Source organism: Ceratosolen solmsi, unplaced genomic scaffold (assembly GCF_000503995.2).
Source record: "Ceratosolen solmsi marchali unplaced genomic scaffold, CerSol_1.0 scaffold3, whole genome shotgun sequence".
Lineage (NCBI taxonomy): Eukaryota > Metazoa > Arthropoda > Insecta > Hymenoptera > Agaonidae > Ceratosolen > Ceratosolen solmsi.
In genome coordinates this window covers 1,230,600-1,374,778 of record NW_011948428.1, presented here as the reverse complement: position 1 = coordinate 1,374,778, position 144,179 = coordinate 1,230,600, and the positions used below count along the sequence as shown (strand labels likewise).

General features: G+C 27.6%; 4 protein-coding genes across 4 annotated transcripts in view; 2 read left to right on the top strand and 2 right to left on the bottom strand.

Moving 5' to 3' along the window:
• Positions 1-47,916: 47,916 nt before the first annotated feature.
• On the bottom strand, positions 47,917-58,015 carry LOC105363590 (P protein). The gene is made up of 15 exons (XM_011501327.1): positions 57,627-58,015; positions 56,194-56,326; positions 56,042-56,114; positions 55,391-55,575; positions 55,193-55,299; positions 54,655-54,811; positions 54,511-54,582; positions 53,164-53,295; positions 52,106-52,360; positions 51,398-51,532; positions 51,127-51,321; positions 50,758-50,991; positions 50,231-50,489; positions 49,569-49,662; positions 47,917-48,043 (listed from the first exon to the last, which is right to left on the bottom strand). The coding sequence occupies exons 1-15, from the start codon at positions 57,842-57,844 to the stop codon at positions 47,956-47,958; spliced, it is 2,337 nt and encodes a 778-aa protein (XP_011499629.1). The 5' UTR covers positions 57,845-58,015; the 3' UTR covers positions 47,917-47,955.
• Positions 58,016-60,000: 1,985 nt separating this feature from the next.
• On the top strand, positions 60,001-60,685 carry LOC105363589 (pacifastin-like protease inhibitor cvp4). Its single transcript, XM_011501326.1, has 2 exons — positions 60,001-60,167; positions 60,422-60,685. The coding sequence occupies exons 1-2, from the start codon at positions 60,116-60,118 to the stop codon at positions 60,637-60,639; spliced, it is 270 nt and encodes an 89-aa protein (XP_011499628.1). The 5' UTR covers positions 60,001-60,115; the 3' UTR covers positions 60,640-60,685.
• A 6,615-nt stretch (positions 60,686-67,300) lies between these two features.
• Positions 67,301-129,751, top strand: plx (PTB_TBC1D1_like and TBC domain-containing protein plx). The gene is made up of 17 exons (XM_011501324.1): positions 67,301-67,721; positions 80,870-81,079; positions 116,861-117,010; positions 118,874-119,071; positions 120,603-120,863; positions 122,748-122,952; positions 123,401-123,517; positions 123,804-124,026; positions 124,481-124,789; positions 125,143-125,435; positions 125,520-125,681; positions 125,835-126,151; positions 126,658-126,910; positions 127,267-127,385; positions 127,492-127,716; positions 127,963-128,659; positions 129,454-129,751. The coding sequence occupies exons 1-17, from the start codon at positions 67,554-67,556 to the stop codon at positions 129,684-129,686; spliced, it is 4,140 nt and encodes a 1,379-aa protein (XP_011499626.1). The 5' UTR covers positions 67,301-67,553; the 3' UTR covers positions 129,687-129,751.
• A 12,902-nt stretch (positions 129,752-142,653) lies between these two features.
• The window catches only part of LOC105363684 (uncharacterized), a 10,133-nt gene continuing 8,607 nt past the window's right edge, over positions 142,654-144,179 (bottom strand). Inside the window, exons 8-9 of the mRNA XM_011501435.1 lie at positions 143,918-144,157; positions 142,654-142,930 (exon numbers count right to left, since the gene is read on the bottom strand). Coding sequence (XP_011499737.1) covers positions 142,812-142,930; positions 143,918-144,157 — 359 coding nt within the window. The 3' untranslated portion in view covers positions 142,654-142,811. The remainder of the gene's footprint in view (positions 142,931-143,917; positions 144,158-144,179) is intronic.

Below are 144,179 nucleotides of genomic sequence, written 5' to 3'. Positions count from 1 at the left end.
ATCGACGTTTGAGCTTTTGACCGACATAGGAAATATTTGAAAGAAAGTAAAATCGTTTTCTTCGCAAGTGAAATGAGTATTGATAAATGCTAATTGATTAAAGTTAGTTTACACGAGACTTACAATTTACATTAAATATTCAATGATTGAAAAAATTCAATAATAAAAATATTATGACATTTTAAAAAAATTTATATAATATTATTATAAACATATAGAATTCTATTAAGATTTCGTTTTCGAAATAAAATGAAACTCAAGTATTATTACATGATTCCTATAGAATACTAATTATTATTCATCAAGTTTTAAACATTAAGTAGATGTTTATATGATTATAACATGCAATAGCTTTATTATTATTTTTTTTTAATATTTAAAAAATTATGTAATAAACACGTGGTTCTTCATAAATTTTAATAAGCATTTTCTCTTTACATATATGTAATAAAATTTTGTTATTTCACTTACTATCAATGATTAACGATTTTTAGAAATCGTTCTTTATAATTCGGATAATCATTTTATTATGTGAATTTAAATAAAAGCTACAACTAAATAATGAGCGATAAAGGACTTTAATATAATTGTTCTTAAATTACATTTAAAATATATATTATATACTGTTATGCTCTAATCAACAATATTGAAGATATATAAAAATATATTTTCAATTTCATCATTAATTCGTCGTTAATAGGCATTATTTACTCTTGCTCTTCCTATCCTCGTACATCAATTCGTTTCGCTTGAATTTCAAAGTGTCAAGGCACCTTTTGAAATACTACGATTTTACCAAAAATCATAACATTTTCTATGATATTTCCTATGAAATTTCCTTGAACTAGAAAAAGCAAATTTATTAATATGTATTATTATATATTTGGAAATGTAGTCAAGAGCATGTATGTATGAAAAAGTGATGTTGCAAAACGAAATAATGTTAATTATGAAATAAAACTTTAAGAAAATTTGAAAGTGTTTGCGATAAATAAGCCAAGGTTAGCGAATATCACAGTAATTTTGACAATAATTCGATAAAAATAATATCAATCGATTGAAGTGACATTTGGGTTGACAACTAATAAGACATAAAAAAAAGAATAAAAAGACCATCAATAATGTAAAAGCGTGTTAATCGATAAATAATTAGAATTTTGGAAAAAAAAATTGTATAGAAATGGTGGGAAAATATAATTACACTCTCGACAGGCTCGGAAAATAAATTTAAAAGTCCTTATCGAATCTTATGCAAGCATATCGGAAATATTCGATTAAAAAATAAAACCTACTTCTCAGTAATCTTTATCTTCCGAAATATCTCTTAAGACCAACTACCAAACATACTATTAACAATATCACAGTCGCTCCAGCATTATATATATATATATATATATATATATATATATATATATATATATATCCAGATATATGTAGATATGTTGATAAACAACTATGGGAGTATCGGTATATCGATGAGACGCATCAAATATAAAAGATCGATGCGTTAACAAAATGAACACAATGAACACTAACAGATCACTAATATTATCACATCGGCGAATGCAGAGCGCGAAAAAGCGACGATCGTCGAGACGACCGTAAGGAACGACGCGCATTGAAAAACTGTCAACAATAGTGCTAACCATCTCTAACGTATCGACGGTTGATGCTTTTCGCGCCACCCACCGCCAAAAACATCCGCACACGAAACCGAGACAAAGATCGAACGAATGATAGATAGAGAGAGAGAGAGAGAGAGAGAGAGAGAGAGAGAGAGAGAGATCGTGGCTGGTATGACTTACATGAGGTGGCGGACGGGGGTCGTTTGGCCGGCGGCGCGTGTATACGAGCGCTACGCCTCCCCGTGAAACGTGCCAAATATCACTGGCGGCGTCATCGTGGCCTCCGGTCCAGAACTTGGGAGCCTGAGCGAGACGGGCGCGCGCCGCTACGTGAGTCCCACCAGATCGACTCGAGCCACGGCATCGGAGGCCAACGGTGGTCCCAAGAGTCCGCGAGTCCGTGAGCTCGAGAGCGAGAGAGAAGGAGGAATGAGAGTTAGAGGGTGGGAGAAGGGGACAGCGGCGGTGGTTCGCGAAAGGTTGTGGCGGAGGCGAGACGAAACGGGGCACGTGCTCGAGAAATCGTTTTTCTCCGTTTCCGCTGATAATGCGATGGTTGGTGGTGGGTCCTCGAGGAGGTAATAAAACCTTGTATTATGGCGAGAGGGGGTGGGAGAAACACGGGAAGAGGACAAGGGAGATGCTGAGGATTTGGAAGTGCAGCATCCGAATGCAGATGCTTGACGAGTAAACAAATTGACGTAGGTCGTTGAAATTGCGCTAATAGACGCAATGGCTGGACGAAAGAATCGCGCTGCGCAATTATACTTGACCAAGTGGGGATTTTATTCGGTGCGAGTGTTGAAGTGAGAGCCGCGATGTCCTTATTTCACATGCGGAGTGCGTTAATGTAAGCGCGCGAGCGCACGCGCAAACCACACGAGTACTACGGTGTAATTATATAGATTGATGAAGCCACAGAGACGCAACGTCGCTTCGTTAGTTGGCCGAGAAAAAATTATCGATTTGCCAGTAATCGACGTGAACCACCTGGCTTTAGTTTATAAAAACAATATAATCATAAATTATATTGTCAGGAGAAAAGTTTATGATTATGGATTATTAATAGTTTAGAAGAATATTATAAAAATCATTTATCATTTAGGATTATTCACCTTGGACGACTGACTGATTTGTTATATTATATGTTGGTAAGTAATTGCTGACGTGTGGATGATGAAATAAATAAAATACCTGTTGTATGGTGAAAATTAATTTTTAGATAAAAAAAAAATGACGATTCTCATTCCTATAACATTCATTACTATACATTAATTATCGTTTGTAAATTATTTATTTGCCTGAATGTTTGGATGAGAATAAAAAATACATTACTTTATTCAGTTTTATAATTATTTAATTAAAGGTAATTATTTCTTTCGAATAGAAACCTATATATCAACAGTTTTATATCACATTTTGCATTAATGCTTTCTTTATCTCATAGTATTTAAAGAATATTCACATTTTCAATTGCAACAATCATGCTGCTATTATTATTAATGAAAAATCGATAAAATATTGCAATTTTATTATTTATATTCTCTGATATCACAGTAATTTCGTATAAAGAAACTGTATTATAGCACAATTTTCTAATGAAAATATCCAAAAATTTTAGTAGAGTAGAAAAAAAAAATAAAAAGAAAAAAAAATGAAATAATAAATTACCTAGAAAAAAAGCAGAAAATATTTAAAATTTTATTTAAGTTTTTATGAATTGTGTATTCGTATATAGAAACATGGATTGTCCAATTAAAATCAAATTAAACTAAATCCTGGTACTTGCTGTGTCCGGGCGTGCACTCAAAAAGAAGTAATTTACTACAGTAACAAATATATACATGTATGGGTATGTATCGATGTATCCAATACATTCTTTGAGTAAAATAATTTTAAATTTCAGAAAAACATTCAGTTATTTATAAGAAAAATTTCTAACAAAATGCCTGGGAATTACTATTTTAAATTATCAATATTCGAAATTTTGTAAAAAAAAAAAAAAAAAAAAAAAAAAAAAAAAAAATAATATGAAAGTAATGAGCTTTATCTGAATTGTTTTTGATAAAGCAATAATGTTAATAAAAACAATTAGTCTTGAAAAATGCATGTTGTATTTATAACTAAATAAAGTGGAATTGATGATAAAAAGTTAACTAAGGCTTTTTTATATACTACATTACGACTATCTCATCTTTCAATAATTTCTAATGATTTATGATTTATTAATTCTCGTCGGATTAACCAAGCAACAACACTTTTCATACCAATTTTTATTGGCTCAGCAATATTTAACTATTGTATGTGCTACAACGATCATAAGCTTGGATCATTTATCGCTTTTTATTCACATTCACAAATTGGCTGCAATAAATTATGTCCGCGAACCAATAGGCTGTGAACCTTTGCGCAGTTTTAGTTATTCGTGTTTATTTTTCGCTTTCTGGGATTTCTAGTAACGGTCGATAATTAACATGTTCTGAGTTATTGAGACACTTACCTTGCCTTTCACACTTTGTAAATCGATGTTTTTTTACATTTTTTCAAACATTTTGTCTCTTTTAAAACATCTCGATAGACTAGATATACGCCTTAATTTTTTTAAGTCACATTGTTCATAATTCGGAATAAGAAAATTGCACTTTAAGATAATGAGGATGGGCACTGAGAATAGCATGGAAAGATTATAAGAATATAAGTTAATAGGAAGAAAAAAAAATTCCAAACTAGACATATTTCTACAGATATATATATATATATATATATATCGAAAACGGAATCTTTCACAGCGAATAATTATACATTTCTAATCGATATTTCAAGATTAAAAGCATTTATATAATGCTTAGGTATGTATTTTTATAATCGTAATAATTCAATAGGCCGAGAAGCGTTAACGTAAATCATCAATAAATTAAAGATTCGAAGGATAATTAAAAGATTTTGCTCTATTAAGAAGCAAAAATATATGGAATTCCCTTCCCTCTGGACGTCGTTGAACAATGAAAAACGAAAACAGGGAGTCGCGATAGTTGCTAGTTTTCATCGGCAATGCAGCAGAGCTCTCCATAAAATAAACAGCACTCGCTCGTCTCTTCGTATTATAATTGATTTCCCAAAACAAAAACAAAAAAAAAAAAAAAAAAAAAAAGAACAACGAAAAACAAAAAAAGAAGAAGAAAGGGAGTGAAAGAAAGGGAAAAAAAACAATAAACGAAAAAACGATTGTCACCGAGCGCTGAGGTTCAACGGTCGTTACTATCGCGGACCTCTCCCCCGCCCCACCCCTCTCGACGAAAAGGCCGCCTCGCGCTTTCTGCCTCCCTCCCTTAGCACTTTGTCACCCCTACGACGGATCTCGCGTCCATTGACACTTTGCGCCCCTCAACCTTGAGACTGTGCGCGAGATTATCGCTGTCGCGACTTGTCGCATTACAGGCTCTGATTCTCCCTGAATGTGCGCAGCGTCTGGCTCGCTGTCATCTTTTCCTCTCGAGATAGCATCGAAGCCATTACCAGCCTTTTGTTTCATTAATTTATTCGCCTCTTGCATGCACCGACACGGCACCAGTGAATTCCCAATACTTCGCCATTCCCAGTTATTTATAAAACGAGCCGAAGCTTTATGCTCGACGCGCGATTGCGAGCTTCGTCTACGAACATCCCGCGGCGTGTCGCTTGACGCTTGAATTTCGATAAAATAGTTGGCGAGATGCGTAATAGTTGAGGATTATTTGCGTGCGTGGGTCTGATGTCGGCTGAAAATTATGCGCGCGAGATGCGTCAAAGGCGACGCGACCTTTTGTCCAATTGTTATTCAAATCCTAATTACAGGAGCACCTGGCAAGACCATTGGTCAGAAGCCTAAAGGGGAAAATCCCTTCGTTGGTGAAAATTCAGAGAACTGGAATAATATCGGATTTTGCGCCGAGGTCGAATAAAAATGATGATGCTTAAGCGAGTTATGTCACTGTGTAATTGTCAAAGTGCACAAAACGCTAAAATCAATAATACGCCGAGTGTGAGTGCAACGAAAAGTTGGTAAATATTTCCATAAGTAAATAACAGATGTTTTCGCGCTCTTTGTCTCAAACTTTCTTGTTTTTCACATTTTCTTGTAATGCCTCGGAGCTACCCATCTTTTTTTACGATTACACTTTTATCTCGAACATTTGGTCTTTCATTCCTCAAAAAATAATCTGAATAACCGTTAATTTTAATATTTATGATGTATAATCGTCGTTATTAACTGTTCAGTTATTGCAATACGATAATGCGGATTAAATATAATGCATCTTACTTCCTCATATTCAATGGAAATGTCGCATACTGTATAGACCACCCACCTAACTATACAAATCTCAACGTTTTTCTTCCTTCAGAATTTTCAGACAAATAACTGTTAAAAGCGTGAATTTTGACACTTTAATATAATGGTATATAAATAGAATTTGCAAAAATTGCAAATGTTTTGTTCGTGGGATAAAAAGATTTTACTTAGTATTAAGGAAATGTACCATTTCAGATTAAATATTTACAATAATATAAAGTATTGTAAACTTTGATCAATATGCTAAAACACAATCGACATTAAATATAAATAAATAAAAAGAATTATACGTAATATTCAATGTTCAAGCAATTATTTGCTTTTATCAATAATAATAAAAAGAAGAAAAAAAAAGAAAAATCCTATTATCTTTCACGTGATCAATTCATCAATAGCTATTATATAATAAATATTTCAAATGATTTTAATATTTGTTTTATTATGCTATTAGCGTTTGGTTTTTACATGAACGGGCTTATCACATTAAATTTCAATTTTATTTATTTTAATTGTTAGTTATTTTAATTTTTGGATAATTGTTTTCATAATAAATTCTAAAGTAGTTTTAATCCTTAATCCTTCGACAATACTTATATACACTGTTTATACGAAATCGTAAAGAAAGTCAAATATCAAAAAATATCAGATCCCACCTAATATATTATAAATCCTTCCCTGCACTAATTAAATTACCGAACAGTATTTAATTTATCAATAATTTTTTTTTTTTTTTTTTTTTTTTTTTTTTTTTTGTATCTTTCACAAATTATGCGATTTACACAAAAGGAATATCATTTATAATTTGAATATTCAAGTTGCTTGTATTACATTTATAACGACTTGATCATTTGCCGGCATACCTATAGCTTCGATTTGGGTTATCACCATAAGGTGCAATAAACTTTAATACGACTTTTTTAAGCCATTATTTTTACTCTTTTTTTTTCTTCTCTTTCTTACTCACCCTCGCATCAACATATTATACTCAAATGTTTTTCTTGTCTCATTCCCTTCAGATTTTTAAATTATGCCATTTTTCATGTGTCATTGGCCTTTGCTTTTTTTTCAGACTTCTTTTTACGTTTCGCAAAAGGTGCGTTTATCGTAAGAATTTCTGCTGCCATTATTGTGAAAAAGGTAAGAGAAAGATGAAAAAGAAAGAGTAACTGATGATGGTGCGTAAAGCTGCTGTATATTCTCGAAAGCACATTTCCTTTAAGCCAAATATCGCAGTGCGCGGCCACTTCTCATTCGGCATTTTATCCTTACTGTCTTTGTTTAAAACGGTAATCCTGTGTCTTTTTAAAAGTAATAATTCAATTTATTTTTATTTCCTTATAACTTCAATATTTTATGTATACGGTAATTATTCAAATATTGTATTACTTAACTACATGTTTTTCATTACATTCGTACTAAATGTAAATTTGTCTTAACTTTAACAAAGCATTTAATAAACATTATTTTATTTAAATATATATATATATATATATATTTTTTTGCATGTATGTATGTGTTTATATAAAATTAATTAATTTTAATACTTTGAATAATTTTTTTAACTTAGCATAGAAGACAAGTTTTAACTGACGTTCAATTATAATTATTTAACTATATATGAATTTATCAAATATCCTCACTAATTATTCAGAAAAGTTTAACTATTTTTAGAAAATATATTTATATATCACGTGATATATTCTTTTAAAATAATTTCGGATACTTGTATTGTAATATCTGTATTTACGAACAAGCTTAAATCACAAAAACTTGTGATTTCGACATGAAAAAGTTGACAAAATAAAAAATGTCGCTTGACCTTGTTTTGACAAGAATATGCAATTATAGATCATAAATTAAAAATTAAAGTACATAATCTATAAAAAGTTATTTACTGAATTATAATCTTCGTGAAATAATATACGAAGTATATTGCACTAATCAGGTTAATCAATGGTATAATTTAGATTTTAATATGCGCTAATATATAATTATATAAGATGTGATATAATAGTCTAAAAATACTTTTACAAAAATATCTTTTACAAATTTATTGAAATTATTTGTTATAGGATACAGATATTGCAATACTTAATAAGACAAAATTAAAAGAACAGCGATAATATAATCAAAATTAATAAATTCACTATTATCATCGTTTTTTAAATGATATAAGAAATGATATATATTATCAAGCAATAAAAATGTAATCGTTTTGCTGTGTTTTTGCTTTTTTCATTACGTGAAAATAAAAAATTATCATCGAAGGCAATATAGTACTTTTCTATAAACCGAATAATTTGAATTAAATCATAATACGTGCATTGATTAGATTATAAATAAAAAAATCATCTCTTTTGATCGCTAATATTTACGATTATAATAATGTTTTCAATTCATAACCACGTGTTTTACTTACATATATATATATATATATATATAGAGATATATATATATATATATATATATATATATATATATATATATATATTCAACCGTTATAAAAATATATTACAACATTATACAATATGACAATATAGGTTATTTATTATGAATAAAATGGTGAAAAAATCAAAATATAAAACGATTACATACGAACTAATATAATTTCCATAAAAAAAAAATAAATAATACTAAATGTATAGATTGTTTTATCGATACATCAACAAGCTTTCGTTGTATTGCATCCTACTATTATCCGTATTATAATCATATTATAAATATCATATATGAGGAATATTTGTTGCAATAATTTAAACATTCAATGCCATATAATGGAAATTGAAAATTGAGAAAATAGAAATGAAATTGCAAGCTTGATTTAGTAGTGAAAGTTTGCGTTTGCATTGACATTAAAGGCAATGGATCCCGTATTGGCATAAAATTACGAGTCCCAGTCTTAAAGTCACGGACTGATGCACGGTTTTATTATGAGTGAGATGCGCGGCTATCACTTTAATAGTTTTCTTTTGTCTCTCTTTTTCCATTAAAATAATATGCTTGCGGAAAATACGAAAAAGATCATCACTTCTTTTTTAATTTTTTTTCGTTTTCTCTATTATTGGTAATTTAATAATTCAGTATATGTAAGAGGAAGTCTTGATAATTCAATTCACTACTTTATTATTTACTATATGTTGAAAGGATATTATAATTATGGCATCATATTTAAAATATTTCTTATATTTATCATTGTCACTACATTCGAATGGAAAACAGAAAAATGTAAAATACTGTTTTTAAAATTTTTTCCGAAAATTTATTTAATAAAAAGGCAATCTATCAATGTTCAGAATGAAAATGGATAGTTTTCATGTTGTTGTTGTTTTTTTTTTTAAATGGATGCGAATGAGAAATAAAAATTTACGAATTACGTCGATTATGCTAAGCAAATACTGCATATTTATTACGACTGATAATTTATGGAATTTATCAAAGACGATGAAGACAAAAAAAACTTATGTTCTTAAAACTTCGTCATCATGGTAAAACTTAGTCATTCGCGTAAATTTACGTACCCGACTAATCTTAAAATATGCTACAAGCTCATTTGAGCAAACCATTCGTCAATTTCCTTCATTCACAATGCTTGGAAATACACAAACCATAACAAAATCATCATCAACTGGAAGAAAGAGCCAGGTGTGTATATAAATCGTTTACCAATTGTATAAACAATCACTAGCAATTTAATGTGTAAGAGTGCTATCGTCAACAGAAATCTAGATACGTGAAAATGAGTATATTTTTCGCATGAATGGGAAAAAAAAATGAGGGAGATATGTAAGCGTGCTCACGTCTAGTCATATAAGGTCCGCAAACATCCTGTTACGACAATTAGCAGCGTATATGTGCCCGCCTCTGTAATAGTGGTGTAAGGCTGGAAAAATGAGAGGTACATAAACATTCATTGGCCAATAATATATTGAACGGATTTTCCAGAGAGTCATATGTTTCATGGACCCGACGTTAACATATTCAGACAAATGAAACCCGAACTCACGTTACTTCACATTCCACGAAGATTATCGAGAAGTGCGATCGAGCATTTTATTAAGATTTCTCGCGACATTTTTTCAGATCGGTATGCTTAGTTTATCAGATTACTCAAATTCAATAATCGACTACGAATTTTCATCATTTTTAGCCAATCGTTTTGACATTATGGAAAATAGCTGAAATAAATGAATAAGTGAGTAAGATTGTCACTGAATTATAAGGTAGTTAACAACATGGGCGATACATTATTCATTAATGTGTGTTAAATGTTGGCTGTTGACCACATTTATCATGAAAATCACTACATTCTACTAATAAATTGATAAAAATAATTTATTTGCCTTTAATTAAGCTATCGAGGATCAATAACGTTTCAAAATTTTATATATAGACATTAAATAATATCAGTCATTAATATTACATATTCAATAAATGAGGTTTCAAGCTATCGAGGATCAATAACGTTTCAAAATTTTATATATAGACTTTATATATATAGACTTTATATAGATTTTATATATAGATTTTATATATATATTTATATATTTTAATAGCATTCCTACTAAACATACTTAATAAATTAATTATAATCGAAATACACAATAAAAAAATTGATTTTTATCAAAATAAATAACACATTACAAAAAAATTTGTTTAAAAATATTCAATGTGTGCCTGTGTGTGTGCGCGCGCGCGTATTTATTTGTAAATTTTATATAATACACCTATGAATCTTACAACTAAATGGTAAAAATAATTAATTCAATCAGGCAGTATCGATTCAAATTAATAAAAACAGATTTTCAAAAATATTTAATATATATTATATTATAAATGATTTTTCTTATTATATTTCTTGTTTAGATTATAAATTAATATAAGCAATTTCGCAACATAATTTAATAAAAACATTAATTAATCTACATTATTCATTTTTTTTGTCATCTGTTATGATTATTATATTATGATTATTTGATAATATTCAGAGTTATAAATTCAAAAAAATATTATTTCTCTTAGCAATTAAAAATAATATCTATATACCTCCATGTGCCAACTCAGTCGATCAATTATATCGTGAAATAGTATAAATGTATAATAGCTCAAAGTAAATGATATTTAATATATAATTTAATTTTTATATTACATAAATTTTTATAATTTTATAATTATTACACACATCGACAGAATCAAACGAAAAAGAGAAAATGATCTTGCTTTTTTAAAATCCATTCATTAAGTAGTTCATATCTTAATGAGCATAGAAGTATTTCAAATAAACTTAATTAAAATCAACTAAACATGTTAACTCACTTTCTATAATAAAACTCGATTTCAATGATAATAGAGATTAGTGGTTTTAAATTATTATACCGCTAGTTTTACTTATTATAAGCGAATAATTTAAATATATATATATATATATATATATATATACAGCTAAGTTTATTATAATATTTGACATAAAAGCGTATTAAAATTATTAGACAATAATGAGAAAGAACATTAAGTTTTCATATCTTTCAAACTCTTTTAAATGTTTAAATATTATATTAAAAATTCCTGACTTTATTTCTACATGTTTATTTAATTTAAAATAACATTACAAAGCATAATAATAAGAATTATAATATATTTATTTCCTTCAAAATAATTAATTATATTTTATTTTGTTCGTCATAATATCAATTTATGATAGTAAAGATAGAATTTTATTTTAACAGTACTTTTACTAAATAATAAAATCCCAAACGATATATTTTAATTCATAAAACTAAATTTCACATGAAATATTTTTATTGTTTTGCTCTATAACTATAAATTCATTATAAAATTGCTCTTTTATTTATATTTTATTTATATTATCATTTATTTCTAATTTATAAATGATTTTTATAAATTCTATTGCTTTTATGGCAATTTGAAAACAATATAATACAGTAATTATGTGTACGAGCAGCCCTGAAGTTAATAAAAATGAATAATTAAAAATAATACAAATTCTAAATTAATAATTAATACATTGTCGTTCCCTAAATTAATTTTGAATTATTACATTATAAATCTATAAAAAAAAGAAAAAAGCCAATCTATAAATCTGTAAATTTTTTATCTTAAAAAATTAATATAATTTCATAGCACATACTTTAAAATATAATCGCAAAAAACCATTCAAAATTATATTTAATAGATTCTCTAATAAAAATCTAGTATGGAAATTTAATCAAATTTTATTTAATTAAAACGATTCTTATCGTGCTAAGCTAAAAATAAATAAGCATCTTAAAAACTTGCTCGTAAAAATAATTATATAAAGCTTTTGAAGACAAATGTTACCATTGATATATCATTTATATGGATTTGCGAATTATGATTGTCTTGTGTAATATAATCGATTCTAAAAGTATTTCATGACTAAAATTTTTTTGCATTATAATATAATATAATGATAAAAATATTTTAAAAACTATAAATGACTTTAGCACCACAAATTATATAACCCAAATTCAAATTTTTATACTCATCACAATTGTATCAAAAAACAACATCGCTTTATATGTATACAAAAAATAATTAAAATAATCTCATTATATTAAATAAAAATTATAATTGCATACATTTTATAAAAACGTTGTAGACTATTAATTAAAAAGAACGAAATATCTATTGTATTATACTAAATAATATTTAAACAGTTCCAAAATACTCAAATTATGATTTTCATAGACAAAATATCCGCTACTTAATTTATTCTGTTACCTTCTCCAAATGAAATGTAAGTATTTTATCTAAAGGTATTTTTTAGGTCTAACTTTAGTTGATTTAAATATACGTGTAAACTCTATATTTTGATCAATGTTTTGTGAAAAACTTATACATAAACATAAGACTTTGAATGATTCAATATCATATGTCATTTGTCTTGTAATTCATTAAAATATCATTTTTTATTAGTTATGCGTACGGTTTTAACAACCTAAAATTGAAAACTGAATCATTATCAAAAAGATAGTTGAAATTTAAATAATTAAAAAAAGCTTACAAGCTTGAGTGTTATTTTCATTATAAATTATCTAAACATGAATATTATTTGAATTTGAAAAGTGTATTTTTTACAAAGGATATAATAGAAGAAGAATAAAATACGGATTCAATTTATAAGATTGATCGTCCGTTGAAAAAAAAGACAGTAATAAGTTTACCTTAAATTTCATAAAAAAAAAAAAAAAAAAAAAAAAACCTTTTCTTTGAGACAAATTTTTATATAAATGAATTTAATTAATTGAAAGACTATAGCTTTTTCAATATCAAATACAATTACAATATCTTCTATCCATAACTATTCTCTCAGACTTAAATAATAAATCTTTAAATTCCCAAATTAATAGATAAATACAATAAATATGTATATTACTACGAATTTAATAATGTTGTTATTTGTTCATACGATCGATGATCCTGTAACTAATTAAAATTTATATTTATATTAAATTTTATTAAATTACAAAATTCCAATGTCATAATGCTTCATGGAAATATATATATTTTTAAGAACTTAATAATACTACATTAAAGATTCCAAAATTATGTAAACAATATAGGTACATAAAAATATTTGTTTTCAGCATATAATGCTAATAATGCATAAAAACTGGAAATAATAATAATGCAAGAACTGATATATCCTAGAGAGAAACATTCAAGCATTCATTAACTCGAATGTCTAATGTAATTTACAGTTAAAATCTCATATCCTCACGATTTCTTATAGCATCATTATTCCTTGTTTTCTGTAAAATCTTGTTAAAACATCGTCGAAAAAGAAAAACAAATTGCTGCTTCTGGCATAACAGAAAAAAGAAAGTTCTTTTGACCTTAATATGACGTACTCTTGAAGGAACCTGTATTAGGCATTACTATGTTCGTTACAATATAAGTACACATGCACTTTTATTTCTAATGAAAGTATTATTTTCATTCTAATTATAGGTTTTATAAGACTTGAATATTGTAAAAATAAATTCTCATTTTTCTATTAATAATAATTATGAATATTTTTCTACTGTTGAATAATATTTAACAAAGGACATGAAATAATATATGCCAATTTGAAATTTTTATATGTATAATTCCTCGGACAATTATAATTATAATAATTGTGTTAATGGACAACCTTTGGAATACAAATTATTTAGAATATTTTAAAAAAATTTAACTAACGTAAATTAAATTAATTTTATAGTAAAATATCAAAATTTCAAACAATGCCATAACTGTATTAATGTTTAATTCCTAAAAAATTAAAGAAATGTACGTTTATGTATATTATTAAATGTATTATATCAAAACATTTTCTAAAAATAAAACTTTCTAAATAATTTAAACTTGATGATCTATTTTTTAATACATATATATATATATATATATATATATTAAAATTATAAGATAAAATGTCATATAGATGATTTGCTAATAATTTACTCTGTACTTGTCTAAAAATTGACTAAAAATTAATTAATATCAAACCACAAAATTATGAATAAATATCTACAATTGTATAATCATACAAAAAAAAGAGGAATATTTTATTTATCTACAATTAATTTCCATATTAATATGCAACAGCAATATATTTGCAATGCCGTCTAGAAATATATTAAAACCTAATGATGATTTAATACAAATTTTTTTAATGCTGGTGTAAATGGTTTTGATTAACTGATATGAATGATTTTCATTTCAACTGACTTAACAGGTACTTAGATATATATTTGAATTCTATTATTAATTTTAATCTACGAGACATAATTAATTTATTAATAATGATATTAGTTTTCCTTGAAATTTCAGTGTATTCAAAGTATATTGCTCTATTACATAGTTTCTAAGTATTAATTATAAATGAAAATTATTCATAATATTATAATACATGTTTGAAAGAGATGAAGTTTATAAGCGTACATGTACAGAAAAATAAATATCGTACATTTTTTTTTCTTTTTTTTTTGTTACTTATTTCCATCTAATTTATATGTATATACAAAAATATATTTATATGTGATGATCGGATGAATAATAAATAATCAATTACGTATAAAAATAACATTTTGATCATTTCTATATATAAATTTCAGATAAAATTTTAAAACTGTATAGAATTTTTTATTAAGTATTTTAATTTTCACTCTATAAACCTTATTATCGTGATAATTTAATAGTAATAAATTTTATTATTATAGTATATTAATGAATCACGCATAAACAAATATTTGTAGTAGAATAATTCATGAATAATATTTTTATTATATGCATCTCATTGTAATAACTTTATACTACATTGCATTACATAAAATTATTAAAGAATCTTTACATTACGGTAATAAAGATATTATTTTCATTAGATTAAAAGATCAATTCTACGTTAATCTTTGTAATTGGATGATTTGAAATTTCATCGTAACGTTATAAAAAAATTTTTATACTTGAATAACTGGTTTTAGTGGCAGAATTATTACTAAATAATTTTATTTATGTGATAAATAATTAACATTTATCATGATCTAATTACTTTAAAATATAAAATTTTTTCTAGAAAGATGATTATGATATTTTTTTACCAAACCTCAAAAACCAGTTTTAAATTTATCATTATTACTTGGAAACTACAAATACGTATATTTATTGACTTCAAATTTTTATTATGAATTTACTATAAAAATATTTTAGACACTTGATAGATAATAATGTGTATAAATATATACGCGTCTAAATTATTTGAGATAATGCGAAGCGTGAGTGAGTAAGAGCTATAAAAAGTAAAAATAAAGATCCTTAACTATACAAAATATTTATACATTTATTCATAAAATCGAATAACTTTTTGAACCATAAAAATTAATTTTAATTTCACGTCTTACCGCGAATAATATATTAATTCATAGAATAATTATCTTTTGAATTTACATCTAGCCTTTTCATATTTATAAGTTTCTAAAATCTAGTTCTGTATTTTTATATCTGTAGATGATCAATAACTTAACTGTGAAATTAAAAAGAAAGCAAAAAATTTTATATTTTTATACGTTTAACATTGATTAAGTATATTAAATATATCATATTTTTCTTAATATTATTAGCGAATGCCCTGTCGTAAAAGTTAACAAACTATTATATTAATTCAATTATTTAATTTATAATTAAAAATAGAACGCGACACTATAATAGGATTATTAATAAAATATTACATGAAAGAAACGCACATATAAATTGTAATCAAACCCCATGTCGAGGATTACTATTATTTATCCTAATAATACTATTGAATTATTTTTCCACAAAGTAAGTGAATTTAATATTAATTTAAATTAAATTATTTCAAATGTGTAAATAATAATTTCCTATTTATTTTTATATTAGTGTTTAGATTACATCAATTGTAACTAATTGATTTAACAAAATTAATGATTGTAATTAATTATTAACCAGGGTGATTGTTATCGCAAGCCATAAAGTTCCAAATAATTGTGAATTCCTTTACATTATTCCATGCTTTCCATTTAATCCAATTTATTACTAGAAAGTAATTTATATAAACAAACTTATAAGAATCAATAATAATTTTTAGAATTTAAAATGATCAAGCTACAAATCTAATTTCATATACTTCTAATACCATATGTATAATAACTTAATCTTGGTTAAAAAGCTTACAAATGTCCTTAAATATTTGCTTAAGATTTCCTTAAATATTGAACATTCGAATTTAAATAAAATTCAATTGAATATTTTGAATGATCAGTATCGCAGCAAACAGTATTGACATGAATTAACTTTCATTAAAAGTATATTTGACATATCCTGAATATCAGTGAATTTATATATAATACAATTGCAATTTACATATTGAATATTTACTTCAGTATAAAATCAATAGGATAATAATTGTCATTTATAATTTATTTAATTTGTTAATGTGCTTGTAATTGTAGCTATAATATAAAATTAACTACAAGTTTATTATTTATAACATGTCACTTGTAAAATTATATTTAACTAAAATTTTACTTTTTCTATTGAGATACGAAAACTTGTTTTTAAGTTAAAATTTATTTTTCTTATTCTATAAAAATATGAATATTCGTGACTTTAAATAATTTGCAACTAGTCAAGACTTTAGGTATCAAAATTAAACATTTTTAATAGAATTTCAATCTATAATATATTTTATATATGAGAGTTTATTAGTATTAATAAATACCAAAATACAAACAACGTATGTAATCTTACTTTAAATAAAAGAAATTTTATTAAATAGTCTATTATAATTATAATAAATATGATTTTGATAAGCGTGTTCATATGCATTAATAAGCAATATGATTAATAATAGATAAAATATATAAATAATATATAACAATAGATATTTAGAATAAAATAAAAAAAGATTACTTGCATTACTTATTTTGGTTATACTTTTTTATGAAATGGATTGTACTTATTTGGCATCATCCATTAATTATTACAAATTATTACAGTAGTACTGTTACAAATAATGAGAGTAGAGTTATAATATTTTACAAATACTATTAAATTAATTATAACAATTGAATTATTTTAATTTGATTGTAATATTATTAATTTTATTAAAATATACGTTATATATATATGTAGATGACTTTTATAAAGAAGTTGAATATAATCATTACAATCATATTCGGCTGAAAATTGATTTTAATTGATGAATTTATGGGATATCATTAATTTAATATGCATTACTTTTAGACGTAAAATTTAAAAATAAATATTTTTTATTTTCTCTGCATGAGTAAGTTTCCTATTAGATTTTTAATAAAGTGCCATTAAATATAGAGAATATTGACAGACATTTTCAACTGCTCCTTTTATAATGCACTGAATATCTATATATAAAAGTGAGTGAGTGTGTGTGTGTGTGTGTGTGTGTGTGTGTGTGTGTGTGTGTGTGTGTCGATATAATTTATATGCATAAATTTTTATTATAAAATAATTCGTTACAAGTAATTCAAAATTTAATTTCAAGACTTTTTCGGTAATATATTTTAAAGTATGTTAACGTATTCATGGTGAACAATACTATTTACAGCATCTCATACATGCACTCTCTAATGTTTTAATAACATTCATGGATTTACAAACTATTTTGTAAAAATGTTAATGATTACTCTAAGCTCAAACCAACGTATAATATAATTATTTGATAATCAATATTTGTTAATAAACTCAATAATTATTGTATAAAAGGCAAATAAAGAGTGATTATTGTACCTCCTATTCACGTATGTATTTATAATGTTACTAAGGAGACTGCAGCATTAATAAGAATATTATGTGCAAACGTATTTTCCACTATTAAACATAATTAAACAGTAGGTACTAGTTATAATATTAAAATAATTTATTTAATCAAATAAGAATTACCTATATTTCTTATATATTTACAATATTTTAAAAGTCGCTATCTATTATTATTATATGCATATGATTGATTTATATTGATTGATGGAATTATCGAAGCATGGGATCTATAGGTATATTTTTTTATTTTATTTATAAAAAATATGCCAGTCTTTAACATAATATTACTTTATCGAAGTTTATATTAATATATATTAATAAAAACAAGCATTATATTAGTATATTTTGATTTAGTATGTGAACAAAAAAAATGTTATACTCCATTTTAGGCTCTTTTATTAAAACATTAATTAATATATATTTCTTAATAAAAATATATATCTATTCATTAAAATAAATTTTTTTTCAATTTTAGTTTAATAGTAAACGAAAAGAGCATCTAAAATTTTGAAAATTATTTTTTCTATTCTCATAATTATCTGTAAAATTTAAAATATCTATAAAGTTTAAATTTCAGGTATCGTATAAGAAATCGATTGTTAGGGAATTAAATTATACAAATATATATATATATATATATATATATATATATATATATATATATTGTAAAATGATGCTTATATTTCCGTAAAATTATGCAGAATAATTTTGGGTTGTAGCTCGTGAATTATTACGAACGTGAATTAGTCGATGTGAGCATTTTTTCTAAAATTTATTACATTTTTCTTTCTACATATGGAGATTAGCGGCTGATATTGTAATTTAAATGGTTTTATTAAAAAGTATTCAATTGAAAGTTGATTCGCACCATTTTAATTAATCTGGTATTTGCATTTGAAAGCAAAGTAGATATTGCTAATTAAAATACATGACAATTAAAAGAGATAGAAGCACATATATGCAGTTCACTTTTAAATTATTTTAGGTCGTTCAAAGAATGAATTTGAATTATTCTAAAATCTAAAATATCTAATAAATAGAAATGGTCTAAAGTTTATAATGCCTAGTCTTAATGTAAAATTACAAAGATATACGAAAAGATATATCAGCAACTACATAATCTTTATAAAAAAAAAATTGAAATAAATCCGTTCCTATTTGTTGTATTTCGAAAACAATTGGATTGTCTTATTAGCTTTATGCAAATTGTTAAACGAAAAAACAAAACGAAACAAAATAAAGATAAGATGCAAATATAAAATTGAGAAGTTAATATAAAACTTGGGGAAAAAGTTAAAATGTCCAAATATCTCGTGAGCATTTTCTTCGGAAATTCCGACGACTAAAATTCGGAAAAAAAAGCCCGATAAAAATGGCAGAATAAACGGAAAGAATCAGAGGATCGGTAGGAGGATGAGGAGAAGGAAATAAACGGAAACAAGTGAGAGGGGTGGTGATTGTCGACGGGGGTTTGAGGGAGTCGGTTTAGAAGGGGTCGGATAGTGAAGGAGAGAACTTGAAATAAATAATGTAATAAAAAAATCTCATATAAGAGCACTTATCCATGAATGAAAAATCCAAAGTAAACCGCCGAGGCGAGCGTAAGAGTTCATAAATCTCGGCTCTATTACAAAAACGTTGAATAAGCGAATGAAGAGGGAAAATGAAAAAGAGCGGTCTTACTTACTTTCTTTCGAGTGCGCAGATCGAAATCTCTGCGAAAGTCTCCCTTCCTCGATGTCCGACAAGCGAACGTGGCTGCAACTCTACGTCCGCGCACTATAATTCATACGTCCAATCGCAGCTCCGCGGTGCGCGGCATGTCGCGTGCGTGCGCGCACTTTCACGTGCGCCGTAATCACGTCCCTTTCCTGTCTCCAACGATACCGCGCGCACCTCGCTCACCACTGTCTTATCCCGCGATCGTCGGCCCACCAGGAGTTCGCACCGACGGGTAGGTCGTTTGGGTTTAATGGTCGGGGGAGGGGTGGGGCAATGGTATGGGGGAGAGAGAGAGAGAGAGAGAGAGAGAGAGAGGCAGAGAGTGAGAGATGAGACTGGCGGGAGGGAGGAGATAGAAGGATCGTCGCGCTTTCACCGTAGTCGAAAGACACAACTGCCGCAACAGAAGCTCGCCACGAAAGCTCCTTAAAGCGCACCGCCTTAGCGAAAAAGCTCGTCGTTGCGCCTCCTCCGAAGCGCCTCTCAAAAATGATGCGGTGCGCGCGACGACGCCCGACTATAAGCCGAGCGATCCTGAGTCGCGCGCGTCATTGGAAGCGAGTCCGCGCGCACGAATAATCGGACGAGGGGACGGCGACGACGGGGACTGAAAAAACACGAAGAGCAGCCGAGCCGATGGAAGTGGGGCTGCGTTACGACGGTATTGCCGAGGAGCTCACGGACGCCCGCGAACAGGAAGGGCGTTTGGGCTTTTTTCAGCGAGTCGCCTTTGTACGCGAGGAAGATAGGCGCGAGCGACATGGTGGAAGAAAGTGAGTCCGGCTTCGATGTTTGGCCGGGAGGGGGAGGGGGGAGGGTGGAGGGAGAGGAGGATCGGCGCACTGGACTCCAGGATTTATGGCTCGATTCAGGCCGGATCGCCGCGTTTATTGTACGCTCGAAAATCATTGATAGGTGCGCATAAATTATGTTGGCGCTGTAAATACCTGGAGATCGTTATCCGTTAACCGTGCGCTTTAGCGTTTTGCTCAAAGCGAACTTTGCTAATTGTTGGAGATGAGCGGCTACTATTAAATCTAGGCTTATTAATGCTGATTTATCGGATATTTATGCCAGAGGAAAAGATTATTGATTTTTGATGGACGGCTTGTTGGCTCATTATCATAAACGCTTGTGTTTTCAATAAAGCTTAAGGTTACTGCACCAATGTATGCTTAATAGACAGCTCCTTACGCGATAACCAGTGATTGGATAATTGCCATTATAATTATCTAATTTTTACAGAATGCTAAATAATAATTATCGACTGGCTTGTTGTAAGCTTACGGCTACAACTCAATAAATCCTTATGTCAACATTACTTTTATTTCGCCAGCCTATAGTCGACTTTTTCATCTTGGTCACTTGTGAATTTTAATTATGTGCTATGTTAGTTTTTAAATTATCTTTCTCGTAACTAGCATTTACCTTTAAAAATGCTAATGATTTAAGAAGGAGAAAAAAAAAGGAAAGCAAAAAAAAAAAGAGGGTAAAAAAAAGGAACGAAAAAAAAAGACGGAAAAAATAGAAGAAGAAAATGAAAATGAAATGGGAGAAAAAAGTGACAAACAAAAGAAATACTACGTTTTACTAAGTATAAAGAAGGATATTTGTTATATATAGAACTTTGTCCTTCGGAAAAATCTATGAAATAAACGCGATGCCGATCCGAGCCCATAAACACCTTTCACGCAAAGTTCGTTCTCTCGAGCGACAGAAACGAAATAATAATCAAGCAAAAGTTCAACATCGTTATGGCATTATACGAAGCTACAATAACATACTGAGTAATTAAAATAATATTTCAAATGCATTAATTTGGATGAAAAAAAAACTTCAGCCCATCATTCCGCGTATCTATAGTGATTTAAATGTAAATAAATGAGTAAAAGATTACAGCTACATAACAAATAATTGCACGGTAATTTCTTTTTCTTTTCTCTTTCTCTTTGCCTTCAAATCTAAAAAAATAGGTATTTCAAGATTTTAATTCATTCTCAGCTGAACATAAGCCGAACAATACAAAAAATTTTTATACTTACAAAATATAATTTGCAATTATTTATAAAATGCAATTTTCTGAAAATGTTGTCATCTTAATATAATAAACACGGGGCCGAGACTGAGCCTTCCGAGACCGAGACTTCTTCTAAATTTACAATGGAATTATTAATAAATTAATTTAATATTTATGTCCAGTGCTCTCGCAATCATTCATTTAATGATAGAACATTCTTAGGTAATAATTTGTAACAGTGGCTCTACAAGTGTACTACTCCTCAAATGAATGTACTACAATGAATTTTGTTACGGATAGCAGCTATCAGTCAACCAACCTCTCTGGCTCATAGCATATCACTTTCTTCGTACTTTCCACAGAATTACGGTTTTCCCTTATCACAATAAACAGTTAATCGTGAGTAATTTTCCCATTAACTTTCTGCTTAATCTCACTTTTCTTTGTAAATATCGTTAATTTTCTTGATATTTACTATAGGAGTGACATTAATATGCTTCTTTTATAATGATTTTACTCTTATGAAATAATAAAATTACAATGGAAAATTTACATTTCTCTATCACTAAAATTCATCTATATTCAACTTGCATAAATCTTCGTTAACTTTATTCAAATCTATCGACATACATCCTGGATGTATTAACAAAAAAATTGAATGATTAATTAAAATTGAATAAATGGGAAATTATCAACAAATAGTTTTTTCATGTTGTCAAAAATATTGTTCTTAAAATATTGTTCCATATTATCAAATTCTTTAGGTTGTACTCCCATTAATTTACTTAAACTTTGTGATATTTATAAATGTAGTTGAAAAGAATTTAAATATTATTGTCATTGGGTAATCCCATTAAATGAACTCGATTATTGCTCAGGGTTAAATATTTGTTAAAGATTTTAATTTAAGCAATATGTGTAAATAAGTCTTGGATCAAATTATAAATTATTTGAATGCAGTTAATTTCATTTATCGGCTTATCAATTTCGTAACATTATCATTTATAAAATAAATACATATCTGATAAAGAACGAGTTTTCTTTTCGTGATTTCCTTTTTTGCTTGGTATCTGAAACATTAAGCTCCTGATGGAATACCAAAAAATATTCGACAAAATAAAATCATTTTCCCTTAATATTTATATCGAAAGATAAAATTATGTCAATTATTGTTAATATTTTTCTTTACTAACAAGCAGTTATACATGTCATTTACATAATGAAAAATTAAGACATATCAAACGTAAATAATAAAAATACAATGATCTATATATATATATATATATATATATGGATATTTTTTACAAATAATATTTTTAAATATCAATCATTCAATACCAGCAGGAAAATACATAAAATTAAAAATTATGAATTCAGATTTTCAAAATATATTATTGAAACTACAGATTATATGTGTTAAAGACTGAACAAGTATATGCACATAGATTGGAAATGTAACTGGGAAGCAAAAATGAATTGACAAAATAATACATTTTTTTGGTAAAAATATATTATTATTAACTTTTTATATAAATATTTTTGTCAAAATTATTAGTAGCTACATAGGCAAGAGCTTTATTTACATATTATATTTGATATTAACCTACTGTATAATTAACACTTTGTTTAATCATCATCAATAAATTTAATATTTTTACGACGACGAAATGTCAAACGTAATTAATTTGTTATTGATTATATCATCGTTGAGTATTATTGATTAAAAATTAGCGAATATTGCTTCATTAATCATAAAAATTTAATATTTGATCTTAAAGTACATCAATATATTAGGGGAAAAAAAATTGAATGAATGTACTACTATATGATAAGTTATTATTAAATGAAATTTATATGTAAATCTGAGGAATATTTAATTTATTCTTTAAAATTGTTTCAACATAGTCATATTCCGATGTAGAAACAAAAACCATGATGACGATACTGATTTCTTGTAATTTTATATAAAAAAAGATTAAATATAGAGCATTAGATTTTCAAATTTAAGTAATTGAGTTTCTAAATTCAAAAGTCTCTAGCGCATTGTAATATTATGATTATGATTTACGTTAATAAATACTTTAGCTGCACACATATAACAAAAACTTCAAACTTTATAATTATATTTTTGTAAATTTTTAACAATGAAATATTTTTATTAAATTTATCTACAGATATTTCAATTTTTGCAATTCTACTTATAATATGAATTAGTAAATGCTGTATTAAATAAGCATTATTTTGCTTAAAAAATAAATGTTTTTATCTTTATTTTTTCGTAAATAGAATAAATAATTCAACTGGTTTAAATTAACAACGCAAATTCTATAAAATCATCTTCTACGTTATACTCGTACATCGCTCTATAATTGTTTTTACTGTATTACCTTTTAAATATTGACTAATTTACAATAATATTTATACATAATAGATAAGTATTATTATACATTGCAATTTAAATGGTTAAAGAATTTTAATAAGGTAGTACGCATTATTTATGTATATTTAATATTTAAATAGATGGTAATTATTATGATTAATGAGTTAATTAGAATCACTTTGCAATTATTAATTTGTTAATAATTAAATTGTTAATTTTTCCACATATTTGTATATTAAACCATTCAAAAGCGATTTACAACAATTGTATTTATAATATTTACTTTTACATAATATTTATCTAATTTAATTTATTTTTCAGGATTGTAATGCTTTAAAATTAAAGATATTATTGTTTATTGAATAAAAGCGAAAATTAGAAAATTGTATTAATGACAATACATATTATTCAATATAATAAAAATGTAATACGGTAACAACACATTAATCTCATAGTGATCATAGAATTAAAATTTAATAACAGATTGCATGCAGCATACAAACAACATATAATATGTTAGATGAGCAAGTAAATGACAGAACTTTGTGTAAAATATTTTACCCTCATAACATATTTTATTATTCAGTTTGTGTAATCGTATGCATGTTAATATGTAACAATAACATTCATTTTTATATTTTTAAACATAGTATTTTTTTATTTTTTCTTAAAAAAAAAAACAAAAACAGGAATTAGGAAAAATTAATGTGTTAGAAAACTTTAAAAATATACAAATATACAATATTTCTAATAAATATAAAAATAATTAAATGTGAGTGTTAGCATATAGATATAATAAAAATTCTCGAAATGTATCAATATCGATAAAAATAGTCTATAAATTGAATAATCTAATTATATTTAAATGGATTAAATAGGCTTTCATTAAATAGAATTAGTATCATATCGTCAAAATCATAATATAATTATAAATACATTGATAAATATATTAATAGATAAATATAATAATATAATAAAAAATTTTCATAATATATTCATTATGACTTGGTAGTGATAATATTTTTACAAGAATAAAAGACAAATCAAGATTTACAATTATTATTATAAGAAAGACTTAATCCATTGAAAACAAGTAAACGAATAATTTAAAAAATACTTCAACAATGTTGGTAATAAGCATAACTGAAAAAATTTAATTGCCGAGTCGACTATTCGACCAACAATAACATCAAGAAGCTGTTAACTTTAGTAAGGATCAGTGATGTACAATGAAAAAAACAACCTTAACCTCGATATCCTCGCAATCATAGTACTCATTTGTTCATACAAAAAATGCACGTATATTCCTAAATGTCCAAAATAACCCGGTACATTTTATGAAAAGTAAAGATAGTGTCAAGTAACTACATTAACCTTGACAATATAATCATTTTCTCCATTTAAAAAATTTGAATTTCATGACTAGAATTTAAAAAAAGCAAGCAAGACATTAAAATAAATAGATAAAAAGATATATATATATATAATTAAATAAAACGTATGAATATTATTAAATAAAAATAAGGAACTCACTTTGTTAGCGGACTACAAATATTTTCTTGATATCAAACTGCAAAAAGTAAATCTCTCCCCTTCATGGGTTTATAAAATTTTCAGGTTCAAAAATTTCATAATAAAATATTCGTTTATTCGTAAAACGACTACAAATCGTTAAGGTTGCCTAACCGCAGCATGCGTAGACGGATCAATTAATAATGAAAAATTTCTTTGAGAAGCACATTTTCATTTACATTTATATTACATTTATACCTATAATAGTTATTTTCAATATATTAAATACGAAATATTGTAAATTATTATGTTATATTGGACATCTACGTTCATGTTTGGATAAGCAAAAGAAATGTTAGACGCTTCCAAGTTCCATAACATCAATGAAAATAATTTCAACCATTAATACAAAATCAATTATAATGAACTTTTAATTAATTCAATGTAATGTTTCATATAAAAATTAATTTGCAAATATTCCTATGGAATATTATGTAAAATAGATTCAATATAAAAAATTCTAATTATTAATTTAAAATAAGGTATACAGTTATATATTATATGTTTTTTATGTAAGTAATGCGATATTAAACACTAATAAAAAAAATTATTTATATTAATAATTTTCAATATAAAATTTTGGTTTATAATTATAAATATATTGAACGAAATATTATAATAGACAAATTTTGCAATATTAGCGATCGATTATGAGATTATTGATTTTGTTTTTACATTTAATAATTTAATATTATTATAAAAGCCAAGCAAACTGTCTTAAACAACAGTACAATCATTAATAATTAAAAATAATATTGCTAAAAAAGACAAATATTTATCGTAAAGTAATTTATACTCGTAATAAAAATCCTATATTACACTGTTTTAATAATATTTAATAAAAAATTTTGCAAAGAAATGCTGTCCGATAATTAAAATACCGACGACCCCTTAGCAAAATTCATATACTTTCGTCGTTTTAAAAAATATTTGGATGCCACATCATGAGAAGAATCAAAGACATTTAAAAAAATGCTTCGTTTTGAAAATTTCATCAACCATAAAGTTGAGTATTTAATTAAAGTCCAGTCAATTTAAAAACATTTAAATTTATTAACTAAACATTAATGCTAAACTCCTCATCAATTATATATTTTTCTCCGTAATCCAATAAATATATTTTATTAATCATTAGACTTAACACACGATTAATCCATAAATGTTAAATGGTTTTACAAAAATATAAATAAATAACTAAAAACTCATTTATTATTCAACTTTTTTTTAAACTTTACAAAAACTTTATATAATTATGTTACAAATTGAATAAAAACTTTTTACAAAATGCTTCTTTATCCCATACATTTTTGTTCATATGGTTTGTAATATAATAATTCTAAAGACCTATAGGCAAGAAATACGAGTGCACTGACTGATATCGAAGAAATCAAATTTAAATTAAATTATGATAGAGCTATCTTTTAATCATCTTCTGAATCTTATGATAGAACTTTATAACTACAAAATCTATGACTAATTGTTTGTACTTGTAATATCAAATAGCCGACTATCGTGACAATGATACTAAGCAGTTAATAGAAGGATGGAAGACGGCGGAAGCCACATGAAAAACTCATTGTAATAAGTCAAAAGAGATGCAGCGCCGCGAAAAATAAACAACGAGTTATGCGAAATTTCAACGTAACGAGACAGACAATGAGCTAACGTAAAGAACACAAAGCGAACAAAGAAAAGACATGCCAATAAATGTTGTAGTTATTCCTGATTAATCGGCTGGGGACTGTTGAACTTAAAATTCGGTAACTTCCTAAATCAAGTTGACGAACGGTAATAGCTTAAGGATCCCTGCTAAGGTACATCCCAAATCTTGAAAATGACACAAAACAATCATTAATTACATTATTAATCATTAAAAAATTTTATTTCAGGAAACATGATATGAATTTGTTGTTAAATTTAAATATGAAAGATGAATTTTGAAAGTTCCTCAAATATTATTATCAGCACTAGAAAAACACCGGTAAATAATGTTTTATAAATCTTTTAAAATTTATGTGCTACATTAAAGGCGACATATCGGCAACAAAAGCAGTAACAAGAATTAATTGAAATTAAATAAAAATAAGGAAAAAATTATAAAAGTATAAGACTATTCATTCTGAATAACTGATCTACTTACTCAGAAATAGCAATATTCAACAATTCAAGATAATATAATCATATCTCTGTACACAAAATTTGTTAACGTACTATCATTATGTACTTGGAATGTTTACATTATTTAAATAATGCATAAGTACTATATATATATATATATATATATATATATATATATATATATATGTATATATATATATACATCGGAAGTTGTTAATATTATTGTCTAACTTTAACAAGTCTTCATACTTATCGGCATATTAAATCACGAATACTTAATTGATTATTTTATTTGATTCGAATATTGTAATTCGGTTGCACGTATTCAAATAGCGCGCGCGTGTGCGTGTGTGATTTTATGATTTATATGACAATAGATTACCGCGTAGGATCAATTAAGATTGAAACAAACCTTCGTAAGGAACTTTAAGTGATTATTTTAAAATACTACGTCTGAATATATTAATTAATAAAATATATGACCATGTATTTATAAATATACGACTTGAGTGTATGAAATTGAGTAAAACATTATTATTTATTAATGTTAATAAAAGTCGTAATAATAATAATAAAATATAATATAATAGTTATCGCAAACACGAAAAATGCATTTTATTGAGTAAATATTTGAATATTTCTTAACACCTGTATTAAATGATCGCATAAGTACTCGAATAAATAACAAGATAAAAATAATATATATAATTTTTTGCTGCTAATTGTTTTTTAAATCGATTTAATTCGGATGTTCATGAATCGATGAATCAAAATATATAAGTATGCGTAATGAGAGAATAAAGTATATGTTATGTTGAGTTCTATAATGAACATTTAATGAGAGCCTAACGGTATAAAGGAGATGAGTGCCAATTTTTATACAGCACCAAGTCGAAAATATGACCTACATGATTTTATTAACATTGCAAATTTCCAAATTGGGATTTCAATTCAAAGTTCGTACGAAAATCATTTTTTTTAACAGGACACTTATCAAGACTTCTTTAAATATATTTTCTTTATTAAAAGTATAATGAATTTCATTTATAAAGGATATAAATGAAAAAGACTTTTTTTTCATATTATTAATTTATTATTAATCATCCTACAAGATTAATATATCTAATGGTTTTTATTTGATTTCAACAAATTTTCAAGGATTTATCAACTTTTAAAATTATTTTAACTGTAATTGTATAATATATAAACTATAAACTATTTAATTACTTATACTTATAGGGTAAGTTTTTTATAAAATATCTTTAATAAATCATTTATATTTCAATTTTATATAAGTCTTATATGCAAATGTGGGGGGGGGGAGACTTTTTAATGTATAAGTTTTGTAATTATACAGTGTATAATTAAATTATCTATATTCAATTTTATTTTAAAATATAAAATCACGTTATGATCTTAATAATACCATTCAAAGTTTCAAATATTACAAGTAATTTGATTCATAATGAAATATTTTTATAATTAATAGAATATTCTTAGATAAATGTTTATGAATTGGTCAAATATAATAATATTAATTAGTTACAATATCATCACATGCGCAATCACATTATTTAACGTATAACATTTATTCTTTCTGTATTATATATTATAAATTTGTGTCTGCACAAATTGCTTTCAACAGGTATATAAAAGATTTAATATTATCATTATTTATTCTATATTTACATAATTATTCTATTAAATATAGAATATTTCCATATATAAATCTTTTAAAGTTATATACGTTAAAGTTTGGTACTTATTTACCTAATAAACTCGACAAAACTTATTCTTAAAATATATCTACAATTACCATTGATTTTAATTTATGAAATAAAAGTAATACCACACATATTTAAAAATGAATTGTTTTCAATTTTCAATTATCTCTAATCTTGCTAACAATTATTTTAATATAGTTTACTATTAATTTGCTTTTAACTTATATAACGTACAAAATATTAAAATAATATTGACTATTGATCGCAAATAAATATAATAATATTTGTATTAATTGATAATATTATACATTTAATATTAAATATTCAAGAGATAATATTAAAGAGCTAGGATTATTTATATTTTTTTTTTTGAGATTTGATATACTACTCTATTTATCTTAATAACTCTTATATAATAATATTATATACATAAATACATATTATTTATTGTATAATTATATCGTATTTTAATATATAATAATATAAATAAAATTTTAGAAGATATTTTTTATCTGCATGTATTCGAAGCTTTATATTTGTGAAAAAAAGTTTAAAATCAATGAAATCCGTTATAAGATATACAAACAAATCATTTCAGTAAAATTATCTTTAAAGTGAACTTAAATTTCAATATTATAAAATTAAATTATTTTATTATGAAATTATTAATGAATTAATTTATTAATCATTATAATTATAAATTGTTCTTATTATTAATTATTATCTATTTATTATTATTAATTATTAATTATAAATATTTATTTAATAATTATTATTTAATTGATTTAGCTTATATAGGAAATAATAGTAATAATATGTTTGAAATTCATTACCTAATAAATATTGAAATGCTTATTAATTCCCAAATACTCTGCAAATACTTATGAACTTACTTCTAACAATATGTTCGTCAATTATATCCATATAGAAAAGTCTCGAATAATTTTACTTTATTTTAAATTTAATATATATATTTTGCAACTAATTTTTTTCCAAGTTTTTAACAAATTTTCTTACAATTTATCTGAAACATATTATTAATGTTAATCGAAAGAGTAATTCACTTATCCATAATCTTGTCTTCATATAATATTTAACATTATAGGGGAAATAGCATTTCAATATTTATTTATTTCATTAATTTCACAATTTCATAATTATTTGAAAATTATATTATGTTCTTGAAAATATAAGAAATATTGTTTTACTAATAAAATTCCTAAAAGTAAAATTTTCCTAACTTATGGAAAAGTCATATATTTTACATTATATGAAAAATATTTATATCGAATATTTATATCCAAATTGAAATTTAAATAAGAGTAAAACGTATTTCTAAAGTCACTACCAAATATTTATAAATAGTAATGACAACATAAATCATTAAAATTCAACTTCCTTACAAAGATATTAAATTCCCACTTTTTTATTCAACTAGAATTTCACATTACGTATGCATACGTATTAATCTTTCTAGGAATATATTATGTAGTTTCATCAATACGAATAATAATCTTATTTTCCTCAAATTAAAATCTATTATATGAAATTTTTAAAGTGATTTTATCTATAATTGTTTTTTCTTATTTTCAAAGTATTTTTGTACCAAATATTTTACAAAAAACATATTGTACACTTTACACATGAATTTTAATTAAGAAATCCTGGGAAAATTTTTTTTTTTTTAGACTACACTAATATTTTTAAGAAGTATTTCAAATAAAATAACAATTGATACTAGTTAAAGAAAGCGTTTAATTGTAAATATTTTCTGGAAATCTTAAAACAGGAAAAAAGTAGTATTTCTCTAATATACCAATATTATGATTCTAATTCATTGTCAACAAATAATGTAAACTTGTCGAAAGTGTCTCTTATAAAAATAACATTTTATTAATATATTTTAAAGATCTTTCAATTGTCGGAAAAAAATAATAATGTATATGTCAACAAAATTAAGTTCGTTATATTGTATATATTAATATTTAAAAAAAAAAATAAAAAAAAATCCCGAATTAACGCGTAAAGATAATTTAGAATAAGTTAAAAAGCAGAATACGAAAAGCAACAATAATTAAAGAATTTTAAAGCTTTACATATTTATTATTTGAGCAAGAATTTCTTTCTTTCTATTAATATTGTAATTTATTTTAATTGAAAATTCAAACTAAAAATCTGAAATTGAATATTCTTTAATAATGCATATTATGCAGATTATATAAATTTTGCTAGAAATTTATTTACAAAATTATGTTTATAAAATATATTCTAGTAATATTAAAATTATTTTTATTTTTTACATACATATCGTACATATAAAAATAATTAACTATTTAAAATTTCAATATATAAAAATATTGTCATGAGTGATAATACAACGTTAAATAAAATTACTGCAAACAATTGTTTTATATCCCGGAATTAACCTTGAATTAAACCTTAAAATTCTTTAAATGTGTAGTAATCATAATAATTTTTAAATAATAATCTTCAAATTAACGTTCAAATTCTAAATAATTATCAATCTACTCGTAAACTACTTTGCAACAAAATTTCTTAAAAATGAATAATCAATATTAAATATAAATCGAGTATTCAATTTGGTTTAATTTTAATAGCCGTATATTCAAAATTCCAATACATTTTCATTTTTATATAATCAATAAAATTGATGACAGATAAAGTCGTTAAATCCAGGAAGTCACACTCACTGAAATTAATGGAGTCAGATGAAGATTCAAGGTAAACTCCAAGTCTCGTGTCTGTGGCTACATTTCCTAATCTTCTAATAATGTAAAAAGTAACGGACAACGAATGTAGCATAATATTAATAAGAGGATATCTAAAGAGAAAATTACGTAAATTACTCAGCTGAGTCAAATTTTTCATGCATCTAACAGCCGTTTATAAGATTTTCTTTCTTTGTAAAATCTTATTTCATGTCACTTGTTATGCATTTGTATTTCGTTTAACAGAAGTATAACATCATTTACCTTAATGGTTTATCTGTTAAAGGATAAATTATATAATATAGATCAAGAGTCGATATTATTAATATGAAAAGTAATTATGACATCTGCACATATATAATAAAATAATTAATCAATCTTTACTTATATCATATTATTGTAAATATGCTTTATCTTTTCAAGTTCTACACATGTATTCAATTTATAAAAAGAATCTACATTAATATACGAATTATAAAAATTATTTATCTAAACAATATACTTTTTTCATTTACGTAAGCATGCGTTTAAAATAATTATAATTCATAATAATATATTAAATGGAAAATTATATTAATTTTAATTATTTTTTTTTTTTCAATATTTATATATTATTTATTCACATTGTAGCATCTAAAAGCATCTATTTTTACTTGAATTACTATTTTACTACGAAATTTATTTCTTTCTTAATTATTTTTACTTAGTTAATACATGATGCATACATAATGCATAAATTTCAAAAAATTTAATTTTTTTTTAAATTTAAATAAACATTTATATTATTCAAAATTAAGCAAACGAAACGATGGTTTCATATTAAATACATAATTTTGCGAGTCCATTCACATATTACTCATGGATACAACCAATTTGCATGAATTCTTTATTATAAACATATTTTATATCATATACATAATGCTTTAAGAAAATGAACGGGATGTAAAAATGTTGAATTTTCCTTAACTTTCTTTCATAAATCGAATTATTTACTTATAAATATAATCTGATACCTATTTTAATTTATATTTCAAATTTATTACTCCGTAATGATTTTTCAATATATTTTACTAAGCCTACGTAATTATTCATTACATATGTTTGTTGGTCATCACCGACATAAAAGTTTCTGCCATTAAATACAATCTCATATTCTTCTGTGGCCTTTATTAATATTATGAAGACAATTCGCGACGAGAAATGAAGTCGAGGCTGTTTTGTATGTATTCATGCTGATTTTATAATATTTAATTGGCTAAGATGCATTTAAAACTTACATTACATCCCTTTTTTATGTTAGTGTATTTCTACATTGTTGTGTCTGTGAATAAATCAATCATAAGCTGTTAAAATTTAAATAATTTCAAACAAAAATTATATTTTATATTTTCTTCTGCGAAATTGCACACAATTAATTACCAGATTCATTATACATCCTAAATGACAAATAACAACAAAATAAATTTTCAAATTTTATTTATACTTCATGCTCTCAAACTAGTATTTATATTGATCAAATTTCATTCTTCATTAAGTTATAAAAATCGAATTCTATCATATAATTTAACTAAATTAATATTGATTTCTTTAATTTAAATAATAAATCCAACTAAAATTAAACAGATCCTCCATTTTAGAATTGACATTATATTCATATTGAAAATTATTTTTATTTTTATTTTTCATAAATTTATTAAAATCATAATTATAAGTTTTGACATTTTTATAAATTAAAATATTCGCTTATCTATTATATAAGATGATAGTTGCTCCCTTATTTTTTATTATCCCCAAAAGTTTATTAACATCATGTACCTATAATTCTAATACGTAATATTCATTATCCTTGTTATTTAAAATTAAGGTCAATGATTCATCTGCCAATGAAAGATATTATTAAAAGTTACTTGGTAAGTAAGTATTCTAAAAACTGAAATGTCATCAGAAAAAATTGTCATTTGTATTGATAAATCATCTGCATGCTTAAATGTTATAATTCATTAATATTTGAGTTTTTTTTTAAATAATAGTTAATATATAATGTAGTATGCCATATATTTAATAATAATTAATACCTAACCATTATTTTTTAAGTTATTAATTTAAATAGATTGAAAAAATAAAAAATTTTTTTTTGTATAATTGTTTCATTAATTATAAAGATAATTTATTAAAATTTTCTTCTTTATTATAGCTGAAAATTATATTATTATGTATTTTCAAACTCTAGAACATATATAATACACGAATACATGCTCTATTATTTCAATAAAAAATATTATGTTTATTAAGATTGCTCTTTATCATTTGAATAAAAATATCTTTGCTTTTCAAAAATTCTTAATTTTTAAACATTTTAAATATATTTATATATATATATATATATATATACATCATATTGATTTTATAAATGAATTTTCTATTCCATGATTATATAATACATATTATTATGCATACAAACAAACTTTATTGGAATCTACTTTAATAAAAAAATATACTGTATTTGAGTTTATTAATAAAACTTTCTTTATAAACAATATTATTTATCTGTGCATTATTTTTATATACAAAGTATATCAAATCAGTGAAAATTATTATAATATTGACAATAATAAAGAGTCTACTAAAATCAGAATACTAAATGTTATCAATTCATTCGCTCTATTGCAAATTATGAAATAATAATACGTATCAATTGTTTATTTGTTTATTTGAAATAATTAATAATTATTACTCTGTATTTAAAAATTTAATTATTTTACACCATTGAAATTTTCAATAAGAAATTACTATTTCACATCTATAAATAATGTTTTCAGACTCGTTAAAAATATCTTCCAATATTAAAAACACATTGTATTTATTTAAATTTGAATGAGAATGATAACATAATACATTCAAGAAAAGTAATTACATTATTACTGCTTAAATAATAGTATAAAGCTATTATTATTTAAACTCGAAATAATTACAATTCTCTCGGCTCTATTCATATAATCGACAGTAAAAATTAATAGAGAAGGTTATAGGTTACCGATCATGCAGTGAGAAGTAGTAAAGTTTGATAGACAAGAGGAAGAACTATGCAAGAGAATCTTAATAGAGAAAGCGATATCGCATAGTAAAAAAAAAACTTCAGCGATGGCGGATACGCTTATCAATTAGTACATTGAGATTACTTCTTCCTTACTTTGATGCTGATCAAGAATCAAGTACCAGATCAGAACTGCATAGCATCTCCTAATCCGTAACAAGACTTATTAAGTGCACCAGCAAGTTTTAATATTTTACAATATTTCTGGATTGGCTTTTAAAACTGGATCGACCCTCACTCTATCTCTCTCTCTCTCTCTCTCTCTCTCTATCATATAATACAAATATGAAGCCTCGATTCGTGTTAATTCTAATCATGTATACATACGATTACTGATATTCGTATTTATTATAAATTGAGAAAATGGTTAAAGAAATCACTCCAAAGGAGTTAATAATGTAAATAGAAGCAGACTTCGAAATTTACTTACTTCGAAAATTATCTGAAGGAACATACTTGTACGTCTTAGGTATATCCATCGCTAAAAGTGAGGAAGATTATTTATTTCGCAAGCTGCCGCGAAGCAATTTTGCAAAATAAATGACACAAACTGTCTTTTCAAAGCGTACATCAAATCCTCAACATTTCAACGCAACTACATTTTTTCGTTAACTATTTTCACATTTAGACAGTTATGCGCTCACATCGGCATACGCACGGCTGGGAACGGCTGTACGAATTTAATATTTTTATATTAATGTATTTATATTTATCTAAATACTATTAAAATTCAGTATAAAAATTAAAATGTTTTTTCATCAATATTCTATATATGTATACAAAGAGAATATAGGTAATTTTAAGTGAAAGGTGATTAAATTTGAATAACTAATCATAATCACTATTACAAATTTAAAAAAATTCGATTAGATATTTATCGATCTTCTTTATCTTATTTCAAAATCATTACAAGTTCAAAATAAATTTATAGAACAAGGAGAACAGTCAAATTTGTCAATTATACATTTATTAAGTTGATTACCTACATTTTTTACATTTTTTACATTTTTTCATTCTCATATATAAATATTTTCATTTTCATTTATACATTTCATTCGAGAATTTATTGAGTAAATTGAAATTAATGTTTAATATAACTGTAAAGAGAAATCTTAAAATATAGAAAAAACATAATATAAAACTTTGGTTTTTACTAACAGTAATTAAAATCAAGAAACATTATATCAGAAAAAATAATTAACAAGGCATTATATTTTTCAATAAAACTAACTTTGTCTTTATTAATTACTTATTAATATTTCTAAAAATCTCAGAACATGCCACGTAGATATTAACGCTTATTGTGTTTGGATAATTGATAATAAAAGACAAGTGTATAATTAAAAGAATAATTACTTGTTAATTAAACAAAATTTTAACCAAAAAAAAAAAAAAAATTAATAATACAATAAAAGAATATATATGAATAAATGATACTACAATAATAAGAAGCAAACATAAGAACAACCAATCAACATTAGGTTCAAAATAATATTTATTAAAAAAAGAATTTCTTTTCATTCAATATACTGGATAATTAGTAACCTTTAAAATTTTAACAAATGAATAAAGTAATTTATTAATTCACAAAGCGATTGATATTGATTTGTCATTATTTGAAAAAGAAATTTTTTCAAATGAATAGTTTCATCAAAATGAACATCGATATTATATAAACAAAATTTCTTTGAACATTGAGAAATTTTTCCAATGTAACTAAAATAATCTTATCGTTGTAATCTTGAATTGCATAATACGTTATCGGATTCAGTTATCAAAAGAAAAAAACTTTTTTTATATTTAATCGCTTTATAATCCAGTCTACAATATAATATCAATTATTATAACCTTTTTAAAGTATACTATGATTATTTTTCAAAGATTATTTGAATATCAAATATTTCAAAAATCATTGGCTATAGCTTTTTTGAAGTTTATTTCATTTTTTTTTTTTTTTTTTACGAAATCCATTTTGTTACTTAAATTTGTATTGTATATACAATCCGAACAGTCTTGAATGTTTACTTTTTAGGTTTCTGGATATTTTCCTGGAAATTCTGGATAATTAATGAGTAATCACCGTTTCCATTATATAACAGAGACGTCCATTATATAATTTTTCATTGTAAAATACTGCACGTGATCAATAAGACCGTCATAAAGTAAACTATTTTCCGATATTTTAAACAGATACTTTTCGTAACCATACTAAAGATTTTTCCTATTACTTTTAAAATGCTTAACATAAATTTATATCAAGAACATACAGCATTTCTTGTGTTCATTCGGCCACATCTAAAATTAAGAAATCATTTGTAAATCGGTCTAGTCAAAGCTGTGAACTTAATATAATATTTATGAAGTTTACATTTCGATTGCAATAACATTTTACCTTTTAAAAAGTATTGATTATTCAACATAAGAAACTTGTTTTTCTCAATTTTTTCAATATCGAAGATCGATTGACATGAACAGCTGTTAATAATAGACGAAGTTATCAAACGAAAATTTAATATTGATTTCTCAAATGATTGGAAGTATATATATGCAGTAATAATATAACGAACCCATCTTGTTATACATTATATGTCTTGTCTAATAAGATTTGTAAGAAGAAATTCTTAATTTTTTCTGTAATGAAAAATATGTAATAAGTAAAAATGTAATTTCTATCAATATGAATGTTTAATTTAAATATGAAAAATTAATTACAATTTCTACGTACATTTCTTTCAAATATTTAAAGTTTTTTTTAAACGATATCATGCATGGCAAATAATATAATAGATAATAAAATGTCCATACAAGCAAATCTTAATAGTAATATATGAATCATATGATATCTAAAATTCGATACTCTATATTGTACGTGTAGTTTTTCAAAAAACACATTTATAAATAATTTTACTTTATGCACCCCGATCGAAGAGAAATAACAACAACAAAAATGTCAATGAGATTATTATCGACATCGATGATTAAGATAACTTGAAAATCCACTTTTTTGACACAACATATTCAAGTTTCAACGTAAATACATCACCAAATGGAGCAAAACAACTGGTTATTTTCCGCAGTTTGCATTACCAATGATTGTATAACTGATATAAAATAATATACTGTATTTGATATTAATGATATTTCAAAATATTTACTTATCTATTCAATAGTTTTTCATTTATTTAATTACAGATTAAAAAAAAAAAACCTATGATGATTTTAAAATATATCTTTTCCTTCAAATTTCATAATGAGATGTACTTTCAAATTCATACAATTAATATTTAGTATTATATACTCAAAAATAGAATATTTCATATTATATTTATAAGATGAAGAAAGTATTGTTTATAAAATTAACAATATTGATCAATTTGTATAATACAAATTGATTTTTATTGCAATAAGTAATTTTCGAATACTATATATTTATAAATGTATTTATGCATACATCCTAATCAATTGATAATAATTGTATTAACCGAGAAATGTATTTTTTAACATTAAAGTAATGATTCATCGGAAATCAACTTGAGACAAAAGAATAATGAAGAAAAAGCTTAGTGAAAGTTATATAGCGTGTGCATCTCATAAATAAGTATATACAAAGAATAGCCAGCAGTTCATTTACTGACTGTAAATGAGAAAATTTATCCGCTTCTGTTTGGAAAAGATCAATGTTACGTTACAAAAAAATGTAGCAAATCTTTATGATTTATAATGAAACGCTTCTTTCACGTTCGCGTAAAAATTTGTCCTAATTTTGCTACAAACTGTAGAAAAACATAAAAAATTATTTATTTAAATATATTAGCTTCATTGTATATAGATTTAATAAGAAACATATTATTAATATATGTAAAATAAGTTAATAATATGAGTGATGTTTAACGGACAAATATCGTAAACTATTAATAATAAACACAAATTGATTAAGAAATTTTCATATTAAATATATATTCCAATAAATGATAAATAAATATTTCTCAGAATAGAATGGATAAACTTCAGCGTTGTGCAAAAAAGTAATTTAGAAAATAATAAAATAAACGATATACTATTAATTTTCATTCGTGGTCCAAAATCATTTCACATTTCTTGATTCTAATTCGAGTAACTCTAACGAAGGCAAACTATTACAAATATATGCAAAGTGACAATGACAAACAATAAAGATACGCAATGCTCACAACGGGCTCCAACATTTTGTAAACAATAATTTCATAAACGATCTTACTCAATGAATTGTGATTAACACAAAGTCAGTGAGTGAAAATTTGGATTCTTTTTTATATTACATTCTTTTCTACGTTTGTAAAATGTAGACAAAATACCATGACTTTGTAAGCAAAAACTTTAACTTTATCACATATTACTAGTATATAGATAAATTTTAATCGATCCATGTTGAATTATATAATTAATCACCGAATAATTATAAAAACAAATGGCTAATCTACTATCACAAACATACCTCCATTAAAATATATAAGTAATTATTTAAAAAGCTTCACTTTGTAAAAAAAAATCATGTATTAATTTTATATATATATATATATATATATATATATATATATATATGTGTGTAAAATTTAAAATACATTGCATTATTTCATAATGATTATTCTCCTGAATTTTTATTGTTTAGTATAATATATAAAAATTATTAAATTATGTACAGAATAATTTTATAAAAACAAATAAAAAAATAATATTAAAGTCTTTGATTCGCTTGTACAGTTCATTATTACAATTACTTATTGTATATGACAAAATGCGACAAAATGTACGGAGTTGATAAGAGTGTGGTAAAGTTATAGTCTATGCAATAGATAAATTCTTGTAATAAAATCAATGACTAATAATATGATAAGCCTTGAAATATTTAAATTTTGAAATAAGAAAAGAAATGTACATTTCTTCAACAAACAGCACCTACTTTCCACAAGTAAAATTAGAATAATGAGAAATTCTTTGGAGTATAAATTTTACTTCGAACTTTATCTAGTAGATAGAATAAAATAATCAATGATTAAATATTATTATATTAAAGTATTAAATATATTAATATTGTTGAATATTATTATACTATTTATAAATATATCAATTGTTTCAAAATGTAATTGAAATACCGTTTAAAAATGTTCAGTCATAGAGGATTTTTTCAGTGAGTAAATCGCCTAGAATTTAATTGAAAAATTTATGAATAATTTTCATTGCCGAATTTAAATAATGAAAGGATCGCCTATTATTTTACCAAAAATATATAATAACTCAAAATTATTCGTGTATATTTTTAAACTTATAAGTATTCATTCTTAATAAAAAAAGATATTAATGCTTATTATAACCATAATAATCTCTGTATTTATTAAGTATAAGAAGAATTGAAAGTTAGTACTTTAACGATAATATAATAGTATAAATTAATTCATATATATGTACATAATTTATATTTTTAAACAATATTATTATTAGTTTTTTTTTAATGAATCATCTAATCCATGAAAATCAATAATATAATATATTGAAAAAGTTTCTGTATTAATATATGATTTTAATATAGAATATAATATAAAAATTCAAAATTTTATATTGTAGAAAGACAAATAAAATGACCTTTAATATAATGAATATTTAATTCGCGTGCCAAATTTGTATTTACATATCCACGGAGTATATATTTTAATATTGTAGATAATTTGTATGAAAATATGCTATTTTATATATATATAATATACGAGCTTAATATTAGCTTTAAAATATCTTATATTTATTTCATATAATCCAACTTGTTCTACACATTCAATTAAACCATCAAACAATTTAATGTAATGTTTTTCATCTTATTATATAAGCGTCTGTAGTTTCAGCTTGAAATAATTTTCATTCATAAATATCAACTAATTTTTCTAGTTCTTTTCCCGTTACCATTACAAAAATAGTATTATATTAATTGTATAAAAATTTATTCTAATACTATATTTATATTTATTAGATAACTTTTATTGCATACGTAAAGCATGTATTGTAAATAAACATGTCGAATTTTCATATAAATATATATATATATATATATGAGGCTGTATATACATTTCCTAATGTTGTGTTACTTTATTTAGTACTTCAAGATAATTATTTAATTTCTCTACATTCCAAAATTATCCAAATTTTTCATAAAAAAATATATCAAATTGAAAAGTTTAATATCAACTTAATATTACTAATTGAAATACTACAGATTTCAAATACATTGATTATTAAATAAAATAGATTTAAGGTTAAAAATTGTGAATAATTATCACATAGTTTTTTAAAAATTTATAACTGATTATCTATTTTTATAATTTACATTAATTTTAGATTAAAATGTCTTTGTTGTGGAGGTAAAAAAAATCACATACAACTTATTTTCTTTGTATTACAGAAATTAATTTTAATACGTCAGTTGTGCAGAAATTATAATAAATTGTACTTAATTTAATATCTTACGATTGTTTTATATATATCGCTTTATCCTTAGTCGCTATAGTCTTTTAAGAATGTTGTTCCAAGAGTACTATTCAGCATGAGTTATAAAAATTGATTAATGTAAAGCGAGGAAAAAATTAGAAAATAAAATCCAAAATCAATGAGTACAATCTAAAAAAGTTTCAGAAATTGAATTAAACGATTTTACAATAGTACAATAGTACTGTTATAGACTACTGTAAGAAAATATTTCATCTAATTAATAAGAATGAAATAATATTATAAATCCTTAATGCATTAGTAAATATTTAGAATGACTTTAGTTATCTAAAGGTAATAAAAATTATTATTAATACTTTTTTTATCTATCGTAGAAGATTGCGACTTTTATAAATTTCATTAACACTATCATACGTCCTTAGCAAAGCTTTCTGCTTGTAAACAGACATACGATCTATAATGAATAAAGAACTGAAAAAATCATAATTAAATTTAAGTTTTGGATGTAATGGAGAAACAATTGATTATTAGAATTTCAACAAATAGAACAAATTTCATTTTCTCTACAAAAGATTAAATGTAATAAGAAGTTATAATACCTACTTAACTTCAATGGATTTTATAATTAACGTTAAAATTATTCTTATATTAACACAATCGATAATACTCTTGATAGGCACTGGACTTATTTCCAATTATAAATGAAATTATCGTCATGTAGAAGCTCTCTCTAGTTACTATTTTCTTACAATCTAATATTTATAGGATAATGTATGAAAGCTCATATGTAAAGTGTATAAGTAAATGTAACTACTTAAAACTCATAAAGAGCAGAGTAAGTCATTTATTTTATAAGAGATTTATATATTTTATAGATTAAGCTGGTATGCTTAACTTTAAAAAAAAACTCGTTAATAAATACAAATAGAGCTATCTTTCTGGTAATGAAATTTTTAATTGTTCATTTATTGCAATAAAAAATAAATTAATAAATTACTTGTACCGATCATTTAATAGAGATCTACATATATAATATATTGTCGAAAGGATATGAATGCGGATCTAAAGTTGTCATCTCCAGTCAACGGTAAAAGCCGCTTAAATTCTCCGAAATACGGAATAGATTTAGAGAGGTCAACGCTTGATGATATATAACTGGCTAATAATTTATATTGCAAAAAAAAAAGATAATGTATGACAATCATTTGCCTCTTCCTAGAGTTTCTTGTGTATTTTTTTTTTTTTTTTTTTTTTTTTTTTTTTTTTTGGATACTTTGAAAAATACTTTAAATCGAACATCATTGAATTGAATGCTAAGTACGAAATAAGTAAAAAAAAATTTTAATTTGAAGAATACAATTATTATTGGATTTATAAGTACAAAATAAAAAATTGTTATTTTAATATCCATAGTTTATATTAAGATATAATATTATTTAATATTAATATGTATATATTAATTTATTATTCGTATATGTAAGAAAATTCATTACTACTGGATTCTAATGTCTTGTATTACATGTTCCAATTCAAGAAAGTTTTATTTAAACAACCATTAAAATTTATTTAGCTTAAAATTCGAAGCAACTAATGGCATTAATGGGTACGTTAAAAAATTATTGCAAATCGCAGTTAGCATGTTTTCTCAAAAGTTTAATGTATTTCACACTTAATGTATCTGAAAAATTGAATTTCACTTTTAATGTTGTAGAATTGTATTCCTGAATGAAATTGTATTGCAAATTTGACGTACATGAGTGCACTTTAGTTCTGAATTTCCAGCAATGTTTTTTAATGCAAATGTGCCATCGAATACGATTTACATTTTGTATTGATTAATAATTAAAATTTTTTTGTTTTAATACAATATTCATATGAATAAGTTACCTAATGCAATATCAAAGAAAATACTTGAATCGGAAAAAAGAAATAAACTTCTCGACTTCTGTAATAATGGCTGGTGTTTCTTTTTTTGTTCAAATTGGCCTTCCATAATCATTGAGATGTCGAAGATTTATTTTCATACGTTTCCATTTGATAAATGCATTACAATAATATTCGTCTAATACTTCAAAAAATTATGTTTTTCAGGCACTTCAGTTCGTTATATAATAATTATTAAACATAATCAATTGAAAACCGAGAAGCTATTTTTTTAAAATATAGAAAATCAATTTCACAATTCATTATTAAATAATTAATTTATTCATTGTATATGTATAAATAAAAATATACAAATTCTTAATAGAGTACGTGCATAGACTTGCGAAAAATCTAATTATTATATGCGAAAATAAAGATTTTATAAAACCGTTGCATTTTGAACTTGCCAGCGCTTATGCATCAACAATTTTTTGCAATAAATTCAACTATTTTAAGATAGTAATATCATGTAAAAAGAAAATCTTAATTTTTAAAGTTTCTTCATTATACTTTTAAAGTATTTTTCAATGATATATAATAAATAAATCTCATATAATGAATAAATCTTCATATTTACACAGTTAATTTTTTAAAATAATAATATCCTTTCACTCAACGATTTTCTATAGAACTAACACTTGATATTAATTCTATTTATATTTATTTATATTCCAAATATATTGTTTTCAAATGAAATATCTGATATTTAAATGTGGAAACTAAAAAATACAATAAAAATTATTTTTTAAAAAGTCACAATGTTTAGTGGTTATAATATCTACGTATGACTGAAATATTTTTTAAAAATATACAAACCCATGACATTTATAAAGAAAAATGTTGAATACTTATAAATAATTCAAAAGAATTAAAAGTCATAATTGCAGAAAGAAGCTTTATAACACTTGGCATTTAAATATATTACTAAGTAATTTTTATCGATAAAAGAAATTAAAAAAAAATTTTTATAAAGTTAAATATAAAATTTATTAGTACAATATAAGATTATTATACCGCTAGGAAATAATTGATATTTTAAGTAAGACCTACATTTAAATGTTAGTTAGCAATGTTCAGCTAATAAATTTCTAATTGACGAATAATTATATACATAGAATTTGAATTGAAATTATGGTTATAATATATATATATATACAAATAATTTTATTCCTGCAATATTTATTAAGAAATAACAGATGAAAGGAAATTGAGCCGATACATACATATAAAATTCCAAGATAAATAACCGGAATGTATTAATTGAAATGAGCACGCACAATAAGGATGGGACACATTAGATCCTGTCACGTGCTACGTTTAACATTTGCCGTCTTCTTCCAATTCTTATTTATGCGACATCGAATTCTTGCATCTATTAGTCATGCATAATTAACAACAGGTACACCGACTAATTTTCGTACCTTCCTATCCTACAATCCAAGGTGCATGTTCTGGATGAAAGCAACTTGGCACCTTGGCCGCGATGCCGATATATCGAGTAAAAAGAAAAACAAGATAATACACAGTAATAAATAGCACTATTTATGAATATTGCGTATGCCACATGATGCGCAAATTTTCTTTTATTTATGTCTATGATTGTTTCAGATAATAATTAAATCGCCAGATTTTATATGACTATAATAATTCAATTTTTTTACTCTTCTCATTTTAAACTTGTATATTTAATAAAGTTCAATAGAAAAGCTGCATTACGTAATGATTGCACATTCATTATACTTAGAAGTTTGACTATGCAAAACAGTGAGTAAACTATGGCTCTGACGTGTAATTTAATATTATTTGAATATTCTTTGTATATATAATGTTTCACTGATACATACCGCAATACAATTCAATGTACAATATGCAATCTAAAAGTTGGTTTTTTAATATTAAGTTTTCTACAAGAAAATATATTAGTTATATTTTCATGATGGCAAAAATTTATATGAATATGTATTTTATTAGTTGAAGGGTAAAATGAACTTTCTTATAAAAAAAAATATGTAAAATAATTTTACATATACAGCAAATACAGAGCAAATATCAGTTAAATATATTTTAATGAAATAAACTTAAATAAAGTAAATTGACTACATTTTTACAAACAAATACTCATCTATATTTGTAAATATATTTTTGCACTTATATATATCTTAATAACGTAACTATCTTTTGATCATCACAAAAATTATAAAATTTCATAATACATAATTGATATTCAAGTGCATGCAATAAATTTTTTTTCTGTTATATATATATAATGGCGCATAAGATATAAAATACTAATCGTTTGCTTTTGTTATACTATTTACCGTCTAAAATCTTACATAATTTTACTATATCGACTGAACATAAATTTTCTACATACTTATTGTAATCTTTAAAGTAAAAGTTTCATAAATACTTCTATGCCATTTATCTATTCTTTAATATTGCTTTTGTTGTTTTATTACGGGATCTGCGTTAATATCATATTATTTGGCAAAATATGTTAAATTAATTTTACAAAATAAAATTTATAATATATAACATTTAATTAAGAAATAATTTAAAAAATTTTTAAACAAATATCTACAATATATTTTTCTTAGTAGCTTAAAGTATCTTTTAGTATTAGTTTAATAACACCCGTTATATTTCATTTTTTTAATAAAAAATCATTCCAATTAGTGGAAAAGTAGACTCTTATAAAACAGAAATCTGAGTAAGGGTTATAAAATGTAATTTCACTTTCCATTACGTTAGTAAATAAAATTACAGTTAGAGAAATTGACCGTTTTTTTTTTTTTTTTTTTTTTTTTTTGAAAATAGAAAACAGAAATTTTCTGATATATAGAGGCATTCATTATCATATACTATATCCACTTGAATGAACTTGAACAGATTTTAATCTAAATATAAAATTTAATTTCCTTGTTATAATAAACATGATTTTATTTTGTCACCAAAAAATCGTTTTTATTATTCCTAAAAATTTATAATCCTTGTTATAAATATATTTATTTATACATATTATTTGCATAAATAGTTATCATTTATTTAAATAATTCAATAAAATTATAATATAAAAATTATTATTATAAATTTATCATATATGTAATTAGAATGTAGAATTATAATATAAAAACGTTAGGGATAAGAATTTATTCAAAGAATTTAAATAATTTAACGCATTCCAAATTTTTTTCATAGAATAATTTATCTATTAATCAAAAGAATTATTGTTGAATTCCAAGGCGTGAAAATGAAATTTTTAATGATAGCGTTATTATTATTCTTAATTATCTTATATATTTCTTTAAATCTTTCAATTTGTTCAGCTAATCAATAAATTAAACTACATTATTGATAATTTTTTAAACTGGACTTTTGCTGTTTTGTGCTATAGTATTTGCAAACACTTTACTACAATCGCAAAAATTTTATATTTAAGAAAGATCAGCTTATAAATTTTTCCAGTTTTTTCAAAATCAAACATCACCTTCTACTTCGCCTTCATGTCGGAGGCTACTGAAGCTGCACCTAATTACAGGCCTGAACAATAATTATAGGCACATAAAGATTTCACGGTTAAACTCAAAGAGAATTAATTAAGATATTTTTATGGATAAATTATTTTATGGGTCATTGTCAGTCAATAAATATTGATCTAGAATAGATACTGTTTATTTACTGTTTGGTTTATATAGAAAAGCGCATATAAATCACAAATGAACATATAAAAAAATATATATAAAAATCTCAATAGTGCATAAGATAAATATATAAATATATACTCTGTAATTTATTTATAATAAATTAATTATGATAAATACTGAACATTTTATGAATTAAATAAATTATAATAATGAATGTTCACATAGGTATCATTCTTCCTAATTTCGTATGGTTTTTGTAAACGAAATTAAAACTTAATTATTCCAATCAAAAATCACATGAGCTACCATCAAATAAACTGTAATGGTCATGGTACTGCTGAATAATACTGGGAATCCCATTCTGCAAAAAAGGAAATATTTTATCACTTTCTTGATGCCTATATTTGTCAGAATATATTATCCATATAATGTGAATGACTAAAAGGAATGATATTATGTTAAACGAATGTAGGCTTCATTAATAAAAATACCTATACGAATTGAGGTTTACATTTTTATTTATATGCTTTAAAAAATTTATAAAAAAATACTAATAGCATACAAAAATTAATTCTTATAAAATAATACTTAATTTTGAAATATGAAGTTATTTAAAATCATTTTAAAACACATAAATACATAAAATAGAAATATAAAATTTATTAGTATATATATACATATATATATATATATATATATATATATATATATATATATAATAATAATAATAATAATAATAAAAATATTATAGATAATAATAAAAATAATGATGTATAAAAAGAGTTGACATACTATCAAATTATTTAGAAAAAAAATACAGCAATAAATTTCTACAATATTTAGAAAAGATTTGTTAAGATAAAATTTTTAATTAATATTATAAAAATCTTTCACTTTCTTAATCGTGTTATGAATCTTAACTATATGATTATGTACATAACGTGTAATATTTTTACTTTTATTTTTTTGTTTTTAATAGAAATATAGTTTATAAAATTGTTTGCCTTCTAAAATTTGTATTTATATATTATTTTTAGGCAATTTGAATTGTAGCTTATTGAATTTAATGTTCAATGATAAAATCAATTAACATTTACATAAACAACAATCATAATTGTACCATATGATAAAAAATGTATTAATGATATGTAATTAAAATAAACAAATAGATAATGCATATAATAAATTACTTTCCGACAAATCTTTTATCAAGCATGTATTTATTGAAATAATATTATAAGATGACTTTTAAATCCTTGAAGTTTAATGAATTATAAATATATAATTTTTATTAAAAATTATTGATATCACATAGCAAACGAAAAATTATAAAATATAATAAAAACAGAATCACTAATTGACGTCACTTTCGGTTCATGCTAGTGCCACTTAATTTATCATAGTTAAGTAATGAAAAAACTACTTATAGACAATATTTAACTTATAATCAAAGATAAAACATTTTTAAGAATATTTTTTTTTTTGTGTTAATTTGTAATATTTGGTAAAATTTTTAATAATGAAAATATTTGTAATAATCTGTAAATATTCTATTCTAACAAATACTTTTTAAAATTGTTAGTTAAAAAAAAATCACTTTTTTAATATTATCTATTTTATATTTAAATAAATATAAAACATTTAATGTCATGATAAAATAGATTTTTTTTTTTATAATTAATCATTAATAATAATGATATGTCGATTTAATAAGAATCTTTATTAAAATTTTAATTACTTATGATCTTTATTAAAATATTAATTACTTATAATTACTGAAAATGTTTTAACGTATTTTTTATGGATAAATACTAAATACAATTTAATATTACGTTAAGTGATAATGGAAAACTAAGAAATTAAAAGTGCGAAGCAAAACCACTTACTTGAAAAATTGCATAAATGTAAAGCGATATCCATGTTGTTCGGCGACACCTGCACATACAACGTTTGCAGTTGCTCCAATCAAAGTCCCATTCCCTGTGAACATTGCACCCGTTCATACAACAACATAGAGTTACTTATTCAGCATTACATTTTTCACAAGATAAAGATATTAAGATTTATGTAAAGTAAAACATATTTTTTGTGTTCAATTATCATTAAAAGAGATGTCTTTATATAGGTTAAACTAAAAAAAGGAATCATAAATTATACAATGTATAAACAAGTTTTTTTTATAATTGTTTTTAACTATATACCAATAAGTATCTTAAAAGTCACCTAATCTTTATTTATGAGGAAAATAATGAATATTCCATTGTAAATGAAATTTTTCATAAAACAATTAGTGTCTATATTTATTTTATGGTTGAATAACTATATTATAATTTACTATTTCTAATACAGTGAGTCTTAATAATAAAAAAAATATTATCGATAGTATGTAAACAATTATATGTTACTACAAATTATTATATTTAATAATATTTGATTCAATGCATTGCTTAACATTTATATATTCAAGAAATATGTAGATTATTACAAGATATTAAAATAGAGAAGATTTTAATTTATTTGTTATTGAAATAGACAAACTTTTATTTACCTCCCATACAAGCACCGAAAGCCAAAGCCCAAATAAGTGGCTGCAAAGGTAGTTGCAGTTTGCCATTTTCCGCCAATCCGGTAACAATTCTAATCATCATTGTCGTGAGTGGCACATTATCGACAAAGGCGCCAGCAATCGCCGACACCCACAACAACAACAAAATGGCCACCGCTAATCTTGACTCCTCGCTCACAGATAGAATAACAAGCTCCGTTTTTTTACCGATCCAAGCCATCAACCCAAGTTTTGTTAGAGCCTATAATCATTTATTCTACTTAAATTAAGAATAAAATGTTAATAATTAAATTATTATCACGTAATTATATACTTTATCAATGCGCGCTTATCACATTTACATATAGAACGTATATATGTATGAAACATAAGAGGAATCCTTTTTATCCAATTTCTATCGCGAAATTTCATACGTTTTTAATATGTCTTTCTTGTTATTCGATATTTAGTAATTTCATTTGATTTTAAAATACACAATCTACTAAAAATAATAATATCTCTAATCTTACCTCCATTAACACGAATAAGGCGGCGAAAAATAATAAAGTACTCCATTCTACGCGCGCCATAAGGCCATCAAGATCCTCTGTATCTGCTAATATAAGAAGCAACAAAACACATAGAAACGACGTCCAACCCAAAGATAAATTGAAATGTGGTAGGCTATGAAAAAAGAAGAGTACTATGACCAATATCATAGAAAATCCAGATTTTGCCAGCAATAATTTATTTCTAATTGGATACTGAAATAAAAAAGAATCATAATTTTTATAATTTTCATAATTACATTTCTAAAATACTGAAATAATGAAGAATGAATAATTTCACTTATTAAGATTACATCATTACTTAAAGGCTTTGATTCTTAAAATACTGACTTTTGCTTGTAACTCTTCTAATGTTGTTCTATAGTGATCCATTAAAACACTGCCAGTTATTAATTTTTGCTTCAATTGTTGTAATAAGCGCTTTACTTTTTTTATTAATGTTTCTCTCACAAGATTTTCTTCCTTACTGTAACTTGAAAGACTGGCTGCGGCTCTTTGCCAAACTAAAATTTCGTGTCTTAATTCCTAAACTTGAACAGTTTAATACAATTTATAATTCGCTCATAAAGATTTTCATGAAAAGTAGAATTTATGTAATAACCTGGACATCTTGTGGTTCATCAAAACGTAACACCTCCAAATTGCGAAAAATGAAACGAAAATGACCGTAAACTATTATTAAAACTAATATTACACCGATACTCATGTGGGCAGTGTAAGTGCCAAATCCAACACCCTACAAAAGTTTTTAAGCATTATTAATTTTCATTTAAAAGAAATACTTTACGTGATGTGTATTAAACAGAACCATAATTAAAAACTCGAAATAAATTAGGTATCCGCTCCCCCCCCCCTCCCCACCCCAAACTCTATTAGCAGTAGCGACATTACAATCGTAATATACGAGCATATTTATGACAATTAGATTTTGGGAAAATCGTTATAAAGGATTATGTCGATTATTGTAAATATTAACAAATTTTTTTTTTTTTGTTGATATAAATTTAAAAGTTTTATAAAATCTCTCCCGTTATTTCAACGAAGCAAACACATTATAATATGATTAATTCATTGCAATTAAATCACTATGATATCAAACTTTATAACAGTGAATTGTATTTATAGATCGTCGAATATTACACTTAAAATGTTTGACTAAAATTGGTTACCATATTATTAGCTTAAATGGGAATATTCTCAATCATATAAGAATATTGGATCAAACAAATTATGATAACATTCGAGTAAAATACTCTTCGATGTGCACCACAGCCATTTAAAATACAACTTTCTGCGCCTGAATACCTACCGCATTAACGACATCGCGATTCGACGCGATGATAACGTTCGGGGGATCACCGACTGGCGTCATAGCACCGCCAATATTCGAAAATATAACCATCGCCGTGAGCACCGGCACTGGATTCAACTGCATAACCTCGCAAAGTCGAATTGTGACGGGTGTCATCAACAGGACCGTTGTGACGTTATCCAAAAAAATTGAAACTATGGCGGTAAAAAAGCACAGTGTACTAACGAGTGGCCACTCTTGCCCACTGGTAATCTAAAATACGTATGTGATTTATAAATATTGAGGCTGACGAATTGGTGAATGTATATTATAGACAAATTGTTTGATTATTAAATATTTTGTGATTGCATTAATTGTAAGAATAATAATATTTAATATATAATCGATAATACGGGAGACGATTAATTTCGTATGATTGCCATTTCCAAGTTCATAGATAAAGAAATTTTGCCACATCTTTATTTAGATATGAAAAGTGTCGGTATTCAGTGGCAATTTTATTTAAGTTTTTACAATCATCTACGATGGATATGATCGATTGGCTCTTACAAAAGATGTAGAAATATCAATGGAATATCTTGTATGCTACTGCATACGACATCATTCGACAATTATTCGAGTTAATTTTATATTAAAGCAACTTTTTCATTTAATCATTTAATTCCCGCATGAAAATTAGCAAGCAATTATTAATTATTGTCAAGCGTTTTAATGAAAAAATTGTTAAAACCATGATATTACTCTGTCTTTTGAGACTCGACGTATTTAATGCCGTGGCAACAAATCCAATGGTCCAAAATAAAATATCGATAAAAAATATATTAATAATTAATGTGAGCACAAGTCAACTATAATTTTAAGTAAAAATCTTTTAATGAAAATAATATACAAATGTGAAAAAAAATCGAACTATGAAAAAGAAAGGACAAATGAAAAGAGCTTAACGTAAAGCAATTGAAAATTCTCATAATTAATTAAAATTAATTAAAATCTCAATGTAATATATTTCATTTGAAAATTTATTAGACACGATGTATTTTATCATTTTCTCAAACCTTATAAGCATATACTGCTAAGTAGTCAAAAACTCCGGTATCTGCTACAACTGCGACAAGTATCATCATGGAAAATAGCAGCAATAAAGTGTCAACATCAATCCACGATATGATTTCACTCATTGTTGGCTTCTAAAATTATCATGCAGTTTCCTCTTTTTTAGTATAATAAAATTATAATTATAAATAAATTATATGCACATAAAAAGTCGAGCTTCGTTTAATGATAATATCTTTAAAAATAACCTGTAATAAAGCGACGTTACCCACTACTTACGATAATTTTAATTTACTATATTAATAATGTTATATCCACGAACTCTCAATTACAAGAAATAAATATCGCGGGCACACATAAAGATATAAAAATGAGCGAAAAAAAAATGCTACAGTATTGTGACTTTTCCATTGCCATTTAAACTAAATAAATTCATTGAAGTACGTATAAATAATTACAGAATTTTTCATTACCTTATTTTGATTAAATGCTAGTAGCCACACTACCACTTTCTCGAAAGAGCTTTTAACAAATATAAATTATCAATGAAAATTTAATTTTTTGTATGCACGTAAATTCATTGTGCATATACAATACCAAAAAAAAATGATTTATCGAACGTTCGGATTTACGGAAACTTTTGTATTTAACAATACTTAAATATTACGATGTTATATATGATAAATCACTAAATTTTTAGTTAATTCACCAATAAAAGTTTTATTATCTCACATTGATAAATAAAAATTTTTAAATAAATTTTCATTTTCAATTATACGTATCATAATTAACGAAGAAAATTTATATTATATCAATTTATTATCAATTAAAAGTTGAAATCGTTAAATAATGATAAAACCTTAAGAAATAATTAGTACGAAGCTTAATGATAAATGAATACTAATTTATTATTTGTTGTTGCTCATTATATAAAGTATATTTCTGTATTTTCAGTCGGTCATCATACAAGCAATACAAATGATATAAATATTTTATGAACAATTAAAATGTTTTTGCTTTTAAAACAACAAATAAATAGATATTACGAAGCAATTTTAAGATCAACGTCTAAATTTAAAAGGAGAAGCAAAAAATTAAGAGACTTATTATTAAAATTATTGTAATTCAGGCGAAAAACTAATTACAATAGAAAGTATGATTTTTATTTCATATTTTTCAATCACACATAAAATGATTCGATCGATTTTTTTCTATTCTAAATTTCTTATCTCTATTTTATAATATACGCGCTGATTAAATCGGCATAAATGAAATTTCGTTAATCCATTAAATAATAGAATATATCATTGGATTAGATGGGAATAATTAAAAACACTGAAATGAATTACCTCGTGTAGAGCGGCTAAAATAGCCAAAGAACTAGTTGAAGCCAACATAGCAGCAATCGTCCTGTGAACTATCTATTCAATACATAAGAAACTAAAGGAAAAGAAATCGTTAAAAGATCAATAATTGGCCAAATTTATGGATACCTCGAATACAATGAGCACGTAGAGTCCAACTAAAACAATTGCTCCATAGGCTATTCCATCTTCTGCATTTATCGGTGATACATCGTAAGAGACAGTTAGAGGAATTGTTGTATTCAAATTTGTTTTTAAGTTTAGTATGAGCAGTCGATGATTCAATCTTTAATAAATAAATATGCAGATTTTTAAATGAAATTTTTTGTGTGCAAATTATAATTTGGTCAATTTTTATAGCTTCACTCGTATATTAGAAGAATCAATTCAATTTCCCTTTTCATTGTTCTATATTGGAAATGTGGCTTTATCCAAGTTATGGATATTTAGATTAAAATGAGAAAATTCGTTTGAATTGCGATACAACTGGTCTTTCGAATATGAATTACTTTACTAATATAACATTTTTTAAACTTATATTTTTCCTACGATTGTTATTTGCACGAATATTATGGTTATATGTAGTATATTTTTCAATATATCGATGTTATTTACACATAAAAATTGACTGACATAAAGAATATTCTAAGGAAAATAATGTATTAACTTTTCTGGGTAATTCTGAAGTTGAAAGAGTTTGGTTTGCTGTTGATTTGGAAATACGTCTATTAATTCGGGTGGGAATAAAGACAAAGTCCAGACTTCCGATATATTCTGTAGTTTTAAAAAAAGTAATAAGATTTTTTTTATTGCGATCAATCACTATATCACAAGGTATGGGATAAATCTCTAATTAACTCAATACCTTTCTTGACATGTAGTCTTCGCGCAATACTCCTTTCTTGGAATCTTGATCGTACATCTCCAGCCAAACTGACAAATAATATCTGGATAAACTGTTATTAACATTTTCCTTTAAATTCGGTAGTAACGAACCCTCTATTGTCACACTGATTCTTTTATCATATATACCGTCAATGACTGTCAGATCTAATTTTTTTTTTTTTGTTAAGGAATTTTCTTAAATTATTTATAAATTTGAATATTTTTCAAACTGAAATTATATATTTTATGTTATTTTATCGTTAATCAACTAAGCATTTTACAGTTTATAAATAAATTGATATTACACGATATACGTGAATATAAAAATAAGTAACGAAATTTATTTTTTTTTTTCTGATAAAATTCGTTTATTAACATTTTCATGCTTTAAAGGATAATCACGTATTTAAATTTGAGAAATTTAATATCTTTTTCTAATATAATAAATTATTATTAACATTTATAATTAGTGTATATTTAGTATTTACATAATACGCATTAATTAATTACACATTGACAGCTGTATATGAATATTCTCACTTTGTGTAATATAAAATGCATTGGTATATAATTAAATATATTTATGAAAATAAATATATCTATCGATTATCTTTATTTCGTAAAAGGATACTTTGTATTTCATTTTTTGGGACTATAATTTGATGAGGAATTTCATATTTTTCACTAGTGATCATTAATGTTATCTGAAATTATAGAGAAAACATAATATGTAACAAATATTTTTCTGTGCTTTTTCCCATTCTTTAATCAATAAAATCTTACAAAAAAAGCCATCCAGCAGCTTACAAGTAAAGCTAGTTTTATATATCGAGCAATGGGGCCCAATTTCCTTTCGTGGGTATTCAATTTTTCATTGGGATTGAGATATCCATCATCCTCTGTGCCACTCAGGGCTCTTAAAAATTAAATTATTATTTCATTAGTATACAATATCAATTATTACTTAAATATTTTATAAAATTATAATATTATAGTTTCATATATATATATATATATATATATATATATACTTAAAAACTGTGTACTTAAAAACTCATTTTATTAAAGATATCAAATCTTCATTAAAGTAAGGTAAAATAAAAATAGAATTAATTGAAAAGTAATAACAATATTTAAGAGTTAATGATATTTATAATAAAAGAGGAGCCGATGTTATATTATAATACATAAAATATCTTTAAAGAAAATTTACATTAATTTGAAAATTTTATTATTACTAATAAAAAATACTAATTTATAACTTAAAGTACAATGAATTATAAAAAATATTGTTTTATACTTATTCCAAAAACTATTTTAATAACCTAATTGAATTAGTATGTCTGTAATAATCCATCATTAAGGTTTGTTAAATATTTTAATTCAATTATATAAAAATATGTGGAATAAAATTTTTTTATTATCCTATCTGATATTTTCACTTAACTTAAAATATAATAAAATCACTGTTTATAATAATATACATAATATTTTATAAATATATATATATATATATATATATATATATATATATATAGCATTAAAATATAGAAAATGATAATATATAGCATAATAATTGAAATAATATTAAATGACCGTTATAATAAAGAAAAATACAATAATAAAGAAAAAATCAAACTTTTCTTATTTATTTAAGCAAAATTTACGTATTTTGTATTCGATTTTGTATGATATTTGTATGTATTTTCATATAATAGATTACTATGTTTGATATTCTTAATTTAATATAATTTAAAGACAATTTAATTAATACTAAACATTATACATTTTGTTCATTATATTTCCATTGGAAAACTTTGAGTATTTTTTATATCCACTAGTAGTAATCCAATAATTGAATTTAATGATCATTCTTCTTATATTAAGTAATTTCAATAATTCGTACCTTTCGATCACAAGATTAATATTCTAAATTTTTAAATATGTACATTATTATAAATTATTGACTATTCAAAATGATTATAATTTTAATTATACAAGATAAAAATTCTATGTAATATACAAACTAGGTATTATATTTTTTAATTATTATCTCTAATTTTCTAGATACTATGACAAAATATAACCGCCACGATGATATTATCAATTTTATTGTTTATAATAATATTCGAAATTTCCTAAGACTGGTAAGTATTTATTTCCATGATATATACAAAATTGAGAAATTCAAATCCTGATAATTAATAACAAAATACCTTTCTTGAGCTTTTTCATACTCTTTTTGAAAATAAGCCAGACTTGGATCGAGACGAATAGCCTCAGGCAATTTACTCCAAACCCTCAGCACATCCTCAGAAATATTCCCAATTACTGCCGATGTACTTGTGAATGACGCTGTACTAACACGTGAGCCTTTTCGCGTTGACTGTCGAGTTTCCAAGCCATCATCTTCGTCGCTCGAGTTATCAAACATATTTTAATTTTTAAGTAGCAACTAATTTTTATTAAGTCTATCTAGGCTTTGAAATAGATTGCGAATTTAAGAAATGATAAAGGGCCACGAGGTGCTTGTAATATTTACAAGCGTCTTTCTAGACTTCGACTTTACAGTCTACTTATTCTCTTCCAATGATCGGTTTCAACGATTCGGTCAACGACTACTCAACTTCTTAGAATGCGTTCGTATGATTATTGAGTTTATGATACATGCGTTGTTGTTAGTATTAGTAAGAGAATGAGAGAAGGGCCGAAGCAATCGACTATTCATATAAAATTTTCGAGAAGAAATATTATGAAGAACGATGATTTTTTCCACTTTTAAACTCGAATATTTGACAATGAATTAATTATTTTTCTTATGAATATTACAAAAATCCGAACCCTCCTTATTCTATAAAAAATAAACTATTTTATTTTTTTTTAAATAAAACTATAATATGTGTATTAAGATGCATTTAAGATAAACTCTAAACCAGATTAGAAATGTTTGATGGGCATGATTCTATATAATTAATAGATAGAAATGTTTATTTGAAAAAAAATTTAAAGTGAATCGAGTATAGAATCTTGGTAAAAAGCTTTAAATGTTAAAAAAAAATTTAAATCGTAGTTTTCCATGCGCAATGGTAACTTGATGATTCAACGTATATGTACGTTGTCTAAGAAATTAACACTCAAAATATAATTAATATCATAGAGGGTATAATTTGACAAAAAATTATGGTTCCAATATGTTATTAAAATATCCTCTAAATTTTTAATTATTAAAAACTACAATTAAATAAATATTGCATATACAACTATATTTCCTTACAATTATTTTCAAATCTTAAGGACAATGATTTGAACGCATATTACATTTATATTTAATATTTATAAATGTGAATATAGTGCAAATATTTGAGTAAAACATAAATTTTTATGATAAATCTAAAATGCAAAATATCAGACACTAACAATTTAATTTGCATAATTTTATTTTACTTATTTTTTTACAAAGAAAATAAGAATGGTTTGCTAATTTAATGAATGATTTAATTAAATATAATAAAATTTATAACTAATATATTGCATATCTTTTTCTTATTCCAGATATTGTTTACGTAAAACTAGTATACAATAGAATTAATGAAAATGAAATATTTCCTTATTTACATGTATTTCCAAGAAAAGCAAGTCTTATACATATTTGTCAAAAATAATGTAATAAATTAGTAAATTATTAAAATCAAGATTTTAAATTGTAATTCTATATGAGCAAACATTAAGCCAATATACAGTAACACATTGAAGTAAAAATAATTGTTAATTAACAGTGATTTAATATGCCATATTTAATAATGTTTTGAATCATTTCAGAATAGGATTTACCAATGCTCTTACTATAATAACCACTACAATTCCAACTATTAATTTATTTTATATGAAATAGAAAAATCTAAATTCATATTACTTTGCAGAAGTTATGGATCAGCTATTTAAAATAAATAAACAACAATGAATTTTGTTAAAATAAATTAGATAAATTTATATAATGTAAAAAATAGCTAATTCATAGCAATAATATTAAATAATTTATTATTGATATCGAAATGAAATATATATATATATATATATATTTATTAAAAGTATATAGAATTTTTAAAATCATTTATCATTGCTTATTGCGATTGAAAAACCATTGTTTTTCATATAATTGTTTCGTTATAAATGAAATTGTAATAATAAAAGAGTCGATATTAGAGCGATTGAAGATATTTTACATATTTCATAAAAGAAAAATATATTCGATCCTTATGTCCTGCTGATTATACATTTAAAGAAATTTGTTCTATACTCATCTACAGGTATGTGTCACGTGTGTTTTTTGCTATTTAATCATTGAGGGAAAATTATCGCTCCACAAACAGCAATATAATACGAATTTAAAGATTAACGTGAGGTGGAAGTATAATATCAAGTTAAAGTTTAAAATGAAGTGAGCAACAATTTTCTAATAAACTTTCTTATTCTGTTCTATGAGACCATCACAGTCAAATTACCGTCAACGATATATGCCACCTCGTTTTGCACTCTTCTCGCTCATCTTTACACTTCCCCTTCTTTTATGCTGCAAACAGAAGCGTCTAGTTGCGTTGCAAGTTTAATGTGTCAAGTTTAACCGATCAAGCGACTCTTAGGCTACATAACGAAATATACATGATTCTTTCGTTCAAAATTATTAAGAATCACACATTTTGAAATCATGTATTTTACAAGCATATTTGTTTTATTACTTGCCATCATCTGCATTTCTGGTAAGTTTCTTACCTTGCAATCATTTTAAACGTTCGATAATTATCCATCTGTGCAAGATAGTGTTACCGTTTGAATGAAGAATAAAAAAACAGGAAAAAAAAAACCAAAAAAAAAACAGAATAAAGATATTGTGTGTTAGAACGGAGTCATTGCCAGATGACTAGAGGCGTATTTACTATGTAGATATAACATTAAAGAAATGAAAAATTATTAAACGTCGATGCCTATACAATGTGGTTTCTGTTTCTTAAAGATGCAGATGAAGTCGAAATAAAGTGTACGCCAAAAATGAATTTCAAATTTTACTGTAACACTTGCTGGTGCTCGGAAGAAGGGACAATACGTATATGTACGAAAAAATATTGCCCAGAGGATATATTCAATAAGGACGGTACATTAAAATCACCTCCAAACATTCATCAGAAAATGAAAATCTTACCGAAAGGAATCAGCAATATACATAACTTATGATTTTTCTAGTAATAATCATACATTTGGAAAACTTATATTGTTTTATTATTATGTTTAGCATTTAACATTTACTTCGAAAGTTTTTCAATCGAAGGATTTTCAAATATAAAATATCAAAAGTTTGCAAATATAAAGATGTTTATTAATAAATTTTATTCGATAGAAACGTAACATTGAAATAACAGCTATTTTATATAATGTTTAATTATTAATTTATTTCGAACTATTGCATATTATATTTCAAATGCGTAAAGAACATTATATTGCCACAATTGTTTAAAAATTTAATAAAGTATTGCTTATTATGTCAGCTTAGAAGATTTTTTGAATTATAAATAATCGTAAAATTCAGTTGAAGGTCTATATAAATGGTAGGTAAAATCATCGTTCATGCGGAAAGTGATTGTGCCGGTGATTATTGTAAATTGAAATGATAAAGAGCTAATGTGCATTAAATATTCAGTATAAATGTTTTATCGACTGTGCCAGTACTAACTTAAGTGATAATTATAAAAATTATTAGAACTAAATTATAATATCAAAAAGTGTTTGTATAAATATATTGATATAATCGTTATAATAATATCAAATTATGAAATTCGAGCTGTGGTTAGTTCATTGTTATTTGTAAAATAAAGAGGAAATGATAAACCACACTTAATATACATTTAATACTTTTTTCGACAGAAACAAAAGTTCAATATCTAGTTTGCACATTGTTTTATTAAAACCTACATCGTAATATTGAAAATTCAAATGAATCATACAATAATTAGAATAATTCTGCGAATAATAAAATTTATACCAATATAGTTTCTTTCAATTCTCTTACTTTGAATAAATCAATCCATTAAATAAATCAATCGTTTCAATAAATCAACCCATTAAATAAATCAATCCTTTAAATATATTTGTGTGTTTGTGTGTGTGCGTGCGTGCGTGCGCGCGCGTGTGTGTGTATCGTGGAAACTTTAGTATCATAACGCGTTATTAAATTTCTATCATAAGTAGTTTATTTGAAAAATTTTTAATCAATACAATGCTCAAATCTATAAAAAATACTGTTTAATACAAACTACATTAAGAATTATAAATGTATTTAAACATATGAAAATAACGAACAAAATAATATTGATTATCAATATTATTATGTAATAATGAGCTTGTTTTCAGCTGAAAATATTGAATCATAAATCCGAGGATTTAATGCTAGAAGATTTGAAGCTTACCACAGATATCTCCACTAATAAATCTTACAATTCATGTTAATTAAAATTCCTATCATATATGAAATTTTGATTAAATGGGGAAAAGACAATAATTAGCATTACGTTATGCGTAATAACGTAAAAATAATTTCAATCGTAGATAAAAAGTTATTTGAATTTCCCACATTGACCCAATGTCGATAACAAGTTTGTTAAATTAGAGTTTGACCTCCAGATGGCGCGAGAATCTCCAAAATCAACACTCTTAAGAACCGTTAGCAGCGTGTTTTTATTCTTCTGCAGTAACAGAAAGTTCCATTCTCCGGACGAGTGCAACTGCACCCGATTCATCCAGCATCTTTGGCATTAGTGACGAGAGAATCGTGCACGCATTGTATGAAAAAGAGTAAATACGACTGGCATCGCACGAATCATCCACTTGTCAGTTACGTGTATGTATGTACAATATCGTGGCTTATCATTTACAGTATACATGTGAACATTGGTTTAGCCGCGCTGCTGCTCAACATCAATTGCCATTATTCAGTTTTTCGCAAAAATGCTCGATATATACGTTCCTCACCGCCTGCCCAGATGATTTTAGTCTCAGTGAGCGTTGCACGACGACGTCATATTTTTTCAAATTGACGATTACGTCCGGAGTTTTTAAAGAACGTATTTTAAATGTAAAGAAGCTGGGTAATTGAATTAAAACGTTGTTGTAACTAACTTCTCGGTGAGAAGTGTTATGTATGAACTCCTCATGATATTGCTGCTGTGGCTGTCAAATGTGTACGTCAATATATATTTCGCATGTGTGCATAAATTGTGAGTGTTTTTTAACTTGAAATATTCAGTGGCTGCTTGGGGAAGGGGGGACGCCAATATCTTTCAGACTCGATATTCTATAATTTACTCTGTATATTATCCATTGAAAAACAAACAAACAAACATTAAAAGCATCTGAGAATACAACACGTAAGTAAATTGTGAAGTGCGCAGCACTGTCTGTGTACATTGGGCCTAACCTAACCTAAATCATTTGAAAAAAATCATTAGCAAAACAAACTTTTCACTTAGCATAATTAAGCTAGTTGAGAATGATTCACTAGAGCTTGGATTGTATAGATGGATTGGATAGCTGATATCGAATGCAGATTAATGCACATCACGAAGAACTTGTGTCCTCGTTTTTAGCGCTTGCAACTGAGAGCTGTAAATATGTTGCAGAAGCGACTTATTGCTAAAGCATTCTTACAAAGCCCTTTCCAATTGTCTACTCTCACCGATGTAATTAAAATGTTTAATCTGCATCCGTTATCCAAAAGGCCGCATTGGTAATAAATTTCACTCGACCTTAATCCGAGTCACAACATAACCTAGAAAAACAGAGTATGCATTCAATTAGCTAAAACAACGGTTAAAGTTTCAAACTTCCCTCCTCCCTGCACCATTCCTCGCTTCATCTTTATTCTCCTATTCTTTACCCCTTTTCTCATTCTCACACACACACACGCACACATACAATTTCTCTCTCTCTCTCTCTCTCTCTCTCTCTCCCACACTCCCACCCACTGCCTCACTCATATCGTGTATACAAGTAGATACATCTTTCTCATTCTCTCTCTCTCTCTCTCTCTCTCTCTCTCTCTCTCTCTCTCTCTCGCTATGTAGATATATAGATATGTCTTTCTCATATTGTCTCTTATTCTGTCCTCCTCTCTTTCTCGCTGAAGCAACTCATTTCACATTTAAAATTCTACCTCAGCCTAACCTACAAAAGTCGTAGGTCGCGCGCGCGCGCAGAGGCAATTTGCGCGCAAGCGTCGCCGTTTCGGGGCGCACGCACGTTATTGACATTTCGCCGTAGGGAGAGAGCAAACGAGCGAGAGAGAAAGAGAGAGAGATCAAGCAAAAATCGCGCTTAGAGGGGAATGGGAAAGAAAGGAGATACGAGATGGCTAGACAACATAGCTCGAGAGCTCCTGCTCTCAGCTGTCCGCGGCAGCGTGAGCTCGCGTCGCCCACGCAGTCTCGCGTACCCCATCGTCGAGGGTTCACGAACTCGTCGGGGAGTGCAAACTCACCACGGGGGGAGGGTCCGTCGGAGGTTACTTAAAGCCGCTTTCACCGAATGACTCTGTCAGCTGCCGTTCTACCGGATCCTTAGGCTCGGCTGCTGCTCGACCGAGTGCTCGGAGCCGCCACTCCTCGGACCTCACGTAAGCCCACTCCAACTCCCCGTAACGGAAATTCTCTAGATTGCCCTGGATAGTGTCTGCTCGGGTCAACCAAGACGAATGGAATCGATAGTGCGGCACTTATTATCAAAATAAAGCTGAGTTTTTTACATACATGCGATGCTACAGTCGTACTTTCCTAAATTTGATAGCTTAAGGGTTGTAATTGTTGTTAACGAATACATTCCGTAAATTCCGACCTTGTACCGGGTGTGCTGAATCTTCCTTTATTCTGTGCATTTTTTATTGCGTGCCTGCCCCGATTGCTTAATTGTTCGTTATAAGCGCCTTTTATAATAATCAAATTTTTAAGACTCAATGAGATACATAAAATTGTAGATAAGAGATAAGAGACGTTATTAAACACTTTTACGGATAGTGTTTCGTGCGTTGTAGCTTTTATGTGATTTTAGTGCGGAATTGAAGTAAAACAAATATTTGCTGCTCCTTGGAATATGATACATGTCACGATTATTATTAGACAACATTGTTTGTACATTGTGAAAAATCTGAAATACGACATTAATCCACTTTAGTGTTACGAACAATGCTAAAGTGTGATTTAAAATCAAATTTTTATCGACGATATGTTAAAATTTATTCCTATATTATTCTTATATATGAACTGTTATGTTTACAAAACCAAATTCTTTAAATGCCGTTTACTTACCTCTTATCCTTCTTAATAATCTAAATAATAATCGATATTTTCATAAATTTCTCATAAAGCTTCTCTTCTTCATTTTTTTTATTTGTTTTTTATTAGTTCTCATATAAAATGTTCTATCGGAATGTTAGATCATGCTTCAACAACACTTTTTGAATGATGCTTCCCGACATTGCTAAGATGTTACTTTTTGCTTATCAGCTTTTCTTTCTCTGGCCATATCAATTTTTCAATCATAAAGCGAGGCTTTGGAAATTAATTCCAAAAGTATCGATCGCAACGCACGCAACTTCTACTATTTACTCTGACGATTATTTACTCCCTCGCTTGTCTTACAAAATACACGTACAGCTATGGAGAAAAATTGTTGGCCTTAGTCGAATGGTGATTATCATATTATAATCTTCAGGTTTTTAATACATAATTACATGTTTCGATGAAAGCCATTTTTTTGTTTTCATTTGATCTACTCTGGAACGAAGGTTATTTTTTTGAAAAATTAAATAGCAACTAATGGGAAATATATTGAAAATTGAAACATCAGTAAAATCATCGACATTAATGGTGATAAAAAATTTACTGAATCGACAAAACCAAGAGATTGAAATTTAAAGTCATAAAAGTAAATATTTTGTTATGCTTTAGTTTCATAATTACTTCAATTATATTGTGTACTTTTACAATTTTCAGTTGTCTCAAATACAATTTTACAGCTGCTTGACATTTTAGTTTATACGTAACATTAATTCTTTGCATTAAATTCTTTGCATATACAAATGGTTATCTGAATTCAAACAAAAAAAATTTCATCCGATATATCGATCGAAAATATATAATTTATCAACTTATAGAAACTTTTAAAGCTTAATATTTAGAAGGAAAATAATATGAAATTCCTATCTTCTAATACCGTAACGATTCAAAATAAAATCATTTTTAAAATCATTTCTCATTGATTTATGTACTTTTTATTTATGACAATTGAAAATAATTGTATTTATAGAATATATGAAGAATGTTAAACATTTATATTCCGAGGAAAAATGAGAAAAATAATTCTTCCACATATATAATATATATATATATATATATATATCTATTTTTTTTTTTTAATACTTTTAAATCTTTAAACATAGAAGATGATTTAGATTCGAGTATTCATATTAAATACGTGAATAACAAATTAAATTATTCAATGTTTAATCAATTTCTTTCATTGTACCGAATAAATTTTTTGAAGAACTATTATGAAAAATCAATTTAAGTAATGTCGATAAATAATCATAATATGTACATTCGGTAATTAGTGGGTTTTGTATTTATACCCAATCCTAAATAATAAACCAAAAAATAAAAGTAACGGAAAATATCTATAAATTTATTAAAAAATTTATGTTGGATGTAAATAAAATACATAAGCAAATATAGAAATAAATTTTTAGAACCTGAAGTTTTAATATTTTATAAAATTTCAAGCATTTTTCACTACGGATCTGTTGAGCTCCTATTGTTTAAATGAAAAAAAGATATTTTCTAACGAAGCTTTGAACGATCCTTTTGATTTTAGATAATATTTTGCGTCAGACACGTAAATAAATATGAAATAAAAAAAAATTATATTTAATTGCTTATTCTTACTTCATTCTTACATGATATTTCACTTACTTGTTTTCAATTTTAAATAAAAATGCAAAATTAAATTATCTCGCTAAGTTAATGTCAATAAATATTACAATTTTCAATTTAACATTAAACTGCTTGTAAGTGTATATAATAAATATTATGATAATGGCTTTATTAACTGAAGGATTATTTGTTTAAATGTAACGCATTATAATAATTTAAAGCCTTATACGCGTGTTTGTAATTTTAAATTATGCACCTTCAAATCCTCTGGATTGCAAAATATTTATTAATCCATTATCAATCTTATCGGTTAACCAATTTGAAAGTGTGTACACATTTTATAGAATCGCTCCAAGTGCACGCGAAATATTAATGAGGAAAATGAATCGCTAACATTGTTTTCAGAAATTGCAAAACATTCGTTACGCAACGCAGCGTTATTACAGCATTGCATTTAACATAAAACTAAATCAACGACAAACGTCCCACTGGCCTGAACTTAAGTAAACCTCGTAAAGGATTGACGTCGAGCCACGAAATCCGTGACCTACAAAACTGCAAAATCACTTAATAAACGCTCGAATTTCTCTTAATTGTTGCGTCGAGCTGACAGCCCGTTTGACAAGCCTTGCAAATCATATTTTAAAGCGCGAAAGCCGCAGCTCGAACGTCGTTACAACGATTAAATAATAGAGATTTTAAAGCCAATGACATTATCGGTCCAGCAATATCGGCGATCACGTGCCCCCGCCTTTTACAGCCGCAGATACACATCCCTCTGAATCTCCGCTAGTTTATTACGCAACTAGCCAGCACCGAGACTCATGCGCGACTTAATGATTTTTCGCCTTTTCATTTGCAGAGTGCCGGGAGATAAAGAGCAAAGAGCAAAGAGCGAGAGAGAGAGAGAGAGAGAGAGAGAGAGAGAGAGAGTGAGAGAGAGAGACGGAGAAAAGAACGGGGAGAGCTCGAGTCGAGGGGGCCGCTGAATAAGAAAGAGGCAGCGCCGGGGCTAACGTCCGCGACGTCTCGCCTCGTCTCCGACTGCACCGCTTGTAAAAAGTCGTCGAGGCGCGGTGTGGAGAGCCCAAGAAAGATGTGAAATGCTGAGCGTGGACGAGGGGCAAGAGGAGACGCGATCCCCTCGCGATACAACGACCGAGAGCCTTCCGGATGCGAGAATCGGCGCGCTGCCCTGGGAACACCTGGACCTCGCCACTCCTAAATATGAAGCACATGCCGGTGGAGTATTGTGGCTGCACTGCGATGGACCGCAGGTGCGCCGCGCCCATGATGCCGTGGATCATCAACGAGATAAAGAAGAAGAACGTGCCGCAGAAGGTGAGTGGACGGGGTTCCGTGATTTTAATTTCGCGACGGTTCAATTGTATTGCCGAGTCCCAGCGATTCGACGGAACGTACTGGCTCTTTCAATTTGCCGACGAAAGAGATTTTTTTAATCGGTTAACGTCGACGTACAGCTAATACTTGCAAAATTATTTATTTTATAGAGATTACAGAGAGATACAGTGCGCGATTAGCGATTAGTCCAAGAAAATCATTAACTAACTATTGCTGCTTATCGCTCGTAATTGATATTATTTTAGCGGAAATTGACCAGATCCTTTTATTATATTTAAAGCGTTTTAATGCGTGGGCGTGCATTTTCGCATTAAGGAATGCGCAATATCGGATGGCTAAATTAGCAATTGCATTTAGTAATTATGCATTTATGCATATATATGAAATGAGTGATGAGAATTGCTGAAAGAGACAATATGAGTAAAGATATTAAATTATCAATAAGTAACATATTGATTAATGGTAAGGCAATGTCACGAATCATGAAAGTATTCTTGACTTAAAATTTGAATTGTCAAATATTAAATTGACCGAGTTTCTTGCTTCTTTAAGTAAAAAATTTTAATAAAAATTATAATATTCAAGCACTTTGTCAATTGTAAAATTACAATAGATTTTAACAAACTGCAAAAAAGAAAAATAATAGAACTAAAATTTAAATGACATATATTAAAATTTAGTAGTAATTAAAAATTTAGACTTAAATGAAAAATTTCATATTTTAAATGCCAACTAACAAATTTCATGTAAGCAGATAAATTAAAACAATTATCACTATTGTTAAAACATAGAAAATTTTTTAAGAAAATAAGAAATATTTGTATAGATATTGGAATTTTTAATAAGAAAAATAATGTTAATTTAATTTTAACAAAATGATTTTGAATTTCCTTTGATACTCCATGCAATTTTCAAATTTTACAAATAATACTCTTAATGACGTCACAAATTATGTTCACCCACACACAAGCTTCGTTCCTTCAAATTTATGAACAGCTTCAAAGAAGTAATGTATAATTATTTTTTGCAACTAATGTGCACGAAGATTTATATTTTTTACAATATATTTGTTAACAATATTTATACCTATTTATACCAACTAAAGTACTTTTGTCATTTTGTTATATTTATATAGTTATAATTATATAGTTTGTTCATTAAATGTTAAACTAATATTCTTAATTGCTTCTCTATACAATGACACATGAACTTATTAGATGTGCAAACGAATTATGTGAAAATTATCATTAATAATTGAAAATGAAATGACTATGCTAGATTTTGTATAATACAAAGGATCTTTTTGATAATTAATACCTCACTTAATCGGAGTCCGAAATATATTTAAAAATATTGATGACATATTAATATGAAAGAATTTAGTTCAGTATAAAATGGTATAATAAAACTTCTATTCTTTGAAATCAAAATCAAAATTCAAAGTAATAAAAACAAAATGTATTATAATATTGAAAATGTAACGGATACATGTACCATATGCAGATTTTATAGACTCTTGAACTTTATAGTCCTCGTAAGCATGCCATTTCCAATATAATTTTTATTAAAAACTTTAAAACCAATATTGGTGTGCCTCCAATAACTTCGGATGTTTTGTAAGTTTTATTCGATTAAATTGTAAAACATTCTCAACTCTATTCCCGTATATTTTGCTAATAGTTAAAGATTTTAATAGTTTAATAATACTCTTTTTCAACGATGTTTTTCGATATAGAAATATACTCACTGCAGCGTATAGATTAACAGTGACTTATGAGTAACAATTGAAGCCAAAGAGTACACACGTTTTATTTCGGATCAATACTCTGGACTTGTAAATATAATGAGCTTTCAGCTTTTTTTCTCCAATCAAAGTCCAATGTACTCGTCCTTTTATCCTATACTAATCACGAGTGTTTCTTACGACTTCCGAGGAGTACTTTATAATACATCACACAAAGGTGTATTCACGAAGGTGGTCGTGTCCGTGCTACAACCTGTGGAGTCACGCACGTACCACCCCCCCCCCCCCCCCCCCCCCCCCCCGACAATTCTGCTGTTATTTCCATTTGCGCTGCCAATCCCACAAAAGTTTTAAAATAATTTCGCAAGTGCATGATAATACTAATTGATACTATATTCCCTTATAAAATGGGCACAGTATTCTCACATTATTATGATTCTATTATTTCTCTGGTATTTTTCATATTATTATTATTATTATTATTATTATTATTATTATTATTATTATACAGTTAAGAAATTATTATTTAATTTAAACATTGAATTCGATAAATTTCTATTTTACTATTTACAATAGTCTAGATGATTAAATGACAATCGTTTAAGGATTAAATATTCGTATTTATTCGGTATTTCGTGCTTATGTCGATAAACATTTATTCTTCATACTCTTCATTTTTCTGTGAAATAAGTATATAAATATTTTAATAAAAATTTAATAAGTTTTCCAATAATATTCAAATGGTTCATAAAATTATTAATATATTACAATATATAATAGATAATATATAATACTAATATATTGTATTAAATATATGGGATTATCATATATTCACAACAAACATTTTTAATGTTTATTTTTACACTCGAATGCCCGTATTCGCTTTGAAATGATATAAAAGATATCAATGCTTTCAAAGAATTATTTAAACCTTTTCTAGAATATAAAAGTACGTACAATAGATACATGGAGGTGAATGAAGGTATTATGATTCACGTAAATAACTTATTTGTCTCAAGTTATGAAATGTAATTCTATCACTAATTATAATAAGCCCGTAACATTTAATTTGAACAATGATATTATTTTTATGCCGTGGCGGTTCTACATTTTCTGCATTGCATGATTCTATACAAAAAGTTTCATGTTTTTTAAGATTCATAACTGTACGATAAGTTGAAAGAAATCTTTTATGATCCTTCTTTTACAACATTCTCAAATAATATAAGATTTTATAAAAGAAAAATATTTTTATAATGTTATTTTAACAAGACTGTTGGAGAATTTTTATCCTTCAATATAACTTCTTTGCTTATATATTAGTTTTTTTTTTAATCAATGTTAATGAAATATGCCTAAAAGGACCATTTATAAAGTACTCTTGTGCTATTCCCGTTACAAAAAATTTACAGTCAATTTCACTCAAAGATGATATAATTTCATAAACATTTAAGATTTGGTAACAATAAAAATTTCAGTCTGTTTACTGCAACTGTCTATTGTAATTAAGAAACCTGCGAACACTTCGATTACACAATTATAAACTTTTTAATATTATAAATAATAATGAAAGAGTCTTAATTACAAGCTAAGTGACATTATAGCGATATATAAAAATATCGAAAGACGATAAAAAAAAGTAACTATGGAGATAAAACATGAAATACTGAAAAACCATTGCGATAAGGCAGGATAAAAGAGGTTTGTACATAGAAATTTATGAAAGCGGATTACCGTACTTGTTCGTCTCTGTGTATGAAAGCTTAACAAACCTGTTATCTATTTCTTGTAATTAATATCATGTTCCTTTTTACATTCTTATATTGTCGAATTCTGCAGAATCGCACGCAACGGTGTCATTATTGCTAATAAATTATAAAATTAATACATTGTGATTGATGAATGAACTGAAAAGTCTTGTAATTGATTATGACGACTATTTATTTATGTATCAGCTTAAAATAATATATCACATTAATAATTAAATATATAGGAACAATTTTTTTAATTAGTTTAAAAAAAAATTAACTAATTTAAATACGTTCGTGAATTAAAAATTAATTATACCGAATTTATTAATTTTTCAATATGTGTTAAAAAATTAATTGGTAAATAATTTTTTCACATAATTATTTTAATAAAACTTTTCAATCATATATTATTGTTATCTATGAATCTTACGAAGCAACCGACCTATTATTTTTTAATCAATAAAACGGTCTTTGCAACACCTGAGTCATATGTTAGTACTTGTAAGGTGACAATATGTGGTTCAACTAGTTAAAAATAGTCAAACTTTCTTCGTCTCTACCTCATCCTGTCCACCCACACGTGGGCACTCCTTACTATCCTCTTCATTCTTTTTTTACACTTTGTCATTATCTTTTATCTCACTATGAATTCTGCCCTATTTCCTCTATTGCGATTACATTATTCTTCAACCCGACATATCCATTTATATTTAAATTATAATATAATATTAATCTATTCTTTTCCTTTACGTTCATTAGTCTGTGTAAGATTATTCATTTTGATATTTTTATACTCACGCTATTATTAATTAATTAAATAAAATAGCAATATTTTTAATGTTACATTTATGTAAAAAAATTCCTTATAATTAGATATTATATTATATTTTATAATATATATTTTATTCTTATTTCATAAGATAATTTTGTATTATATATAATTATAATATATTAACAAGTACATAAGATATATTCATTTATTTTTAATATTATTTTATTTATCTTAATAATCTTAAATTATCTATATTTTAAACTTGAGACAAAATAAATTACAACTATTTTTTCGTAAAATTCTAATTTTTAAAATTATTCCAAGATTTGTGACTGGATATATAACAAAATAATTGTATATTAGACGATATTTGTTTAAAAAAAAAAATTGCTAATATTTCATCAACCCAATGGTAATTATCGTACTCCTGACACCAATTGATAATCGTAATTTTTTCTAAGACAAAAAAAAACTAAACAACTACTGCTTATTGAATTAAGAAGGTAATATTCGCCAAAAATTTGACAAATATGTAGTTTAAATGAATATTCAACAGGATATAAATAAAATTACCAATTTACAATCTCGATAGAAGAAAATTATTAATCAGAAACTATAAATCCTTGTTGTAGGATAATAATGAATAATTTCAATTAATCCATCTTATTAATAGTTAATGTTTACCTATTCTTGGCGTTGAAAAATATTTTATGCGTATCTATGAAAAAAAATTTATCAGAATTGAATTATCAATTATAATAATTTATTTAAGTTAAGCAATGTGAGTGTAACGTCAATTAAAAATATCAATTATTACAGGAATATAATAAGTTTATTAATAATTCACTTTTTAATACTGATATAATTTAAATATTTACAGCTACGCAATTATAATACGAGTAATGTACTTTAAAATAAAAATATATATACTGTTAAAAGTAGGTTTCTATTTTCAAATCAATTTTACATTACAATTGAAAATTCTCACAAATTAAAAATTTTAATTGAAAAATTAAATTCATATAAAAAATGTTCACTTCTTAAATCAAAGATAAGGACAGAGAACATACGAATCCCAATATTATTACCAAAGTAATTAAAGTGAAATTTGGTTTATTATCTGATGGTTTATTATACTATTTATCTTGAAAATTAAATATATATATATATATATAAATAATGTCGATATCATTAAAGATATCAACATAAAATTATTATCAGTCTATTTTTAAATTATAAAGAAAGTAGTATCGAATTAATTTCCTTTAATATCTATACGTCTTATTCATTCAGACGCTCATCCTTTCGTAATTAAATGTTATTTCGTTTTTTCATGAATTTTAATAGATTGTGACGTTATCGTAATAGAATTTTTAAATTCTTATCTATATTCAATTATAAGAGATACACGATAACGTGAAAATAGTTGGCAGTCGAAAACCAAACTACTTACTAGTAAAAGGATGGAGCAGGGAATACGCGAGTGTTACCTCTATTCGAAAATAAATAGGTAATACATAAACGCTTATGTACAATCGAATAAAAGTTTAAAGGCTTAAAAGAGAAATAACAATTGTACGTAGCGCCTATGAGATATGACCGAAGAAAGTAAGTGTATAATAAGGCACCTTGACGTGAGCAATATTTACGTGCAAACAGTTTACGAGCATTGCGCAAAATTCCATAGCTGTGACATTCATAAAAACGAAATGGCTGACCATGTGGGGGGGGGGGCGTGCTAATGAGATATCAGTTGCGAGCCAAGAACCAAGAGACCAAGAATGAGCAAGAATGAGCAAGAATGAGCAAGAATGATCAAGAATGAGCTAAGAAAGTCTCGGAAATCCAAGCTCGAGCTCTCGCTAGTGATATGCGACTCCTGGACATTTTTCAATCTTGAACGTATTAACAAAGCTTTCGTTTTGTTGATCTCTAACCAACGCCTCTGCTCTGTACAATCTATGTTGGTGAATATCCAAGGGACGTTTGTTACGTAAATTTTGGCTTCCCTTCTCCCAACAACGCTATTGAGCAGCGAATTCTCTTGGCCGGTATACACTGAAAAGCGAGGAACGTTCTCTGCTCGACTCGCAAGCACCGGATTGCCGTACTTCATAGTCATTATCTCGAGATGGAAAATTGCGGTAATTGTCATTAAAATTATCGAGGACGCGTACATAAATCTGTTCTAATTCTAAAAGATCGGCTTTATTTATAAGCAGCATGAAAATTAGCCTTCGGTTACTGTGAGTTTGAAATGAAATGGTAATTTATTGAATATTTATGAAACTGAATCGGGAATATAAATATTTAAAAATACTTTTAGTATTGTTATAAATTTTTCACACATTTCTATTGTGTATTTCTATCGTTGGTTAAACAGCTACACACACATATAAATTAAGAAAAGCTGTATTATACTAAGGAAATAAAAAATCCATCACTTCCTAAAGCAAACGGAAAGCGCCTAACATGAATTTTTTTTGAATATATAATGCATTGTAAACAGATTGATAGAGGCACTTAAAATATATTTTCCAATATAAATGTGTAAATTTGGAATTCTCTAATAATCAATATATTTAAGATGCTAAGATTTTAGATCGACTGGTAAAGAATAAAAGGCCAAAATTAATGTACAGAGCGAGATTATTAAAATTCGTTCTCACGTTATTATTCAATAAGAAATTGTTCTGCTAATTAATTGTATAATTTTATATTCATAATACATATGCTAATTTATACTCAATTCATTCATCGAAATTCATTTCACATTCCTATTAGCCCTAAACTGTATTTAATTTGGATGCTCTATTTAATCATAAATTCGTTTAAAACAACAAACTATCATTGCATTATCCTACAATTTCAGATGGTAGGACGCACAATATATCTAATTTTTATTTACAGTTACGTGCACGTAATGTAATAACATAATTTCTAAAAATATATATCCAAATTATTTATCATAAATAATTTATCATTACAGTCATATTATCTATTATTCAAAACAAAAACAAAATATATATATATGTACCTAGGCATAAGTATATTTTACCTTAGTTTTTCGTTTATTTACTTTATTTGTTAAAGGTTTAAATAAAATTTATTCAATGTGTATAAATGTTGGGCACAAATATGCAGACGCAAAATATACAGCAGCAAACTTCACTGAGAAGTGACGAATCTAATTTATTTTCATTAAAATGTTTTGAAATAATGCTCACAAAGAAATAAAGTGACAACTAAAATAATAAATTATTTAGTAAAATATTTGCACAATGTATGACATAATATAATGAAATAACGTAGAAGTAATAATATTAGATTATAAATACATTAGAAATGACTATAATTTTTTATTTTCTAATAATTGCATTATATATATATATAAAAAAAAATATATTTATTTTAAAATTGACTTTTTTCATAGAAAAGGCAATATTAGTATGTAATAAATTTCTTTGTTTTTTTTTTTTAAATCTTAATTTGTTTATAAACCTGAACGGTAAATCATAGTTTTGTTTCATTAAATTATCGAGAATCAAATAACGAAAGAAGACATTCAATATTTCGATTGACATATTGACATACATTGTAGAAGTAAGTTATTTTTATGAAATTGATCCATTATATCCACAATATTCTATGGAACCCTATACCATTCAAAACGACCTAAGCCATATCTGAATAATTTAATAAAAATAAATTGCATCGTAAATATAATCTAGTTATTATCGAGTCCTTATTATTTAGAGAATTGTTAGTTTTATAATGTTCTAAAATATAAACAAGAAAATTATTTCATTTTATCAGTCTGCAACTCTGATATTTTAGATAAATTTACTTTAACGAAATTGCCAGCTTTCGCTACAGTTGTTAAAATATAACGTTGCCATTTCATATTTCGTTTCAGTAAATAATTAAAAAGATGCTTCGCTTTGATTAAAAGCAATACCTTATCGTTACACAAATTTGTGTTTGTGGCTAATTTTACATTCAAAGTTTGTTGAAAGCAACTAAAATTTCAGAAGACGATAAAAATCTAAATTACGTTTTTTGCTTGTATATTTCATGTACGAGAAATAGAAGAGAATAGATGAATAATAAATTTTGCTTATTCTGTCATTTGCCTTCAATTGAACAATTCTCCACATTTTGCTTATACATTTTTTTATTCATTGAATATTATATTTAATAAAAATAGATCTTTTTAAAACTATTACTAAAGTTATTTTATCATTTATTAGTTACATGTATTTAAATTCCCATTATCGTATGCCAGCTAAGTTACGTGACTACCGACCGACCTCATACTCCAAAAAAAGTATATTTTACGCAAAAAAAAAAAAAAAAAAAATACTACCCAAATATTAGATATCTTCTCTCAGAAAACCACAATTCAGTTATTTCAATTGAATAAAATTTACCTTATTGTTGAGACTTTATTGTCTCAATGCGGTAAGATAAACTACTGAATTTATTGGTAATAATTTTTTTATAAGAGAATGTTGGTCCCCTATGTTATATTCTTTTATACCTAAAGTATGCTATATAACGAATTTGTATGAGATTGTATAATGAAATTTTCATTTCTTATATTTGAAATAACGCATTTGTGAAAAATATGACTTATTGTTATACATCTTTTGCAAAGTTGGTATTCTTTATTTTAACATTTACTTTGTTGTAGCATTAACGTACATGAATATAAGTTGATACTCTTGAATCTATTTCATATTGTTTATATATTTTGCATACAATTTGAAAATCGTTTGAAATTTTGAACATTGAATAAATTTCTGCCTACAAAATATGCAGTATTCTTCTAATTATCTAATTTACTGTACAAATAAATGTAAACAAAGACAATTATTATAGAATCCTTTGTAAAACGAAAGGTTCTCATCACAATTTTGAAACTATAATTCTAACAATTTTACACAAGACGAAAGGAGTTAAAAAAGTTTCCAATCCGTTACGAATTACGTCGAAAATTCCAAATTGATTTCGTTGAATGGCACTTTTAATTAAAGTTCGCTTGATTTTGATAAGGCGTCACTCGGATGTCCCGCATTGCGTCTACGTTGAAATTCAGCCAAGTTCGTATGATCCGAGTTCGTATGGAACGATACCGAATCGAAGAAAAAGTTTGCTTATAAATAATATTCCAATATATAGTTTTATCCCTTATAATTTAGCAATGCTCACGTAAAAACGAGAAATCACCTCCCAGCCCCTCTCTCCTATATCGTCTTTACATTGCTTTAACACGCGTCACAACTAACGCACACATTACCCATAAGACGGAGAGTGTCTGTTCCGACGAACACAGACGACTTCGTGTCATCAGGGACAAAAAAATACGAGACTATTGAACGGACTTTGAACGACGACAGCTCGTCCTCACGGATTTTCCCGCTACTTAACCACGTCCTTTGCGTACTTCTCGCAACTGACGAGTCCTACAATCAAGGCTTTCGTTGTCCCTGATTATCTTGACGCACTTGCTACGCTGAGTAATAAAAGTGCAGAGTACCAAAGCACAAGTTGAAATATACACGTTGAATTAAGAAACACTTGTGCGTTACTTTTTGTTAAAATTGCCAGTAAAAAAGAGAACTCGCGAGATTCTTTTTTTTATATTTTACCTTATTTTTTATTTTTTTATTTGAGTTGGTGGCAATCTTACTTTCCTCCTACTCAGATGTAAAATTCTTCATACAATGAAGAGTAACGTTATTTATGGCGTGTTTGTACGTTTTTGTAATAGCCTGTGTATATATTAAATATTGTTTTAATAAAGTTTATTTAATTTATTCAAAGATTTTGCACGGTTATTTGATCTATTTTACCGAAAATTATCAATATATGCTCTATACGACGTTGTAATAAAATTTCGTATCAAGGAATATGATTTTTTTATCTCAACAAAGCTTTACAATAATTACATTTTATTTACAAATATTACGTTGACTATATATAACTACTATAACTTGTTGTAAATAATGTAATTGTTTCGTAAATTGAGGTTAAAGTTAGGCACATTTGGATTTCAAATAATAGTGTAAAAGTTAGATTTAAAACGATAAATTTATATTGATAATATCGATCACACGACTTTTTAATATTAAGTTTTTAATACAAATTTTTAATTATAGCTTATATTGGTAATTACTGTTATTAATGAAAATTTTCATAATAGCTTTATAAAAAAGAAATGGTATATTATATTTTAGATGTTATTCTGTAAATGTTCTATTATCTTGTTATTACACTTTAAATGCAAAATTATAAATGCATACTTCCTTCTAATAAACTTTTGAAGTAGTTCCAGTTATTGGCTTTCGTTTCATTAAATATATTACACAATTTTATTTAAAAATAAACTGCTGTTTTATATGTTTTTTAAACTAAATAACTTGTACATAAAAATGCATATCTTTGTAACAATTAAACGGACAATATTAAATTTAAAATTAACATGTAGCCAAGCAAAAATCATGTGATATCTGAAGTCTTTAAATAAAGCATAAATATATTAATTTACGCACAAGATATTTATTTTAAGAATTTAAAAAGAAAAAACTATTAAGACTAAAATTAATATATCATTTAATATTGCATAAGTATAAAAAAAAAATCACGTGATTTTAAATATTTTTTAGATTAAATTAATGATGGAATATGATATATAAGTTTTCGAATATACAAAATTCCATTATGTGTAACAATTATGATAAAAACAGAATAAAAAAAAATGTATTTCACGATTTGTAAAATGTATACTGACATATATATATAAGAAAAAATTACATTACAAGGTTAATATAAGTATGATTTAATTGAAAAATTAGTTAAGAAACTAAGTATTCGTGTAGATATTAGTAAAAAATGAGTAATGCCGCTATATCGATAACTTAATAGTTTTTTATGTGAGTTATAAATTATAAATTTTATTCCAATAAGAACGCATGAAGGATAAACGTATTGAAATTTTATGAAAAATATTATTTTATTTTAGGAAACCGATCGTTCTTGATTTTGGAATTTTGAATTATTTAAGCATACATTTACACTAATTATATTAATAATGCCATGATTTTAAATTAATTTTATTATATATGTATATATAACTTTCATAATATGATTGAAACAATATATTTATACGTTTCATGTAACTATAAAATGAGAACATTCTAAAATTGAAACATTTTTAAACATAATTCAGTATATTCGAAAATGAAATTAAGATTTATCGTCAATTTACGAAATTTTATCATATTAATGCTAAAATTACTTTAACGCAATGTTATTTACAAAAATTCATTACCTCTTACAACAGTATAATTTCACGTGTGATATATTATTCTTATCTCATCTAATAAGGAATTTCACAAGATGCGAGTAAAACTGTCATATAAAAAAAAATATATATATATAAAAGTTTATTTATCTAAAATTTATTTATTTTATCGATGAAATAACGATATTAATATCAATTATAATGCAATTTTCTATTCAAAGGCGATTTCTATTTCCTAATAATTTTTAAATATTGGATGTATTAAGATAAGATTATTTGAATATATTATAAATCAGACTTCAATTGAATAATTCTCTTTAATTATCGTGAACAGAATTAGCTACGACGGCTCTAATATCCTCAAATTTACCTTTGACAAAATTTACATTTTGTCAAATTATTGCCTGATCAAGCACATTCTGACAAAAAATTACCCACCCCAGTCTGTCACATACAAACTTTGTATGTCATTAAGAAGGAAGGGCTTCTCCATAATTGTATGGTATTTCGGTCGAAGTTTGTCAAGTAGTTACAATCAACTTAAATCTTCAACTTAACTAAAACCCGTTCAGCTTGGTGGATCGCGATGCAACGTTTCGTTTGCCTAAATATCCTTGAGGTGACTTTATTCTTCGAAAATATAATGGAGGTAGAAAAGATTTACGCTCGTCAGTTCAGTTTTACACGTTTATTTCTTCTTCAGATGACGACATATTGCACTGTCCTTTCAACTTCCCATCTCCCCATCATTTCTCAATAAATCTATATTTCATCACTATAGAACAGTAATTTTCTACTTGCCTATGTCTTATTGACTCTACAATGTACTGGCAGAGTAAATCCCCGAGGAAATACCAAAAGTTCCAAAGTGGTTATCACTCCCCGGATACAGGCATGTCTAGCAAGAATGGTTGCATATATCCTGGGCGCATAGGGGTTAAATGACATCGAGTACAAGCTATTGCGCCCAGTGCTCTACCAACGGACATTTAGAGCAACTACACTACATTCTGCCCTTATCTCCACGTGTTTTTCGTGCTACGCAAAGTGTCACCGACATATGTGAAGAATTCTGCGATCCACGATCGATGCGAGACGATAATCTCATGACAATATGTAAAGAAAAACCGTGCATACCCGGTCTTGATAAAACTTACATTTATCGCTTCAATCAAGCAGCTGTATGGAAATCCATATACAAAACAATTGCCGATACCCATGAGAATGTATAAAATATTCTTTCCTCTATTTTTTCATAAAAATATTATAATTTTTTACAAAATCATAATTATTAATAGTATCGATGCGTGTAAAATCATCGTTTTTGCAAAATTTTAATATCAAATAGCTACATAATAGTATAATAACTACATAATAACTACATAATAGCAAAATCACTTGGTTCGCTTTTACAAAATAACCTTACCACTTACCCTCCCCAAACATGTAAATCTCGATGTTTTGCCCTTAATCTTGAAAAAACATTTATTTCGAGTCACTTAATGCCAACTCCTTATCGAATGGAATCAATTAATCCACAATGGCACATTACAGGTGAATCTACTTGTAGCATCCGGTTTTATTTCGGCATACGTGACGAACAAGGAGAAACCATTACTCAAGCACTCTTTGAGAAGTACCCTTAAGCCTCAAATAGCACCGCCGAGCTCACAGGACTCTAAGGGCGGAACTTTCCTCTACATGATCAAAGGAGACGAAGGCCTCTACGACTATCATCTGTTCAAGGCCAAGGACGCCGAAGCGGTGAGTTTCGGACTTCTTTATATGTCCATCACGCCTACACCTTTTATTCACCAAGCCTCATCGAGTATTCATTTTATTTTTTCCTTTTAGTTAGGCTGTTTAGAGACTGATTTTATTGGAGATTTAACGATAAAAATTTAACGTGACTTACATACATTTACCTTTTGCTTCATTTATTTCATAATTTATATAGAAGCTTATTGTTTATAAGTTAACGAGAAGAATTATCTTTATTTCAAAATGAAACATTTGAAACAAATAATATTATTTTAAATTAACCTCGTGTTATCACGTATGTTGACTAGCAAGATTAATTTATCTATTGATGACTGATTAACGATAAAAAATATTTAAAATATTTGCAATTCAAAGTGAAATTATAATTTTCTAAGAGATATATTGGAATTTTAATATTTATCCATCACTATTTGCAATAATATTACTATTTTTACTCAATACATATAAAGAAATTTCTCGGGTTGATATAAATAAATGCGTCACAAGCAACTACATGATCAGTAAGATAGAATTACATAACCAGTTTTATCCACATCAGAAAAAATTCGATTCCATCATATGATTTCTTATGCCTAATTATTTCTCTTTATTTTCATATTAAATTGCAAATTTCACATTATTTTATCTTCAATAATCATTTTACATCTGAATACATTTAGTAAATTACTACTTTCGTAACATCATATGTGTTTTCCTTGTTTAATTAAAAATTTATTTAAAATGTATGAATAAAATACGATTAAGTGCGATAATATTATATGTGATTCTTAATTAAATATTAATTGCGATTAATAAATTATCCGATACTGCGTATGATATATTCTATGAATATGTGATTATTAATAAAATATTATTATTACAGTAGAGTTTAAATTTCGTTCATTACTATATGTATTTATTATAATCGCATGGGTATATACTTTAATGGGTTAAAATAAAAAGATATGAATAAACATATAGAGAGCTAAAGTATACAGTTGACTGCAAAGCCAAAAAAGGTATCTTTTAATGTATAATTAAGTCATGTTTGTATTATTTCGCTTAAAAGAAATAGAATATTGTAAAATTATTCACATATGCTTTTTAGTTTATCAATCTGCTCACTGTATTGCGTTATGCGATGGGTACATCACAAGTCTTTAAAATGATTGTCGGTCGCATTGACTGAACATATTGGCTTCGTTCTTGACACATTCTTCGCACTATATGGACATGTATTTATTTATATACTCTATACGTATAAATTTGAGGGGCGAAACTGAAAATAGAAATGCATAAAGCTTGAACGCACAAAGTGCGCGTGAAATTGTCTTCGTCGGTATGATTTTCTTTCTAGTGTATTTTGTTTCGCAATGCTATATGAAACTATTTTTTCAATATAGAGAAGCGTATAAATTTCAGGTTTTAGAGTTTTATTTTTTCGTAACAAGGTACTTGGAAAGATATAATAGTGCAAAATTTTCACAATCGGCTTTAAATAATAAAAATTTTGAAAATAGATTTTTATGCACATTTTATTGCGTGTAAATTAATTATCAAATTTCATTATTTAAATTCTCCTCATAATTAAGCCTTAATTTATATTTTCAATAGATATTGTGTATTTTACATTGTCTTAATAAATTCATACTTACCTCTCATTACGAATAAGTAAGAATTATTCATTGAAATTGAAATGTTCAATACAGAAGGATTATTTTGTTATTTTCAACTATTAAATAAATAAATTTAAAGAGAAAATTTAATTGCACTGTCTATTAAAATAAAATAATTTATGGTATTATCGTAATTAGATCGAATATTGGATAAAACAATTATTGTAACAGACAATTGTTCATAACATACTGTTCGTAGTTTCAAATCTGAATCTATACTTTCTGATTTGTTTTTCAGTTTACATTGATTCCTATTATATCCGATACATTTTCCAATCTTAATAACAACAGTAAAACAAATAGTATAGGAATTTTTTAAAATATATGGACGTTATAAATTTGAAAAATCAATGAACTATTATTAGCATAATTGTTAGCAATAAATAATTATGTTAAAGTAAAAAGTTTTTAAATGTTGCAATTTTCATATAGTTTTAAATAACTCATTGGAAAATATTATTATCTAACGATAACAGTGAACCAATATAAAACAAATTTTTAATTAATTGAAAAATTTGAAAAACAGAAATTTCTATATTTCATTCGATTAATTTTTCATTAATTTAATTTAAATTTTTATCAGAATATAACTGTTAAGTATTAGAATTTTTATTAGTAATTATTTAATTTTAACTTACATAGATAAGAAAAACTCACGCTAAATAATTAATGTTAGAATCCAACTTTTTTTGAAAGTTTTTTATTACTTAAATTAATTGCATATAATCTGAGTATTAATATTTTTTAGTAATTAGTATGGATATAACAGATGAAATAGTAAAGTAAACTATCATCATATAAATAAGCGCTAAATATAATTCTAATTACGGTAGACTTAATATTTTTCTAATTTAAAGGAAACAGGAAAATAGTAAACTTGATTTTAATTAATCTAAGATACAACGTACGATCAAGTATTTAATATTAATGATTGGTAAATTGAATCCAGAATGATTCATAAAACATACAAAATCATAATAATATGTATTATTCTTACAATAGTTAAGAAAAAAAAACAAACAAATAAATAATAGGATTTATTCTTAATAACATTTTTGTATTTACAAAGCATTATATATAAAAAAAAAGCATTGATTAAAATTGAAAGAAGCATTGTTTAATTTTTTTTAATTTAAAAGTAAGGAAGTCTCGAAGAGTTAAGTGTGCAATTTTTTTAAATTATAGTTTTCTCGAAATATAATCTAATCAAGAAGAACAAATAAAACTAAGAAGTTTCAAATAAATGCAAATATCATTAAGCCTAATTGTTTAATAATTGTTAAATAAATATTCGTGTAATTCAAATAAGTTTTTGATATCTTAGTCAATGCCAACCAGATATTCTATAACTCTTACTTCGTTCTCAAACGATAAATATAAAGTTCAATGTTTGAATCAAGGAAACACGAATAAATAAAAGATTTCACTTTCAGAGAACCTTGGCCTGCGTAAAATCTTTAAGGCTACGCGCGTCATTAGAAGCTAGGTGCAACATTTTCTGTTACTGTTGAACTTTGCGTTCAGAGAGTATGGGTATGCCTGCGCGTATGTATGAGCGCGCGTGTGCGTGTGACGGAGACTACATGGGGAGCTTCAATCATGCTATGATAAACACATAAACGGCGTATGCCATCCCCAAAATTTACACTCTTTGGGCAATTTGCCCGCTGGTTAGTCTCTACGAACTATAATAATTCAGTTTCACGGGCTTGGAGCCACTTTCTGTCTCGTAAACTTTCCCCCGATTCGTGTACGCCTGCCTTTTACTTGGAGCCCATCAGCAAATTAGTCAATCCGGTAAACAAGGGTGCGGTGCCATTCCTTTCCTATTTAACTCGCGTGTGGATTATGTCTACCAATATATTTATACATATTACGTGTATAAAAGTTTTTTTTCCTTTTTTTATCTTTATAAGTTGTCGTTACCGACGGCTGCGTGTACCTCGTGCTTTGTTGATCTGTACGAGTAAAATTTCCTATTGTCTTACGAAATTTACTTGTCACTTGAATTTCTTGCGCCTATTGATGAAGCGATCAAATTCAATTCTTGTTTTAAGATTATCTGTATAATGTATGCGTAATACAATGTCACTAATACCTGCTTTAATATTCTATATTATTATTTACATGTACTGCTATCAAAGTAAATTTTATTTTTAAAATACTTATTATTAATGAAAATAGAATATTTGTTTTAATGGGATTAATAACTGGATTCGATGAAGTTGCAGTAATTTTATAGAAGTTGTAGACAAATACGACAGCTAAATATTATATATATATATATATATACATATTATAACAAATTATTATTGATAATGAAAATATAAATAATTTTAATAGCCTCTATTTTACAATTATTTTAATAAAGTTGAATGTATTCGCCATTACAAATGTAAAATTAATTATATGGGAAGGCGGATCATAATCATTATTTGCGGAGGAAATAATTCACGTGTGCTTTTCTACGGAATTAGATTTCACTAGATCACAGATATCTACAATTAGAAGAGAAAAAAAAGTAGTACAAATAATTAAAGGAAATAGAATTATAATATTATAAACTATATTGTGATTCATGGTAACGAGGATAAAAGGAATAATAAGATATGAATAATGTCGAACGAGTTGGCGACAGTAAGAGGAGGGATAATTCTTTAAATCTGAAATTATACGTAGTGCAATTGTATTCGTATACATAATAATGTTGATGTATGAAATTATGTTTAGATATACCATTAATTAAAAACATTATTTCTTTATAGTATCTCAATTAAGGTCATTTAATTAAAATTTTTTATCGTATAAACTATGCCATCTTCTAATTTATCATTGTTATTTCTAAATGCATTTAAAAAATTAATACAATTATCTAATTATAATAAATATAGAAGCATTCTTGCAGCATTCTTTTTGCATTTCATTGCAGACATTTTTTGAAAACTTTATTCTACTTATGTCTTAATAAATAGAATAATCACAAATATCTTTTAATTATAAATATTTCATACAGACTACATATTCTAGATTTTCTAGATAACAAATTTCTTAAATATTCTCAAGTACTTTAGGAATTTGTATATGATTATACATAAATGAGGTTAAGCTAGTTTTGTATTCAATAAACCTTATTGAATCTTTTATATTTATTTTACAATTTAACATATTATTATATATATATATATATATATATATATATATATATATATAATTATTATAACAGATTAAATTGAACATATTAGTCCATCATATTTACTTTGTATTAATTCTTACAAAATTTATCATAATAATTATACATATTTATATAAAGCATGGTTTACAGCTTCATATCTACGTTTATCAATTTTATATTATAATATTGATAGTAATAAAATCTAAGTCTTTTTTTTTCTTATATTCACTTCAATATATATATATATATATATATATATATATATATATATAATATCTCGATTTTTTATACATATATTAAGTAACTATTATTATACCGAATGAAATACTTAAAGGTATTTAAGTTGCATTGAATGTAAATCAGGTCATAAAAAAGGACGACCAGATCACTTATATTGTTATGACTAACCGATAAATTTAATTTAATCCAGTATTAAGATTATTTTTAAGAACAATTTTAATATAATATTAAACAATATATTTGAAATTGAACATTTAACTATTTTACTTTGCAATATTTCAATTAGATATCAATCTAATTGAAGGATAAAGTATTCAGAATTTATGTTTGCGTACGGTTCATGAATTTTTAATTACGTTATTGCTATATGTTTATACTTACAGAGTAACAATTTACAGTTACTGTAATTTTAATATTTTTATAATTCTATTACAATTGTATTAAAAAAACTTTTAAGAATTTATAAAAATTAATAATATTGCTTTTATAATTAACTTATTGGATGCATTTTTTAAAAATTATAATCAATGTATGCAGGTCAGTATCGAAAGAAAATTTTTATTAAAAACCCTCACTGTAATATAAACTGCTCATTATTTGTCATTATTATAATACTTTTTTTTGCCAATTATATATATATTTACTATGGACTCATCATTATTTTAATAAATATTTTTAAAATGGAGTGTGCATATTTGCAAATTACAGATAGTGCAATCGAGACGGAATTTAAATTGATGAACCTTTAAATAAATTCATACACCTATAAAAATTAACAGGTATAATATACTTATCTCTAAAATCAATAAGACACTTATACTCTCTTTAATTTGTATTTATAATTACGCGAACATTATTAATTAACGTAAGATGCTTTCGGATTACTTGTAAATGTCGTTATCGAAAGACGCCAGGTTGAACGAATGGAGCTTTGAAATGAATTTTTTTTCCTTTTATTTCAATAGGCAACTCAATGACAATTTGTAAAAATAAATAGTTCACGATCCAAGTAATATCTAGCTTTCTTTTGATCGAATTGATCGAAATCATATTATTTCAGTTTGACGATTCAATAAAATTAAATTCCAGGATCACAGTGTGCGTACAAAATATTAAATTAAAGTACATAGAACGTGTCTTCCTTATGGGCAAGAAAAACCGCATTCTCCTTGGTGAAACGAACACTATAAAGTCTTCAAAGAAAAGAAAAAAAAAGAAAATTACCATCTAAGATGTATTTAGTTAAGCCTGCACCCCCCTCTCCTCATCATTCTCCCAGAACAGCCAATTAAATTGCCGTTACGTCGCCTAAAGTGCGTAACGTGCTGACTTAACATAATGTACCACCCACCCACCCACCCCATCACCCCACCCGTTCTAGTCATACGCGTGCGCACACACACGTACACACACACACACACACACACACACACACTGTTCTGGATGCTATTATTAAAAGACGGCTTCTTCAGTTTCGGGAGGCGGCATGGCGTCAGAGCCACGGATCGTCCGTTCGCGAAACTTAACCGAGTGGCGCTGCGCGTGCATTTTTGGGGGCCGGCGATGATGCAGCGTGGAAAGGCAGCGCAGATGCGGTTAGTCCGAGGGTACTCGCGTAAGGTGTGCTCGATCGATCGATCGATCGTATCGACGTTGTTTCCCGGTAAGCGTGGCGCCCGCGGGTTATTGGAATTTCTCGTGCCGGGTGCCGAAACGCTGACACCTTGACCGGGGCATTGTTTTTTCAGTGCGCGTGAGTATTTTACATAGTGGCGATTATAAATAATGCTCGAGCTGACTTCTTAGACCTTAGGTGGGGGCACGTCGAGAAGCGAGTCTCGGCTTTGTGATGGTGAATCTTTCATTTTGCGCGATACGGACAGTGTCCTTCTGAAATAACCTATTGCCGTCGAGCGGTCAGCGTTGTTGTCGCGATCGGTAGGATTATGTGGCAGTGAAGCAATGTTATGGCATTGCGATTCTTTGAAAAATCAAATTTGAATATTTAAGTTAATTCCTCATCCCAAGTATTGTTGTGGAATTTTTTATTTTTATTTAAATGTTAGCAATTAACGGACTACAATGTATCATTGCTTTCATTGGTATAATTATATGGTTATGTGTGTGAGCATCCAATTGGTTTCTTGAAATTAGCAGTACTTTGTTGTTAATATCTAATGGTATTATCTAAAACTATTTATGTAAATTTAAAAATTCGTGGAATGTGCTTTATATTGGAAAATTTTATTCGTGCTACTAGCGTTACTTATCATAAATATTTGTACAGCGTGAAGGCAAAATAAAAAATAAAAAATTGAATAAATTATATGAGTGTCGGATATATAAACGATTTTCTTTCACGATTTTATCACCCAATAATAGTGCCGCTTTTTTCGATTTAACGACATAGTAGGGTTGGCCAATGAGATGTTTAAGAGTGGTGTGTTACACAAATGATAGCCTTAAGGAAATGCCTATCGGTAATAAGATGAAATTGTCCTAATGCCGAATGTAGGGCACCTCGAACCTGCGCGATAGCGAAGAAAAAAAAGAGAGTAAGGAATTAAACGTAATAAAGGAATAAAAATATATACACTGATTTGTGGCTGACCGATGGATAGACAAGTGAACCACGTAGTTAGCAGAAGTCGTTAAACTTGTACCTTTCGCTGATCGCGAGGTAAGTTCATTTAAAATGGCTTTTCATCCTGAAATATTTCATTTTTATTTTTATTTTTGGCATTGACTTGCCGTTTGATTCAACTTTATACGAAGCCGCGAAAGCTACTTCAAAACAATTAAGATAATCATGGGGAATCTTATTAAATTCGCTTTATAATCGTTAGAAAGAATGTTATTACTAATTATTACTTTATCTAGTTTTTAACTATTTTCATTGTTATTAATATATAAATCGGTACTGCACATTTAATTTATTAAATATTTGATAGAAAGCTTATTACACCAAAGATTGGGAAACTCTCGAATAAAATAAACGTAAAATTAAATATTTTTGAAAATTAGCAAATTAAAGTAGTTTTTATTATAAATATATATCAAGAAATAATAGTGTTTAACAACATTAGAATATCTTTGAAAATTAGAATGTAAAGATTTGTACAATCTTAAGTAAGTATCAATGGCGTAATAATCAAATGCATGTTTTTGCAAGATGGCACGTTTCGCAGTGGAAAAATGTAAAAAGATATTGTGTAACTAAGGAAAAAAATAATTACTCAATTGTGGAGAAAAATCTTGGAATATCAGAACGATTTGAGAGTTTTTTTCCTTTGGTCTAGACAAAATTAGTGAGAAACAAATTGCTCGTTAGTCAAATGCACTACAGCCGACTGGTCGTGAATCTTCCTTCGAAAACATTTTGAAGTTACACAGGTTTTAAAATTTTAATTGGAAATTAAACATAATGTAAATTATGTTATATTAATAATGAAGTGCCTAAGGCAAAAGGATTATTTGACTAGAATAAAATATATAATTTTAAATTCTCCTTATTACATTATTTTTCGTTTATATAATTTTTATGAAAATCAATATATTTATATATTCGTGTTTAATTAATGAAATTTCATCATTAAGCAGTAAGTAATAATATTGGTGAAAATTTCGAAAATATTGTCAATAAAATATTTTAATGAATGTTGGAAAGTTAAATATGAGGTTAATAACGTGTTCCTAAAATCATGTGCCTTTAACATTTTAATTAATTCTTATCTTTAGATCGAAATAGACGAATTTGTTTAATACTATTTAAAATATTTTTTATATTTACCTCTCAAATTATAACTTAAATATTGAAAATACAGTAGGAATTTCAAATTTCTTTATTCTTATCAACAATTTTATCGCATTTATTTACTTTAAAAGCCAAGTAAATTTTTATCCAGTTAAAGCTACGTCTCATTTTAACGTTACAAAATATTTAAATCGTACACCGTTTCTTTTATAAATTATCATTTCAAATTATAATTAACATTATAATTATAATGCATAATGAAATACAAATACAAATACATATTACAAAAATTTAGAAAATACATTTTAAAATGTATGCAATCAATAACGTCAAAATAAAACGTTAAAATTACGTTAAAAAAACGTTAATAATATTATTATTTTTTAATAAGCTTTATACAGTATATGTTTTAGTACAATATAAATAATAATTATCTTCATTGTGATGACAACAGCGATTTAACTGAATATCTGTTGAGGGCACGTTTGTTTCCGTTAGGAAAGTGGAAAGAAATTATTAGAAACTGTATATAATGCGTTTGAATGCGTGTGGTGCTAATTCATGATATTTTGCAGCTGCGATTGAAGAATTCTGAACTCGTGCGTTGCTACAGCGAAAAAGCTTATTCCTTTGCCAAATGTGACTAATCATGCGTATTAATGCCATCTTAATTAATCTAATAAAGTTACATAACAATTTCACATTAATTCTCTTTTTTATGTTCATCTTTATGTTTTATTTATATATCAAAAGTACAATGTTATTAAATGAATAATAAACATATATATTTACTTATTATTTCGAAGATTTTTATAAATATTTATATACTATTGTAGGTAAGTTTTTGACTCGTATAATAATTAAATGTATTTATTGTCTTATTAATAGCAAATGTGTTTGACATTTCAGTGTAAAATATTTTTTTAAAAATTGCTTATAGCTTTGAATAATGTAACGCTCATATTGTTGAGACTTCTTTACACGCTAATACTTGAATCAAATATTAGAGTAATTATTTATATAACTGTAAGGTCATTTAGTTTAAACATCTAAATATCAATATTTCAAAATCATATTATAAATTCCATAATCATTTACGAACTGGATAATTTAAACGATTATACGTTTGGTATCATTTAAACGATGTTGTTTAAAAATTTTAATACATAAACCTATTTTAGATGAATTTAATATGATGGTAAGAAGTTTCTATAAATTTTCTTACTTAATTTGTCTGCTATAGGAATGGTAACGACTGTTGTCATTAAACATCAGTTATAGGAAGTAAAATACGATACTAACAAAGTAAACATATGGCTTTAAGCTATAAATAAAACCTAGAAATTATCTCTAATGAAAGCTTATTAATTTTTAAAAAGAATTTTCTATGAACACTAAAGCATATATATATATATATATATGGATTTTGGAAATAATATAAAATAAACTGTTTAACTAAATAGTGCCGATGTCAATTATTTAGTCATTATATAATTCATGTCATTATGGCATGTTTATAAAAATATTAACTTAATAATTTTAAACATCTTGCCAGTTGAATCAACAAATTTCAATGAATTGAATACTACGCAAGTTGGATGAGCAATTATTATAGATAATTACATGCTTATATTTCCATTGTTAATACTGTCATTATTTCTAGGACTTGATGTTAACATTATACAATATTAAAGAATTATCATTATTGATTAATTATTTAATACCCCATACGTAGCTGTGCTTCTCTGAATTTGCTTGTAGTTTTATATATTTAGCATTAATTAGTTCTGTTTTAAAGAAACTTATTCTCTAATTATTCTCAAAAGTGGATTCGTTAAAATATTTTATTTTAATAGTAAAGTTTATTTAAATTAATCTAAAATGAAAAAAAAAATACTTCGAAAGAAAATGTTAATAAAGAATATTCAAAATATATGTAGCATTTATTTGTTTGAGATTTCCATTATCAGTTCTTTATTTTACAAAATTTAACGAGTAAAGTTCGATACATGAAATAATTACCTTATCAAATCATATTTATTCATATAATTTCGACCTCTATTACGTTAATAATACAAAATAATCATTTCGCCGAAATTAATCTAGTCTTTATTTAATCAAAAATATTTCCAAACTTATAAATTATTCGCTTATTACTGTACTATACTTAGAATTATAGGATCGACAGTTTCAATATTAAACTCATAAATCGACTTTCATTACCATTTGCTAAGATTATCAAAACTCCATAAATTTGCAATCTGGCCTTTTAATCAGATCAAACATCAATCATTCACAGTTGTTATTTTATCTGATATAAATTTGGGACAGAATATATTGGTTTATTGTCTTTTTTTCATACATTTATCGTGACTATAACAATTCGCATTATGTTTTGCCAGTTACTGTATATTATTATATTACAAATATCAATGATATTATGCTGAACCTCTAATATTAAAAAACGTTTAAAAAATTATCATTATTGATTTATTTATCTACTTTATTTATTTACTTTATTTTAATTAAATTCTCTCTCTCTCTCTCTCTCTCTCTCTCTCTCTCTCTCCTCCACCACCACCTCCCTCTCTATCTCTGTGAAAAAACAAAACAAGTCAGCACTAAACGAGTAGAAATTTATATGTATTTCCAGGATTATTCTTCCAGTAAACAACAAATATTCATTAATTACCAATACTAAACGTCATTATGACGGATCAGAATATAAGAAAACGTCGTTATGCAGGTTGCAATATTGCGTAACAGTGTTTTTGTCTCAGAATACCCCGGCTGACCTCCTTTGCATGAGAACGTGAGAAATTTCATGTGTAAGAGACGAATGGTTATTAAGTACTTCCTGCACTATATGTATGCACGCTAATTTTTTTGCGTCATTCTGACATTTATATATATATATATGCACATGTATGTCATGTAGCTTCTGCGACAAAATATTTCAAAGAAACATGTGTAAAGTCTGAGATGGGCAGAATTTTTTCGTTTAATGTCAGAATTAGGATCGTATTAGTACAATATAAAGAATAATTGCAATTTAGAAATTATGAACATTTTTTTTAACAAAAAACTAAAAATACGCTTATTAAATATATCAATAAAAAATTTATAAATATAAAAAGTCAGCTCAAAGTTAAATTACCAACGAAATAAATATGTTAATTGTGTATGAGATTAAATATTACGGTTTAGTTACATTTATCAATAATTTATGTTCTCATTTATGTTCGTAATATCAATCTATATATTGTAAATATTTTATTTACCTTTACATTTTATCTGCTCAATTTTTCTCCACACATTTTAATTCTTCATAATACTCATTGATGTATTCTATTCGGAATCAAATGCTCTCTTATTGAGTCAAAACCTCCAATCTTATTGAGATTTATTTCAATCCATTCATTATGTTATGTTATGTTATAAAAATATTTTATTTTCTTATTTTTTATTTCATAACTATTCATTATGCACAGTAAATTAATTTTATCCAAATACAGCAGTCAAGTATTTACTTGGCTAAAATTTTTATTTTTCTATTATTGAAATACAATATATAGAAATAATACATTAAAAATATGGACTTAATTTTCTAAAAAATCAATTGATTAAAAAACTAATTTTCAGTATTAAATAATAATCATGCAAAGTTATAAAATAATTTATATATTCGTTTATAAATGAATTTTCAGCTGTTGTGACGATGATGCAAATACTAATGTAACGTCAATCATTATTCGTGAGCAATAAAGCCAATAATAATGTTGAAAATATAAAATATGTATATATTTATGTAAGGAATAAATATATAAAGTACATTATAATAAATTAATAGTAAAATTAAAATTGTTAATAAATTCCACCTATATATTTCACTTTTATAACGCTGGAGATGTCATTATGTCATTTCTCTTGATAATGCATTGGGAGAATATTTTTCATTGAAAAATAAATTAATCGGCTTCATAATTGTGCTATAATTTTTATAAATATTTTGAATTTCATTCTTATTATTCCTTATAATATTTTCAATGTCTACGCTTCTCATATAAACATAATTCGGAATAATAAATACATCATAGTAATAGAAATAATTGGTGATAAGAAACATTAGTTTATTTTCTTCTTCTTTAGTTTTCTTCTTATTTAGAGATAATGAATTAGCATATCTGAAATAATATTACTAGGTAATGCATTTTATTCATTTAATTTTTGTAACGTTCTTCAAATTACCGACCATTCAAATAATTCGAAGAATTCATTTTATAAATTGATTTTGTTTTACTTTATTACATAGTAGAAAATACGAAGCATCAAATATAAAAACAAGCCACTTGAGATTTATTTTATTTATCTTTGAATTTATTGAATCGTATAGATGATATTTTTTTAATAATAAATATTTTAATAATTTATTTGAATTCCTGATATCCTAAATGTAACTTCTGTTTAAAATAAAAAAAAAACAATGACGAACTGTAATAATAACTGTCGCTGTAATTATATTTATTATAATGTTATTCTATTATATATTATAATTATATATTATAATGTTATTACGAACTTCTTCTTACTGATTATTAACATTATTAAATCTGTTTGTGACTTTATCAATATCTAATGGGCTTATTATATTAAAAAGTGTGTAATATTCACATAATTAAAGCACATTTAATTTAATTTAATTTAAATGTTTGTATAACTAATATAATTGTTTTATAACTAATTTTGATTGACTTGACCGTTGCAAGCTGAAGCCTATTGTAATGATGTCAACTTGGAAATTGAAATTCTTTGAGTTCTTGTTTTTCATCTAAAAAGCTGTGAAAAGCAATGACGTATTTACAACTATCATCCGTAGGTGCAATCAATGTTTGTAGTATAGGTGGCATTGACATGCGATCATACATACACGGAATATGCTAACACTTATTGTTATCGCAATAGTTGGAAACGCGAAGCGAATTCATGACAAACAATGAGCAAACGTATCTAGACAAAACATTTATCAAATTTAACGATCTCCATAGCTGTGTGCGTGCGCACACGCACCTTTGACAATTCCCACTCGCTTCTTGTGTATACACATATTATTGTACGAGCCTATATGGTGTGTACTTATGCATATGCACATTCACGTATACGACATATCTATGCGCATGAACATCTATCCTCGTCTATGTCCATGCATACATTTGTAATAAATACACGCGCATATATATTAGTATATCCTTTGCTATTCTAGGCTGTTTGAAGAATATAATTGGTAGTTTTCGAAAATTCAGATACTAATGCTAAATCAATCATTTTCAAGTACTAATAATAAATTTTTTTCACGAATGAAAATAAATTAATAATAAATCCTGACTGCAATGACAATAATAAATCTCTATTCACTATTTAAAAAGTTTATAAATATAATAAGATTTTATATTTTTCAAATTAAAAACAATATAAATCCGGTTGATTTATAAGTGTTGCCAATGTTGCTTCGGCAATTATCATTATTTCATTATTATCGTTCATCGATTCAAGACATTCGTTAGTTCATAATATGAAAGCAGTTACAAACGGTTTTTATTCATATATGAAGGTACTAACAGTATAGAAATTTTCACAAAATAAGCACTAATTAACGTAAAAACATGCGATGCTCGTTAAATAATAAAATCTCATGCTTCTTCAAAAGTTTCAAAAGTGTTCAAGTTTCCTATTATTTCGAGCGCGTATTTAATAATCAATTGTGTATAATAAGTCGCATTTGAAGATCTAACACGATATTGTATAAATAATTAAAGCTTGAGAATTATATCGGAATGAAAATTTATTTGTATTTTAAAATGATCTTCGTACGAGCTTTAAATTCTTAACAAAATGTCAGAGAAAAGTAATTTTGTTGTTCTTGGAATTGTAATGTGATCAGACTTTTGATTGGCTGATAATATTTTTTAAATTTTAATGTAATTGTACAAAAGAAAAAAACATATCATTCATTTTAAATTTATTATTGTATTATGGATATTCCTTATATAGTTCATTATAGAACAAATTATATATTTTATAATTTATATATTAGAAGACTAGACTTACATTTATAACAGATACTTTTCAATAATTTTATAAATACGGACTACCTCTTTTGACTCGATGATTTGGTAAACAAACAAATTTTAATATTAGTTACAAGAATTCGAAAATTCATTTTCTTAAATATTGACAATTATTATCACTTTTATGCTAAATTAATGTCTTTCTAGTACATTAATGTCAGTTACAGTAACATTTGATATCATTTCTCAAATAACAGTAATTGTTCTTGACAATTGCAAAGGGATATTTTACAAAATGCAAAAATAAATTACAACTTCTCACTAACAACATATTATTCAAATAATGAAAAAGAATTGACAATATTAATACTTATCTATAGATATAAAGGGTTTAATTATGAATGTATTAATACGAATTGGATTTAGAAACAAAGGAGCATTTCGATAATTATCTCATATATATATATATATATATATATATATATATAAATTCGCTACATATACGAAATTTATTGTATAACATAATAAGAATTTAGACTGAGAAATAAATCCATATGAAGTTATTTTATTAAATACGAGATGGGATTTATTTTCAATAAGATATAACGTAAATTACTTCTTGCAAGAAAATGAGAAATAGAATATCATTTGTCTCTATGATTATAAATGGCTGATTCGAACTGAAGCAAATATCTGTTTATTACGCATCATCACGGTTATTCTATAGTATATTTATAAACGTATATGTCCATAGTATATGTATATAGATAGTATTCGAAATTTTAATAAAATAAACAACGTAACATTCTATTAATTCAAATTCCAATTACACTGGACCAATAAAATATACAACTGATAATAGAAACTTTTTTTAATCACTAGAATTGAGAATATGTTTACGTACTGGCTTTTTATGTAGAATTTATTTTATTATAGTAAATATAATAGTATATTTTTCTATATATATATATATATATATTTGCTATATATGTACAATATTTGTATTATTCAATAAACCGCTACATAGGCCATAATTGAAATATAATAACGTAAAAAATGTAAATACCAATAAAATATTTTATCTAATTGTGCTTGATTTAATATGAAACTAAATCATCAAATTATAAAAAACAGTTTCAAATAACATTTTAAAATAATTGTATCGTACTATTTAATGTACTGTGTACACGATGAGAAAATTCATTATAAATTAAAAAAAAATTCACATTCACCAACGAGTTACAATGTATAATACATAATCATAAACTTTATAATTATTACGCTAATTTAATTTATCATGAAATTTAATTAATCCAAGTCGCTCAACACTAGGATAATTGAGATATTATCTTTATTAATTTTAATTTCCAAGTAAAATTCCAAGTAAAGTGATTCTCATAGTATTCATAGTAATAAATAGACTGATGGAAACTGCTAAGCACAAAGGTCGAACGGTTTCCTGTTTAGACTTTGAGGGTATAACCCTTAAAGTGCATTCGTAATAGTTGAGCACAAGTTTGAATGTAGCTTTGTCCTCCTCTCTATGTCACATAATATAAAACTTTCGCTCTACATCAAGAGAAATATTCTAATGGAAAAAATTTTTAAATATTTTATTGAAACATTGAAAAAGCACGGCTTCCAGACATTTATGCGCCGATAATAAACCAGTTATGTACAATACAGTTCCACTTAAGCTTAACATAACCGAGTGTCACTTTTAATCGCAAAACAATCGACCACCTGCCATTTCACTTAATTCTCCCACAATAGTCGATCCGACGACCGTCACATAACCAGCAACAGAAATCCTCCTCCCTTCCTTGGGTCATATCGCATGTACAACGTCATTTCCAACGACACTCGCGAACGGGGGTCGTAGAGAATGCTCATCTATTACATTATAAGGAGTATGCGTGTCGAGCCTCGTCTGGCCTCGGGTAAAAGCCGCGCCTGGCCCACCGGCGTCGACGCGAATGGCCTTGGAGTCAATGCTCGATTTGTCACAATCGGATTGCGAGCGAAAGTAGGAAGGGCACGAGAGATTAGTCGTTAGGTTAGCCGGTTTGTCAATTACCGAACTCTTACGCATCATCGAATTCATTGGACTCGAGTGTTGTGACAAAGCCCACTGTCACTAATTACACCTCAGGCACATATCCAGACGAATAATCAAAGTATTAATTCGTATTTCCGACACACACGAGGCGGCCGCGGTTGACAATGTCACGAGAGCTGGAAGCTTGCCGGTGCTTGAGTCTATACATTTATCCGGCTAATGCTGCGCTCTAAATTAGGATTAATGAAAATATAAAGGCAAATTAAGTACTAATTACTGGTCGTACTTTTTTTTTTCTTTTTTTTTTTTTTGCCAGAATTTTGTGAACTGAAAATGAGAAAGCGCGTCACATTTGTTTTATTATTTTAGCCAATGTGTAATTTGATAGCCACTTGATTGACAATTTTTACACTGTTCAACTTTGCCAATTATACAATAGATCTCGCTTTATTATAAATTTTTTCAATATTTTCTAGACAGACGACGTTTTGTTTGCCTGGATAATGATCGTTCAACGTAAATTAGCCAAGAAATTTTATTCGTTGAGTTAATCGACTATTAAGTTAGCTACACTCATTTACGAAGGTTTTAGTTAAGATATGAAGGTCTTTTTCTTTTCTTTTTTTTTTATTTTTTATTTATTTATTTATTTTTTTTTTTTTTTTTTTTTTTTTTTTTTTTTTTTTTTTTTTTTTTTTTTTTTTTTTTGTAACCTATTCGCATTATTAAATTTTGTTTTGCAGATGCAGATGATATTACGCCTAAACGTATGTTAAATTACTTTGAACTTTGGACCTTACTTACTAATGTTATTGTTGCATCTATCTGTAAATAAGTAAAGTGAAGAATGCCAGTCAAAATTTTGATGAGTTACCTCAACTTTATACAATTTTAGTTTACTCATTAATTCGTATATTTCCTAAAAAAAATTAAATACTTAGTAAGAGTAATCGAAGAATCTCTTTTTGTTAAACTCTACAAAATAATTATGTACTTTTCGAATAATTCTCTCTTAAGTAACAATTAAAGCACCGCGGTGAATTATGAAGATATTATTATGACTAACGATTAATTTATACCAATTCGACAATTAAATATTGAATAACGTCAACCATTTAAAAGTTACTCCATTCCCAATTGTAATGTGTAATACGTATCTTTTAAACAAACCTATTTATATTTTAAAACATAAAACGTTCTATCATTAGGCATAATTGACTAAATAAGCGCTTTCCTTGAATAAAAAGAAACAATGATCTGTGATAGAGGAAAATCCAATATCACCTTTATTACGTAAACTATTGTATAAAAGTGTAAGGCTTTTTCGTATTAGGTAAATGACCGCTGACACTTTACAGCGTCAACGTAACGAATATTCGACGTAACGCATTACAGTACTCCCTTGGCTTCAATTACATGAAAACGAAAAAACCCAAAGAAAAGCAGCAACAAAGAGGCACAATAGGGCTTCTACTGCCAAGCCGAGTGCGCGTAACGCCAGAAGAGATAACGGCGGAGGTCATAAAACCTAAATAAATATCTCGATGCTTAGCCGCCACGAAAATCGCGCCAGACACTGGTGTAATAAGACTCGGTCGTTTTTTTCATCTGTCTCCCCCCCTCCCTCCCTCCCTCCCTCCCTCCCCCATTCACCCCTCCCCCTATTACCCTGCCCATCATCGACCACCTCCTTCTCCCACGCTTCCCCTTCCCCGCATCTCACTCTGGCAGCGGTTAAAAAAGCCATCCCGAAAGCCTTCGAGGAAGCGAGAGAGGCGGAGAGATAGATCGCGTTGTCGGCTCAGTTGTCGAGTCAACGAGCAGCCCCCAGTCGTGACCAGGACTTGGTCGCGCGCTCCACGAGGACGATGCGCGAGAGGTTCGCGTTGTCGAGGAGCTCACTACCAGCAGCAGCAGCAGCAGCAGCAGCAGTAGTAACAGGAGCAGCGGTTGATCGTTACGCGAGGAGGGCCGTCGGGGGCCAGGATCGCGATGATAACGATGCCGCTCGGGACCTCCAGTCCCTACATCGGCATACACTCGTACAGCGAGACGATCGCCCTGAGGAGGAGGCCAATGGTGAGGTTATTTATTAACTTCTTAACTCGCTCGGCTGAGGTCCACGAACCGGGCACGCTCGCTCAGATAGTCAGATCGGGGATTTGAAGAGCGTAAAAACCTTAATGCCCGAGACTTTTTGAAAATGAAGCTGGAGTTGGTCGGGGCGCGGCCACCTCCAATGGGCTTGAGTTTCCATTAGTAAGCGGTTGAGTGGAGAGTTGATGGGAAATTCCTCCAGGCCTCTACACCTATGTATATACATCTCACGTATGGGATGTAGTCGCTAGGTTTTTATATTGGCCTGCCGGCAGCAGGTGAATAGTCAACCTAGCGTTAACTGTTAATCACAGTACAGTCTCGTTTGCATAACTGCTTATGCATTGGCATCTTGAGCGCGCACGTATGTAAAACAGCGTGAAAGCAGTTGTAAATAATGTTTGAGGGAAAGATACGTATTAAATTATGACGGACGATCCTTGTTTTCTTGTCTCGATATATGGGAATGAATTTTTTGTGCGACCAGTATTGAACGAAATACGAAGGGAAAAAAAAGTCACGTTTGCCAAGTTCTCGAATAGTTAGTGCGTTACAGAACGTGGCTGAGGAGTTGTTTTTAATTAATAGAATAATTTTAACTTATTGATAATTGTTCATTTTATCGGGAGCCCGATAACGATTTAATGGGCTATTTGCTATTACGAAATTATTTACTACGTCTGATTTTGCATATTTACATATTTATGTATGTAATTTCGGAATTAATTGTGATACCTTTGTATTTGTATTGCAGAAACATGTTGTAAGCTTGGTAGTGAGTAACGATTCGCACTTTCATTTCAAATAATTTTGTAATCCCGCCAATATTACTGATGCAATCATTAAAAATTCTTAATTTTTCTTAAAATTTTTTATCCCGACTATTTAGAAATTTATCTCTCAAAAATTCTCTTCGTTTATTCTAATTTTTAGGAAAATCTAAATTTGTATTTAATAGGCACCTTAATTAATAATCCTTGGTTAAATATAATTTTGCTGGCAGAAATAAGTTAGATAGAAGAAAAACTATAATTTCATAATTATATTGATAATTATCGTTTAACCAACCCCGAAGTAAATACTTTATTGAAAGTAATTTATATTTTTATGTTAACAATCTTTCTTTCTTTCTTTTTTTTTTTTTTTTTTTACATTTTCACATTTTACATTTGATAATTAATAATGCGACTATAATTTAAAAAATAAACTATTATTTTCAGATATAGCAAAAGCAAGACAAATGACAAGTTCTAATGACAACTTAATATTGATAATAATGAATTCTTAAAGACTTTTAATGAGTTCTGTATTTTATTGCTAAATAATTTCACTCTGTCGACTCTTGAAAAGGCTTTTCACACAAACGATAAAAAAAAAATCGTCGAAAAATCGAGAAATCGTAGAAAGACGACACTTGAAATGCGAAAACATGACCAGAAAAGGAAACTTAATAAAAAAGTAAAAAAAAAAAAATTTTTTTTTAAGAGTAAACAAAAACAATGCTTATTTAAATAAATTAAATATACCTTAGTCGAATGAAAAAGTATTGAACGCCAGTCGTGCATATAAACCACTCGACTTGTAAATCTCAGCAGACATCTCTATGCTCTTCAACGAGAAAACTCACGAACTCAGTCGATTCTAGGCATCGATGAGCAGATTCTATGAGCCAATAATTTGAAAAAGATACAAAAAAGCAATGCTATGGTTGACAGACTACGTACCTAAAATTTCACATTTTGTCACATTGTGACGGGGGCGCAAGAAGGTGCGGAAAAGCGAAAGAGAAAATCGCGCGGGCACGCGCTGCTCATCGACACGGAATTGGTAATAAACGTGTCGACAGTCCCTCAAGGAATCCAAATACTTTGCCAGACCTCGTTAGCATATCCACGTTCGCGAATTGCTCAAAAGAGGCGCTAAACAATACCAAGCCGTGATTTCTTACTTTTCCCCCCTTGCTCGTGAAATACAAACGTATCATTCCGAGTGGAGTGTTTTTGCGATCAAACCGGATGCAGTAGCAATCTGGCGCGCGCGCGCGCACACACCAACGTACGCGAACGACATATAAACGCACATATACGGACGCACGCACGCACGCACGCGCGCACGCACGGACGGACGCGCAAAGTCTTCTATCTTTATTTCCTTTCCCACTTGAAATTATTATTTTCCCGCTCAATTGTATACGTAATTGTATAATGTATACGTTAAAGAAAGTATATCGATGATTGGTGGCCGCCAATTCACAATTCAATTACAAGGCAAATAACATAGAAATATAAGTGAGGCTTGAAGAAAATATTCTTTTATCGTATTCATACAAAGATCTTTCATTTAGACGATTTCTTCAAAGACAGCGACAATTATTATTCGACACTTTACAAAATATCTTAAAATAATTATTTCATTAGCGAACATTAGTGCTTGTACTTCAATGCACAACGTAACTTTCTGAATTATTGTAGACATAATGTAGAGAAATACTCGAAGGAAGGAATGAGCTGAGCTTCTCTGCAGTTTACTCAAATCTAATTTATTTGCTTATATTATGAAATAAAATAAGTGTGTAAGGAGCATGTATCACACAGCCTGATTTCCATAAATCTCATTAAAATGAAAAAACGATGCCAAGCAATCATTTTCATCCTTCCATTCTCATACATAATATCAAAGCAGGCGTAACAATTATGAAAGTAGGCGTTGCAAGAGAATTATCGTTCATCTGTACAGTACGATAATCCGTTGATGCGACAGCTGTTCGACTCTTAGATAAATGATCGCACTAAACACTCAAGATCCTTCCTGATAATTTCTTTCAAGTCGTTCAGACCATTCGCTTCCTCCTTCTCAATTACAATCTCTCATTATTATAAACATTGTTACTTCACAAATAGAAGTTAACATTTTTATCAAAGTCCAATGTTATGTGGACATAGCTCTGCTTGTATGAATATTTCAGTGCTTCGGACATGATGGAGAGTCGAGCTTAGGCATGTATGATAGTTTTGTAAAAATGCAACTACTAAATCTTCTTATCAATTTTACAATTTACAATGAATTCAAACATTTTTATAACTCGGCGAATATAAATGCTGCTTACTCCGTGATTAAAAAAAATAAATAAATAAATAAATAAATAATAATAATGAATTTTAGATTCATATCGGATAGGAATAATTTGCCTCTAATTTTCATAAACGTTGCTTAGCATGAATTTAATTTAATTTGATAATAAGTGTGAGTCATAGCAAAGTTTGTAATAATCAGTTGGTTTTATTTGATAAATATTAAATAAATATTAGATAAATAAAATATACTGATTCACAGTGTGAATCAGTAACGTGAATCTACTCTCCGTACTTGTGTATTAAAATAACATTTTAATGTGCGAAATTTTGAAATATTTTTGTACATTTAAAAACTAAAATCATGAAAATAAATTTATTAATAAATTTTCTTTTACAAAATTGACATTATTACAAGTGTTTATATGCATTTATATACATTATTTTATGTATCTTAGATTTCTTAATCAATTAATTTTACTATAACATCATAATACAACGAGACGCTTCAACATTCAATAATTTCATAAACATATATTAATTAATCTAATTTAATGTATATCAATATCCATTACGTCCTTTATATTATTTCTCTTTGACTTTTCCCGCCTCTACTCATCATTTACTTAATACATTACTGAAACTCGAATCAATAACAAGCAAAACCAAATGCGAGACCGATGCAATAGGAAAGTGATCGATACTCTCACACTGAACAAATAAATACATCTGGCATTTGTTCTAATCTTTTCTACTTTCCCCCAATTCCCTAATCCGTATGCCTTACTTTGTTAAAAAGTTAATATATGGATTTTCTTTCACAGTATTGGACAATTAAATTTAGTTTTAACAAATAACTGGCGTTGTCCTGTCAGCTTGCGTAGGTAATTTCGCGCGTGAAAATCAATACTAAATTGAACTATACGAAGAGTTTATCCATTTAATTACTTTATGATTTTTAACAGCTTCGATCAGTATTTCTTTTAATTATTAAGTGCATGAAATATGATTCAAATTATTTGTTTGCTTATTAATCATCATCTCTCAATATCATTACTTTTAATTTGATTTTTATTATATCCTTCGTTATTAACTATTATTATTGTTTATAATTTTTTTTTATAATTTATTGTTTTCTTTGTTGTTTATAAATTGTAATATTGTCTCACAAATATCTTCTATACTGTAGTTTATATTGTAAGATTTTTTTTTTATATTTTTACTAATCGTGATTAATTTCATTTTGACTTTGTTCGACTTTAAATCCTTATAGCGCTAATCTATTGCATTCTATACAAAGGAATATTTATAACTATTATATATACAAATTCATATTTTTCAATACTAAATAGCGTTAATCAAATTAAAAATTTCAGTTTTAAAGGCTCTCAGCTTACATCCAATATAATAATTTTTTTTTTTAATGTAAGCTAATTATTTCAAAAGTTAAATGAATTATAATGATTTTACGATTTGTTTTCAATAAAAATTATATTAAATCTTAAACTAATATATAAACAGAATATTACATAATACTACGGTAACTAGGTGATTAAAGGATTAAAAGGTAACATTGAAAATTTGTTCTTAACCAAAGAAATTTGTAAGTAAGAATCAACATTTGAATATTATGAAAATTAATGTAGATTATTGATTTCGTCGTAAACGACATAATACAGTTTTATTGGAGTGGATAAAAGAAGTTTTCGATAAATTGTTAAGCAGCTGCAGTATCACTTCGAATATACGATATTTAGTTTAACGACGCGTATTTGACATCAAACATTAAGCATATTTTCTCGATTGTTCAATCCAAAAAAATATTTGCTAATAATCTAATGAAATCGAGTTTATAAAGCACACGTGCAAGTAAATAATAGATGACATTTCAGAAAATGTCGGGCACACAGTCTACCTCAGCTAGAGAAATTTCAAAAGTTGACGGTAAAGCATTAATTTGAAATGGTAAGTACCCCTCGTAAGGCCTTATAAGGCCCGCGAAGCCATTGCCATGACCTCTGCATCCTTCCTTCCGGGACAATGGCGAATTGGGTCAAATTACCCTCTGCACACAAGCTCATTCTCTGCGAGATTAAATGGCAAGTATAAGGACGTTGCGGTTCATTGGCCTGGATGAACTGGTCTCCACCTGTTAGCCATCCTTACTTCCGTATTACGAGATGCCTCACTTGGGAAAAATTGATCAAGCATAAAGCGCATTGTTGAGAAAAAAAAATGCGTCTTTAATTTAACGCTTGGAATGCTTTAGGGCCGTGTAAGGTTTTTGCTAATCTCGTCTTGTCTATGTAGTGAAGATGTAGCGTAATTAATGAGAGTCTAATGATTATTGACAATAGTGACAATACTTTATTTCGATGTAATTAAGGCGAGTGTAGGCTTCTTATCTTTTTTTTTATAGTACATTCGCTAGGTAACTCTTATGATATTAGTCATGAGCTTATTGTACTTATTGTTACTTATTGTAATTCAATTTTCAATTTTATCTATTATATTGGGAAGATTGTGATTTATTCGTAAGTTTAACATACTTAACGAATAATAGGTAATGTTGTATTATATAAGCTGACGTGTTGTAACATACCACAAGTTAATAAATAATTACATAAATAGTATTTCTTATATTTATGAATTCTCAAAATGTCATTGTTTCAATTGAAACAAAATAAGTCTAACTGTGATTATAATGGAATATAAAGAAAGTGGACTCGTCCCACTTCCATTTCGAGCAGTCCAAATATTTTAACGATTTTCTACCCTCATCCCTTAATGGCGTATCCGAGGTCACCAAAAACTTCTTCGGCATATACACATGCCCTATTAAGCTTTAGAAAATAATTATTTTGCAAGTACATTTAGTTATTATTTTCGTCGCTTAACTTTACGAATGAGCGTTGTTCGAATCAATGAAAATGGAAAAGGATACGTTACGTTTTAGGATAAGATTTAAAAAAAAAAAAAGTTTTATTTCTCAAGCGTAATTGTCCATCAATATAATAAGAAAATTATGTGTAAATATTTTATTAGCGAATAAAAGAAATAATACATTAAATAATGGATTTTTTGAGTTGTACATGTTATGGGTAAATTATTTATATATATAATAGATATTTAATTAAAACTCGTTCACTCAAAAGCTTATTAAATACCAAATTAATTTAGTACAAAAGAAAAATATTAAATTTTATGAATTTCACGAATTTTACGAAGTTTTTTTTAATAAAAATGTACTTGCGTAATGATTATAATTTCTAGTTTCGTCAATTAAAGTCATTAAATCATTCAAGAAATCATTAAAATTTATAATACTAATCAAAATGAAATATTTATAAGACAGGCTGAAGTATACTTTAAATAAACAATCACATTTCCTTGTACACAAATTGATTCCTCAAGTAGTGAAACAAATGACTGATTTAATTAATTATTTTGTGCATTGACATTACATAATATATTGTTATACTGTAAAAATTTCTCGTTTAGTTAGATAGTGTATACTTCATTATTGTAATAATAATTGCATACAATGTTAATTGATATTGAATTAACATTTTCTTTCATCGATCAAAAAAAAGTTTTTTCAATATTCTTTTCCAATGTCAAAAATTGTAATTTATTTTGTTTGATAAATCTGGCAACATATCGTTTCTAATAAGTAAATAAAAAAATATCCACATCATTATCGCAATACCACAACACTTTACAGCCAATATGACATTTTCAATGGAAGCTCACAAAAAGTGGGGACACGCGAGAATCGCATACGCGCAAGAAACGTCAACGATCTCTGCTCTACATATGACCTTAAAACCTGCTAGATTTTGAGACAGATAAAAAATAAAAGCATTATAACTTTATTGATAGAATTCGTGTTTGGTTATAAGTCACTCGATAAAACTGGGAAAGTTCGTGCACTAGTAAATAAATATTACTTACTGACTGAATTGCTGCTTTTTTTTTTCCATCGTCTCTTAGGGTCGATGCAATGAATTAGTTTACGTTTTCACGTATTTTTAAATCCATTCGTATATGTATATATTGATTGACCTAGAAAATTGTGTAATAAATAAAAAGATAACAATTTCAATTTCGAGACTATAATACATGTTTAACTGCAATTTATTTTTAATGTCGGATGCCAACAAATAGAAAAGAATGACGATTTACATCTTTGTCAATTCTTCGCATCGTCGTCTTCTTATGCCACGTTGTGCTTCGTTAACTTATGACGCAATTGTTTTTCACTTATACTTCGTATCACGTATATCTCATTTTCGCTGAATAAATCATGCACAACATCGATATAACGTTAAAAAAAAAAAAAAATTTAATAGTTATATTGCGAGTTGTATAGCCCTTAAAAAATATTATAATATCGAATTGATAAATTTTATATCAATTTTTTTTTTAAAATACCAAATATTAATCATACTACATAACTAAATTATTACAATTATTATAGATGTATAGTAAATGATAATCTTCCTTCATTACATTTTATCAAATCAGAAGAAAAAAAATGTTTAATGCTCCTTTCTCACTATCATTATTGGGATATTAAAAAACATTTTAAGCCATAAAAATAATGCTGCACGTAATATATTCCAGACGATAACGAGTAAAAATAGTTCACAGATGTAAAAAAAATTAATGGAAAGACTAAATTAAACTAAAAAAAATTATCCTCAAAATATAAAACGTAATAATTATTTCATAAATAAGGGTTAATTATCAAGTAAAACGACATTTAGTTTCTTAAACCAAAAATCAAAGATTTGTAAGTATCTCTTTTTAAGCAAATTTTGAAATTTTATGTCTAAAAAACATGTGATATTTCAAGCAAATTTGTTGGAGAAAAGTGTTTTGCCAAAAATCATAGTTTCAACTCATCCATACTTTATATTTTAATTAAATTAGGATAAAATTACAAAAAAATATTTTTAAAGCACGCAGAATGAGGAGATTATGATTTAGTTTTGAGGTTGAATTTTTTCAAAACTATATTATAATAAACACAATTCATTAATACCTTTCAATCAATGTAATATTAATTAAGCATGATGATTATTTAGTATAATTAAAATATAATTAAAATATCGTATAATTATAGTATTCCATGAAATATTTAATTAAATCATTATTGTATAAAAAATTGTATTTAAAAATATTAAAATTCTCAAGTAATAATTTTTATTAATGAATTCCATTCCTAAATTTATACTTTAATTTGCGCTTTAACTTTGTAAATAAATAAAGTAAATTAATATATTTCTAATATTTAGAAGTAAACATTTTAATAACTTTTATGCATGCTATAACTTTATTTCCCAGACTAATAAATTTGCCAGTTTCATGTTTATGTCATTCCCGAGCTTAACAACAATTTTACAATTTGTTATAGTATGTAAATTTATTGCACATCATTATACGTTTATGGCTTCAGGTTTAATTTAAACTATCGTATCTACTTTTACAGGTGTAACAGTACATTATCATGACATAATCGCAAAGCCTAATTATTTGAATTAAAAGTTTCATAAATTATTTCATTTGTAGTGAGTCTCACCTAATTAGATTAATTATAATTAATTTATTATTATAATTTTGCCTTTTGAATACAATTATTTGTTGAAATCTATGCGTCAAGTAACAGTATCATTTAACGAGACGAGCACCGATTAGATATTGATATAATATTAATTCGTAGATGAAAAAAAAAAAAATTAAATCTCTTTGAAATTTTATGTTTGGAATAGAAATAGACATACGAAGCAGAGTTCCACTTCATGTAAAATTAAAATCGATCTCGCATCTGTCGAGAGCTGGGAGCAATCGAATGGCTGTAATCAATTTTATAACTAGCACGTGTTCAAGAAAGATGACAGTAGCGCATTCGAATGTTTTATCAAGATTGACACTACAGATTTGCAAGTTTTAACTAGTTGAATTGGCCATGGAAATGCATTTTGCCATTGATTATTTACATATATACACATGTTTTTATATTGTCTGTCATTTGTTGTTGAAGGAAATAGAATTGGCAGTTGTCGAGCAATACCGAGTGAACGATATAAAATAGTAAGGAGCTATATTCGACTGTATTTTGGAATTAATATTCGACTGAAAGATTAGTGAAGGACAAAACTATAAATAACAAAGAAAAAATATTGGTCCACTTTTTTTCCAATATTCGCAACAAGAATTGGCATATTTATTTAATATATTAGGGCTTTTTGCATATTTATAGTCTTAAATTAATGAAATTATTTTATATTATTTTGTAAGTAAAAACTATACATACTGTTCTACTAAATTAATGAAAAAATATTATTTATTACACTTAATTTTATTTATTACACATATAATAAATTTCTAATAAAATAGTACCATAAAATAATTGAAGTAAAATAAATATTTTTTAAGCTGGTTAATAAGGAACTGCACGAACGTACTTCTTTTATTACTTTTGGATTACTCAATTTCTACCTATTATTAATAATAATGAAAATTTAATGCGTAATGTTATATGTGAAATTGTGTTAGGGTCAAATAGCAAATTATAGGGCAAAATAATAAATTAGGAGACTATGAAAAAATAAAAGCTGAATTCGTCTGCGAGTATTTCAAGAATAATGCAAATACTTTTCGTGAATTTATTGGTAGTTGTATATTCATGTATATTTATGATTAAATCATGATAAACATTTAATTGGCGAAGAAAGTAAAATTTTTTTTCTCTGAACTATGAGCACGTCATCAAGCGTGTAGAACTAATTGAATGCTATAAGCCATTTTATGTTCAAAGCTTTTAATGATACTTTCGATTATTAAATCCACGGTTTCTAATTTTTTATAACAATATATGTTATTGCGAATTAATAATATTAATATATACGTATTTATACTATAAATTATTTAGAGATAGTAGCATTTTTAAGCTAACGTACAGAGATATAAAAGGATAAAATAATTTATCTATATATAAAATCCAATTAAATTAATAATATTGATACGTAAAGATAATATAATTCTTATATAGAAATAATACTTTTACTTTTTACTTTCGAATTAAATGAGAAAATTTTCAATAAATTTTCTTCATAAATGTTCCATAAAAGTCATTAAAACAAAAAAATAAAGATGGAAAAGTATAGAAGATTTTCATTACATATATATATATATTTGAAATAATAATACTTGAAAGATATAATACTGTTATAAAACATTTGTACTTTCAACTTGTCATGAATCGTTTTTACCAAGCCGAAAATATTTTTGAATGTTTATTTATGTTAAATATTTTTTGACAATTCTTCTTTAATGACATATATTAAATAGTTTAACAAATATATAATGTGCAACATAAAAAGCATAAAAGCTATAACTTGTAAAATTAATTTCGTTGATATAATCAGTTAATTATATGATAAATTTATTAAATTAACACGCAAATGTTTATAGCATAAATCTATTAATAGCACACTTGCAATTAAAATAGGATAAGAGTAAAAGCATTACAAATGTTAAAGTATAATTAGTTTCTATTCTTAATAATACACGTATTTTCAAAAGAAGTTTGAAGTAATTATGTTGTTAAATATAGAAGCTTATAAAATAAAAATTTAAAAGCAGATATCACGAGTACGTAATTATCTCACACGAGTATGCGTTTGAAGTTTCTGTTAAACAAAGCTCAAAAGAAAAGCAAACGTATAAAATACTAAATATCGCTATTGAAGTATATGTAAGTATTTCAAAATATATATTACATTTCATAATCACCAGAGCAGAGTAAAAATACAATAAAAAATGGCGAGATGATGATGAGCACTTATAAAACTTTACAGTTTTTAATAAAGCGATAAAATTAGAAATATTGTAGAAAAATATGTAAAGAAAGTTTTGTCACATTAATAGGAGCCACACTTGTCATAAGTAAGTCATTCTTGTATAGATGAGGTATGATTTTATTTATTATTGTTAGTCACACATTTCCTTATAAAACCGGCATCTACTGTAATTTTTTAACCGAAATCTACTGTATTTTTTCCCCGTATGTAGTACAAGTGGGAGGCCAGGGATCGATACAGAAATTCGTAATTTAAATCAAATTTATCAGAGTGCTAGATCTTGGAAATGCGATTTAACGTGCATTAGCCCCGGAGAGAGGCGAACGGCTGATGCAACCCCCGACACACACGAATAATGACCTCATTTGTAGCACGATAGATAGAAACAATAAAGTTGCTCGATCTTCTCTCGACTCTTCGCCATTACATTTGTATTCGCAGTCTGACGTTGCGGGATGTCTGGTGAAAAGCACTAATACAGTCAGAAGATCTTTTATTTTCGTTTTTGTCGATTCTTATGGGCTCACGCGTGAAAATGTCAAAAAATGAGATAATTTCGAAGACGAATTTTGACGACGAGCAGCATAATGAATAGTTTTACATGCAACTATTAAGCCAAGTAATAATCCGCTTATTTAAATATACTAAGACATTTAATAACAAACTCATCTGTTATGATAAAAAAAAAAAATAAAAAAAAAAATTAACATAGCCCACGTCATAATTTACGAATAATTTTAGCAAGTATAAACGATAAAGGATAATGAATTATTTGAATTGGAAAGTGAAATTTATTTATTATTTAAGATATTGTGATGATAATATTTCGCTGGAATTAAAATTTTGATATAATTAAAAAATATCGTATCGCTGTATATCATAAATCTTAGGCAATTTATCAGTGAATAAATAATACAAAGCATAAGTTAACTCATAATGCCTTTTAAAATCAATAATTTATCGACAAAGTTTTAAACGCAAAAAAAATTAATCTTATACAAAACTAATGATATCGTTAAATAAGAATAACTGGAAATAAATTAGAAATAAATGATAAAATTAATACCAGATTTTTCAAATTTTAGGTAATATGTATGATGTTTAATAAAAAATAAACTGAATGCCAACTGCGTCAATTAATTATTATGATTTATATATATATATTAAGCGACTCAAATTATCAAATATTGCTGAGAATGAAGGAAGAGCTTGAATTGTAAATATAGCTGATAAATTGAATTTACTGGACTCTTAAAAAAGACATTCAAACTGTACATACAACAATTGTATTAATGTTACTCACCATCGCCTCAATGACATATATTTCATTCTAATGTGACTAATTCCATTATCACGTTTTAGTAGTATAAAAATTAATATTATTTTGATAAACACCTTTTCCTTTTAAAAATGCAATGGCGAATTTATTTAATGAATATGTAGATGATCTTTTGAGCGTTTCTGGGACTTGGGGACTGAATTATCGTTGTGAAAGTAGTTATCGTCATCCCAATAGGCAAACATTTTAATGTAAGAATCTAGTAGTTAGAAATTGCATTTTTATTATCTCTTCTACTACCATAATTTCTCTTCTATTGTTTATATTTTTTTTTTTTTTTTTTTTTTTTTTTTTTTTTTTGCACCATTTACCTTTTCCTTTCACTATTCAAACGGTAAAGTAAAATTTTTTTCAAGACAGGCTCCGGCCATAATTAGTCACACGCGTACACAACAAATGAGAATAAATAATTTCCGATAGGTGATTCTGACCACGCAATACCGATTTATTGCTCGTTTATCGAGAACTTCAAGTTTGCAATGTCTCAGACTAGCCATTACCGGCTGATAATATAACGAATGATAAGCTCCCTCGGAGCTTCGTAATTGGATAGGTGAAGCCTTTTATCGTGCTTTTTTCTCCTGCACGTCCCATCGCACTCTCCTGTCATTTCGTGTTCCATCTTCTTTTCCAATACTTTCTCTGAAATTTACATGTCACTGTTTATGAAGTATTTTGTGCTTGTGGATGGAAATTGCCTTTTGCCTAGCGCTGAAATAAAATTTTCCTTGGAGGAGTAATCGATAGACTTACCAATACCTATATCATTTAATTTTAACTGTGAATAATACCGTTGTATTTTATTTTCCAATATTTGTACTGAAAATGAGAAGAAAATTTGTTTATATCGGCTATTTCCAAATAATGGTTTATCAAGCATTTCTATATATATATATATATATATATATATATATATATATATATATATGGACATATACAAGAACATATAGAACATCACGTGACGATAATAATTGTTCCAGCGAATATAATTAGTAAATTCTAAATTATTCTACTCAAGTGCAATTAATAGAAAAATAAAAACTTGAAATATTTTTTAAAAATTGTTGTAGCATAAAAATAAAAGAAAAAGAAAAAATTATTTACAATCGTGTATTCACTTGAAGTAATATTAATTATGGTAATTCTCATGCTCGTAAACAATCTTTATCTTTGTTAATTTAATAACAATTTTATTAGAGCTACAATGTATTTCATTATTTACGCGCAATTGCATTATAAAGTTAATATTTTTAATCAGAAATTGTATAAGAAACAAAAATTTTTCCCATAATTTTCATCATTTCATTTTACAATTTTATAAATATTAATTTTTTATAAATTATTATTGATATTCTATTTATTACTTAATAAAATGTAATTAAATTTAAACACATTATTTTATATACTATTTTATTGTATTCATAAACCTATTAAGGAAGAAACATATTGTCTCGGTCCTTTTTAAGTACACGCTATTAATATAAAGTTAAATTAAAAAGAAAGAAAAAGAAAAGAAAAAAAAGGAGGGGGCGGGGAAGCAAGAAATGTCTTAATGTACTAAAGAAGATAATTTTTTGACATGGTTGATATATATTTAGATTCTTGGCTTATCTAAAATGACAGAGTGAAAGGAGAAAAGTTGGAAGTAAGCAGTCATGAATACATGCTACTCACCTTTTTTCGTTCTAGTTTCTAATGACGATATTTTTATATGACACGTAATACGAACTGAATAGGAAAAAGAAATTTCAATTAATTAGTGACTTTCAGTCACATGGTTTTGAACTTTACATACAATTGTTTTATTGCGTTTAGAAAAATAAAATTTGCTAATCAGATGTTAAAAGATTTCTAAAGTTTTTATAAATACAAATGGTTACGATTATACAACATTTAAAGCGCTTTTATCTAATTTATGAATACATAACATAAATAGTAAAAATATATAAAAAAAAAAAAAAAAAAAAAAAAAAAAAAAAAAAGTACATATACGCGTATAAATAATAAACTTGTATTAATTAAATGTTATGGTTTATGCATTTTTAGACCGTTTAATCGATGTTAACGTCTGTCTAATTTTTTATTTTATCTTTTTTTTTAACTACTTTTGATTTATTCGTGCATTACAGCTCATTTGCATAAAACTTTTTTCGAACTAAAAAGCCGCGCCATAGTGATACTTTACGTACATTTTTCACGTTAATGTAATAGTAGAGTTTACTATAAAATTGTTATTTTTATTACCGTGCATATTACTAATAATATGTAATAATATGTACTAATAATAATATAAGAGTAATATTACTAATATTACTTATTAATATTACTAATATTACTAATATTAATAGAAGCATATCTGCCGAAAGCTCTAATGGCGCAGGGTTGTTCGACTGTATAATTGTGTTTATACGTAAATATAAAGTTGCGAATACAGAAAATTGACGAAAAAGAAAGAAAAGAAGAAGAAGAAAATAAGGGAGAAAAAAACGTAATCTCGCAAGGATTCTCGAAGGCGATTGTAAGCCAGTGGTGGGAATATATTTTTTATGCGGCGAACAAAATTACTTTCGCATCACGTATTGGAACAAGAGAGTTCGTTATCCACCTGACCTTCTCCTTAGATATTTGCGAGCCTCTTGACTCATCGTCTCTCAAATCTCTCGCGCGAAAAATAATAAAACAAAAGCCCTTTTAACAAGGGACCAAGGCAGAGCCAAGGAGAACGTAGTAGCTCGCTATTGCGCAACCACCTTCCTTCTCTCTTTTGAAGCACAGCAGCTCTCTCTCTCTCTCTCTCTCTCTCTCTCTATCTATCTATCTATCTATCTATCTATCTATCTATCTATCTATCTATCTATCTATCTATCTATCTTTGTTCGAAGGGTGTATATTTTTGTGGAGAAAGAGGCGGGCAGAGAAGAACAAGAATCGAGGTTGAGAAAGTGACTTAGACGGAGAAAGCTATATTTTCCTTATTTTTAGTTTTTACATTATTTTCAGATGTAACTTGACATACTCTTGGTTTTAATTTTACTATTTATATTTCTACATACTTTTTTCGTCCCTACTTAACTTGTTTGTGAAACTTGAAAATGCATACTAAGTCGCCTAATATTTTATTCCGCGACGGAACATTTAAAAATAATTATCGTTTAATATTTAATTGCAATGCGTTACATATTTGGTAATCAGTAGCATGTAATTCACGAGTCAATGGTATCGTGCAAATGTATTCTGAAAAAGTCAATGCCCATAGATTCCTGAATTTGATAAGACTCTAGTATTTTAATTTGACTGAAATACGAATTTTACTATATTTTCTTCAGGAATATTAAAATCTGTGAAGTTGATTTCTTCTTACTTTTAAATAAAACGAATACTGTAAATTTATAAAGAGCTATTATCTTCTTGTAATGTAAATGAAACAAAATAATAATAATAATAATAATAATAATAATGTATTTGTTCATCAATCGATCACTTCATTTAATATATCTAATAAGCAATTAATGCATTCAGCAGATCAAATATATAATATATCCAGATTGTATATAACGTAGAAAATTTTAACATTATTAACATAATGACTATATCGTATATTTTAATTTCATTTAATGTATCAGTTATATGACATGTTGATATTATTACAATTATTTTACAAAAAATGTGTGAAACTACTTAATTTGAAAATGCTGCAATGCAGATATATTTTACAAAGCTTTTTAAAAATTGGAATTTGAATAAATTTAAAAGCTTAAAAGCTCCAATTAACAAAAGTCTTATTGTTTGATAATACGAGTGTGATGCTTGGTTTAAATTTTTTATAGCTAGAAGAAATACATTTGAACCTTTTATATTAAATATCGAATCCCATATTAATATTTTTATTTCAAGTGATATTTCAAACATGAAACCAATCCGTAATTGATAAAAAAAAAAAAAAAAATACGTTTAAATTCCGTATCATTCCTCCAAGCTTCGATTACGCTAATAATTAATTTAAATAGATATTTTAAATTCTCATCCGATATTCATAGTATACAATTAATTGTGTGAGTTAACCTCTTACAACTAATAGAATTACTTTTTTTCAAGATAGAAAGAAGACGTCGTCGATATTTCTTTAAGTATTTACGATGGATAAAAGAAAGATGAAAGCTCTGATAATTTAAATAAAAGTCAAAGCTTTCGACATATGCGTTGTAATTACTATTATTATACATAAAATTAATTGTTTATGTACAATTAATAATTACCATCCGAATATTTTCAAGTCAATTATTCTTTTTTCTTTATTTTACCTTTTCTTTGTCTTAAATCACTTTTCTTTACTTTCGTAATATTATCGAATTTTCATCTACCTTTCTCTACATAATCCGCTATTAATCATCATTCCACTTAAAATACATTTACATTAAATTGGCACGTCATTTATGTCCGCAGGTACAAGAATTATTCGGGGCAATGAAGGAACAGTCTTCCTCGTCGAGAACTGAGAGAGATAGGGAACTTCCACAAAGATCCCTTAGCAGTGCTACGGCACTTACGTCAATTGGCGCCGATATATCCCCGAGCTCTTCGCAATTTTTTGAGGTAATAAGGATGTAATGGAGGTCACGATCGAATGAAAAATTCAATGATTGTTATATGTGCAATGCAATTGTGCAATGGCTTGAACAAACTAACTCGCCCACGCAATTACGTACCGTTTATTTGCTATTATTATAAATAAGTCTTCGTCTATTACTATATATATATATATTATTTTAGCTGTTGATATTTTTCATAAGTCTTGTTATTGTATTTCCACATTTATAAACAATTAGTTATTTATGTTCAATATGAAAATTGTGTTGAAATGTAATTGAAACATCTGGTAATTATTAATTATCACGAGGTGCACTTTATTATTAAACAATTTATATTTAAAAATGTAAGGCAAAGCATACGTAATATATTGCTGAAAGTAAGCGGATTTCATGAGTTTTAAAATACTTGTCAGATTAAAAGATATATTGTCTTAAAGAGAGACAATTCAATTCCATTTAATTCCACCTAATGCTCAGAGCAGACATTTCGATTTCAATGAAACGCTCTCATATTTCTACTTTTACTCCTATATTTACAATTTATTTCATGTCTGGCGAAATGCTGTTTACTTTAATAAAAACGTGCAATTCCTGCGCCATCAGTGCGGCAATTTCTCTTAAGCACGTTCGGCTTTAGAAAAGAAAAAAATGTCTAAATTTGCATATTCGGTGATGAGAGTCCATGAGAGTCTAAAAGTTTTCGTGAAATGACATGTCGAGAATTTTTTGTAATTTATGTAATTTTTCACCATTTACATAGCAATGCAAAAGCCAAGTATTATTACATAATGTTTGACGTACTTTTTATTTATCTTGAAAAAAAATTCCCTTCAATATTTGTAAGCGTGAAATTTACGAAAAATCATTTTCATTGTTGTAATGCATAAAGATGCCTAGATCTTTTCAATAAATTAAACATTAATTATTTAAAATCGAAGTATAAGATTTGGGAAAACTCAATGGGAAAATTTAAAGGTTGTAAAGTAAATTTTAAGAAATTGAACGATTAAAGTTTGACAATAATAAATAGTCATTATTTAATAGATAAAATTTATAAAAATCTTTGTTTATCAATAGTATTGCTTAACACTAGATAAACTCAAGATAAAAATTTATTTATGTTTGTACTGTTTTAATGGTTTTAATGGTGTTCAATTAAAATATCATATTACTTTAATGTAATTTAACATTTTAGTGACTATCATTCGTATAAATCACTAAAATTAAATTATGCGACGTAAATTGGTAATTCGATTGATGTATAAGGAATGGTTATTTTGTTACAGCCAAAAGTCATTAGATTTTCAAAATTGAGTTCAACTACAATCCAATATAGTATATTATATTATCCATTATACTGTATATTATAGTGTATCATCGATTTGAAGAATATTAGTGTATTATCGATTATAAAAGTTATCACAGTGTTTCGTAGTCGAATATTGTGTATAAATTTTTATATTAAAAAATCGTCCTTGAATAACGTGAATAACGTATATATAACTCCTTAAGCTGAAAAATTAATTACTTAAAAAATGTTTTCCCATCAAATTATGTTTCTAGATATAGATAATTTTTTGTGCTGGATTATTATTCTTATATTATTATTGCTTTTTATTTAATTTTCAATGTCTCTAAATGAATTAAAGAATATATAATAAATGTAAAGAATTTCTTAATTCCGCTTGATCATTAATATTTAGTTTGTTTCAATGAATTTAGTTTGTTTTGGCTGAATTTTATGCTTTACGTTTTACGTTGGGAGATAAATAAATTTATGAGAAGAGACTTGTGTATTTGCTCTTATTTATCCTTGAATAAATACTTTTGTTTATATCAAATATGAATAATTTCTCGCATTTCCTAGGTACTGTACGTTGGCAAAACAAAGATCGCTCATTTAAAAGTACTCGAAACATTCATTGACGATGTACTCGTGAAATTTCGGAATCATGGACTCGAAAAATCCAAGTCAACAATTAGCAATTTACTCACCGATGGTCATCAGCTTAAGCAACAATCCAATACTTCCAATAACTTCACAAATATTCGAAGAGACAGCGTGGTAAGAAATCTTACTAAATATTACTAAGATTATTCTATTTATTAAAAAATACAATAATAAATCATTGGATTATGAAGATTTATACTAAAAGGTCTTGTTTTTTTATTCACAAGCGAGCTTTGTACGTGATGAATAATTACGTTTCATCGAATGAATTTGAAAATCAATGAGGATAGAAGTAAAATAACAAATTAAATATCAAAAGACTAATAATATTTTTTATTTATTTACAAAGTCCTATTAATGTATTAAGATTGATCTCATTTATGTGCACACGTAAACGAGTTGTGCATGTACATGCGCATGTCAACATATTTACACAGAAACAAGTATAAAAAAGTTAATTAATAGAATATCGTGATATAACCGATGTTTTGTTTATTTTCAAAAAATGTAAATTAAGAACATTTCTTACGAACGAAACTACACGTACAATTATGTGATGATTTCATTTGCAGTCAAAATATTAATTTACGTGGGCGCGCGCGCGCGTGTGTGTGTGAAATTGAATATGTCGATATAAATAAAGTGTAGGGATATTATTAGATTGCGAATAAACATTGAGAAAAACAATGAATCGAATATTGAATTTTGTGAATTGTTTAATGCCCGTTAACGAGCAGAATACCAAAGTCAATTCCTTCCTTATTAGGGATACTCGCGTCTCCTCTGCACCCTGAAGGAGTCATACGATCCTCGCGCACTTGGTAATAAAAATTCCCCGTAGGTTGTTTACTTCGCGGAAATGGTCCTCTCACTGGGGTAATAAATCATGTATACGGAAACTACATTTGAGTCGTCCGATAGCTAGCGGGTTCTCGCTCGTTTTTCGCATCTACTTTTTCTCTAATTGCAAACAATAAGAAAAAAGAAACAAAAAACAATGCTAAACTAATCTGTCCATTTATATGGATTGCAGAATCGAATGGAACGTGAATTTGAATTTCTTCGATCGTGATCTCGGCAGCTCGATATAGAATGCACCAGCCTTGTTTCGGAGCTATGAGAACTCACACGTGCATTCCGACCTTCTACAATAATAATAATACCCATCATTTTCATCCCTTTCCGCGAGAAGGAAACACTGAGTGTAAATATAAAATATAAGAACGTCCTGGTGTGTTCAGGTTGGCTCCCTCATCGGTCGCTTATAATAACTCGGCTCTCTCGCGCACACTTCCAATCGTCCCGAATCCATTTCACCATCGCAGACTTTCAACTATACCGTCTAATCAAAATTTTGTCACTACCCGATGCAAGGATCTATGCATAAATAGTTGTTTGATCGAAGATTCTCAACATCAGAAACCACTCGAACGATTTGCATTAGGTTTAACTGAATTTCAAACTACGCGCTCGCTCGAGGAGTGTGGGAAGGGTAAATTAGTAAGGGGATTTCGCAGAGAATGAACGATGATATTCGAATGATCGAGTTTCTCGTTCGCGTCAGCAGCCAACGAGCGATGAAGTAAGTTTAGTTTGTCAAGGAGTCTACTATTAAAGTCCCGCGCCTGTGTATTATTGCTCGCAGGACTCGAACGCGAGCGAATTGGGGAGCGTGGAAAGCGTGGCCTCGCCGACGAGTCCGCTGGGCGGCTCGGTCGAGTCCTTCGCTAGCCAGGGTGTGACCACGGAGAGCTCGGGTCTCCTGCTGCCGAAGAGGCCGGGCGCGGTACTACCCCCGGAGACGACGATGCGTAACAGGGCGGCATCCACGGGTAGTGTCATGATGTCCAGGCGTGACTCGTCCGTCAAGGAGAACGAGGACCTTAATCGCACGATGCTCTTCCAGGTTGGTTTTCCGATCTCTCTGTCTCTCTCTCTCTCTCTCTCTCTCTCTCTCTCTCTCTCTCTATTTCTCTCTGTCTATCGCGCGCCTTTTTATCGGCAGAGCTTACGATGCTTTAGCAAATGTCAAATGAAAAAAAGATGGCGCGTCCAAGTACATCGGGTGTACGTGTGAACGGCTCGGCTCGGCTCGACTCGACTCCGAATTCGCGTCCGTTTGCTCGGGCGCGATATTTCATTTTTCAAGCGTTATAAAAGTACGGTGAAAGCCGAGAGTTTTCGAAAGTATTATCTTTCATGCTTATCTGCCAGTGCAATACTATGGAGGCTTAAAGATTTACATAATATTGCTTTGAAAAGTCGAGGCTTAAAGTTTTAAAGCTACGAGATAGCTTACAGCCACGGCTTTAGAGTAGTTTCGAAAAATTCTCGTGCAACGTCTTTTTTTATTCGTTAAAAATCTGCTTATTAAATTCCAAGTGCGATAAAAAATTTCGGTAATTTCAAAAAAAGCATTGCCGCTTAAAGTAATTATAACGTAGTGATACCGATGCTCGGATATTTATATAATATTTCGGAAGAATATGAGGTAAAATTCCAAATTCTTCGTTCGCTCTGCTCGTGTGTTATTCCTGGCAATTTTCATGATCTACTTATTTGCTGTATTTTTGTTTTTTTTTGTTTTTTTTTTGTTTTTTTTTTTTTTTTTTGTTTTTTTTTTTTTTTTTTGTTTTTTTTTTTTTTTTTTGTTTTTTTTTTTTTTTTTTGTTTTTTTTTTTTTTTTTTGTTTTTTTTTTTTTTTTTTGTTTTTTTTTTTTTTTTTTGTTTTTTTTTTTTTTTTTTGTTTTTTTTTTTTTTTTTTGTTTTTTTTTTTTTTTTTTGTTTTTTTTTTTTTTTTTTGTTTTTTTTTTTTTTTTTTGTTTTTTTTTTTTTTTTTTGTTTTTTTTTTTTTTTTTTGTTTTTTTTTTTTTTTTTTGTTTTTTTTTTTTTTTTTTGTTTTTTTTTTTTTTTTTTGTTTTTTTTTTTTTTTTTTGTTTTTTTTTTTTTTTTTTGTTTTTTTTTTTTTTTTTTGTTTTTTTTTTTTTTTTTTGTTTTTTTTTTTTTTTTTTGTTTTTTTTTTTTTTTTTTGTTTTTTTTTTTTTTTTTTGTTTTTTTTTTTTTTTTTTGTTTTTTTTTTTTTTTTTTGTTTTTTTTTTTTTTTTTTGTTTTTTTTTTTTTTTTTTGTTTTTTTTTTTTTTTTTTGTTTTTTTTTTTTTTTTTTGTTTTTTTTTTTTTTTTTTGTTTTTTTTTTTTTTTTTTGTTTTTTTTTTTTTTTTTTGTTTTTTTTTTTTTTTTTTGTTTTTTTTTTTTTTTTTTGTTTTTTTTTTTTTTTTTTGTTTTTTTTTTTTTTTTTTGTTTTTTTTTTTTTTTTTTGTTTTTTTTTTTTTTTTTTGTTTTTTTTTTTTTTTTTTGTTTTTTTTTTTTTTTTGTTTTTTTGTTTGTTCTTAACGATTTCATTAGAATACAAGTGTCATTGAGAAATTACGAATATATGGCAAAGATAATGTGATGCTTTATTGAATTTCTAATTCTTATTCGTGTGTCACGGAATAATGTATGAAATGCTTTTTAGTTTATCATGGAACTGAAAATAAAATGATTGAAAATTCATCTAAACATCGTATCAGGATAATTTCTCATTACATTTCTGCTTTCCACTTAGCGTGCAAACTGATTTTATTTACGATTTCCTAACGCATCGTACAACCATCTATTAATACAATTAATATAAGATGAAAAGTACGATAATTTGATCATTAAAATTGCAATGCTTCATTTGTGAAATTATTTAAGGAATTAGCCAATAAAATAATCTAATAATATAACTAATTACGTAATTGAACTTCAGGTGGGACGATTGGACCTTCGACTTATCAGTCCAGATAGGAAAAAAGTCTTATTACATAAACAACTACGAGATGTAGCGAGTTGTGTACACGGGATAAAAAATCCCGAACATTTTGGCTTCATTTGTCGGGAAAATGGTGTCGATCGTTTTGTTGGATACATTTTCAAGTGTCAATCAGATTCTGTTGCTGACGATCTCGTTGCAGGTAGATACAGTTAGCTTATATTTACAGTCACGTCTTTATTTATACATTTATTATACCTTCAAGTTCTTATTAAATATTAAATCTAGTAATATTAAATCGAATAATCGGATTATAATATTAAAAGTTACACTCACTGTATTATAATGTAAGGAAGCGCCATTATGATATAATGAAGTAGCCACTGGAAAAAGATCATTGTTACATTTTACATAATCACACGATTATCCAAACGCTCGATTAAATAATTTAATAAACATACACGCAGACGCACGCACTCGCGCACAAATTTATGTATAAAATATAGAGGATCGAATGGATAATGTATTTACAACGATCATTCGAACATAATTCAAGAGTTAAATTTTACATTTTTTATAATTAATTTTTAGCCTTAATTTTTGTCGACCTGTTCATTTCAAAAGAAGTTAATATCGAATATTGGTTTTAGCAATAACACAAGCATTCGAGGAATCGTACGTTGGACCTGGAAGAAAAGAGAGGCCGGTATTTTCTTGCGAGCATTGCCCAATGGTTTGGTTCAGCAAATTATACCAAGAAATCGAAGGTAAGGCAATCAATTTAAATCACCTGGAATTTTTCAAGATTTCCTTTATCCCCCGCGCGTTTAAAGCCAATGTCTCTTACCACTTGGCAATTTTAGATCGACACATTCATTCGTCTCGCGTCCTTATAATATCTGCGAGCTGAAGCAATTGTCATGGTCATTATAACATTAAAGCTCGAGCGCCCGTCATAATTAACGCGCAATTTTTTTTTTTTTTTTTTTTTTTTTTTTTTTTTTTTTCAAACAGCTTCTCGAGCAAACCCGCTTAACACCCGATATTTTTTAGGACAAAGTGATCGCAAGACGCAGAGTATAATCTTCTCACGACTGGAAATGCTGCCGGAAAATGAACAAGAAGTCGTCGTGACGAAATACAAAGGCGCCGAAGCGGCAAACGGTACTGGCACGGGCATGAATCTCGCCGATCAGAATCATTTTTTAATGATGCTCCTGCGAGCGCATTGCGAGGACAAGCAGACGCGTCACGTTCACGATACCGCAGAGAATAGGTACAGTTGTTTTGTATTTACGAAGGCGACGTTACTACTGCTATTAAGTGTGCACCAAAGCAAAAGGCAAAAAGAAGAACGAAAAAAAGCCAAGAAATCAAACGACCGTATCCGCGGCTCCGATGAATTGGAAAAACTTTGCCTCCCGCCTCGAGCAGCCAGCCGTCTTATTTCTATCCCAGTCGTTTCCGCGGCTCGATATCGTTGCAAAAGTGAGCGTTTCGCGTACGAAGGATCAAATCGAAACAAAAACAAAAAAATCAAAAACAAAAAAGCAAACGAAAGAAAAGTATTACGTAGACCCTTCCTTCCTTCCTTTCTTCCTCGCTGCTCGCAACTCATCGACAACAATCGAACAAACCAATTAACAGCCCATCCATCAGATCCTGCCCCCGCGCCAATGATCCTTTCAAAAATTATTAATTGTCACATTGTCGAATGCTTAAAACGGCAGGAGCGAGTTTCTCAACCAGTACCTCAACGTCGGGGTGGGCAGTACGATCTTCATGAAAGCGAAGCGATCGCTAACCAACAGCTTCGACCATCTCATGAAGCGCAAGGGCTCCAAGGACGACTTTGGCCTCGGCTCGCAGAATCAACTCAACGCGAATTACAACAAGACGGGAGTGCAGAGTCCTGTCGGCTCCGGCATGCTGCCTATCGCCGACACGTCACCGGATAGTAGACCGAGGTCCCTTAGGGTCTCCCCGGAGCAACAAATCAGCATTAACACGACCAGCCCGAAGAGTCCCATGATGGATATGTAAGTGCACTGTCAGACTTGAAGGGGAAAAGATGAGTTTGTCGATGAGTGATGTTGGTTTAATCGAGTGGTGATTTATTTTCAAGGGTTTTAAGGCGTTATTAATGTCGGGATAATTTATTGATTTTCTGGGTCGTTGAGAAGATGAATTTCGAACGATCGATGAGCACGAGTGTCGATCGAATATTATTTGTCATTATTAATTAATGGTAATACGCTCGTTTAACGAAATCCTTCGTCTACTCAGTCTACTCATCCTACCCAGTCTTAAGGATGTTATAGGATCGTAGGAGAAATTGTTTGCCATCTAATTTTATATGGGAAACTAATAAATAAACGTGTATTCAATGCAGCTTCTTAAAAGTTGGAAATTCGCCAAAAATGTCGCCAACCGAGAGCGGCGAAGCCAACAATAGACTGCAACAAAGTGGCTCCTGGAGACAAGCGATTCTCAATCGCGTCGTAACGCCCAGCAAGGATCAGGATAACAAGGAAGCTGCTAAAAACGCCAATTTAAACGCCAAAAAGACCAAATTGATACCAATTATAAAGAGAACGAAAGATGAGCTACGAGCATTGTGGAAGAAAGCAATCAATCAACAATTAATTCTCATTAGGATGGAAAAGGAAAATGCTAGACTGAGAGGTACGTATAATTTGTTGTTGTTGTTGTTGTTGTTGTTGTTGTTGTTGTTGTTGTGTTTTATATTATATGTATTGGCTGTTACAGTGAGTCAAGAAGAGGCTACGGTCAAGAGAATAAAATTGGAATACGATGAATTGAGCAGCTGTAATCGACAGCTCGTCGAAGTATGGGATTTACTAGTCAGCAAGGAGTCCAAGGTTTCGACAAAGTGCGATAATCAAATGCTTCTTCAAGCGATTAAGCAAGGTTTGTAAAAAATATGGTAGGAAAGCCGTTGTTCTCCATTGATTATAAAATGTGCGTACAATATTATCCTTAATATTAATGGGCAGTGATTATAGAACAATCAACGTTCTATCGCCAAGTGAGGCTTAATGACAATATATGTAAAATCATCAGGTGTGCCTCGGGGAAAGCGAGGCGAGGTCTGGCAGTTTTTGGCCGAGCAATTCTGCATGAAGCAGCCCCCCCTGGATGCCCAAGCTTTTCCAAATTACAACACCCCATACGACCTTCTGCTGAAGCAATTGACATCTCAGCAGCATGCCATTCTCATTGATCTCGGACGTACGTTCCCGAACCATCCCTATTTCAGCTCACCCCTGGGTCCCGGGCAATTGGCGCTTTTCAATTTACTCAAGGCTTATTCGCTTCTTGATCATGAAGTCGGCTACTGCCAGGGACTAAGTTTCGTCGCTGGAGTTCTTCTTTTGCACGTAAGCCATGCCCAATCAATAGTAAAATCTTAAAATCTACAGTCTCAACTGTTTTACCATCGCTTATACATATATATATATATATATATATATATATATGTATATATATATATATATACTAACAAGGCAGAAAGTATCAGAACGTAAATTGTAGGTAAATGAAATTGGATCAACACATCTTTGATAAAAAGTATAGGCATTAAACCTATACGGAATTATAATATTCATCTAATGCTTGTATTATATTATATTTTGTCAACTTACTCACATGCAATCATAATTCGTATTTACGTTTAATTTATTGGATGTTCATTCTAGCTCACCTCTTCTCGTCTCAAATGGAAGGTATTTTACGCAATACAAAAATTGCAGAATAATTTTATGGTACCCAACATCTGAGTACAATGAGTCTTATGTATTTTACTGGCAATTAATAACAAAAGCAAAAACATAAGGGCTTTCGAGCTAGCTGATGCAAATACTAATTGCAGACCAATTAATTTCAGATGTCCGAAGATCAGGCGTTCTTCCTTCTACGACATCTAATGTTCCATCGAGGCCTGAGAAAACTATATTTACCGGACATGGCAGCTCTGCAACTCCATCTTTACCAATTATCGAGATTACTTCATGATAGGCTTCCATCCGTTTATAATCATTTTGACAAACACGAAGTCTCGCCTACGTTATACGCAGCCCCTTGGCTTTTAACTTTATTTGCCAGTCAATTTCCACTTGGCTTTGTAACCAGAGTCTTCGGTGAGCTAAAGTTTTCTGTCCTTGTTGATTTTTGCTTATACTTGCAGTCGCTCAAACTATTATAACGCCTTCTTTCTTTTTGCCTTCGTTTTTTTTTTTTTTTTTTTTTTTTTTTTTTAATCGACAAATTAATCGACTTAATGTATTATAACAACACTACTATCTCTAAAATAAGCTGAAATTCCATTTTGTAAGATAAAACGAGTAGGATTAAAATCTTTAGCCATTGTTATGTTAATCTTGTTAAAAATGCGTTAGCGAGCCATTTAATTTGCTTATATAATTATTAATAAGGCCGATTGGAATAAGAGTAAAAGATGTAATTATGTATAAAATAATTTTATTGCATTGTGTAGATTTATTGTTCCTTGAATCGTCGGAGCAAATATTCCGTGTTGCGCTTGCTCTATTAGAAGAGCATCAAGATCAATTATTATGCTGCGATAGTTTTGAAGAAATTATGGAATATCTAAAGGTGTGTTTAATAATATAATTATTACTATTGAATGATTATTTAAATATTCACGCGGCTTAGATCGCCCCTACTTTACGCAGATCTGTGATTCGTTGTTGTGTTGTAGATAAAGGTACCGGCAGTGGATAAAGTAACTTTAGAACGAGTCATGAAACGGGTATTTTATCCGGATACGGAAATGGCGAGGCAATTGAATGAATATCGCGTCGAGTACCAAGTACTTCAAGAAGAAATGCTTTCGGTGAAGCCGCAAATAGAAAATATCGAGAAGCTTGAGCTACTTAATAAGCAACTAACGCAACAAAATGCTTACCTTAATGAACAATTGCAGGTAAGTAGAAATGTCAAACGTCAAAAACTTTATTCGATTCGCAAAGTCCCGACGAGTTCATTGGATTTATTGAAATAGTATTTCCAATTACTGACAAGCCTCTCTCTCTCTCTCTCTCTCTCTCTCTCTCTCTCTCTCTCTCTCTCTCTCTGATCCTCACCCATACGCAAAAGACGTGAGAAATATAAACATTTTAAATATTAAACGAATGTTAATGCGGCATGACTAATTAAAAATGCCTCGCAGTTGGCAATGGGGAAACAACATCGACTGGAGCTGACTCGCTCGCATCAGCAATCCAACATTCAGCGTCTGGAGTTGAATAACCGTAATCTCGAGGTTACGATTTTCACGATGGGTACGTTCATCCAGCAGTTGGCCGACTCGCGGGCCGACATTGATATACCCGGTGATGTGCGCCGTATCGTCGCGCAGCTTTCCGTCGCGGAGAGGCGGCGCAATAACAACAGCGGCACCTCCCGCATCATCGAGGATAACAACAATAAGTACGAGGCGAGAAAGAGCCTAAGCGCGAACAAGGATGCGCGTCTAATGAAGACCCAGAGCATGATCGAGACGCCGTACCCACTCAAGTCGGCCCTCAGCCAGCCGAATCTCGGTACAAAGCTCGAGAAGGTCTCCTCCTTCTTCGCCATATCGCACAACCACATAAAACATCAGCGCGGACAAATGGCGGCTATTAGCGGCGAGGACGGGATCAACGAGGCCGTGGACAATAGCGAGGCCAACGACGAGAACGACTCCAAGTCTGTGAACATCGATATACAGATGACGGGCTCGGCGGGCACCGGGAACACGGTAAACGTCGGGCAGAAGGATAATGCCTTGAAGTACGAAGCGCTCGATGACTTGGAGAAATCGGTTTCCTTACCGAGGAACACTAAGCTTCACCTCAAGTCGTCTAAATCGGCTTACGAACTGGGTAAACAAAAAGATTTTTACAGATTCTTAATGCGCAAATATGTTGTGTATTAGCGACTGTGATTAGGGGAAGTAGGGGCTGTGATGAGAAAGCTTTGGATTTATGTAAACGTAGCGAACACAGGAAGTCAAGGCTTCTAATTGATTTTATTCTAGATAATTTTGTTTTAATATATCGTTTATTGAACATCGAATTTGTAATGTAAGTGAAAGCGTGGCAAATGTGTAGAAAAGATGACATAAGTTGGAAAGGATTTACAAAATCAAAACTTGAATAATGTTGAGACTGCCGTATACGTATTCATCAAATCCGTAGAGAAATTATTATTTGTAATTAAGGCTTTTGCTTATCGAACAAGTAAAAACACTGGACTAAAGAATTTTAAAATAGGCGTGTTAAAAAAAAAACACACAATTACGCAAATCTCATCTACGGCTACGAAATATTCTATTAATTATTGCACATCGCCAGCTATACATACACTAAAGCACTTGAATTGTGTGAAAAAAAAAGGTTTAATCATTACTAATTTTCAGAGTGAGTTGAGAAATTGAAAAACTTGAGAAAAAATTATTGCAAACTTCATTGTTATGGCATTGTTATGCTTATTGCGATAGAATCTGACAAGTAACATTTTTCTTGAATTTGACGATAAGAAAGGCCATTGGTAATTTCCAAAATTTTCTTTTCCTATATATTGTGTATACGAGTATATTTTTATGCTAATCATATGTATATATAATCATAATAATAATAACGAACTATGGGTAAATTTGCATTTTCTTATTCAACAGGCAGCATAAGGAAAATCCCAACGACAAAGTTGGAAGATACGAATTCCGAATCAATAACGAATTTGTCCGGGACTATACATCCTTTGGATACATGCAGTGACGTAAATTTTAAATATGGTGGTACAACGAAGCTCAAGTCTATAAAACCTATTCGCGCAGGCAGCGGACAGATTGACCAGAGCGACAACATTAATAAAGAAATCCAACAAAATCCTCAAATACTAAGTAGATAGCAACTGCTTTTAGTCAAGATACTTAAGCGAAGCTTATAAAATAAAGAAAGAGAGAGAGAGAGAGAGAGAGAGAGAGAGAGAGAGAGAGAGAGAGAAACTCGTCAATTAATATTGTCTCCATAATCCATTATACCATACGTTGCGAAATATATTGCCAAATATTAATTGTTTTATAAATAGCCGCTGGAACATCGATTTCATGATTTTGTCTGCTAAATTAAAGTTTATATTCCGTTGAATGAATATATGAAGAAAAAATGAGACAGCTAAAGTGAAAAAGAGGGGGGGCCCCGGGGTAAAAAAATGAAAAATAAGGGAGAAGTTGATGAGAACAAGAACAAAAATAAAAAAAAAGGAAAAAGAGAAACAGAAAATAAGCGGGACAAGGAGAAAATTGCATATATATATATATATATATATATATATATATATATATAAAGCTATATTAGATGAATTACATAATGTAAGATAATGGAAAGCATTATATGTTACAAAAATAGTTTGATTAAAAGAGAAATAATTTTAATGCTTAAGCAACAAATGTATATTGATAAAAGGAAGCGAAAATAATTGCTCGTGACAACTGCCAAAAATTTCGTTGTCTCTAATGAGCAAATGATAATAATAATACACAAATCTACCGTACTTCATTGATACATACTTTACCTAAAAGAAAAAAAAACATACGCGCGCAAAAGCAACTAAACAAATTTGTAATTTTATAACATATTTTTAGTATTCTTGAAAGCTAAAAAAAATAGCTATTAAGTCGAGTATAATTTAAATCTTTTAAGTCTCGTTAAAACAAAGAGAAAAAGAGTTTGAACAACAAACCCACGAACGTAAAATTATAACTACTTTAAGAAAAGAATGAATAAATTGAGTGAAATATTTTGCAAATATACTACAGTATAATGTTTTCGAATTAGTCTGGAAATGTCAATTTACCTCTACAAGAACATATTGAAGTTCTTTCATATTGTTGTTCCACGCGTGTGTTAACTATATGTTTTTAATCAAAATTCCTATATTAATTTCTAGAATTTTTGCGCATTTTTTGTAAATGTTTTACCTAATTGGCAAAAACAAAAAAAACTACAAACTGTCAACATCGACGTTATTCCGTATTGTTTTTTTTTTTTTTTTTTTTTTTTTTAATAGCGAACCAAACTAGCATCACATCCATCATTTGATAAACATGATAAATTACAACATCATATATATATATTTTATAGTAATTAGATTTATACGCTAATATATATAATAGATTCATTATATTTAATTCGGTATGAAGGAAAAATCATGATTGATTAAGATGAAGTACGATAATGATATTAAGATCAAAATATATAAACAAAAATGTGTATGAAAAAAAGTGCACAGTGTAAAGTAGATTTAGAGTGACGTAATGTAGATCATGTAATGTTCGTTGTAGATAATCTATCGTTGGTATATGTATTTTTGTCTGAAACTATTGAAAAATTAGGTTCAATATTAATTAAACTTTATAATGGTTTTGATCATTGAGCTTTATGTGAACCGTAATTCATAAATCTGGCATTATGTAAGGTGAAAGTGATGAAGTAGTGATGAAGTGTATGTATATATATATATATATATATATATATATATATTATTTATTTTTTTTTTATTTTTTTTGTTATGTATGTTTCTATTATAATTTCGTCATTTGCGGAATTACATTTAAGTAGATTTTACTTAAGGAGATGTGAAAATATCACATAAAAATTTAATTTACGTTTTCAGAATATTAGCTGTTTGTCTTCCGTCTATTAAATAAATTGAAACTATCATTATGTTTTGCTCTTTTGAATGAATATTAATTGAGCGAGCAACATTATTTCAAGGCAAAGAAAGTAGAATAAATAATTCGGGAAAAAATTTAATTCTTATTCACTCTGTGAATTATAAAAATAAGAAAAAATTCTATTTTTACGTGATATTAAACATTGAGTGAAAATTATTTTCTCACGCCATTAAATACATTTGTTTTTATTTAGAAACTGCATACTTAACTTTCATTATTTCCATGTTAAATTTCATATAGTTTTTTGTTCCTTTATTCCATCTATTTGCAATGTAAGATCGACATTATAATCTAACAGTATTCAACGAATACATAAAACATTTAATTACAGAAAAATGGCAAACGAATAAGTCTTCGAGAATTATAGAATTCTCGCGCTAGTTAAACTTACTACTCGATACTTAGAATCTAGAGATTCTAAATTAAAAAATGTGATAGTGCGAAGTGCTCTTCTGTGGCTACTTCTCGTGCTGATATATATATATATATATATTATTTTATTTTTTTCGTTTTATTTTTTTAATTTACATATTGCAGGACAATTATAATTTGTTACTTATTATGGTTGAGTGAAAGAAAAGGAGATATAATACATAATGCGTATAACGTCATGTTTTTCTTGGCCAACAACAATCGTTAGTCTTCAATAAAGAGAAAAATTATATGATTGCACATGTTGTATTTTAATTTTTTCCTCCAACTTTCATCACTAGTTTTTTATATTTAAGAAACTTCAAAGAGAAAAGGTGAATAAGTAGTAGTGTAAAATTCAATTAATATAATAAAATTATAATAATTAATGTATATGTATAACATTCTCTTCGTAGTCTAAAATACAGTTTTAGTATTAATTTTGTTTTCTAATTTCGCTAATTGCTTACAATGTGCACGTAATTGTGATCTGTAGTCGCATAAATCTCCAAATATTAATTGAATTGATATTGCATGCTGAGTGAAGAGAGAATTAGTTGAAATATCGGAAATAAACGGTCGTAGTAAAAACAAACAAAAATATCATTAAATTTAAGGATCGTTTGAACATTTTATGCTTTGAGATTTAAAATAGAATTTAACTTTGGTCGTTGAAAGTAAAATTTCTACGTAATTCTTAGTTTATTTATCGATATTTAAACTGAATTCACCGATTGTCTTTATAGTATAATAATAAATTGTTATACGGAATATTGTCCAAATAACAATAAAGTTTGACCAATTATAAAAATGAATAAATTTTCATGGTTTCTTATTTGGTCTAGTGGCATCACATTTATATGTGTCGAGAATTTCAATTTACACGCAAACCAAAGGATAATATTGAAATATAAATATTTATCAAAACAGAGTTTTAAAACTTATTTAAAATATTATTACAGTAATGTAATACTGGCATGAGATCATTTAAATATTTCACATTCTTAAACTCATTCTGATGAAAAATTGTGCTTTAATTTCTAACTAATTTTATCGAGATTTGTGCATTTTTCAATTTAAATAATAAAGAAAAAAAATTACGCTATCAGTGCCTTTATAAGCCAGTAATTATATTTTTTAAAGACCATTGTTTCATTGGATAATTCGTAAGAGTACAATTATTATTAATAAGTTAAATGATCAACATTCTATTTTTAAATAAAAAATAAATAAATAAATAGCCTAGATAATTTAGAAAATGCTTATAATTAAAAAATCAAGGGGCTTGAAAATTTTTGGAAAAATAGCATTGAAATATCTATTGTTTTAAGTAATAATTATTATTATTGAAGTAACTTTGAAAGAATGTCGTTGTTATTTCTAAAACGTCCAAGATCGTTTTACCAACAGAAGCAAAATACGTTGGCTCTTATCGCTCTCCTAAGCTCACATTGATTAATCGTCGTGAAGCTTCCATTAATTATGACAGTCCGTTACACCCTGAAAGTAAGTGCGACAAGTGGAGTGACGTCCCGTTGCTACAGGATAATAACAGCCAAAAGCTCCACATAAATTACAAACCCAATGGCAAGTGCGACAGTACGAGTCCAAGTGTAAGAAAGGTGAGGAAGAAGTATAAAGAGCATTTATTTCTTCAGTAGATCTTGCGCAATTTACGCCCATGACACTTACCGACTATCCGCCTCGATTGAATACACTCGTCTCAAGTTCATTCGCTCATATATTTAATATCAGCAACTACAGTATATCATGCACGTACGTAAAATAAGAAGAAGTTTTAATTAAAAAAAATGGATGAACGATTATAGTTATCCATTGGATTAGAGGCTGGAGAGACGAAGAGAATAGTTTGGATTTTCTTATAAAAATTATTACAGAAGTAAAGTAGATAATCTTGCATTTGTGTAACGTCCGCGAATAAATTTCCACGCGATCGTAATATTAATCAATCTTTCGACGTACGGAGCTAACGGAGATATAAAAAAAAAAAAAAAAAAAACAAAGAAATGAAAAGAAAAGAAAAACGAAAAAAAAAACCAGGTAATCTGTTTATCGGATTTATTCCCCATATACCTATATCCATTGCAAAAAGAGCAGGCAAAACTAACGCCGACGTTTAAAATAAGTAAACCCGAGGATCTAAAGGACTAGACAATGTCGGCTATGCCACTGCTTCTTCAATGGCAGAAGATTCTTCAAACTTACGTCTCCCCGAAGCTTGAGAGTTCTTCAACTTACACTCGTAACATAAAGGCGATAAGTTTCTCAAGTAGACATTGTTGACAAACATCAAAGAAAACGAAGCCCCGTTAACCTACTCTACTTTTACAGATAAATCCTGCACTTTTAATCTTATACATTCGCATTCACTCAATAGTACTAATACATAGAGCTGACTGTTATTACATCACAACGGGCGTTCGATTGATCCTCGTGTGCGATCTATTTCACCAGTGCCAAGTAAAGCCATAATCCTATTGCGTCATCGAACTAGAAGATCGAAAGGTAATTTACTTCCTGCACAAATGCATTAAGCTGCATACGTAGAAGTAATATTATTGGTAATCAATTTATTAAATATCGAATGGATTTCAAAGACGCTCATCCACTTTTCAAACTGCGATTCGAGAAAATAAGGAATCCCTGCTACGTTGTTTCTTTTATCTTCGATTGAAAATTCAAAAGGTTTTCTTTCGTCTTGCAAACATAAATTAGATCTTGATGAAAATAACAAACCAAATAATAAAAAAAAATTCCTTGCATTGTTGTGCAATGAATATCATACAATATATATTTCAATATTTTTCATCATAAAACTCCCTTGGATTGAGTTTCTATTTCATTAATTTTTTTTTTCTCTCTTTTTTTTTCTAGATTATTTAAACCTCTTTTTACTCATTTTCTTAAGTATCATACAAGGGAAATGAAATTCAAGAGATTTGGCCTTTGTATTTATATATTTTTTACTTAATAGAAACTAGCGAATATACTGCTTTTAACGCAATTTAAATTTGCCAATAAAATGTTTTAACCTACAATTATTAGGTGAATCATCATTTAATAATATAAATTAAAAAATTATCTCTAATTCATTATTTATCCCTACACTATAAACATTCTAATTACCTATTCAATATCAAGCGATGATTAGTAATTAAGTAAATTAGTATTTTAGCTCATTAATTAATACGTTTTATATATAGAGCGTAGAATTAATTTTTTCAATAAGATACTATAATCTCATTTATTCAGAACATTTTACAAAATTGGATATGAATTATTTAAGATTGGAAAGCTCAGGAGTTAGAAAAAGACAATTTATTTGCAATCTGCTTCAATTGCCGCTTAAATTTTTATTTGCTCGACATACAATGACAAAGATTACGAAGGAAATATCATTTAAATGCAAAAATCAATAATAAAAGCACTGTATAAAAGAAAAAAAAAAAAAAAAAAAGAAATTGGAGAATTTGAAAAAGATGTGCCTGAAAAAGCTACTCTGCGAAAATTTAATAAAATTCACAAAGTTTCAACATATCAACGACTTCATATTGGGAAGATTGCCAAACGATGATAGCTGTTCCAAATTACGGAAATATGTAACGTTCCTGATTATTTCATATTAACAGATGTTTTAAATTTTATGAAATATTATGATTTTAATATAACCGATGTCGCCAATCGCTAAATAAAATTTTTATGACAAAAAAGAAATAAGTAGAAAATGTCGAACATCAAAGAGACTGTAAAAGTAAAAAAAAAAACTTCTTAGAAGTTGAAAAACATTTATGTAAGAGAACGTTTTATATGTTGCTGATGGCATCATTAAGAAAAGCTCGAGAAAATATTTGATTCATTTTAATTCAGAATTTCTCAAAATTTAATTAATATCTTCGGCATTATGCTTTTAATAAATAAATTCTTATTTAACTTAATGTATGTTTAAATGAAATCAAATATTAAAACAAAAATAATTATTGCTTATCGTTAGTTCATGATAACATGTTTCACGAGATTGATTTTATCAATTGCTATTGGCATTGGATCAATATTCCTAATGCAAACCTAAAATCTATAATCAATGAAATGTTTATCAATGTTTTATATATAAAATAATTATATAAATTAAATATGATAAAATTATTATATAAATGAAGAAAAAGAACAGAATATGTAATAGGTAATTTTTATATTTTTATATTGTAATCATTTTTTTTTTTTTTTTCAAAAATTCAAAATACGTTTAATTGAAAATAATATATCGTATTAATATATAATATTATAACTTAATAAAAACGTTATTAATAATATCATGAAATAGTCATATCGAAAATCAAACCTTCATTATGAATATTTAATTTGTATAATATCGAAGAAAGATAGTAAAATAGATAAATATTTTAAGATTATTAAACACATTGATATACAATATTTTACTTTATGTTATAAAAAAACTAATTTTTTATTTCGCATTACGGAATAGAATTTCGCATTAACGAAATAGCCGATTTATGTAAATTTTTTGTCATTGTACAACCAAAGCATACGGTTAATATTACCTTTTGCACTGCGAGAATTCTATAATGTGCATTTTAAAATAAATATGTACTGTCAATAATATAATATTCATTATTGTATTATTTAAAAGCAAGATATTCATAAAAGTTAGGTGAATTGTAAAGGCAAAGAGATTATTATTCTTCGGAAAAAATGAGGTAACCAGTGTTACGAAAACAGAATATGAAATTATTCTTCAGTTAATGTTGTCGAATGTGTAATTATAATAATCTTAATCATCTCGAAACGATCTTATACGTAAATTTATTCACATTAGTCAATTCATTATAATCATTTGTTAAACTTAATTATTAAGCGGAGTTGAATTCTATATTAATGTCCAGAAATTCAAGTTTGATTGAAATTAATAATTACATTGTGAATGAGTAAATTAGAATATCGCTTGATTGCTTAAATAGATAATAAAATTATCGAGCGAATGGTGAAATTTCTTAATTGCTATGCTCTTACCTTCCCTGCTATATGTAATAAAATAACCAAGGAATGTCTGCAGGATATTTCTCATTATTCATTATTTTAGATACCATGGAGTCTTTTAATTTGAATATTTAGATTTTATGTTTGATCGTAAATCATATATTAAAACTTGATTCACCAATGTATCTAAAGTTATTTTTCAGCTCTCGAGATTTTCGGATTTATCAAAATGTGTCGACCAACATCGAATCACGACTGCGACTTTATTTATTAACTTTCACAAGTCGATCAAAACTTATTAAAATCATTATTATTATATATTGTCAATATACGAAATAACATGATAATGTATTTCTTATTATAATATCCGCGAGGGCGGTCGTTAAAATTATATTTTACTGTTTAATGTTGAATAACATAAAATTGTAGTTGACGAACATAATAAATAATCTTATTTAAATCGAAAGTTTCACGATTCATAAATCACTTTTTTCGTGCAACGTTGAAAGGTTCATTGACCTCCGGCACCCGGCGATGGGGGTTTCTTTTAAAAAAATTCCTATCCACAACGCTAACGAGTGTCCATAATTTCTTCCTAATGAAACTTAAGAACGCGAACTATATGCCTTAGTAATTTACAACTAGTTGACGGCGAATTTTAAACATAAAAACGGACGGAGTTTAATATATTATGTCTTGTAGTCTATTAATTTTTTCTCAAATTATGTTCAAGCTTTCTTAATCTTAAAATGCCATATTTTGCAGGGAATTCATGTTGAAATGCATGAAGGTGTATTAGCAACCTACCGAGCGATATTGTTATTAAAGGAATTATTAATTACGACAATTGTATATTGAAATAATTTCTAATTATAATTATAAAATTGATATCTCATTGGTATTTGGCTAGGGTTATACGCGGACAAACATTAAAGCGGTTATTTATTTTTAATTTCTGGACTCTAATTTTAAGATATAACTCGGGCAGCGTAGTTCCTTGCCACGAGTTAATCAGCATGACCAACGGAACTGCCCATATACTTAAAAATCTCAAATGATTGGGACCGTTAGTCATTGTATTGCTGGCAAGACATACGAATGCATACGCTCTCTCTCTCTCTCTCTCTCTCTCTCTCTCTCTTTGTCTCTCTCTCTCTCTCTCTCTGTCTCTATCTCTTTTCCTCGTGCGAGCGAACATATGTGCTACGAGACTTTCACAGGCACGTGTGTTTTGTTAGCTAGGATGCCGAAGCGAGCGGTCGGTCATCGCCGTCCAAGTTGCTCACTGCTTAACTTTGCCATTCGCCTCGGTCAGTCGCACGTGTCACACTATTAAACTAGCGGGAGATAATTATTAGATTGGGCTTTTGATGGAGAGTTAGTCGGCTACGGCTACGACGCTCCTTGGTGTCCTTGTACATCTATACTTTACCTTTGTATTAGAAACGAAGCAATGCCTCCTTTCCGTACGAGTGTATTTGAAATGACCGTAGATTGATATAAGCGTGGCTTGTGTGAAATATAAATTGTGCTCTAGATGGAAAGGAATTATATAATAATGTGAGGTTTTTATGATATAAGCTGAAAATTGGTATAGTAAATTGTTAATCATGCATAGATTGTCCATTAAATTGTAAAACGGGGACTAAGGGAGATAGCTTGAACTGCTTATGGAACATATATATATATATATATATATATATATGGAGCTCACTCGAAAATGTTATTGAGGCAATAAATTAGTCGACACTGTCAGTTTTAATTATGTATATTTCGTATTCAAAATATAATAATGAACATTACACATGATGCTAACTCTCATACTGCGACAGTCAGCGAGAGGACCGTCATTTACATTACATTGGTACCGTGTTGTAATTTTATTATTCGGGCGAGCACTTAGCAGCTAATATGTAGAAGAAACAGATTATTGATTAAAATAGTATCTGAGCGCGGAGACTCACCACGCATTGTATTAAATCACTTAGACCTTCTGCTTAGATCTTTTGTCTATTGAAAAATCATAGTTTACAATAACCTTCACTCGATACGAAGTTACTTCCTATCAAAATCTGTTCGTTACTAGACATCAGCTTCAAGTGTCCATTTCGCATTATTCATCATTGCAATACAGTAACTATGATGCGTAACCTCGTAGGTTAAGTAGATTAGATCGAGAGTATTTAGGTAGACAAAGCAAGAGGCTCATGCGCACATATTTTTGTTTATTTTATCATTTACATCACATATACTTTCTCAACACTTTCACCACAACACTTATCCGCGCATTCACCAATTTAGTTTTATTCAACTTTAAAGCCCCGCCGAATCTCTTGTGCTCGATGGATATTTGATTTATAATACAGTGGCAAGAAAAACAACACTCAAATCGTCTTAACTTTTACGTTACTCGTGTATTTATTATGTATTCATCACAGTGATAAACGAAAAATATATCTATATATATGCATATGCGTTATAAATAAATAAATAAATATATTCATACATGCACGTATGGATATACATATGCATGCATATACACATATATACATATATTTTTACGCATGCACGCGCACAAGCACACACACACACGCACTCACGCACGCGCACACGCACACCCACACACACACACACACACACACCCACAAAAGCACACACATCCCCACACGCGCACAACCATACGCACGCGGGCGCATGTGTGTTTTGTTTTTTAAATCATTATAGTCGGATAGAAATAGCCACCTTCCAATACTTTACACGTTTATTATCTTTTTACACGGTTTTTTTTTCTTTTTCTCCCTTAGAAAGTTCCCTGACTCCTCAACCAAATTCACGATATATATCTTTTACGTCTTACTTCTAAAAAAAATTAATCGTTTTGTTTTACAACTTTCGCGTAACACATATTTGAATTTTTCAGCGTTTTGTTGTTGTTGTTGCTGTTGTTGTTTTTTTCCTATTTTTTGTCTTTTTTTATTTATTTATTTATTTTTTTGTTTTCGTTTCTTGCAAACGATATACAGTACCGTGAAATTACCACTAGTGGGTGAAAAACCGCAGAAAAATTCGAGTTAAAGTTTTTTAGTTAAAGTCTCCGATACGGAGAAAGCGTCACACGCTTTTGGCTTTAAATGTAGGTTCTGTGTATACTTTATATTCCTTTTAATTTCCTTCATTATCCTTAATAAACATCTATATCTTATTTACATCTATAAATAATTTCGTTGCCACCGACACCTAAGGTGTATGTTTTCTCTTATAATTGTGAATTAACATTATTGAGCTTGCCAACGACGAGAAAATGATAAACATTAAAAGAATATCGCTGTTATAAATTGACCTGTACACTTTCTCTGCGATCCTATCAATAGGAAATTTACATTGAAAAATGAAGTTTCGGTATACAATGAGCAGTATAGTAACAGTTTTTCGATATTTACAAGATACAAAAGATTTGTTGTTGTTGCTGCTGGTGCTGGTCCTGCTGCTGCTGCTGCTGCTTTTCCATTTCTTTCAAATATGGCTCATAATATACATGACAGAATAGTGAATTGCTATATACGTTTTGTTCGAAGAAAAGGTTTTTTTTTCTTTTTTCTTTTTTTTTCTTTTTAAAGTTTCTCCAACACCACTGCGTTTTACAGTAGGCTTAGCTCTTACTTTGTTTAAAGGTTAAGGTTAATAATTTGCCACCAAATATTTAGTTACGTTCAATATCATGTAAACAATAAATTATTCACTTGTGGGATAAAATATAGAACTCCAGTTCTTAATTATAATAAATAGTGGGCGGGGGGAACAGCATTTCATGCGTGTTCTGTGATAACACGTATATATATATATATATATATATATATATATATATATATATAATCAATTTCGTCGTTAAAATTGAATTAAAATATTACGGAGGTCGTTGCAGGTTATTTCCAAACAATTAATTAGAATAATATTAGTTGGAAAGACGAATAAATGATCGGTCGTAAGTCAAATTGAAGAAATACGCGATTAAAAGATACTCATCTCATCGTTCCACGTGCAATATAAGTACAGCGAAATTTCTTACAGAATTCTTCGATTGAAATTCAAAATAATTTCCTAGCTCTTCTCGTTTCTTTATATATCCGTTTTCTTAAAAACAGCGTTATCTATACAATATTTAAATTACTATATACATTCATGTACATCCAGTCACAGAGTCGAGAGTACGAAAAAAACTTTGTCACTCACTCACGTTGCTTTACACTGCTCGCGATAAATTTTATTTTCTTCTTGTCAAGTCTCTGTGTGAGCACACCACTTTCATTGATTGATGGTGAAAAACAAAAGTGTAGTTTATGTTAATAATACCCTGATATTATTTACAGGCAATAACACTTTTCTGTTTCTTCCGCTTCGTTAAAATGATAAAGAAAAAGAAAAAGGCTTTGAATTGGTCGCGTTTGGAGGCTGCCGTTCGTTCAAACTGTTTAGATCTTTTTGCATTAATCATTCGTCTAGCAACGTCTAGCATTGTTGTTAAATTCTTAAAAATTCTTATGCGTTTAATGTTACATTAGTATCATATTTATATATTTGTCGTGGGATTTAAAATTATTATGCGACGGTGCTCGAGGAATAATCTATGTTTTTCATTTCGCAAAGGCACGCGCAGCTCCATTTTTAGTTTCATATTTTGTTTGTTTGTTTCTGTTTGTTTCTTTATTTCTTTTTTTTTTTTTTTTTTTTTTTTTTTTTTTTTTGTTTCTTTGTTTTTGTTTGCTTATGTTTCATCCAGTCAGGCCAAGGATGACCCTTGACCGAAGATTCCATTTAAAACAGCATCTTACACGTGTGTTATTTATTCTTTCTTAAATTTGTGTCCTCCTTTTCAGCTTTATCACTTATTATTCTCTCGTTTTTGTTTGAGAAAAAACGAGATGGCACATTGTTGCGGATTATCGCTCGAATTTATTTAATTTGACTGCAAAATTTTTTAATCAAACTTCGTCAAAATCAAGTGCGCACCAACTATTGGAGTTTGCAATTAAAAATTTAAAACTCCTAGATTCTTCGTTCTCGATTTTAATTAAGTTTTGTTACCTCATTTATTATTTCACGAGGAATCTTCTAGCCAGGGCAATTACAGTTTCCTTGCCTTTAACTCGCATGCGGAAAATAAAAGTCTTACTTTGAAGTAGCGGTAAGAGAATAAAAATTAAGCCCGCGGCTACGAAGCACAATCGAGAGCTATTTAATAGCCGACCGATGGAACTTGCCGTTAAGAATCGAGCTCAGCGCAACGTAAATTACCAATGACCTGATGATAATTATCGAAGCGGACAGCATTTTATCATTGCCTCGGCCGACTCATACCGATGACAAGGCCGTTCTATCATCTTATTTTCGTACTTGGACAATAAATTAGATTTATTGGCATTGAAGTTTCATTCCTAATATAAAATAATTCGAAATAATGCGGAATTGTTGGTTAATGCTGGTTAATGTACAAGTTAGAATGTCCGTCGGTGTGTGATAAATTCTGAGCTCGAGTCTTAAAAGTACCAAAAATTATCCTCGCCCAAAAGTAATTCGCGCGCACGTACACATTCTCTCGATAATCATATATATATATATATGTATATATGTATATATGTATATATGTATGTATACGTATAATAGTAGGTGAACAGCAGGCTCCAAACTTCTTTTAGGGTTTTCTTATTTCGCACACGACTCGCAGAGGGCGTTCCTCCAAACCGGGACATCCAGTTCAATGTACATATCTATACGATAGAGAGTTCAATGTCGTCGATGGAGTCCGGTCCGATAGAGGTGCTGCGTTCATCGCCTCGAGTCCACCTTGCTCATCTCAGGGCAACGTACACACATCATCTCGACAAGATGCTGCACAGCACTGTCACACCAATTGACAGGATGACGGAGACCCTCATCAGGGACGATGACGATGCGGAACTCGAGGCTGCTCTCATTAGATCCTCGCACACACCTGCAATAATAAGAAGGACAGGAATTGATTATTAATATCCTATTCTATTTTTCATCAATTATTTTGCTCCTTCGTCTTTGCTGGCCGCTCCACAATTCAGAGCTGAAATACGCTCTCCTCCCTTCTATCTTTTTTTTCTTCTGCCGTCTAACCCCCCCCCCCCCGAGACACTATTTATTTTCATCTAACTACGTAATATCGGGATTGCGGCTTGACTCTTTGGGCTATGGCTGCCTTAAAGCGGCCGAATTTTAAACGTAACTTTTTCTATTTATTCACCCTAAGCTTATCGAGTCTATCTCCTTCGGGCTTGCTCTTCAATTTAAAAAGTCTACTTATTCGTCTTCTGCTTTAATTGGAGCGGATTACCTAGTCGTTATTCAAATCAACGAGACGATCAATTTAATGACTCACTATCCAAGTATCGCAACGACTGCAAACTGACTTCCGTCTAAATTTCTACAACAGTCAATCGACGCGAGTCCAAGCCTCGTTCAAATCGCTCAATCAACAAGTTCAATAATAATCAATGCCAATGCCAATGAAATTTCAGAGCTGAGAATATTTAAGAAAATTTTAAATTTAATTGACGTTGCGTTAAAAAAAAAAAAGAAAAAGAAAAAAAGAAAAAAAAAGAAAAAAAAAAAGGATGAAAAAAAAAGCAGCAAAGAATGGAGGAGAGAAAGATAAAAAGTTGAGCGAAAAAGGGCCAAATAACGTATCTTAATAATCGATTCTTTATTTATTCCGATTTATTCCGACTTATAATGGCTAATGGTTAATTCGCGTTCCAATGAGAATTCGATTGCCCTTTAAGCTTCGAGCGCGGCTCCGACATATCCAACTTTCAATTAAATAGATTGCGCGATTAATTTGCCCTCCGAGCGAATAAAGCGCTGTTAAAAATTGGAAGAACGCCGTGTGGAAATGTCACTGACATAATAAATAACGCGCCCGGGCAAAACTCCCCGAAAGTCGAATACGCACCTTGATTGGCCAGCTTGTAGGTCCATTGGTCGGGCGTACCGCGCTGACAAAAGTTACGGGGCCTCGAGAGCCACAGTTCCTGCTGCTCGACCCTGCCGCCGACCTTCCCCGGCAGCTCCCTCGTGCTTTCGCTCAGCCGCATCGAGACGCACAGCGTCTCCTTCTCCGTGACGCTCCTGTTCCGCGAGACTATCGTGTACCAGGTGCCCTCCTCCTCCCAGCTTCCGTGGCACGAGTACGCTGAAACTTTGGCTGAATTAAT

Coding starts and splice junctions, on each gene's coding strand:
- LOC105363590 (XM_011501327.1), bottom strand. CDS start 57,844: ATGTTTGATAACTCGAGCGACGAAGATGATGGCTTGGAAACTCGACAG. Junction 50,490..50,757: donor CCTTATTCGTGTTAATGGAG/GTAAGATTAGAG, acceptor AAATGATTATAG/GCTCTAACAAAACTTGGGTT. Junction 49,663..50,230: donor TTTCGGTGCTTGTATGGGAG/GTAAATAAAAGT, acceptor CAATGTTCACAG/GGAATGGGACTTTGATTGGA.
- LOC105363589 (XM_011501326.1), top strand. CDS start 60,116: ATGTATTTTACAAGCATATTTGTTTTATTACTTGCCATCATCTGCATT. Junction 60,168..60,421: donor TGCCATCATCTGCATTTCTG/GTAAGTTTCTTA, acceptor TGTTTCTTAAAG/ATGCAGATGAAGTCGAAATA.
- plx (XM_011501324.1), top strand. CDS start 67,554: ATGCGAGAATCGGCGCGCTGCCCTGGGAACACCTGGACCTCGCCACTC. Junction 120,864..122,747: donor ATCGCACGATGCTCTTCCAG/GTTGGTTTTCCG, acceptor ATTGAACTTCAG/GTGGGACGATTGGACCTTCG. Junction 123,518..123,803: donor ATTATACCAAGAAATCGAAG/GTAAGGCAATCA, acceptor GATATTTTTTAG/GACAAAGTGATCGCAAGACG.